Here is a 144,179-nt window from a genome sequence, read left to right as displayed (position 1 = left end):
ATATTTAATATGCATGTACACCATTCTACAGGCTTTACGTATTGCATAGCAGAAGTAAACAAGGACATTCTTAAATTAGTACATAAAAATATGCAGTAACAAATATCATAAGCATGTGAAATGTTTACATCTAACAAAATCTGTTCAACTTCAATTAAGTAAAGGGAAAGGAGACAAAGAACTGCTTGAAAAGGGTCTGAAGAAATTCCGATTTCTGAAAGCACCAAAACAGTAGCAAATGTTCATGTTTTGCTGAAGCATTTTCATAGCACATTTACTGCCATCTGCTGGGCACCATCTCACCAGCTCCAACTATTAGACCCAAGTATCAGCTGCATTTTCTAAACCCAATTTTAGAGAGAGAAACCGCTCAAGATGTTTCTCAAAAAAACACCATCGCTTCCAAAGTCTGTGAACGTGGGCAAGGGGGAAATAATATTTTGCTAGCGAGAATTTGGTTTTACTAGACAAAAAAAAAAAATCCAAGATGTCCTCTAGAAGTTCCTGGCAAAGAAATTACAATCTCCTCTCACATCAGATTATTGCAAGAGACTTAACTGAAGTTCAGAAGAACAAATTAACAGTTTAGAAGAAAGATATACAAACTCCTAAAGGGTAGTTTTAATTTAGGCGAGTTTAGAAGATGAACTGGGAAAGCTTTGAGGTCTGGTTCAAAGAAGGGAACAACAACAAAAAACCAAAAAACCTCAAGCAAGTTTTAAACTTCACAATTACTACAAATACATGCGTGAAGTTGAAAAAGTGTCTACATTTAATAGGACCTGTAATTTCCAAGGAAGGAATCTGAAGTGAATACCTTACCAAAAATCCTTTCTCCTCCACAGAAGAGTCCACTTGGCATTTTAACTTCAGATATATATGACCTTCCAAAGGAGACAAAAAGGGAACCTGCAAAAAAGTAAAACAATTAGTAATAATTTTGACACCTCTCAACTCTACCATTTCAAGCAAGCCACCTGCACCAGGATGTTAGCACTGTCTTGCTCTTAGGATCTCCAACCAGAAAGAAGCAGTCAGTCTCAGGCAAGACAGTAATAATCACTTTTTGTTTTGAGTTCATTTAGAAGCTTTTCAAGACTTATTTGCTTATTAGTTTGCTCAGGACTTATGCACAAACATGCTTCTGTCTAGAAAAACAGGCACCCCAAGCATGGTTAAAAATAACACAAAGCACCAGTTCACAACCTGCAAGTTTCTGCCTCAGTTTGACATCAAGCTCTTTGGAAAATACCAAAGTGGACTTAAACAGGATTGGTACCTGGATGCCATAAGCACTTCAGTTTTGTGGGTTTTGCATTCTTTTCAGATTTATGTCAGGAGAGAAGAATCTACTTTGTGGATTATAAAGTTTACCAGTGAAGAGCTGTGTGCCAGTACAGAAAAAAATACAACAAATGGAACACAGCAGTTACACAGAGCCTACACCACTATTACAAAATAAGCAGGTCTCAAAACAGCCTCCTGTACACATAATGATAAAATATTACATTTTAGCTAACAAAATATATCCCTTTCAAAGGCTAGTGGGGTGGAGGTGATAGAAAGAAAGCAATTGTTGAATATCCAGCTAGATGAAGAGAAAACTAAGACCCATGATTAGTGTAGCTTGCATTCTGGAGTGGTCATTCAGGTATCTACCATAAGAAGCTGGCTTACTGTCACAGAAGATCATCTGTAAAGACAATCAAGATAACTCCCAGGAATTTGCAAAATATTTAAAAAAAAACAATCTGTTTCTTCAGAGACTTTTGATTACAAATAAAAAGTTACAGGTGCTAAAATTAACACCTGCTTAATTTTGAGAGAAAACATGTAAAAGTAACCTAAAACACTTTCTTCTGAGGGATCTCAGTTAATAATCTATATTAACTAGATAAAACTATTTTCACACATTAAAGACCAAATGATTCTAAGTTTATCGATTTACATAATTCCTAAAGCCAGAAGTGTATACACCAAGCAAAACATTTAATTGCACATTTGTGTACAAATAAGAATGTCACATTTTGATATGTTTAGTACTTTCAAAACTTTAGTTCTTTATGATCACTTTTTGCTTAAAAATCAAAGTCTTAATAGGTCTCGACAGAATATGGTCTCAACAGAATAAGAAACAAGATCCTGTGCAATTTTAATTTTCTTCAGTGGCAAGAAGTAGAGTTAAACCAATATTGAGGCCACCAGTCTTTTTTGTTGTTTCTCTATCAGCAGAGTAGCTGGTTCTGTGCAGTTCGTCAAGAAGCTGACTCAAATTTCCTAACTAGTAATCTTTAGGACACAATGATTGTTTTGAAGTAAGATTGCTAGAGCAGGAGGATTTTTCTAGGAAGACAAGAGACACACCCTAGTTAAGGAAAAACCCGAGATGGACTAAAGTTTGAGTTTTAGCAGCATGCTTATTACTGCAAAAGACAGGAAGTACAATTCTGCAAGTCTTAAAGGCTCCTAACAATTATGTTTAGTTAGTAAATCTTTGTAAGCATTTTCTTAGAAGAATCAAAAAAATAAATACTGCAAAAAGGCCAGACAGATGTAAGCAACATGCATTACCAAGCAGTTTCCTATTTTATGTTATAAACTAAAGGATCATAGAAACCTTGTCCTGGAACATATAGCCCAGCAGGTCTTTTTCCTCCCCTTCAAAATTTATCTAGGGAAAAAAGAAACATGCTCAATGCGATTAGTGTAGAGTTAAATTTTACAAAAAAAGAATACTTTGGTCCTTTGTATTCTGAATTTTAACAGGGCATATAAAAGGGAAGAATGAAACTCAAAAAACCACTGTGGCAGCCATTTGTTCCGTATTAGAAATGCATGGAGCAAGTTAACAAGCAGCTGTTTGGTACAACCACAGACCAAGTCAAAACTGAAGCTTTACAGAGACAGTAACTTTTTTGTTACATTATCTGACAAAAAGAGGAATTATTCTAACTGTTGAAGTTTGGACCTGGAAAAAGTTAACCAAGAATTCTTTTTGAACCTTGTGCTTATGCTACAGTTTACTAGTTTAGTCCAGTGTTCTGCCCTAAAGAGTAAACTAAAAATGTTCAAACCCAGACTGCTGAATGTAATCTAAAAGCTGATTCCCGTAACTCCAAGAACAAGCAGTTTCCACTAACCAAGCCATACACAAAATAACTAGAACTATGTGTAGAATTCTGAAGATGAACAGTTATGCTGAAGAACCACCGCCGGTACTTCTGAAGTTCAGTCAATGACATCAGTGCAATTCAACTGTTAAGTTCTGCAATCTGGGCCAGTAAAAGGAGTCTGTTTCTACCCACACAAAGTAAAACTTCTAAAAAGCAAGTTGGGATTATTGCGATATTTTGTTTGTAATCTTATGCACAAACACAACCAATTCTTATTATCTCATCTCTCACCAGAAGCTATAATTGCAATACTACTATCATCACAATAAGACTTAATTAGCCAAGAATAAAATTCATTCTTACACTGCTGTTTGAATAGATAAAGCTGTAATTTAGTACTATCATAAGCTGCAGTAACTTTTGAATTAATTTGTTAGCTTAGGATAGCTACTGGCGTAAACACCTATTAAAACAGGTTTTAGGTATAATGTATTACAAGGTTAGAGATTACAATGAATGTAAGAATGTATCTTTTTAACTTCTAACAGTAAGAGCCAATAAACATACTCTGTTTAGACAAGAAACCAATAGTATAAAACTCAATAGCAGCTCTGAAAAATATTAAGATAGTTTGCTTCTACAAATTTAATTGGGATATGAAAGGAAATTCATACTCCTGATTATATCCAAATGGCAATTTTTAAGTCAATTAAATGCAGATTTGAAACCTCATTATCATTAAAACACACTTAATGTCTTATTTAGAGATAACTGCAAGACTGTAAGAGCAACGAACAATATAAAGACCACACACGGAGATGCCAATTGCATACATCAGTTTTTTCATCAGTGAACGCAAATCAGTAACCAAATGCCTTCATTATCTTTGCATAACCATACCTTACATTGAGCTACAGAAAAGAAAGAACATCTGGCATAATAACAGAAGCCTTTTTCTTTTGTATCTCAAAACTACATCTCAGTCACTCAAACTTAAATTAGTAAGGACTATACACAATTTTTTTTAATATATATAGTAAAAGCATATATATATATATATAAACCTGTATGTTCCATTTTTAGGATGGTAATGTCACCTGAAAACAGTAAACCCTGACTTATTTTTTCTAGCAGTATACACAGTATTGATTACTAATCCAAAGGTAATTGTATAATTTCCATTACCTTGTCCAATACAAATTTAGTATTTCCTACAGAAGACAGCGATAGCTTGTGCGATCCAACAAGGATGAAATTAGTACTGCGAATAGCGTTGGGGCCACCTGGACTGGCCATGGCTATGGAGAAAGAAGTTAAAGTCAATTCATAACACAATAAACAATCAGGATGCTGCAAGGCTTAAAAAGGCTTTATTTGTACTACTGCATGCGTGCCCTACTCAGTGCTCCAGGAGAAGCACTCTGCAGCACAGCCCAGCAGCACGTTCAGACAGGATTTCGATGCACAATAGTCCTTCTCAATAGATCTTTTCTTTCAGAAAGTTTTGAAATATCCACAAAGAAGGAAACAAAGCAGTTTAAGAAGTGTCAGAAGGACTGAGAGCACTCCAGGGCACACTACAAAGCACACATGCTCTGCAGTAGGAACTAGACTTTCAAATCTCAGCTTCAAGTAACACACTGCAAACTTCCACAACTTGTATGCCTGTATTCTGCTCTGCACTTGTATCAACGAAACAAGCACTATAGCTCTGGCACTGGAATCCGACTAGTTGCAGCAGCACGATAGACATTCCAGAGTTAGTTCATGAGCTCCTTATTGCTGCAATTTGTGCTAAAGGTAGCTCAAGTGCCTCATTCTCTAGGCAGACAAGCATATAATACATTTCTATGTAGTTCGAAAAACACTCAGAGATGCTGCTGTTCTCCCCCAAGAGTCAGAAATATATAAACATTTTAAAACACTAGACAAGCAATACTTCAGAATCTGTTCATGTTTTCAGGTTTACTCCGTATCACTTTGTTGACATCAGACTAATTTAAAATCTTAAAATTAGTTTGAGTCCATCTTTTCACAAAAAGAATGAAAACCACAGTCATCTAATTCCACGTACTAATTTTGATTTTGTGAACAGATCTTCCATTAAACATAATGATAACTCAGCTATAAACACAGGGTCACTTTCTGGGCTGGAAAACTGACATAACTGTTTATTACTCCCAAATTATCATCTATTACAAGTATTATTTATTAATATACTGTTTTAGGCAGCAAGTGTAGGTTATTCTTCTTGGCACGTTTAGATTTTACTTACCTGGAGTAAGAAGGGTGCTTTTCTAGAAAGAGAAAGAAATAAAAGCTTAGTGGAAAAGTAATTTCTGACAATTTCTACAGACCAAGCTAGGTTAGAAAGAAACTAGATATGAAGTACTTAAAAAATTAACCCAAACACATACAACTTGAAAAGAAAGTCCAAATAAATGCATAGTAACTGCATATTTCCAGCATTACATATTTAGAGCTATGTCTTGAGCTGATGACTGAATAGTTTGGCAGAAAGCTCGACAGTTTACAGAGTTTCAAGTAAGGGTCACAAAGAGCCTACTATGGGCACAGCCTTATTCAGAGTAAGAATATGGCCTTTAGAAGTGGTCATAACCAGATCTTGTTCCAATACTGCATTCATACTTACAGAGGTAATAGATGTTAACAATCTCTTTGGAGTAATAACCTACAAAAGAATATAAGAAGATAAATGCATTTGCTACTGAATTTGTCCACCACATTAGCATGAAAATTAGACAGTGAAACTAACAAAGGCTTATCTAAATAAATTTTGAATGGATACTAGTTGCTGTAAGGAGTAAGTCTTGGTTTTTGCCTGGATGTATTTCTAGTGAAGTATGTTTCCCTTGAAGGAATGCTACATATCAAATATTTAGTGCAGAAAAGTTTAAGCATGCTTTGGCTTGGGATGGAGAGCATGCATTTAAAAAACCAATCTTCATGGACTTTTTTCCTTCATGTAACAGTGCTTCAAAGTTACATTTGTTAACTCTCGTCTTTAACACACAATACAAGTACAGAGATGTTCAATGTGCTGCTGTCATACATTATCTATATGTCAGGTAAAATTCTGGAAGTATAAGTGAGACTGTATATTAAACATGAACTGGAACTATGTACTAAACTTTCTTGAAACTGAAAGACAAGTATAAGAAGCTTGTCAAAAAGCAGATACAGGATGCTATCACATCAACCTATAACCTCACATCAGTGATTTGCCTACAATGTCACAAAAACATTCAGTTTGAAGTAAAGATTTCTCTAAACTACAGCACAGGAGAGAAATAAATCCTGGACTTCAAACTGGTTTTATTGGGGGATAGGTGGAAGTGTGCTTTCATTGTGCCAAATCAAAGTAAAGATTAAAGAAGTTCCCATTTCTGTTTGCAAAGACAGGATTTAAGTACTCATTCCAACTGTTCTGGAAGACAGTCAAGTTCCTTGTTTTTATTAAGTAATAGATACCTTGACAACGAGGAAATCAGACCTAAAAATCATTAAAACACTGTATGCCCAGCTATTGGAATGAAAGACAAGAAAAAACAAACAAAACACTAAACCACCAGAACAAAAACCAAACCACCTCCAGAAAGCTACTGGCTTGTTTGGGGTCACAAAGCCTTAATAAATCACAAACACTTGAAATTCACACACTGTCCAAACTGAAATGTTTATGTCCAAGGAGTTACTAAAACAATATTTGCTTTATAAAATAAGTATCTAGATTTTTTACTTAACACTTGTAAGAAAGAAGTGTTGCAGTTTATCAATAGAACTTTTAAGCCAAATCAAACTGCAGGGTAGGGATATTGACTGGTGTAGTTAAATCAAGTGGAGAATAAGGGCATTAAATCACTATCAGAGGCGTCACACCTAATAAATAAGTTTGCAAAGGATAGCATTTTGCAGAACTAGTAAGACTTCTTCTCCTTCCCCTCCAATATATTTCAGATTCAACCAAGCACTGCAGGTCCAATATACTAATAGCTTCAGGACTCTACAATCCATCTGTCATTGCAGATGTTCCAAGAAAGAACAAGACGAGTAAAAGTAAGCAACAGATTGTCTAAAGCTATTAGTCAGTTCTCCCTGAATACTGCAGTCTTCCTAGTGTACCTTCTGTTGAAATACAACATACTGATTTCATGTTTCATTTACCTTAGATTTATTTGACTTTTTCCTTTTATCAGTGCTTGTAACTTCTTTTCTCTGCACCTGTAAGGCAAGAGGGTATTAAGTACATACAACACATCATTCTCCCTTACACATCCTCTTGACAGGAAGAGATACATACCAAACTGTAAACTTCTAGATTTATTTCAAAGTCATTTGACACATCGCGCCTAAGAGGGAGGAGGGGGAAAAAAAAAAGAAAAAGTTACACAGACTGAAGCAAAAATGATTTTTTGTTTTGTGGGATTTTTGGGGGTTGATTTTAAAGTTACTCTTTACATCCTCCCTCCTTCCATTCCTTAAAACTGTCCTGAGAGCTAGGTTCTATGCAAAAGAAGCTTAGCCATAGTGCCAATAGCCAATCTCTTATCAGTAAGTCATTGTTTGTTCCTGTAGGCCAACAGGGCTGTTTGAGATCCTTTCACTTCTACGTCAGTACTCTTCAGTGCAAGCAGCACTGCTGTTTTTAAGACTTAAGCGTATTACTGTTTCAAGATACTTTCTAGACCTTAAAGACCAAAAGAGGAAGGAAAAGGGGCAGATAGAGTGCATCTACCATTGCTCAGATTGCACCCTTCAGTCAGTCCACTGCTGGCACATTTCTAGAAGCAGAGGTTGTTTTTAATTTATTTTTTTTAAATAGCTTTAAGTAAAAATCCCAGTTGCGCTGGACTTCAAGAACAAGTTTGCTTATTTATAAGAGTTTTGCTAACAAACAGCCATTTTAGCTCACAACACTTAACTAACATATAAGAGTTGAAGTTTTAGGTTTAAAAAGTACTTTCTTCCAGATACCAAAACCAAAATGGTTACATAAAATGTTAGTTGCTGCAAAAGAGAAAGACACATCATCTCAGGCAGAGCAATCCATTTGTCACTGCAGGTGTTCCAGGAAAGAACAAAAAGTAGAAAAAGCAAAAGAAATTACCTGATGGATGGTAGAGCAAGTCTAAACTGCTTTTTGAGCAAAGTGCATTCCAGCTATTTCTTGAAGCAGGAAATACTCATACTACAAGATTTCATCATATTAGCTTACAGAATATGACATCCTTATACAAAAGTTTTACATATTTTTATGCATGTTCCACCATCAGAGTTGAAACCGGTTCCAAAACAGTTTCTTTATACTTACATATTAAATGTCGTAGTAAAAGTAAGAGCATCTCCGTTCAGGGAGCTAGCAGTACTTGCTAGTGGAGTTGCAACCATGTTTTCTGCTCCAGATCTCAGTATTATTACATAATAGTAATTTGCTGCCTCTGTAAGTACATATCAGATGGCTTTCTTAGCCAGAGGTGTCCAAATACCTAAAACTCCTCAAGTACTGCATTGCCATTGAATGCATCTCTGTTTCAGCCCACTTAAAACGCTTTGTTACGGTCAAGATTTGCTTATAAATTTACTCTTAAAAGAAGGTTTTACCCTCTACTGTGTCCACTAGTAAGACTGTCTCCACAGGATTCCCAACTGCATTGCTGCCTGGGGCATCTCAGGCCAGAGCTACACTACCCAGTGCGTGAGAGGAGAGAGGAAGAACTCTCAGGCAGATTCAGCGCTTCATCTTGGTTCCTGACACTCTGTTATTCTCTAGGCCCGCCAGCTTAACTGTGTATCAGCTTTCGCTACTGCCCATTCTCATGCTTTTTTCAGTCCTATGAAGGAAATTGTTTATCCAGGCAACTCATTTCGCTAACTTTTCACATCAGGGGAAAAAGAAAAAGATGACCACAAGCACACATCTCAATAGTGTCATGAGATAATTCCAAGTTTGTGCAGCAAACTGCATAACAGTAAAGCAAGAGCATTGTATGCTATCATACCATGTTAAAAAACAAAGCCGCCCACCAAAACAGTTTCAGTACTCTGCTGTACAGGAAAAGTCACAGCTTTCTGAACAACTGTTGAAGACTCCAACAAGTAGTGACTTGTACTCTTTATATTTTATGTTCTCTTCACAGACGAAAGCGATTAATAGAACTTCTAGGGCACAATATATAGCAGATACTGCACTTCCAGAAATAATTTTTGATGACAAGTAATTCTTAGTTGTTTGTTTAGACAATTTGGTTTTAAGAATTACTGCTAGCAACTAAACTTATATTTTTGTAACGGTTAGAGAGGCTTTCCTATAACAGAGATTAATTTTCTCAAGCAACAAGAACTGTAACGTGTCCAGAGTAGGGTGGGGGTGGTAAATTAGGTCAGATATTTACATTTATACTATTGGCTGTGGTTTTATTTGAAGATTTAAAAAACCACACTTTACGTTTCATAGGACTGTTAAAGTGTAGTAGCCTTTTATATTTTGTTTAATTCATTAGAAGTTTTGCAACCAATGTTAAACAAGACTCTGTCCAAGGACTTTTGTCCTCAAGTTTCAGTGACAACTGTCCAGCTACAAGCATATATAATGGAAAGCTAATCTTTGTAAATTAAGTATTTTGGGATATTAAAAGTCAAACTAAATAAAAGAGGCTTAATAAGCATCTCACAACACTACAGAGGTCAGAATCTACGTAGTGATATTTAGTACTAGACTTGCATCCATCAAAAAAAAATTCCAAAGCACAAAGAGAGAAGCCAGTCTGAGATACAGAATTCTGCTTCTTCTCCAACAGGTTACAAAGGACCACAAAGATCTTTAAGACTGGCTGGGAAAGTCTTGATAAGTTTCTTGAACCTCACAAACCAGAAAAGGATGCAGCTAAAACGACCATGGATAATATTGAAGGCTTAGCCAAAAATCAGATCAATTAAACCTAATTGTGACATTTTCATTGCCCCCAGATTTCTGAGAAACATCAACACACAAGACAACCAAGGAGAATGAACCATAAATATATGTAGCAGGGATGGGGGAGGGAAGGGGTAAAGCTTTCAGTTGCTAGTTTTACCTGGCTTGTGAATTGTACCACAAACAAAGTCTGCTTTTAGGGGTAGACGCATTTCTGAAATGGAGACAGAACCCCTGGATGGAGCAAATTCAGTGGATGAAGAAGCAGCTTTATTTCTTTTATCATGAGGTCCCTCACTCTTCAGTTTATTCAGTTCTTCCAATAAAGCAGTTCTCTTCTCAGCTGCATAGAGAAATTAAAGTTTTAACAGGAGAAAAAAAATAGTATTGAACAATTTTGGGGTTCTGCCTTAAGTAGGTGAAATGCAACAGAAATATTAATTATCTTCCAGCAGTAGGAATATTAGGGACAAGAAAGATACCAAAAATACCCTCTACGCTATAGAAGCTGAAACAGAACAGGTATTGTCATCTCCCATTTTCCAGGCGAAGAACTATAACTAAGCAGCTACAAGGTAGCACAATAAATGGATTGTGACAGTTCATCTATTATTCCCCAAAGTCTTCATGGCAAAGAACTGAACTGGAGTCTAAAAAAGCCACCTACTTGCCAAGAGAAGAAGTCTCTCTGCTTCTGCTTCTTCTTGTGACCCTTTTCCATGTTCCTCATCAAAACAGCAGTTCAGAGCTTGACTGGCTTGATATATCACCGTCTGCTGCATGTTGATCTCATTATTCAGCTCCTAGTAAACGAGTAGTAAAAATAGTTAGCAAGAAGAGAAAAATTTAGTGTTACATTCAAATAAGGAAATGTCTTGAGATCAGCATTTCTGGGGCTATGCATCAGAAAAAAGAAAATCAGAACATTTAGATAGCAAGCTACAAAACTCTTGCAGTTTACAAGCATATTACAGCACAGCTTTTTTTTTTTTTTTTTTTTTTTTTTTACTTCAGAGACAATGTAAACATGGTGTGAAGTGAATTACTTCTGTGTCTGAACACTCCATATCCAGTCTAGTCTTCCCTTCACCAGAGAAAGCAGCAGTTAACCAGAAATTCAGCAACGTAGGTGAACAAGGCACTAGTACAGATCAGAATATTGCCTACTGGAAGTATGTAGTTATGAATCCTGCCTAATTCAAAGTCAACAATTAGATTGAAATTCCCTGTCCCCTTCTCAAAACGATGGCTTGTTCTCTTCAGACTTACCCTCTAGCATGATCCTTCCAAGAGATCATTAGCTGTTCAAATTATGCAGTATCATTCCCTACCATTAGGTATTTATGCTAAACAACCTAATTTTGCAGTTCTAAGCAGCATGTTAATGTCTTGGACATTCACAAGGGAAATTAAGCAAGGAAATAGTAGATCAGAAAAAGGATTTTAAGTATTAGATACCTGCATTTTCTTTTTTATATTGACTTGATCAGATGGGCCATTCTTTTTCATTTCTAATTTGGAAGAAACATCTTCTTTGCGAACAATGATTTGCTTTATTAAAGGACGATCTGTTTCTTTAAATCTTTGAGATCTGTAGGTATCAACGCTTTTAAAAGAGAAAACCCCATTAAATGTTTCAGAGGAGTGCCAAGCTTTTCTTTTTTTAAATATACATACACACGTATCAGGTATTGATGTTTTCCAACTTGCCTAAATGGCTTTTAAAAGGCATTCTATCAGCTCGCTTTAAGCTTAAGCAACAATGACTACACAAAGACAATACTTGATAAAGCCCAAGATCTTGGAAAAAAGCTCTGTTGGTAGTTTAAGCCGTGTGCATCATTAGAAGAGTTTAAAAGGCCAGCGTCTTGAATTTGTACACTTACAGAATCAAGGTTTTTTGTGTTTGTTACCTATACGGAAGGTTGCGATCTTCTGACACAGAGCCAATACTGTCTGCAGATTCTGCCCGGGGAACTTTTGTCCTTTGGAACTTTTCAGACTTCAAACTTACATCACTGATACTGCTACCTTCACCAGTTGACTTACAAGGAGAAACAAAGGCCTGGGGAGAAGAAAAGGTTATATTACAGATACCTGTCCACATTAATCATTACCCGTTTCGCTCACTTTTACTTGATTTGCATATAAACAGTAAATTTGGAAGCTGCTCAATACTATTTAACAGACATTTTTCAAGTATTTCCTAGGACATGGAGCAAGCTAATTAAATTATTTTAAAGATACCAAAGATCATTGAAGAGAAGTAACTATGTAACTGTCCCAATTTGGAACCTAAGGGTGAAAACTTGAGTTCAATGAAGTAGTTTCTGATGAAAATTTGAATACACATATACAACTAGAAGACCAGCACAAGCAACAGATGTATATATTCAACCTTCATTTAGCAGAAGTTAAACCACTTGTTTAGCAGAGCATCCAACATGCTATTTGCATAGGAAAATAACTTTACTTCATTATGTTTTCATTAGCAAAATGTCATTTGTAAGTTCTCTATTTGCCCAGGTATCACAATACAACAGAATACTAATGTTCACAAGCAAATTGCACATCTCTGTGATAAAGTAGCCCTTCACCACCTCCCAAAAACTCTCACCTCTGGACCAACGGATTCCACTAGAGGGGTTAACAGAGACATTGATGAAATATTCAGTGACTCTTCCTGCTCATCCTCATCACTTTCACCTTCCAGGCTTATGCTCATTTCTTTCTTCAGCTTTTCTATGTCTGGACCATCCTCTTGAAGAACTTCAAAAATTTCATTTATCACTTTCGAGCTGTTCATATCGCCATCCATATTCATTTCGATTTCATACACTTCATCTGAAGGGTGATGTTTTAAAAATATTAGCAGCATCAAGACTAAACTCTTCATTCTTATTAAATTAACAGAGATATGTTAACAGATAAGCCAACTATTTCTGCTTTTTGAACAAGATTGATTAAAAAGCACTACTTACAGTCAGGCATATAGAACCCTAAAGTATACTTCCATCCTTTTCTTGATGTATTATAATTGATGCATAATTGATATAGAGAGGGAATAAAAAAATGCACTTGTTTGAACTAAAATGTTGAAACTTGTCTAACAGATCTGAAATTTAATTGCAAGTACCCATAGTAGAGCAGTCATTTCTGTCCTTTCCCAATAAACTTTTAACATCAGCATCTTAATATTCCTTGAAGACTTTAATATCAAAAGAAACTTCTTTGATCATAATCCTTCTCTCAATTTGTTTTATACAAACTTCATTACAAAATACACGAGTGTCAGCAGATGTATGATGAATTCATTGTTCAGGCTTGAAGGATATTAACACTCCGCTGGACAAGTGGCAACAGATAGCTAAGTACGTTACCATACATCTACTCAATACAAACCTTTTGGTTTCTCCACAAGTTGTTCAAGTTTTGAGACAGACATTTCTTTTACAGGACTCTTTGGGTCAGTGATCTTCAGAGGACTGGGTTTATCAACCTCTTCACGCTTAGGAGGATCTAAGTAGTTTATAAAAAAAGAAGTCACTGAAGATTATGTCTAGCCAACAAAAAAAAACAAACACCATTTTATTGAATTTTGGAAGTTTGATAACACAGCTGACAACTTACAAAAAGCCTGCTAAATGAAGTACTCCAGTTAGCTTGCTGTCAAAAAAAATAAATCAGAATACTCTCCATAACTCATACAACTAGACTTCTGTCTTATAATCAGAAAATTGATGCCCAAGAAACAATGTTGAAACCATAAGAGTGTAGCCACTCAAGAGCAAAAAGGGAAAGTTTAAAAAACAAACAAGAAAACCACCACATCCAAACCTGACCCCAGAGCAGGATACAATCTTGCCTTTCTAGACACACATTTGATATATAAGAAGCATTAAGTTCACTTTCACAGAGAACTGGAGCCTCTTCCACTCAGTAAGAACCAGAAAGGATGACGCTAGCATCTCAGAATTCTTTTCATGTCCACTGTTAGAAAAATTAATATTGTAAGGGGATACTGATAAGAGAAGAGTTCCATCCCGTGAAAGATTGAATATTTAGGTACAGTATAGATTAAAACTATAACCAATGATTCTCATTCACTCTCCCTACGTTTAATATATGTGAAAGTATGAAACATAGGAAAACCCACTGAGAAATGAAAAGGCAGTCTTGCCTTGCCAATCTTTCAAGTGATATAGGAGTGCAGAATATTATCGTATGAGAAGATTTAGACAAATCAGTAACCAAGTAAGAGGTCTAGCTATATATGTCAGTGCTACTAGCCTCTTTGTCAAGCACAGTGCTTCAGTATTTAGTCACAGGCAAACAGTGACAGTTCTTACCTGAAGACTCCACACTGGGACACTCTACTGGCGTATCACCTGCTGGTGTGTCTTCTGCTGATCCAAAAACAGTGACATCTGAACTAGGAGGACATTTTGGACTAGCCTGAGATTGGCTTTCCTGGTAAGAATGAAAACATAGTACATTCCGGAGGTCACATTCAAAGTAACTAAAAAACTGCCAGAAAGAAATACATTTTAGCACCTGCTACGAGAAAGAGGTTGTCTATCCAAAATAAATAGGATCCTTCTTGATATATGTAAGAAATTCAGCTGAAGTACTAAATACTAAATTGAATCTTTATGCAAGAAACTTTGTTTTGCTTTTAAAGTTATAGAATATAAAACCCCACACACTTAACATTATCAAAAATAAATCAATCAATTGGCTCAAAGCAGTATCACTTGTCTCCTTAGTTGATTCTGCATGAGGAAAAAAGTAATAATTTGCTAATAACCATACAAACCACTTGCCGAGTAGTCTTGCACAGCCTGGGCATTCACAAAGTATATGTTTTTGTCTTTTATTTACAACTGCACATCTATCCCTGTGTTCAGAGCATAGTAAAGCAATTCACAGACTATCTTCTTTTGATACATGGAGGTAACATTACCATTTTAGGTTCTGGAAGTTTTTTCTTCGAACTTTCACTTTTTTCTGCACTCCACAGATTGCCCCTATCAAACCGGCCACGAAGGCATGCAAGTTCTCGTTCACGTTCCTAAGCAAATAAAGGGAAATGAGGGAAAGCTGACAGCTTTAAGATGTCAAAACACTTCAGATTCCTCAGTTAAGTGTGTAACAGTAAGAATATTCCCCAAGCTTATAAGCAAGCTATGAATGTAGCAAGTCATACCTGCTTAAGCTGAAGCGCTAAACTGGCAGTAGAGGAATTTTCATTTTGTTTGAGAAGCCTTTCCTGGATTGTCCTTGTATTTGGGGTAACAGTGGGTGTTCTGCACCTTGGAGTATTCGTACTCTGTACACTCTGTGTGCTACGCTCTTGACAGCGCTCCCCAAAGCGTTCCAGGAAGGGCTTAATTCCCGATCCCCCTACAAGAACAATTATTTTGCCTTGAAAGAAACTCTCAAAAACACAGAAAGATCAATGCAGTTTTGCGTCCTGCTGAAGTTTCTCAACGAAGCAATTAAGCTGTCTTGTTTACAGCTCTTACTCCGTTATACGTTATTACACACTAAACCTGAAGTGCAAATCACCACAGTAACAGAACACTGAAGTTAATAAAGCAGCAAATCAGAACCAGTAGATGTCCTTTTCTTAATGTCCACATGTGATCTACCAGCTATTTAAACTAGTTTACTTTTTCAACATTTCCTCTACAACCAGCCTCACTTGCATCCTTCATGTAAATGAGCATTCTAGTACATAAGGCGGGTACATTGTTTGACATCCACTCTACTTTATTGAGTTTGTCTTTATTGTCAGAGACAACTCCTGGCCATCATTTCAGAATTCAAGCTATTAGTCCAACTTTCTAGCCCAACAAGCAGTTGAATTCAAAACTGGGGATGATCAGTGCTACCACTGAAAAGACAGACACTATAGCATTTCTATAGCATTTAGCTCTGGTTTCTTCTAACACATGCAGACTCTTTACCTGATATTGACTGGATACATGTAGTATCCAACATTTTGAAAGAAGCTTTGAATAGTCTCAACTGATGTTAGCAGGATATGTTTTTACATAGAGAGAAAAGTTACATTGATTTTGCTCTCAAGAGTTGCTAAAACCACATCCAAGAAAATACCCTTGCAAAATATGGAAGCTGTACATTTAGGATAATTATCTTCAGCTCTTCAGGACCTTACTCAAGTTACAGCAGAAAATAGGCATTATCTGATACATTACTTCAAATGCTTAACTAATATGTAGTTTTCAACACAGGACACAAGCCTAATTTGAGCGAACATTTTATTGAAGCTGAAAAACAGCTTACCTGGTGTTGTGGGTTTACCCTTGGGTTCAAGTTGCACATGTGTTCCTTTGACTGGCTCTTCTTTGGACTGAACTGGTTGAGGCAAAGTTGATTTTGCTGTTTGTGTATGCTCTTCAGTTTTCTGAGGGCTGCAGGGATTCTCTGTTAGTGGCTGTCGTACTTCAGATTGTTTAGAACAGGGAACAGTGACTCTTGAGTGTTGTGTTAAAAAATTGTTTGGATCCTTAACAAGGGAAAAAGGAATAACATTAAGATGGGACTGTCTCTCAAGAAGAAAAAGAATGAAAGCATTCTGCACAGCATACCACAATGTAACACACCTATTCCATCAACAATAGAAAAAGCTGAGAATGAGCATTATAAGCTTTTTGCAGATTTTTTTACCCAGTATGTCAGATACTTTCAGCATCTGATTCCAGATGCTTTTGCCAGCCACTTTAACTATTTTCCCACATTTCACTAAGTGAGACTGAACATGGCAGATATTGTTCAATTTACACTTTTTATGAAATGACAATAGGCATTTGGTAATACTAATTTCAGCATTCTGACTGAATTTTTATAGAGCAATAATATACACAATTTAAGTCAATCAACTATATTAAAATACAGAGTGGAACCCAATATCTCTGTAAGAAGCACCCTTCAGATGGTCAAGAGCAGCAGTCGATTACTTCAGCACCAACTTTTACAAGACTTCTAAGCACACTCATGTTTATGTCTCACGAAAAGCTGTTTCAGGCCTGCTATTAAAAAAGGACATGGGGGATTGCAATAAAGCAAAATTCATAAACAGGCTAAGACTGCTCACACCAAATCTTTACATCCAGATTAAACAGTTATGACTTAATATTTGTCCCCCCAACACTCAAATCAATTTTTAATCAGCAATTAAATCAGACACTCACCGCTAGCTTTGAGTTTGCTGGTTTATTAATAGAAGCCTCAACAAGCCTTTGAGAACAGGATGCAGCTTCCTGCTTTACACTGCTACTATTGATTCTAGCAGATGCTCCACTTGTAGTGGACAATTTGGATAAACAAGTAGTGCCAGGCTGTTCTTGTGCATTGTTTTGCTTTGCAGATGGATGACTTAGGTCATCTTCCCAGGAGCCAATTGTAGCAGCAAGGTTAGCTAAACGGCCTCTTCTCCCAATAGGGGTATCACTTGCCAGGGCATTAGATGTCTGCTTAGGTGGAGAAACAGACAGATCTTTTGACTGGAGAGGAGACAGAGGAACACATTCAGAGGGATCTGGAAAAAAGAAAACACATTTATTTTGCTAATAAAATATATTGAGTGATATTTGCATCTTAAACTATATATTAAGTGTATCAACAGCTAGGTGTTCTTGCCATCAAGAGAATCACGCTACTAGCTCTGAAGGCATTGAGACTAATCACATTAAAGCTCATTGCAAAGACAATACATTTTTAAACCAAGCAGTTTCCCAGTTTTATGCCACTGTTGTGATAAGCAAGACATCACATTAGCAGAGAAAAAAAACCCAAACTTATAAAATTAAACTGTAGTCAACAGTTTATTTTAGGCCTTCCCCAGTGCTAATAGTTCTTTATGAAAACTTCAGCATTCACCCACAAAATTATCTTCTGCTAGCAAACAATCATCAACACAAACACTGAAAAACACCAATACTATTTAGCAAGTGAAAGATACCCTCGCTATCCCAGCAGCGTCTCTGTTCCACCAATTTCTGCATACGCGTCTTGACTGAAAGGGCTGCAGGAGTTTCTGACTTCATGTCTACTTTTCCTTTCTCAACAGGCTGAACTAATGAAGGCCCATTAGAAGCAGGTACATGCAACTCTGAAGTCTTCTCAAGTGAATGACAGCTCATGGAACTTGAAGGAACTGGCTGTAGGTTCTCTGAACTGGAAGCTTGAATCTCCATATTGTCAGGGCAGAGCCTCTTTGATGGCGAAGGCTTTGTACCAGGTTTCACTGTACAGGTCAGAGTATTCAAGCAAATTAGCATTCAAATAACCTAAAATATTTTCAGAGATGGTACAAAACTTTAACACAAATACAAGTATGATTTATGAATACCCTGATACACCTCCCAAAAACTGCCCTTCCAAAATCTACCAAGCAAAAGGCACTATCTTTGGCATTATACAATCATTTTTAAATAGCCTACTAATTACTTAGAGCATCTGCTCTCAGGTTAAGCTAAACATTAGCCATATTCAGTTCTAGTGGTCAGGTAAACTAAGCAGCGATGGATGCAGTTAAGATAAACACTGAGGGTTTTCACTTGCCCTTAGGAAAAAGGAGATGGGACTTGTATCAAAATACAATCTTTATTAAAGTTGTTGAAAAATACCTTCTTCACCAGGAAGAGGTGCCTGGTTACCAGTTTCCAACAAAGGTTCTCTGACCCTCTTGGTCTGCATTGTGGGTCTTGCTCCCGTCTTGGGCCGCTCAGCCATTTTCTTCTGCAGGTTCTCTCGCCTGGCACGGGTTCTTTCAAGGAGTTTCTGAGTAGTCAATAAATCAAGTGTCACTATATATTGCAATAAGCATGTTAACTAGGAATAGTTCAAGTTAAAAACATTTGAATTTTATATAGCATATACTAAGATCCACAATACCAGAAATTATAGCGAAGGCTACATGATGGCAAACACAGCTCTCAGATGATGCTAACTGATCTACTATACTGCAATGTGATAGAAATATTCAAAGTCAGGTTTTCCGACTGGCTATCCCTTCTGAAAACAGAACGAAAAAAATATGTTTTCTCCACTGCCAACTACGTGGGTTTTCTGTCTCTCCTTTTTCTCACTGTAATAGCCCCTGATCACCATACTTGGATTTTATCCTTGCAACACTCACAGCTACTTGCATTTTCAACAAGTACCTGATAGAAAAAGGTAGCTCACACTGTAGCAAGTCCCAAGCTACCTTCTTGCTATCTGGCTAGTCAGTACATGTTTGCAGGTTAACTGAAGTTCTTTGGCCTACCAGACAGACAACAGGCTGCAGCATTTTCTTCAGAGGCAATGGTTTGGGTCTTTTCACCTAGCCACAAACTTACAGGAAAATTGTAGAAACAGTTAAGTTTGAGACACCTACTCTTATTATGAAAAGGTGAAGCTACCCAGAAAACAAACTTTGGTTCCAAAGTTCCAATCATTAAATCAACTAGTGTCTCCCATTAGCTTGGCTTTCAAAGGAAATCAGGCTAAAGAGACACAAGCAATAGCAAAATTAAAACGGGGGGGGGGGGGGGGGGGAATCTTTCTGTGGAGCCTGAAGTAGTCAGAAATGTTTGAAAGTAATTCTGTTTTTTACTGAACCACCACATGACAGTCTTGAACTGTCAAGTCTTGCTAGTAGGCCTTTTTGACACATTGCTAAGGCATATGGCCAAGCCACCTGATTGGCACTAACCCTCTAACAAAATACACATCGACGTGGTTGCCAGGCAGTTATAAAAGAAAATTCAAAATTAAATGCATGGCTGTTAATATTAAAAGATAATTGTTGCCATTACATCTTCTAAATCAAAAGGTGAATTTCTCTTCCTCAAGCCTAAATTTTAAGGCTATTTATCACACTATTATCTGTATACAGAACATGCAAGGAGATACCAATTAAGCTACCAACAGCATCCTATTTCATTCCCTATCCACTGGAAATTTGAGTACTATGATCATATTCCATAAAAAAAAATGTTTTAGTAAATATCCCACACTAGTTAGAAAGTGATTCCTTACAGCATCTGTTAGAAATAGGTTGTGGGTTTGTTCAAGTACTGCATTCATAAACCATTATCACTCAGTTTGATCACATCAAAAGGATACTCACCTACTCCTTTGATCTAGGTTTTAAGATACTATGAGACAAGCAATTGTGTGATTGAACTAATGGCCTTTGAAGGCAAGCATATAAACTGCACTTGTTTGGTGGCACATAAATTATCGTGAGAACTGTGCCAGCCATTATCTGTCCTGTTGCACAGCAATTAAATACACATTTCACATTTTTAACTGTCTAAGGCTGAAGTCTTAAACAATGTTCCATTGTAGGGCAACACAGGACAAATGGAATGCTAATCTCAACAGTTTTTTGTGAAAGCAAAAATCAGCTTCTCTAATTTCCATGGAAGAGGAGGATTTTTGGGGAAGGGGGAGATGGCAAGACATGTCACAGATGAAATGCCAGGAGTGTTTGCAATGTAAATTTTCATGCTAGTTGCATCCACAAGTCAAGTTTCCTTATGTCGACCTACAAAAGGCAGAGCTACAAAGCGCATGTAATAACCACATAAATAAAATCTTGAGGGCTATATAAATTAACTGTTCTTCTTGCCCAAAGTTGAGTATATCTTCCACAACAGCATTTCTACAGTTCTATTCAAACACAGTCACATTCCTTTCTGTTTTGTTAGTACAGTGAAATGGAGTTTCAGTTGTTACAAATAGGATGTCACTTCCCAAGAATGCACATCTCTGTTGCTGAGCTCCAACTCCTATTGGCTTTTTGTATCTCAAGTTTTCCATGCAACTGCCGCAATTCAAACTCTGCTATTACACACGATGAGTAAGCCAGTCATCATAACTTGAGGCTTACTTTTCAAGTTCATCAACAGGGTGTTTGCTACAAGTACATTCTCCAAATCAGGAAAGACCTTCCCACTTTAACTGTCGATGGACAATCTTGGTTTTAAAAAAGTATGTTTTAAAGTATATATTTAGCAGCATTAGAGAAGATACTCAGACCCATGTGTGACTGCAAGAATGTGTTCTTAACTACCCTGCTTTACTAGCAGAGTGCAGCAAAGGGAGCAAGTCTATCCACCACACTGAAGGAACAATTAGCTTCAAATTTCACATATGCAAACTGTCCTGAGCAACTGCATCACTTATTTCGCTTTGGTCATCTTCCATACCAGCAAACCGCACTTTGCTCTATGAATGTTATTAAGCACTTTGAAGTACAAAACCTAGACTATTTCTAACATTCTGTAGTACCAAACATAAAGCCTTTGCGCAAGAAAGGAATTCTACAATCAGCAATACACTGAAAGTCACAATTAGTACATTCATTGTGATCCCCAAAAGGTATACACTGCACCATCTCCTCAGTGCGCCCTGCATTAATAGTCTGGTTGAGATTCAGAAGGTTATTAGTTTTTACTTGCAAAATGAATCAAAATAAACATTATTTCAGAACTGTCTGATTTGAAAGCATTCCGTTGAATCTCACAGCAAGATTTATTTGAGGTTAAATTCAGTGAGACCAGGACAAAATTTGTTACTGAAAAAGTGATCAGCAAACATTGAATTAACAGCATGTTTTGGCCAAATAAAGCTTGAATTACATTGCTTTATATAATCAACACTTACAATGTCTCACCAGTTCCCTGCAACTAACAGAGCATGGTAATTTGTAGATAAATATTACCTGAAAATAGTTAAGTATTAAAATAAAAAATAAAATAAAACAAAACAAAAAAAAAACCCACAACACTTCCTAGGAGGTGGTAAAAAGCTTTCATTTCAGAAAGCTATTTTGAGCAAAGTTATTAAGCTTCAACACTAATATGGGTCAAATTTGTACACAACAGCAGAATAAATATTTGTTTTAGTTTTTGTTGGATATGGATACCTCCGCAGCATAAACATTCTTGGTAAGTCAAGATTTTTAGGCACTCCACAGTACTAGCCAACATTGGAATGAAGTTTACTCTGAGGAGTGGCCTCACCGTTGATCACAGCTTTTGAAAGTCAGCTATCTACAAGAAGGGTGTGTTGAGGCTGGACTAACTCCCAGCATGCAAAACCATTTTCAACTTTGTGCAACAGTCTGGACTTGAAATTTATTTAAGACTAGTTGGATCATGTCACTTACTACCAATTAAGGAAAGAGGTTTTGAATGTTTATACTTAGCAAGCCTTTACATGGGGATATGGTAAATCTGCCTTGGCATAACACATTCAGTTGGTATATTCAGACCGACACATTAGGCTCGGCTTTTTAGATCAGATCTGTGCAGTCACCTGTTTTGGGCACTCTATTTGAAGTATGTCAGTTTGATATACAGATCAGTTTCAAGGGGAGAAGAGACTATTTCACCAAAGTATTTTATTTGGATGTTCTTTTAAAGTAGTTCAGGTTTTGTTTAGGCAGACTGTGGACGGAAGGTCATTTTTACTATGAGATTTCTCAAAGCAGTTACAGGACAGCTCCACAGCTTTACATCTGTCAAACACAGAGTCAGAGTACAGCACAGCATCTCCAAGAAACCTCTAACCTTCACACAGGTTTAAGATGGTCAATTCCATTCAATTTCACCTCAGGCACACCACACACAAATCCACCCTGACAAATTACTTCCTTTTTTTAAAGGAAAAGGAGGAACTGTGCCTGCCGATGAAAGCAGCCAATCATAGCTTGCAATCATGTCATATAGGGTGCACTTTTAATCAGATAATCACTGCTTTGGCCAGACTTCACACTCAACCTTTAGATAGGGCAGGCTCAAAGCGTGTCACTCCCGTTAGCTCCCAGGGTCCCTTCTGTGTCAGCCGAAAATCTTATCGGCCAGACGCAGGCGAAGGACAAACAGTAAGGCGCTGGGAAACTCAGTCAGCTCTCAGCTCTGTTTAGCTGAGGCCCTCTCCTCCGCAAAGCCTGCCGTGACAAACCGCTGTCCCCAGAGCGCTGGCGGCCCACCAGCGCCCGGGCGGCTCCAGCAGGGCAAGCCCCAGCACCAGCACGCCGAGCGGCCAGGGCGAGCCTCCCCAGCGCAAATCAAACGGCCCTCTACAAGCAGACGAACGCCCGGAGTAACGTGAACGGGGCCGAGGGACGCTGACAGGCCGGAGCCAGGGCTGGATGACACTATTCCGCCCCAAGGGCACGTTCACAAGGAGCCGCGGACCCCGCCGCCGCTGACAGCTCGCCCCCGCCCCCTGCCCGGATCGAGCCCCAGCTGCGCCCCCTCCGCAGCTCACGACGCGGGGGCCGGGCCGGGCCGGCCCACCCCGCGCCCTCACCTCCGTGAACGGGTCCATCGCCGCCGCCGCCCGAGTGGCAGAACTGCCGCCCCAACCGCTCCGCGGATTTGAATTTCAGCGCGCGCCTGAGCTGCGCAGGCGCGAGGCGGTGCGCGGCGGGGGCGTGGCGGGAAGCCGCGCGCCCACGTGACAGCACCCAGGGCCGTCACCGGCAGAGGGAGGTGCTCGCGCTTGCGCACAACTTCCCGCCCGGCGCCGCCGCGGCCATTGATTGACGGGAGACCTATCCAATCCGACTACAGCCTGCCCGCTCACCCCCGCGCGCTGCCCGCCCCCCGAGGCCGCCGTGTGCGGCCGAGGGTGCCCGGGGCCGGCGGGCGGCCCTGCTCTCCGCAGCGGGCAGGCTCTGTCCTTGCGGGCAGCGGGAGCGGGCCCGGCCCGGCCCGGCCCGGCCTGGCCTGGCCTGGCCTGCAGCACCCCGGGGCCGGGTCTGGTCCCTGCGTGGCGTCGTGCCGCCCAAGGTTCCCATGCGGTGGGAGTGCCTCCAGCCATGGCAGCCCTGCGCCACCTTTCCCACCTTGCCAGCCCGGCCGTGTGCAATCTCTGAGCTTTTTTAAAAGAAAACTGAGGATTTTACCTCCTTTATGGGCAAGGAGAGCAATACTGCCTGGTGAACCCCACATCTTGCCGCTCAGTAGGAGTGGGCCCCGAGCCCTTTTCATTTGAAGTTTCATCTTTCAGCCGGCATTGACAGAAAAACGTGATTTCAGTGTTACTTTCTGAAGGGAGAGGGCACTCACCTCAGTGCTGTTGCGAAGGTCGCAGCTCCATCTCACGGCTTTGACGTTCTTCCTTGAGTTACAGCCCATGGTCTCCCCAAACCTCACCTGCCAGTTCGTCCTGCTGTCCCCTTCACCGTTTCACTGATGGTTCTTAACGTGCAGGTGTTGGGGATGCTGAATTGGCAGAGTCCCATGGGGTGCTCAGATTCAGGTGCCATCTCAAAACCCCATAACTGTGTTGAATGCGGTGGCAAACACAGCTTGGGTTTTCCCTCTGCTGTTCCCCCTATGAGGCTGCTATAGGCCTGACTGCCCAAATGACTAGGCCTTGTCAAATTTCCAGTCTTATCCATACATATCGCCTCCCTTTATACCTTTTTGCATGTGTGCAAATTGCGTGAATGCCTTTCTTACCTACTGCTGTGCTTCTCGCCTCTTGGATTATTTATAAACAGCAGTGATTTCTTCTTCCAACCCCTACTCTGCCTTGCTAAACAAATCGTACTCTTCTAATTGTCCCCCAGGAGCAAATCTTTCCAATGTCTTATTTGCAAACAGCATAGCACCAACATTCAGCAGAATCTAAAGATATAACACAAAATAATCTTTTTTCTGAAGAAATCTTCAAGACTGGACACCCTGGCCAACAAATGTCCTTGCACTGTTCTCGGATAATTGTGGGTTGGAGCAGCCCGAGATCCAGTGTCAGAACTTGCTGGCACACCAGGCTGAAAACTGGGACTTAACGTGATGGAACTTATCACTCATTCATAGTCCATGAACCAACCTGTACACTGGTAAGAAGGTACAGGCATTGCTTCCTTCAAGAGGAGCTAGGTACAGCTATCACCAGGAAATAACGGAAACATTCCTTTAATGGAGCAGTAGAGAATCAATGCGGGCAGATGCCAGAAGACAAAATAGCCAATATGGACCTCAAAGTCATCGGCAGAAAATAAAAAGAATTACCATCAAATCTGTTCTTTCTCCTGCCATCCCAAAGGACAAAAAATCATGCACAATTTGAGCCCTTTAAATATTACAGAATTACTGCAATTTAAACATGCTTTCTGCTTTTACATGTGGATCTATGGCATTTATACAGTGCAGCCTCAGCTATTGTTGGTGCATTTCCAAACATGGCTCTATCCATTGCTTTTGTCTTTCAAATGACACGGGATAGTTCATGATGCTCAGCCTAGGGGCCAACCAAAATGGTGTTAGCTGCACTGTTAGTGCACATAATAATCTCATCTGCTATTTAACATTTAAAAAGAGGGAAATAATAATGCTTTTTTCTGTAAATTTCTTGTAAAGTATATAGTAAAGAATATAAAGTATATTCTGAAAAATGAAATTGAAATTCCTAGGTGTGTCTAACTGCTTAAAGCATCAATGCAACGTGCATATGATAAATGTCCTTTCCTTTTTTGTCTCTGCAGAGCCACTAATTTCCTCATCATTTTGATCCAGACTCTATGGGGCCCTGCTAGAAATAAATTGAATACTTGGTTTCTCATCCTCTCAAGGGGTTATCTGTCTTCAAGAAAAGCAATGGACAGTAAATATATCTTATCCTTTTAGCACTCCAAAGAGCCAAAAAATAGTCAGTCTTTTTTAAGAATGGTGCTATAAAATGGCTACAAAATCCACTGTCTGTCTAATTGTGGGGGGTACAGCCCATAGCAATTGGATTTCCAGAGTTATGTTTTTCTTAATAAATTAGTAAAACTATTTTCAATTTATGGGGAAAAAAAATCAACTGATGTTTCACAATCTGAAAGCATAAAGAAAAAGAGAGGGAAAGAAAGGAATGCCATGTTGAAACCAGCAGCACCATGAGCCAGCTCTGCCTGTGGAACAGCATTGTATAACGTGCCAGCCTTTTGCATTCAAAAATTATGAATCACACCCTTCACTGTCTGCTTACTCCACGTGATATGGTTTAAGAATTCTTCTTGCCAGGGGTAAGCTAACGAAAAGTAATCTTTTCTGTAACGATAAATAAGACAATACAAAGCACTTGAGGAACGGCTTTTGCTGGCTTGCAGTTTTCATGGGAATTGAGAGCATAGGCATGGAAGCCAGTCATTTGTCTTTTAACATGGCAAGGAAAAATTTTTACTTTCCCAAGTATTCCTTCAAAAATTTTTAGAGCCTATTGACTGTTTTCAGGGATGTATTTTCATTTTCAGTGCATTATAGAAGTTTGCGTTAGCACTTTAACAAGAATGGAGCACTTTTTAACTAATAAGGAGAGCACTAGCCAAAGTTTATGTAGCTCTGGCTTCCTTACAATATCAATACAATCGTAAATGTAAAATATTGAAGGCGAAAATGCTGATCCCAATGTAGTCCGCTGTACAGCTCCATTCTGTAATCCTCAGAGAATGTTGCCTAAAACTTTCTGCAGAGAGACTGAGTCCATGATTCTGATTCCAAAGGAAAGATAAGCAAGATACTTCCTTAGACTCACAGAAAAATCTCGGTAATCCTGTCATTTAGAGAAAAACACCATTTTCCAACTTGTAATTTCCTTTTATTCACAGTTAAGTAATTAAAAGTGAAAGCTGATGCTCACCTATCTTGCCCTTGCAAGCAAATTCAATCTATTGCACAATAATACAGTGCATTATAATGCAGTACATTGTAGTGTTCCTTGTAGTTTAGATTTACCTTCAAAGTGCATTTTTTAACAGAATATTCACTCTTCTGCTAATCAGTTGGAGAACTGCCATGATTCTGTTACTCATTTCACAGTTAGTATGATTGCATAGGATGCCATAGTGAGGAGAAGCAAATGTATAGTCTAGTACACAGTGTTGTACATCATTATTTCTAGACTGTAGTACCATTAGAATTCATTTTTCCCAGTGACTTCAGGCAAAGGATTTAACCATGGGGAAGAGGCAAGGAGACAGCCCTTGCAGAGCTTCTCGAGGACTGCGCCACCAACGTTGGCATCCCTTCCCTGAGCCCACCACTTTTTTGCCTCCAGTGGATCCTGGAGGATGCATGGCGCAGGTCTGACTCTCTGTGTCTCGGTGTCTAAGATGGAGCCAGGCTGTAAGAAATTCCCCTCTTCACAAGCCCCACACCAGGACCCTTGTTATAAGGGAATCTGCACTACAGAAGAGCAGTAAGAAATATAATATCCATCCTTTCCTCAGTGATTCTGAACTGAAGAGAAAATTATGCCCTCAGATCCTTTTGAGTATCCTAGCATGCCAGAGATTTGGTTTGGGAAAAGGCAGTTTTGCCCCCAAACAATGAATAGAAGGGCTGGTCCACAGTATGGAAAAACACAGCAGTTGGATTAAACTATGTTTTCTATTGCAAATACTACATAATCGGACAGGTTTTGATGAGCAGCATTTAGGGTCTGTTCTTTGTGCCAAGCCAAAGGTGATTATACTGCTTTTGTCAGCTCCTATGATAATCATAGATGCAACTTAGGCTGACATTATCCAGTAAAAGAATATATTTACGTCAGGAATAAGACAGGTTTCGTGAGTCAGTAACCCAATGTGGGACATGGATTTAAATTAAAAATGCTCAGACCACAGGTCTCTCTTCTAGTAGCCCGAGTAGGGAATTGATAACCAGCTCAAACAGGCTAAAAGAATGCGAGACCCCACAGCCATTATAGTCTAAACTTTCAGCTGGGACTGTGCTTTATCGTACTAAAAAGCTGCATTTATTACTCTGCCTTGGTAAGTGTAGCTGGGGGAGAAATCCCTTAACATTTGCTGGGGGAAATATACTACATTTTCAGAATGTACAGAATTAATTTCAAACAGTATGAATTATTTTTGCTCCCTCACTTCTCATTTGAAAAATATGGGAGGTTCTCAAGAAAATGCAGGCTCACTGAAGACACCATTTATATTAAAGGTTGGAAAAACACACCATCATTTCTGTTCTACACTACATTACTGTGTGATGACAAGGATGGATTAGTATTAACTGTTGTTAGAGCTGTCTTATATGAGGAGTGACTGAGGGAAAATCACATAAATTGAAGCTGGAGGGAAAAGCAAAAGCATTACAGGGAGAAAGAATAATAAAAAAAAAAAAGAGTGGAGAATGGCAAATAACAAGGGAGGTTAACAGAGCAATCAGGAGGAAAAGCGAGAAGAGAAAATACATTCTAATGGAAAAATAGTGAAACAAGGAACGAGAGAAAACTCGTATTTCATAGACAATAAGAGATGGCTGTCAAGTGAACTCAGTTTCAGAAAAAAACTCTGGATGGTTGAGCTCTGCATTTTTACAAGGCTGTGGGAGTTAAGAAACATTTGCCTGTCATGCACTCTGAAAAGATTTATTGTGTTCACAGTTTTCTCTAGTATAATACTGCATTTGTATCACTAAATCACGGAAAGTTTCTAAGTTTCTCAGGACCTTTCATTTAGATCTCCTGACTGATTTACACAAGAGAAAGGGAATTCCTTCTTTTGTGTCTCAGTTATAAAACACCTGCTTTTCTTTCTTTATGTATATGTACAGCTGTACTATTTGCTGACATAGAAATTCTGACATAGAAAGGGCCTGAGAGTACTTAAGTGCCATTACGTTATTTTAGACCATGATGTTAATTTATGGTACCTGAGACTTCTTGCAACTCTGCAGCATAATGCAAACACACACATCAGCAATTTCACCAGCCAAATCCTATCACATTTTATATTCTTGAAAAAAAATATTAATTTGATTTATTTAATCAATAAATAAACAGTATTTGTAATAAAAATAATTATTTTTCTGAAAGATGGAGAAATTAGGAGATTCTTGTCAAAAAAACCACTTCATCAAAAATGTTTTCGATCAGCACTAGTTCCTTATTTTCAAGATTCAGTATGCTGTAAGCTCAACAGGTGATAATTTTCTGACCTCATTCTTTCCATCTTACTCTCATATTTTAAATAAATAAAAACTATAGGACACATAAAATAAGTCAAAAATGATGCAAAGGAAGGCCAAGAATGTTACCTACAAATTTACGTTAAAGTTATTAAAACTGAAGTAGGTGCTCCACATTAAGAATAGCCTAATAGCTTTACTAAACAAGGAAAGACCTAAGAATATGAAATGGTTTTTACATGAGTTCAGGATATTATTTTTTTTCCACATTACTTTTCATTCCTCTGAAAGAAATCTATACAGTAACATGAAATATTTTCTGCAGTATGAGCATGTCTACACCAGAGGGTGTTACTTAGATAGGATTTTAGAGTGCTTAGTGTTTTCCTTTGGAACTCTTTCAGTATTTGTGGGGGAAAAAAACAACAAAAGCACATCTGAAATAAGAAGCAGCTGGGTTTAGAGAGAGAATTTCTACTGACATTTGAACAAATGCAATTAAAATGTAACAGTGATGATCTTTTCCACACACGTACCCATGAGGGACACTGGTAATACAGTCATCTCAGCTTCAGTAGAAACTACATATATAACTACACTGAGACACAAGTAAATATCCCTAATCTTTCAGTCTGCTTTTGCTTAAAAAACTGTTATGACATGGAAAATCGATTAACTAAAGGAATAGGAAAATAAGATCATGACTCACTGTTAATGAGAGGGACAGAAACATCCGATGCAGTAGAACATAAAGTAGCAGTCTATAGTACAAGTACAGTGTCACTGAATGTCTGGGTGGAATACAATGGAGGGTTGCCTCACGTTGCAATAAAGCATGAAAGAAGGCAAAGGGAATAGAAATGGCCAAGAGGTTATTGTAAATAATTTTTCCCTTGTCATTCCAGTGGTGGTGAGGATTGTCAGAGCCCCGAACATGTCTCTCCACATCTCCAGGGGCTTTGGCTGCCTGGAATCAAAGTGTACAATGAGATGGTGGAGGTCTTGAGCCGTGAAGAGAGCTGCTGCTCCCTGACGACGGTTTGCAAGTGGCTTGGTATGGGCAGCTTGTCTTCTATGTCTAATCCCAGAATGTCTTCTGAACTCAGTGGATCTGTAGGGAGGAAAGACCAGGTGTGCTGTGCGCTGCCTCCCACTCAGAGGCTCTGGAGCTCCAACTCTGGGACTCTATGATAAGCTGGTACCCGGATACCCAGGGAATATCTAAAACCATGCATGAGATGGAGGAGAATAAAGTCTGAAAAGAACTTTGTCTTGGCTTATGCTTCTTCCAAGCTTGAACATTACTTCCATCAGCTGAATTTGTCACTGGTACTATTTGATAGGGTTTATTCACTATGGAGTAAATAAAGTAGTCCCAGCTGTTTTATAGTTCCATCTAACCCCACAAACTATGCAGGAACCTGCAAGGTAAAGCTAGGTAGCAGTGCCAGGCACATAGTTGGAAAAGAGAGGAGGCTTACACCTGGGGTTCTGCCTCCCATTAGGTCCAGTGCTTTTCCTTGAAAACAGGACTTGATAGAAGACCACCGTCTCCAGGCCAGGCAAAGCCCCTTCTGCTCTACAGATCCTGTCCTAAGTGAGAGGATCTAGATGTCCATGAAATTAAATGCTCTGATGAAGAAGCAGGTTACTGCTTTTTCCCCAGCTGCTGGGACTTTGCCTACTGAGGTCAACTGCGAAGGGTCCCCTGCTCCCAGCCCTGGCACACCAGCTCTAGGAGAGCGCTAGCCCACGCATGCAGGTGAGGGCTCCTTCTCCAAAGCACCATGCAGTCAGACCTATTACTGCACAAGTTGCAGCTTGTAAAAACCTGCTAAGGCAGTGGTTTGTGTTTTTTAGATATCCCCTTTTCATTTTCTAAGTCTGCTGTACAGCCTGGACCAACAAAAAATAGGGGATCAGGTAGGCGGTGTGGAAGAGGAAGGGATAAGAAAATGAATGGCAATAGGAAGAGGAACATCGTAGTTTTCTCAGGTTGGTTAAGAAACAAGTGAAGCCCCTGCCTGACCAGCCAAAAAGGGTGATGCATTGCTATGACAACATTTGCTTTCAATTGGAATTACCCTAGCACCGCAAAACAGTTCGAAAGGAGGCAGACTTCAAAAGGCCCAAAGGCAAAATACGAACATTTAAAAATATCTCATTATTTGGAGGCAGACTGTTGTTAGCCTTACCTGCTATTTGTGTTGCCACAGCAGGGTACCTGTGACTCATCTGCAGGTGTTTGCGGTTCCTGCAGGATGGCTGCCTGCCAGTCCTGCCTGCCACTGCCGAAAGCAACACCCTGCCATTCCCAGAGGGACCCCTGTAGCAACAAGACACTGCTGCAGAACTGTGCAGACTGTTAGACAGGTCAAGAGGGGTGTATCAGTCCATCAGTTCATACTGTGAGCAGGTGTATGCTTTACTGAGACTAATGTATTTATATAAAGCAGTTCTTTGCCATAGGAAAGCAGCCTTTTTTATCTTGGTAGGTATAAGGGCATTTGTAAGTGTACAATAGACCTCTCTGATTTTTTTCCCCATGTGATAATGGATGTCAGATATGTTTGTAGGTTCACATCATGAGGATCTTATACTGCTTTCACTTCTCTGAACTGTACTGCAACTTTTGCCTGCATTTTGTTTCCCTGTGTTGGTCAGGGTTTATGGTATTGAGCCTCCTTAACATAAAGCAGGAACAAATTCAGTGGATAAATCAATTTGAATACTGGAGCTGTATCAAGTTGTGCTCTTCAAGGCACCTTAAAATAGCAGTCCCATTGAGCAAGACTATGAGTAAGCAGCTCCCACAAGCATGTGCTGCCTTTGCTGTGTACTAGAAATGTGGGGCCCAGCTGGAATCAGACGGCAATGTCAGACATTTCTGAAGGAGTCTCTAGAAAAAATAGGTCTGGAAGGACGGTCAGTTGGAGTCACATAGTCAATGAAATTGTATGGTCAGAAGATACTCAGCTAGCTATGAGTCATTAAGTCGGGGACAGGAGGCTAACCTTGCCCTGTGATAGCCCTGAGGCTGTGCCAAATTATGCAGAGTTAGTTAAGGACTCTCATTCTCAGCTTTCCCAGTTCTTCAAGGATTCTTTCTTGTCAGCACAGAGAAGCGGAAGAAAGATGTTTGTGTGAATATGGGGGAGGAACCAAATAAAACCAACATTAAAAAAAGTGTGTGTGTATATATATGTATATGCATATTTAAAATCCAAATGCAGATATACACATATATATTTATATATGTGTGTGTGTGTGTGAATTTTGCAGTGTTAGCTTGCGACAGATGTAGAGATGAATAAAATGTATCACTGCTCTTCCAGACTGTACATGTGGAAGACCTTATTAATGCTAATATTCCTATATTCTTCTGCATGCAAGATATTGCAGTATTTTTAACGAGGTGAATATGAAATCATCTCTGAAGACATGACCAGGTAAATCTGAAATTGTCTCTGGAAGTAATGTTATGTTGAAGCTGGAAGACAAGATGCATGTCAGCTTTAATTCTGTCTCCTAACAATGGATACGTGATACCAAGATACAGACCTATTTGCATTGTGGAACTGTATTATTTAAGCTGCATTCCACCATGTGGCTCATCTAAACCTTACCATTTGTCCCCATGTCCTCTCACCTTGCTACAATAGGATCCGTGCCAGTTGCACCAATAGCTTCCAGGATTTTTTTCATGACAGAGTAGCTTGACTTTTTCCCACTGTCTGTCTGGACAGACTTGCAAGCTAAAATGCTTTTAAGGTCAGAACTGCTAGAGGTACATTAAACATATATACAGCATTCTTGTCATATTGAGATACTTAGTAATGTCTTTCTTCACTGAGCTTTCCATGTTATGCTTTTAATCAACAAATGTGACAAATCTTGCTCAGAGCCAAAGCAGAAAACAAGGGCAGGTGGCCTTTTAGCATCCCTCCTCTGTGCCTTCTGCTACTGCCTTTGGCATCCTCTTGCTAGAGCCAGGCACTAGCACGATCTAACAAAACCTTCAAGCCATCCTCCAAAGGAAAAAGACTATTAGGAAAAGAAAACAAAAAGCAGAGGCAGCAGTTTCAATGGTGACCAAATGCCCAAGCGCTTGGTGAAAAAGGACTTACAGACACCAGGGAGAAGCAGGCAGATTAGAAACATGGAGAGAAGGCATCCACTGGAGTGAGCAAGGAGAAGGGATAGATGTGTAGAATACACATCAAAAGCTGGAGTTACCCATTTAATTCCTCTGGCTTCCAAGCATATATAAAGTACCACCTTGTTACAGGAGAATTTATGGTCTAGACAGCAAAACCACTGGGGAGTTATGGTAAAATGGTACATTGACTTTACATTGCAGCAGCCCTCTATTGTTTCTTCATCTGCTGTGCTGATTATTTGCAGCATTTGAACTGATTTGCTGTTCTGGTTTTGAGGTTTTTTTGTAATTGCCATGTATCACAAGCGAACAGTAACCCATTAGTGATAGCTTTGTCTCTCTAAATTTAGAAGTGTTTATTCAGTTCCTGCAATTTGAGATTTGGAGACAAGCCTGAGGGTTCCAGAAACTACACCGTTTGCAAAGTCCTTTAAAGGATATTTTTGGTTAAACTTAGACAATGTTGACAGAGCATGTATCTTCTCTGTTCCTCAAAGAATTCAAGTTAAAAGAGATATCAAATCTGTCAGCTAGGTAGAAGTGTGTTTCAGCACTAGCTCTTCATTAGCAAACTGAGAAAAATGACACTTCAGCCTTTTCATAGCTAGTCTTAAGAATGCCTGTCTTTGACTCTGTGTGAGGCAGTAGTAAATAAAATGAAAATATGTTCTTTAAGCTTTTTTTTTTAAAAAAAAAAATATTGCCTGTGAAGAGTGACATGAAAGCAGACAGAACTATCTCATCTACATCCGCCTAGTCGCATGATTGCATATGTACAGGTGTCTACAAAGATTCATGAAGTTCAGTAAACTTTTCCAGGTAGGACTCAGAGGTTCTCAGAAGTACCAACAACCTGTGATCTGGTGGAATTTCCATCCCTGCAAAGTCATGGTACAGCTAGGTCTTATACCTTACAGGACAATGTTATGGAGAGAGTCTGTGTACAGTGCATTGCAGGTATGAATTTATTGATAGGAGGGAAGGTGGCAGACATTTAAGCTATTCAACCAAAGCAGCGCACAACTTCCCAGCTCTCCTCTCCCTGGCATATCACTACATTCACATAATGTACGTTGAGCATATTGCACTGTTAGAGTCACTTGCAATTCAATTGCTTTCTCCATTAAGTATTTACCATTTAGAAGAATCAAGGCATTAACACACTCAAATCTGTTCTTGTGCAGTCTGGCTTCAGTGATGCCCTTAAGTCTGCATGAAGAGTACAAAATCTTCCGACACCATACCTACGTTAAATGATTACACAACTGTAATTGCTAAGGTAGAATAACTTGTTTCTATTTGCTGTTCAACAGGCATTCTAAAAGATGCAGGTTAGATTTCAAGGAGCGGAAGGTTTCACAAGCAAAGCAAGAGGTTGCACAACAGGAACAGAAGGTGCAATATAAAGTCTATCTTCTGCTTTAAATTCTGTTGTTTAGCAGTGTACGGTAACCTTCTTGATTACTAAAATGAGTTACTGCCCCCAACTGTTGCCTCTGATCCAGTTCCTCCGTTCTCTTTAGCATGAGACAACAGCTCCTTGTGCCCTCCCGGGGTGAAACAGTCCCTGCTGAGCACCCCTGGCCCCTGCAGCCCTCCCTCCGCCTGCCTTAGGCCCAGCAGATGAGCATCGATCACCCCGCTGTTACCAGTCACGCCAAAGGTGACAGCTGGCAGTGACCCATGGATCAGCGCAAGCGACACCCGCCAGGCTCCTGCCACCCCGCCAGCACCTGAGGCCCGGCCCGGCCGCGCCGCCGCGGTGCTCCCGGCGGTGCCTGCGGGGGCAGCTGGGCGCCCGCCCCGCCGCCCGCCCCTGCACTACAGCCCCCGGGATGCAGCGCGGCCCCCGCCCCGGCCGCGCCAGCGCCGGGCGGCCCGCGGCCCGCCGGGACTTGTGGTCTGCGGGGCCCGGGCGGGCGCCGGGCCGGGGCTCCCTCAGCCTCCGCCGCGGCGGGGCCAGGCCGGCTGCCGTGAGGCGTCGGGGCCCCGGCACGGCCCCCGCCGCCTCCGGCGCCGCTCGCTGCCCTTCTCCCCGCCTCCTCCCGGGGCTCCCCGCCCAGGAGGCGGGAGCCCGCGGCCCGCCCCGGCCGGGCCCGCCGCGCAGGGGGAAGCCGGGGGGGCAGAGCGGCGGCGGCTGCCCGGCGGAGCACGATGCTGGAGTCCATCCGTGTCACCGGTGAGTACCGCCCCCGGGGACGCGGCCTGAGTCGGGACCGGGCACCGGCTGCGCCTCGGGGGCGGCTGGGGCGTCGCCGGCTTGGCGAGGGGCTTGGAGCGGCGGGAGGGGGCAAGGTGGGGCCGCTTTCGCGCGGCCCCTCAGGCGCCCCCGGCCCGCCGAGGCAGCGGCCCGCTGGCACCGGCTCCCCCGCGGGGAAAGCGACGCCCGGGGCGGCGCCACGGGGCTCCCGTGAGCGTACGGCGCCGCGGGGACGAGGGAGGGCTCTTCGTCCCTACCTGCCCGGCAGGGAGGCGACCGCAGCCCCGCCAGTGGCCGGGCCCGGCCCCTGCCCGGCGAGGGGACGACACCCGCCCGCCGTCGGTGGGTCGAGGGGCCGAAGATGCGGCTGAGAACGCTAATAAAACTCTTCTTAATTATATCTGGTGTCTCTGGCTCTTTGGCTCGCCTCTTGGCCGTGTTTTCTGGGAAGTTAACAAGCCTTTGTCATGCATGTGTATAAAGACCTGTATTACGGCTGTATAAGGGTAATATGGAAAAGTGTTGGTTACCACACAGAGCTGTCCTCCCCAGTGCTGCCTGTATGTGGTATGTAGGAAAACCTACAATACAGTCGCTGCTGCTGCAAAACAGTTTTTTCACGCCGATGTTTACCTTGTTTAAATTTGACGTCTTTTCATGTGTCATTATTTCAGCTGCTCCAAGCCACTGTTACTACAGGGAAATCTATGTAGAAGAGATCTGGTGGAGAGATGGCTTAGCGTCCCCTCACACAATACTGTTACAATCATTATTAAGATTTCTTACAAGTGCTCTTTTTCTGTGTTATTTATATGCCACTCTATCTGCCCACAGATATGAGTAGGGTCTTATTTCTGGTAATGGGACAAGAAATAAAGTTCATGGAATTGGAGCATCCCTAGACATGTACAACAGCAACTGTAATCATAAAGGATTGAGATTTCTTAAAAGGAAAGGTCGTTATTTTGGGTCCATGCTCCTCCATCAAATATTCCTGAACACACCTGTGCTGCAGTAGAACAAGCTAGAGATCTGCTTGGATGGGAGTTTCATCCTGGGCAGGTCTATCTGTAAATCAGTGTTTTGTGATGATGTCCTGAGTCTATTAAGTCAATGGCAGTTTGTTACTTGATTTCATTAGGGCCAGGTCTTCACTTTTGCTGATTATTACTGCACTCACATAATTTAATTTGAAGAACCTGAATTTGGAGTCAGTTACATAAGACCGTATCACAGTGTGGAAACATGCAAGAAACTGCTTGCCAGTCAGTCCATACTTTTTGTGTTTTGAAAGTAGAAACGGTGCATCTTACATATCTTGTAATTTTAACAAAGAAAAAAACAAACTGTAAAGTCCAAAATCATGCCAATGAGTCCTATAAGTGCTGGATCTTTCAGAGTTATTTACAGACATTGGCAGTTAATGAATCAGACACAGAAATTGGCTCATAGTTGAAACTTGCACTTGGTTTTGGAGCTCAGAATTAAAGCTGAATGACAAATAATATTGTTACAGGAGGAAAGCAAATAGGTGGGTAATTTTTTTTGGAAAAAAAAAATGCCTTAGATTAAATGTCAAAGTTCCCAACATCATACAGGCTCTAGTTAATAACCAACATGCAGAGAAAATAGAAAATAGCTCAGCATTAGTCTTTTTACAGATCACTGGCTAATTCTACAGCAAAACCATTTTCAGTCATTATAGATGGTACTTCCAGTGCTGTGTAATTCAAGTTGCCTGATGCTTCCTGTTCAAAGCTTGAGTGTTTGCAAACTTTAAGGGTGTTTATAGTGGTGAGGAAATAGACTACAGGATTCTGATCAGATTCTGTTACACCACAGACATCAGCCTGAAGTAGCTGAGACAGTGGAATGTCACAGGTTCATATACAACATGCTCTGTTGCCTGTTTTATGCAGAATATTATTTACACAGCCCTCTGTGCACACAAACCATACAGTCGAGAGCTCATAATGACAGGTAGTTGTTAATCTGTTCGTATTACCTGAATATCAAAGATGAATATTTTTTTGTAATGTACACATTTTTTTGTAATTTGCAAAATGTGTCAAAGGAGGAATCTTACTTGTCACATCTGTATGCTTTCTTCTCATTTCTTAGTTTCAAACTTCACTGTTTTCTTACTTGTAGACAGATCACAGCCATTATTTGCATTTCTCTAAATTCAGAAACTCAAGTCAAGCTATTGGGAGTGGTTTCTGATTGTGAATAAAAATAAAATCAAGCATATTCTAAGATGGTAATGGTGAATTAAATGGTCACTAAAAGCAGTGGCTCAGACCATTATAGAGTAGGAGGAACTACTCCAAGAACATCTTTGCTAAGCACCTTAAGAATCATACCTGTGGTTTGGAAAGGATTTGTCCATTATGCATATATAACCTGAGTGACAGCTGCTTGAAAACCGCAGGAGCTCTCTTTTTTAGATCAAGGCTAGCTGGACAGAGAGAGATCTGTGCCCACAAATATCTGTCATTAACCTCATTCCACCTGTGGAACAGGTGTTTAAGAAGCTGCCTGGATAGTAGCTACCCAGTAACCTAAAGGAAGATTTTTCTACAACAGTCTCCAAAGTCTGGAAGAGTTCTTACATTTTACCACACATATGATTAACATATAAAAGATTAGCTCAATGTGTCAATTTCTAAAGGATGGAAACCAATAATATAACCTAGCTCCTGAATATAACATCTTTTTCCTAACTAATAATCTCTGACAAGATTAGGCAGTGTCTGCAGTGCTACAAGACTCAAAGCTAGTGACTGGGGTGCAATTTAGACATGGAAAGCATTTCATTAGTGCAGATTTATAATTAGATTTGTGGTTCCCACATATCCTCTGTTAGCAGTCTTGGGGTACATCCCTTCTCCAGTACTGCTGTGATAGTGGAATAGCTACATGCATATAAATGAAGTTACACTGGGGTAAAACTCTCCTGTTGGCAAAACCAAGCCTGTGGCATTTTGTATTGTGCTGCGACATGTAGTACATTTGTATCTGCACAACGAAGTGAGGCCAGTACTGCCAATTCTAGCAGGTATCTTGAAAGCAATGGGATTTTGACTAGGGCACAGCCTGCTCCTGTGGGGAGAGCCTGTAGACACATGGTGGGGTTGCCTCTGGCGGGCTGCCCTGCTAACCCACCTTACAGGGCAGCAGAAACCAAACACAGCAGCTCCAAAGAGTGGCAGAGCTCTACTCTGGCCCAGGACAGACCAAGTTTCCATTGAACAGGAGGGGTTTCTGCCCTTTGGTACCCTAATGATGTCAAAATGGGGACAGGCAGCTCTTCCGCCCCCTCCTTCTTGCTTCTTTCTACATCACCTTCCGCTCCAAACCTGTCGTATTGTTTCATTTAGAAATTCACCCATGTCTCTAGGACCTATGCTTTTTTATTACAGTGTTGTTGCCGAGAGTAACAAAATATAAATAATGATGGGAAATCTTTTGGGGGGAGACTGTGCTAGTTTTGTTGTGGATTTTTTAAATTGTTGAAAGGCTTGGGGCTTTGTGACTTGAGTGTTTGAAAGCGAGAGTAACGCAGGGGATCTTTGTACATAAATTACATGTGTTAGGCTCTCAAAGGTAACTGGAGGCTTGGGCATATGTTCTTTGAAAGTTTGCTGCTGCAAAAACTGAAAAATGTAAAGTCAGGAAGTTCAAATTTGTACTTCTCAGAGCACATGTGGATGAGACACAAAAGATAAAATCTGTATGATATGTAGCGTGATACGCAGGATAGAGTTATGCCATAGCATGGTGATTTTCAGTTTGCCTTTTCTATACCTTTAAGAAGTAATCTATTGATGTCTGTTCTATGGTACCCAGAGTTTAAACGATGGAGATCACTGCTAGCAATCTGTGTAATTAATGTGAGTTGATAATCCATTCTCTGACTGGCTGCTTTATAGCAGTATGGTATCTCAGTACACTGAAGTGTGTTTTCAGAACACAGGCTGTGCAATGCATTGGTTTTATAGCGAGGATACTAGACCTCTGTTTCCATCGCCAGACACTGCTAATTCTTGGAAACTCTTACATACAGTTTAGTAAGTCAAGTTACCTAGAAGACATATTTTAATTTGATTGATGCTGTCTAACTTACAGCTGTGAGTTTAAAATTATACCTATTACAGATTAAACAAATGTACTAGAGAAAGAACTTTAAAATTTGGGGTTTTGCAACATGATTTTGATGTCTCAAATATTATTTTATAATTTATTTTGTAAAATAGTGGTCACAGGGCCAATCAAAACATTTAGATCAGCAGTTAAATAACTTCTGTGAAAACTGAAGTGTTATCTAATATAATCTTCTAAATCTGCTGGATTATCTGTTTATTCTAGGTTTCCAACACAAATATGCATCAAACAGTATTAATTCTTTAATCAGAAGAAAATTAAGGACAGCCAGACTTTGTTTGGCAGCTGAAAAATCACTTTTCTATGAGATGGCACATACAAAGTAACTACAGAATTGGGGACAACTATTTTTGATATCAGCCATGTGTATGTGAAACCTGCCAGCGTATATTCAGCACTCAACCATCATTTGTGACACTTGCAGTAGAATTCTGACTCGTGATTTTCAGAAATTAACTAGATATAAATACACTTATTACTGGCTAACTGTACTACTTAGCTCTGAAATCTTACTCTCATAAGTTTTTGGTATTGGATTAACACAAAATCTTGGAGGGGATTAAGGTAATTTTGAGTTATTTAAATTCTGTTTCTGGTGGGTTTTTTTTTCTTGTCTATTTATCGCTTCTTACATACATGTGTGGTATTAATTCAAATTATTCTCTGTGTAGTAGCAATTTATGGCATCTCTGCTCTTTGTGGCTTTTGATAATTGATCAGTAGAGAAGATGAAGCATTACTGCCACTAGCATTACATTATTATCTTGTCTGTATTTTAACAAGTAGCTGTGTAATTTTCAACTTCAATTTTGTCTACACAAGCAAATTCACATGCTCAGAAATGGGTTCAGACATTCTGGAAACCTTGCTTTTCATTTATCCTTGTAAAAAGTAATGGTACAGGTCTGAAGTCAATCTCAAATATTTGCCAAGAAATATGTGAGAGTGGTCATCCTATTCTGTTGTCCAAAAAAATGCAACACATTTTATGGTAGTTGTTCTGATGTTGTTTTCCTTGTGATGGGAACTACGGTTTCTCATCACAACAAGCAAGAGAAGCCACGCAGGCAGGTTGTCACGTATGCAATAAGAATGATCTGACAGAATTTGAACAGGAATGCCAAGGAGCGTGTTCCTGCACCAAGAGCAGAAAGGGAAATTGCAAATTTACTGTGAAACAAAACTGAGCTTGCATAAGTTACACATGCTTTAGTAGAACAAAATAATCTAATGCTTTTGTCTTTCCCTTCCCAGTAGAGGAAACACCCAGGCTGCATATTTCCCATTGTATGTTCATGCAAATAGGACCTCAGTCTTTTTGGTTTTTAGGAAGCATCTTCAGGAGAACTGAGGAGCACAGATTGACATGGAACTCACAGAGGTCTAACAGCATGAAATAAGTTGTCATGGTGCTTATGTTGGGAGCAAAACCTAATTTTATTGTGAAAACAAAGCTGAAATTAAACTACATCAATTTTTTTCCCCTTGGAGGCATTTAATGAGCTCTTGCTAATGTTCCATTCAGAATATAATTACTGTATGTAAAGTAATTACAGCTCAGCTATGTATTACTGTGGGCTGAAGCTCAAATCCCTTTTGCAGGCTTTAATCAAGCTCCGGCCGTATCTCCTGTTCTGTGAATCCTTTCATTTTAGGTGCAGAAGTAGGAAGCATTTCTCTGTGACAGCATTTATTTGTGTGCTTACTTTCGGCTCACCTAATGTTCTAGGATGAACTGGTTGGCAAGAGAAGGGGATGGTTGGAACCAGTGAAGAGAGGTCACCTCTCTAACAAGCCAGCTCAAATTACAGTTTCAGTCCTCAAATCACTTTTCCTTGCAGCTGCTCTGCACCAGGGACCTCCCCTGAAAGCTATGCTTAGGTGTTAAGAGCAAGAAAGGAGGATTCATTCATTAAAGGAACATTATTTGCTTCTTGCATTCATTTTCTTCTCAAGTGTTTTCTTAAAGCTAGCAACTTTGACTAGATGAAATGACAGCGTTGTCTTAAGGATACTCAGAGGTGTGTTTGTAACTATCTGGTTTCTCCTCTTTATATATAGCTTACTGTCTGTATTAAGAAGGAATATGTGAAACTGAAGTCTTCTTATATTACTATTCATATGGTGGTGTAAATTGTTCACAGTGGCAGGCCCATTCTGATGTTCTTTTCTTTTCTGAGAGTAAATTCTGTGAATCAGATTTTGCAGATGAGACCATACCAGACTGCTTATATCACAGCACAGATCCCTGTGGGACTGCACTGTAAATACTGCTCACATACTCCTATACAGTTTCCTTTTTTTTAGGTTATTCTTTACCCATACAGAAAGCCTTCCTTGCATGATACAGGTCAATCAGATTTGTTGATACGACAGTACACATTCATAAAGTCCTCCACAGGGTCTTGTTTTAAACAGGCTAGTTCTTAGCTGCAAATGGTGCACTCATGCATGGAGATGCAAACATAAAATACTTGCTTAGCTGGATCTTGCAAGTCCCAGTCTAGTTGTTCAAAAGTGATATATACACACAATTCTCCCGTATGTCTAGAAGTCAAGATTAACTTGATGTGACTGCAGTTAAGACAAGTTCTGTTTCATTGATGTTGCAGTTTTGAGTCCTTAAGATTAGTATTGCTGTATGAAACAATCACATTTGTCCTCAGCTTTTCCTTTTTTCTTTCCCACCACCCCCCCCCCCCCCCACCCCCATCCTCAATGCAGAAAAACTTCACTGGCGTAAGACAGAGCTTTCCAAGAAATCAGTCCTGAGTCCAGAAGAACATAAGCTGAACATTAATAATGAAAACAGCCTCCAGCACGCACCATCTGGGATCCTTAAGGACATTTTCACGACAGGAACCAGTAGCTACAATGTCCTTCTGCAGAGCAAAGAGGAGAAAAAACACCACGCTCAAAAGCAGTCATCTGCTCACTACAAGAAACACAGAAAAACTACAAAGTCTTCTACCACCTTGCGAGGCAATGAGCACCACCGAATCAAAGTCCCACTACCCTTGCTCAGCGGCGGGTGGTACCACACAAACAGACAGCCCTCCATCATTGTCACTAGCCCAGTGTCTCCCAGCATGAAGTTTACAAACAGTATTTCAGTTGCAGGGAGCAGCATAGGACTGCCATCTCGACCCAGAAATAGAACTATGAGGCATTTTAATCTAACAAAGCCAAAACAGTCACAGTCCTCAAAAAGCCATGGAAAAGAAGGTGATGGCTCCAGCCGAAAACTCTGTTTACTGACTGCAATCAAGCCTTCCAACGTGGAGAAAGAGAAGATGAAATTCTTCAACTCAGATTTCACATACAATCCTCAGTTTGAATATGCAAACCCTGCTCTGCCAAACGTGTTAGCTAAGCACAGCCATGCATCTGACAGATTTCTTAAGCAGGTATAGTTACTTTTTTCCCTCCTTTTCCACTGTTTATTTTTTTCTACACCTATTAAGATGGTGTTTGGCTTTGTTTGTATCAAGTTGTTTGTCCTTATCCTCCCCTACTGTTTGAAAAGCGCATCAAAGATGAGAATACAATAGTAGAACCAAAAGAAAATATTTGTGATTAAAAAACAAAAGCCTTCCTAATATTTACCAGATTCTATAGGATAAAGGCACTCTTCCTTATAAGTTATTTAAGGCAAAAATTTAATTTTAGGCAATGAAGCAGCGTCAAATACAGGAAAAATACAACGCCTACGTAGGCTTTAATAAACAGAGGAAAAAAGCAGTGTAGAAATCCTGCCAATCCTCTTGGTGACACAGGAATTGGGAGGGAATAGCAATTATTTGAGGTCATGGTTATTGAATAAGCATATGTTGATGTTCCCTGTTTTAATCAACTTTGAAAGGATATTTGCATATACATAAGGCTTTATCAAGCAGCAGAAAAATTCCATTCCGGAGAGAGGTAAAATTTAAAAAGACAACCCCCACCCCCCTTTGTTTTTTTATATACTATGCAGCCACACTGCTAACATAGCTACAGATATTCCCATTCTGTGTAACTACCCTGTCTTCCTACCTGTCTTTGAGTCACAAATACCAAAACCCAACCAGAACAAAAACCTGGTTTCAACTTTGACCTAAGTGACAAAATCCAGTGCTTATCTATGTAATAACAGAAGCAGTCCTGTTCCCACTTTTGCTATTTTAAAATGGTTTAGAGAGATCCCATAAGCTTTTCTAAATAAAATATGTCATTTCAAGTGATACTTGAGAAGAAATCCTGCTATTCCATAAGTTTCATTTATTTGTGTTATGAATATTTCACTGACATACACATACACCACACCATCTCAATTCCTGGTGAAAAGGATACATGAATTAAAGTACCATGGATTAGAATAACTGACCCTTGACTTCTGAAGTATCTGTTTTTTTGGTTTTGTGTTTGTTTTTTTTCCCTCCAAATCAAAAAATGCACATGGGTGTTATTACCCATTAAGTCATTGGATTGTAAGGTTTGGTCTGCTTTTCATATTAAAATATATAGATATTTTAAAAACTCAGTAGTTGGGTTTTCATGAGGAGTTTATTTTCATTACGAGAACAGCTGTTCTGTTCTCAAAAATCAGCTTCCACATTTCTAAACTAAATCATACTGACACCAAATAAAACTGCTCCTTGACTAGCACTTTTTAGCAAGTTTTCTTTGTTTTTCATAGCAATACTAGCAACATTAATCATAGATTAGAGCAAATCAACAATAACTGATTTGCCAAACTGAATTTAATACAAGTGATCCCTTTCAGTGTGAGTTAGCAAAGCCTTAAAAATCATTTTATGCATGATTATTTTACAGAGGAGGCCTGTCATTGATTTACTTTTAACAAAAAACCCCACACTTAAATAATGAATTTTTTAATAGTGAATGATTCCTCAGTTTTACTCCAGTTTGTAATTTTTTTCCGCTTTATCTTCAAACCATGGGAAAATAAAGGCTTTATAACACCTCTATGAAAAGCAGGGAAGGATTTAATATTCAATGAAGTATGATATGTCTGAAACTTACCAAGGAGTATGTAAATCTTTTCATAAGATTTAGAAGCTCTTAGGAAGAAAAGTATTTCTTCAGAGTTCTGTTCCTAAAAATACTGAACAATATATTGCACTTCATATAAATGACTGAAAAAATTTAACACAGCTCCAAGCCCAGCAGGTGGCACACTCTCTTTTTTATCTGCAACTGGCTTTAAATTTTTTCATCTCCATGCAGATTTGAATTTCACTGCATGCAAATTTGCTATCCAGAAAAAGCAGCATTAATCAAAATTTTAATCAGCACATATTGTATGAGCACTTGCTTTTTCTCAGTATTTTTTCCTCTATGCAGATTTTACTTGTCAGAAGAAACAGATAGGTATCTTGTAGGAAGTAGGAAGTTCAGGAAAGATGACTTCAGTTGCAAAAAAAGTATTTACAGTTACAGTATAAAGATTTGGGTCTTCAGTGTACAACTGCATGTAGTTATGCTTTATCCTGCAACAAGGATAAATTCAGTTTTGTTTTCTAAAACATTTTTGGCTTTCGTTTGTTGCTGCACTTGTTTTAGGAAGCTTTGCTTTCTGTGAACATAATTATTCCTGTTTTATTCTGTAAAAGGTGCTTATAGCAACTTAGATTTGCTTGCTCTTCTATGACTAATATCTCTGTAAAACCAGCTTTTTACTGACAGAACTCACCAATTTTATAGGGGACTTTTAGGATATTTCAGTGAATTGAGCTCCAAACCCGACATTTCAGAATTATAGAGGATTTTTAATAATGTAAAAAATATTTTTACCCACAGCTGTGCATAGCCTGCTAGGACTTTAAAACAGATTGTGTTTTCTTATTGCCCTTTCTGCTTTTGTGCATGTCTGTGGAATTGGTTAATACAGCATTACAGCAACATATCTAGAAGATGAATCACACCCTGCCCCACTTATTTATCTATTTATTTATTTAAGGCAAAGAAAACTGTGGATTTCCAAACCAGTAACACAGCAATGCTGCAATGGGGAACACGCAGGCTTGTAAGCACCCACTTTACCTCCCAGTCCTCTAGTCAGATAAAGGTTTTAAACCTTGGGCACAGCCCAACACTTCTATTGATTGACTTTTCACAGACAAAGAGTAAACATTTTTGAATTATTAATACACTTGAAAATAATGTTTTTAGCGTCTCTTCTCATACGTTGTTCTGTTTCTTTTTTTCTCTCTTCTACTTTATCTTGCTTTCTTTATAATTAAGTTCTTTCATGAGTCACACAACGTGTGGCTTTAGGGAAGAGAGCTTGAGAATAAAAAATATTATGCAGACTTGCAGCTTTTCACATTGATTGACATATCTAATATTACATAAATTAATTCTCTTATTCCTGTGTTTCAAGGTCAGTGCAGCAACTGCACGCTCTAAGTGCTATGAAAGCTTTCATATTAGCACTCCTTCTGGCTCAAACTACTCATCCTTCATTGTTAAGTTCTCTTTACACTTAGAGTATTTGTTATTTTTGCAAAGATGATAGAAGTGGCAATACTTAGCTAGAAGTAATCGTCCGTAGTGTTTGCAGAGCAGATGACTTAACAGTTGCAATTTGGTGAACTAAAATCATCAAGGAAGTTGCAACTTCAAGTAACCTGCATGTTAACACCTGTTTGTTTGAACTGTATGTGAAGGCAGGAAACCTATTTGTATATACATATCTATTTAAAAAAAAAATCATTTTGTTGATTTTCCTGTGAAGGAGTTGTACATCCTTTTCCCTTGTACTCATAAAAATATAATATTTTTTTAGTTAATAAATAAATAAATCAGTTGTGCCACATTGAAGTGTTTGTATTATACAACTTTTAAGTCATTAAATCAAGTACCCTACAATTAGCAAATTTATTAGATGTTGGAAAAGTAGGTGGAGCAGGAAGAGCTAAAAACATGACATTTCAACACTGAGTAATTCTTTGCAACATTCAGGTGACATCACAGTTTAGGCACGTTGAAGATTCAAGAACATGTCACTGGCTACTAAGAGCAATTAATTGTAAAACAGCTTGTTCTCCACTACTAAAAAATTCCCTCCAAAATAAGATTATAGATAAAGTATGTTAATATATGACAAAAAGCACATCAAGCCATTCCAGCAGCATAAGTTTTCAGGGTCCTACACAAACTCTGTCTTCCACTAGAAGAGTCTATAGACCACAGGCCTATTTCAAGACAGTCTCATACAAAAACCAAATGAGTATTAATTTTTAATTCCTTACGAAGTATTTAAAAAGTTTTTAATTAAAAATATTTCTACGAGCTTTTAATTACTTAAACATGTTCTTTATCACACCAAGAACAAACATGCAAAAGAAAAGCCACTGCGAACACTGAAATACCACAGCCTAAGTAGTCTGTCCTCAAAAATCTGCTCTTACCTTTCTCCCAGCTTTCCACTTGACCCAAAAAGGAGGGCAGCCATCATTTTATGGCTGTTGATTAGACTAACAAGTTCCATCTGGTACATCTTTGTGTTACCTGAAGATGCACCTAGGGAGCTTTTGCCCCTAGTCACTTAAGCTATGCAGGGAGGAACACAATGGTGCCTGCAAGCCTTGTCTGGCTTACAAATCTCAACAGAGACTGCAGCCCTTTTGTAGCAGAGCTGCTTCTGAACGTAGGATGACCTGACAATGCAGGGGGCTGACGCCTATGTCACTGAGCCCATTTTCTAATTTGGTTGTCTCAAATAATTCAAAAGTATGGCTTACCAGCATATGTATCTACAATAACTCTCAGGTAACTAAGCTGTGTTGCTGCACACTTGGGATTCAGAGACCTACTTGGCTGTAAGTAATTTATTTAAAAATGCCAACACCACCACAACCTAAACCTGTCAATTAAACAGAGCATTGTCTTGCTCTTGTTAGTGCTTCTGTGTCGTTAACTTTCTTGAGCATCAGCAGAGTTTGCTGTGCAAGGGGACTTGGGACCGCTACTTCTATTGGCACTCTTTGGTAGTAATAAGAGGGGTTAAACGAGACCTTTCAGATAATAATGAAAAGGAATTACTTCTCCTAACCAGTAACCTCGTACAGCCACGTCGTCCTCCTTTTCTTCCATTCTTTTACCTGTTGCTGAAGAGTTTACAGTTTGGCCTTAGGAACTGTGGCACTATCAGTGTTCTACTGGCCCAGAGGCTGGAAAATAAGCTCACAGTTGGATGCTGGAATAGGCAAGAGCTGGCATGCTGGTCTGGATTTTCCCTTTCCCAGTAACTTCTTGCAACACCTGACTTTGAGTCATCTCACCTCAGAGGCAGGTGCAGAACCCCAAATGAAGGGTTCAGTGTTGTATTAGGTGCCTGGGATCTAAAAATATCCCAAACCTTTTCCCTTCAGGAGCCACCACCAACTGGATTGGTTGTGGCCAGAAGTGTCAAAACCAGCAGGTGTGTAATGACTCAACCTGTTGTTGCAGTGCTTCCAGAGTCACACCTGCCCACTTGGAAAGAATTATCGGGACTTCTTCTGTTTTGCTTGAAACAGTCATGGGAGAGCTGATAGTGCTGAGCACTGTTAGTAATTTCCTAACCAAGAGGCTGTTTTCAGCAATGAGAAGGCTTAAGCTTAATGGCTTTCTCAATATGCATGAATTTAGGCTTGCAACATCTGTCTGGAGGTGGCTGAACTGCCAGGGTATGGGTTACTGAGCATGGCACATAAGGCAGTGGCAGCACCCTTCAGTACCCTTCCCCTTGCAGCTGCAAGCCATGCATCGGGTTGAACTGGGAGAGGCCAGTGTGGTCTGTGCTTCTGGGGGTGTATTTCTGAAAACCTGCTATTCATATTGTGCTGTTGATTCAGGTGTCTGGTGGCGTTTTAGGAAAAGCCTTGAGCAGCCCAGGAGGAGTGCAGAAGGGTGCGGGCAGACGGGCAGGAGGAGCTAGAACTTGGGCTAGCTGTGCTGCCTGCCTTGGCACACACGGGTCTCAGCTCCAGGGAGCCTGCTGTTAGGCTGCCAAACGGGAAGCTTGATGTGCGTTCAGTGCTCGTTTTCACATTGTTGTGATAAGGTGGTTTGAAAAAATACCCTGCACTCTGACGAAGCTAGGAGAGTCCTCTGAGATAACACCACCAAATAAAACCTATGTAGTGCTGCATCTCGTAGTAGTGGTGTGTTTATAAACAGCGTCAAAACAGAGAACTGGTTAATAAAGTTTACAAGCCCTTCTCAAACACCCTTATTTTTTTGAGCTTTCACATTGAGAAGAAATGTGCTCTGAAAACACCCTTGCTCTGAAACAGTTTTGGCAGTCCTTTGTGTCATCAAACATCTCATCTACCCCTACTTGACTTTGATCACCACTCTAGGTTTGTCTTATTCTTTTCAAAAAGTATGTAAAGTATCTTTGCTGTTCTTCAAGTCTGCTTCTTATCCTTTGCTACCTTTATTGGCTTCCTCCAGTCTGTGAATTTCACATGCCTGTTCTTCTCCAGCCAAAGGCTTTGCTTTGTTGTCGGACCTTAACATTTGGTTTGCTGAGAGGCAGGATGGGCATCAAAATGCAGTGGCCCACTTCTGCTGGGAGCCCAACAACCGCATGATCCTTTGGCTATGGCCAAATGTTGCCTGAGAGAGGAGTGCTGGTTCACCTGAGGTGACACTGTGCCTGGGGGCCTACCAGCCATTCAGGTCCATGGGCAGGCCCCTTCCAGAGCTTGGGCCAATATCCTGGTCTTGCCCGATTTACTTGCAGAGAGGTGTAGCCCGAGTGCTGGGTGCTTTCTGAAAGGTGCCTTAAAAAGGAAAGGACCAAATCCTGGTGGCTTCTGGAAATAAATCCATCCCTGATTCAGTTCCCGCAGTAAATAACTTTCAGAGAGTTTAAAGCCAAACTATTCCACCCACAGGACCTGCTGTGTTTTAAATCACGTGATTGAAAACTTTTGAGGGGAACTGCTGTTCTATACAACCGTATATTTGAACATAGGAAGACTTATCTCAGAAAGTGAGGGTCTGGGGGATGCCGTGTAGCGTACCTGCTCCAGGGATTGCGGTTCTCTGGCAAGCCCTGTTGCATCTTAATTCTTCATACCACTGTGATTTTTCTAAAATGCTATTAATTATCATGATTTTTTCCTCAGAATTCATAACTGAGGGATAGAATTGGCCATGGGAAGAGACAGGGGGAAGAGGAACAGAAGGAACAGATTCAGGAGACAAAACATGGTGCTGCTGGGCAGCAGGTCTCTCTAGGAATGGAAGTCACTGGTGTACATTCAAAGGATTTAAGCATCCAAGAATTTAAGTGGGTACTTAATGTGTTTAATCTAATAAACTTAATTTAAATTTAATATCAACAAGTTGTGAAGACAAATTTCGTGCCAGAAGATTAATTCAAAGACAGCTGCTTTCAGAGTGAGCAAATAAAGTTAATTAAATGCTCAGAGAAATCAGATACACCAAACAACTAGTAGGTAACAAATTTCTTAAGGATTTGGCACCTTGCAGAGGAAAATGAAGAACTGTTATCATGAGTTACTCAGGCTGCTGGCTGAGAATTAACTTCCTGGGACAAGGGGCAGGAATTTTTGGGTTGCTTCTTTAACCAAGGATTTTGTGTGAGGCAGGAAAATACCCCAGCCTTTACAGACACTGAGAAACTTATACATCAGCCAGTATTTTTAGAAGTTAAAAACTCACATGTAATTTAAAAAAAGCAGAAAAAAGGCTTTGGGAAAATATACAAGCTATTAAACAAGAAGTAGGTTTTGCTCTGATTTGTTCTTTACATCTAGCCCTTGGTCAAAAATTTTGCTAGAAACAATTATTATTAGTTTCCAGAAACATTAGGCTTTGCATGAGGGACTCGTATTGCTTCTTTTAATACTTAGACGCTAACCTCGTTTCATTTATCTGAGGTCATTTTTAAATGACAAGCGATATTAAGACTTGACACAAGAAAAAATATTATTTACTGGCATAGAAAGACCTCCCCAATATCTTTTTATAATCTTTTAGGCCTTGCCACACCTATGCATTTGTACAAGAAAGACCTAACGTATGGGGAAGTTGCTGGGAACCAAAATCCCATTTACCTCGTAGGTCACCAGTACAGATGTGTAGTTGTCCTTACTCATATTTCTGTGCAATAAGGTAATGGAGGTGACAGCACAGAACCCCTGTCAAATACCTACAGCAGTGGGTCAGCAACATGATGCTGGAGCTACCCGGTTTGCACCAGATGAGGGGGTATCCTCTATTTTAAATACATGAATCCTGAAAAATACGATTTGTTTTTAAGTTGCAGAATGATGCTGCAGTTTTCACAGCAGCAGTCCCAATGCCTGCTGTCTTTAGGAGCAGTAGGATTTATTTTCTTTGCAAGCAATCAAGCCAAAGGTCTGCAAAGGTGCCTATTGATTCTCCTGGGAGTTACCGATTTCACTGCTTTGGTCACCCACTTTCAGTGCCTCAGAGGGGCTGCGTAACATACAACGTGGAGCTGTGCTGCCGTCTGTGCTCGTTGCAGTGTTGTAACAGGGAGAGGCAAAGCCAAACCATTTGCCATGGCTCAGGTGGTGGCACAGCATTCCTCTTTTTATGATACCTCTCTTCAGACAGCCTGACACCTGATCTTTTAAAGAAAACTGGAAAAAGAAAAGATAGCGTGGTCCTCTGCGGTGCCTTTCTTCATACCATACGCTCTTCTTACTCATGCTAGCTTCAGCAAGTGCAGGGACACAGCTGCCCAAACGGGTCAGATCCTGGGAACCAGCTAAATGTCACCAGGTCCCCAGTGGGTCCAGTACAAGTCCTGTCAAGCCTGAACCTACTGCTGGATTACCGTGGTGGCTAAGGGAGTTTTGGCCACACAGGAGGCAGCGAGAGGAGTCAGGGTTCATGTAACAGCGCTGGGTGGTTTTATGGTGACCCTGTTTCTACCAGAGTCATTCTTGTAAGGCCACACGCACTGACTTTTTGGCCCAGTTCTGTGGGTAATGTATTGCAGTCCTGCTGTTCCTGGTGGTATAGATTTTGGAGTAACCAGTAACAGATCTCTGTTCACGCTTCACTTTCTGATTTGCTATTATGCGAATGGCATATGCTCTTTGCTCTCACCTAAATAAAAACTTAATGTGGAGACTCAGGTGCACTGGGAATAGAAACCGCAACAGTGGCACACAGTAAGTAAATTCTTTGCTTCCAGATTGCTTAACCCCCCAAAACAACAACTTTCTTTAAACTAATCCCCCTTTTTTCCATAATCTGTGCTAAGGTAGAAAATTATGCTGCTTTCTTCGTTCTTGAAAAAGAAATTCAGATATAACCAGGAGGCCCTTCAAATTTAATAACAAGCATTAGAGGCAGACAAAGAAATACTAAACATTAGGTGCATTCAGGTAAGTGATCTTTCTCTCGTCAAAGAGCTACAGGACTTTAAGAATACATTTAGCTTGCATTTATGGCTTTCAGTAGCAATTACTCAGGGTTGCTTAGTTTCAACCTGAAAAAAACTAGAACAGGTTTTTTAGTAGCTGTGAGAGATACAAAATGAATCCTACTTTTGTGGAAAATAAGCCAATCTGACAATGTCAGAATCACATCGCTGCAAATAACAAGCATGTTATCAGCTTCATGCGTGGATGTAAGTGTACAATGTAAAAAGAGATTCAGTCTGCAAGATTTCCGCTTTCATCATTAGTGGTATTAGCAAGAACCTTCATTCTTTAAGGTAATATTTTTTCTCTTAGGAGATTCTTGGGAGCTCCTGCTCTATCTATGAAAAAAGCCCTTCCCTGTAGCGGGGCAAGAATTTATTCTATGCCGTATATTCTTTCAAGGGTATGAAATGACCCGTTGGGAAGTAGATTACTGGGGATGAGCATTTCACACCCCACTAGTAACATCTTCAACACGCAGTGTTCAGATCACGTTACAGGCATTGTGCTCTGCTTTCCACCCACACGGGACTTCTAGCAGCAATACGTAAAAGAATTGATACCACTTTGTTTGTGTAATGAAACATGCCTCCTTCATTTTGGGGGGTTATAAAGAAATACTGTGATTCAAATGGAAGTTCTGTGAATAAAGTTCCTGTTCTCTCTCCTCCTTGCTGAAAGCCATGGTACAGAGCATTTCTTTGTAAGAAGACGTTTTTGGTAGAAATATTATTATTAAAATTATAGTTACACATCTGCTAATCACGGTTCAGCATTCCTGAATTAGAAAATAACAAGAAATGAAGCAAGATGACAGTAATAGCTGATCTTTGTAAAATTCTTTGGAAAACTAAAAAAAAATAAACATGCTGACAACTTAAACTGCAAATGTCCTTGTGACCTGTTACGTCTGATTTACAAAGCAGTTGTACAACATTCCCAGAATTAAAGGGGAAAATGGCTATTATTTCACTAGACTGATAAACATCTGTGTCATGCTGATGTATGTAGGTCCAAGATGAGTTGATCGGAATCTTTTTTCAGTACTTTGACATTAATGTATGTCTGAAGACGGTATAAATTGATTACGGAGTATGTCAGCCTGTATCTAATGACTACAGTTTGATAGCAACTCCCAATATGTTAAAATAAGAAGAAAGATTAAATTAAAAAGTTATTAACTTAAAATAAATTAAGTTAAAAAGAGAGAGTGATTGAGAGGGAGAGAAGACACATGCTAGTCTGACACGGGGGTCTTACTGCATTCGTATTTGCTATGCTTTTGTATTTTATAGTCCATTAACATTATGCAGCGGACACTGCAGAAATACGGAAGCTACGAAAAATTTGAACAGGCCACTGGAGGCAGCTTGCTGACCAAAAGTCGCATCTGGAATCACGTCAGGAAATATATGGTGAAAGAAGGCTGTCTTGGTGAGGTAAGTTGTACACTGGATCAGGAAGGAAACATTTGCCTGTATCTTAGAAATTACACATGGATGGACTTGAGAGACCACTCGGGAGACCTTTCCTCCGTAACAACGATATTCCTTACATGACATTTTTCTCATGGTTGTGCCTAGTTTAATTTTTGAACAAGTTGAAATGATGCAAATTCCTTGTGAATGCTTCAGCCATCTCTCTGAATGTGTTTCCTGATTCATAGATGCTTGTTCTGAAATTCACCTCTTTTGGGAGTACCCCAAACCGACACCCTTCCTTCCCTCCTTTTTTCAGCTACTTGGAGACTAGCGCATTTCCATTTATTCATCAGTTCTGCCATCTGTTCTCTTGTATCAAATTATTTACACCAAAGGAAAGAGTTAAGAAAAGGCCAAGAAAAATAAGCAGCAGCCCAAGAGACTGATTTATAAGAAACAACACAAATTAAAGTGACATAAGTGAATAAAAATGTCTGAAAGAGGTTGGCTTGTTGAGTTGGTTCAAATGCTGTTTTTTCCTGACTTTAACCGTCTAATCTTTTAGAGCCCTGTGCAAAAGTGTGATTTCCTATATGCAGGATTTTAAAAGTCCAGTTTGACTGAATTACATAGAATTGCTTGCAAGAGTCAGATGAAATTGAATGTATAAAAATAGATTTATTCCAAATGAAAACACTAGCTGACACAGTCCAAGACTTGGATGAGATCACTGGCAGTGAGCAAGAAGAGTCTGGAATGGGAGATCAAGACATGAAAATTAGTTTCCCAGAAACTGTGTTTAATTAGTAAACATCATATTATTAGAAGAAACCATTAAACTCATCACACCTTTTTGGAAGACTGTAATTTAACACTGGTACCAGACTTTATCTGTGTTTCTGAGAGTGAGGTTATAAAACTGCAGTTTGGGGCAAGCAGAAAATAATTGTATTTTTGGCCTCAGCCATGCTTTTATCTCCCTTTGTGTTTGTTTTTGTCTTGGTTTATCTTCATGGAAGCAGGATCCTAGACCCTCATCAAATATCTCATGTCCTTCTTAATGAAATGCTTTCTCTGCAAAAATAGGGTTAATACATCATGCTTAGTATGGTCTAAAATACTGTAAAAATACTGTCTCCTGTTGGCGAGATGTTAAAGCTAAGTGGCACCTTTGCTTTAAATCTAAATGCTTTGGGATTTACCTATCTTTCCAGCATCTTAAGTAGGAGTTTTATAGGACTGATTGTTTGCTGTTGAACTTGAAGCTGAATGATAGGTTTTGAATACAGGGGAATGTCACGTTCTTGCCTTTGATCCTTTTTCGTTAACTTTGATATTAAAAAAACCCCCTATGTCTCTTGTAGGTACTCTCCCTTGTGCTCTTCTGTTTCTTTAGCCATTACACGAAGAGGGAAAAGTGCTTAATCTTCAACGAAGAGTTTCCCTTTTCCCTCCCAGGCACTTGTTTAAAAAGTCTTTTTGAACTCAAATAACAAAATATATCAATATGCATTAATTTCCTTTTCTGGCAACTTTTGTTTTGATGACCAGTTTTCCAAGAGAAAACAGGAAAACTAGAACTACATTCCTGGTTAAACCCAAACAAAACAATATCAATATTCTAATAGTATTTCAAGTCTGCATCATGTATCAGGAAACAAACTACACAGTGCTTCCCCCTGTCATTCATGTGGCTTTAGAATTGCAACTAAAAATGTTTCAGACAGTTAAGTGTATAGATACCTAGTCAGTTTATGTGTGCTTATCTATATTTTTCAGTTCTCAGTAATAGTAAGATAATTAGACACAGTTCAAAAAATGGAATTTTCTCGAATTTACTCTGCATAAGATTGCTCCCTGCCCCCCAGATCTAGTCGGTGTTACCATATAAATTTTTTTCTGTCTCATGTCTGTCTATCTTAACCCTCCTGCTGGGTCCCACTGAAGTCTGAGGTTTTGTCAGCAGCACAGGGGTCTAGGGTAGCTCCGTGGAGTCAGAAGTGTCTCTCATAGGTGATTGCGGGTAGCAAGGAAGAGCTGTGAAGGGCAAGGCACCAAAGAGAAATGAAATAAATCATGAAAGGGCCAAAGCAAAAAGTAGGAACAGGAGTGAGAAGAGAGCTCTTTGCTATCTGAACTCTCTCATCTTCAGATTGTGGTCCATCTCACGGAGGACCTGCTATCTCGAGCCTCAATGACAGTGGTGAATGGCCGCCCCACTCTCACTATCAATATCTCCACTGCGCGAGAGCACTGGCTGGAAGGGATGCTGAGACATGAAATTGGTATGAGCATGACATCAGTTCTTCAGGCACAGGGGAGTACTTGCATGCGTTCTTATTTATTTTGCAATGACGGGCCAGGCGCTGTACATACACGGAAGGAGGAAGCGTTCCTGTCTAAAGAACCTGTGCTGTAGGTGTGCTAAAGGGAAGGAGAAACATATTTATCACTGCAGCATGCAGTAAAAGGATTCCAAGGGTTCATGTACATTAGCATTTTAGGTCAGATCAGGAGCGAGCTTTTGAAGTGAGTCTACAGCTGCTTCCACTTGCTGCACTGAGATTCACATGCCAAAGGAATCTTGGAGCAGGCAAAGTATAATCCTTTCAGATGATGCTAGCCCAGAGGCTGTGCTCCAGGGCGTACTTTCTGTGTTGTCACTGCTCAGGGACATTTTGCTCATGAGAGCAATTCAGAGCTAGTCTGGAGTAAAAAATAGGGAAATAAAAATAGGGCAACTGTTCAGCCTCAGCACCAACCATTTCACTTTGCAAATCTGCTTCTGTTATGCTGCACTGCTTGCAAATGTAGCATGCTTTAGGTATGAAGAATTTACCCGGCAAATCCTAAACTGTTGTAAGGTTGCCTTTATTTTGCATTAACACGGTTGGCCCAGCCCTGTGGAAAATTTCTAAAACTTTTCAGTGAATCCGTTTTAATGAAGTACATTAAAACTGGTTAAACTTGGCTAATGCCTGAAATTCAACTGAAGAATAAGCCCTGCAGTTGTCTCGAACCACTGTTACTCACATTGTAAAGGCACATAGCCTCTTCCAAGGCAGCAGCAGGGCTGTTTAATCACCTTCAAGAGGCAACATTTCTGCCCCCTTTGGTTCTCCTTCCTTCTGTTTGCTGCAATGCCTAGCCTATGCTAGAGACATTCAGCATGTAAGACACGCTTGAAAATTCCTTTCCATGGATTTGGGAACTCCAGTCCTGCTGACATTTGTATTCCGTAGGCATTTTTGGGAGTCCTACTTGCAGTCAGCAGGTGAACAGTTGTACCATACATCTACCTCTGACAAAGTTCTCTGTTGTAGACAAGGCTAGAGCTGGCACTTTTCCCAGTGCTCAATTCTATCTGTTCAGAGTTCTGAAATGTGCATCTCCTTCCATATTTTGTAAATTTTTTTCAGTCATTAGATGCTACTGTTCTAAGTCTCATATTCCTTTCTTTTCAGGAACTCATTATTTTCGGGGTTTTAACAACAACAGCCAGCCTTGGTGCAACTGGAACGGACGTAGAAAACATGGGTTAAAACCAATCAACCCTACAGAAGAGGGGCTAGCGAGCATTCACAGTGTCCTGTTCCGCAAAGACCCTTTTCTTTGGAGAGCTGCCCTGCTCTACTACACAGTGTATCAGGCTAGCCAAATGTCCTTCAGTCAGCTTTTCCAGGACGTGGGGAAATTTGTCAAGGACCCCAATACTAGGTGGGATTACTGCGTACGAGCCAAGAGAGGGTGGACTGACACATCACAACCAGGTGGGTTCCCTGCATGTCTTCTCTATTTTTGTACTTCAGAGAGGTTTTCAGAACATGCACAGAGCCCCTTCGTCATTTCACACAGTAAAACCTTTGCAAAAGGGAGAAATGGGATTGCGCTTTCTGAAATGAGGCAGCAGGATTTCTGCTATCGAAAAGAAGGCTGAAAATGCACATCTGTGAGACTTTCAAACGGAATCCGTAATGGAGGGGTTTTTTGGAAGTGGGAATGTAAATTGCAAAGCCATAAAAATGTTCATACTCAGTTGCACCTTCTTTCACGTTTATTACAAAAGGTGTAATGCTGCTGTGGATATTCAGAGATGCCATCTTCTGTGTTTGATTTCTTTGGCTAGTGGGTTTAGCCTCTTAGTTAGTTTTTGGGAAGGTTTTCAAAGTCTGGGATATAAATACCCAGTTTTTTAAAATAGAATTGTTCTGCTCATAATGGCTTCTGAGAATATGCCTTGAACAAACCCTGACAGAGTCCAGCGTATCTTGATTCCTTTTAGGCTGCTTCAATAAGGATCAGGTGTACTTGGATGGCATCCTCCGAATCCTGAGATACAGGGAGTCCATTGATTTCCATCTTCTGACAGCCCTGGGGAAGGTGAGTGGTCTCATTCTTACCAAAGGGTACAGTTTTATCGTTTCAGCAAGCCTGCCTGTAAAGAGCTATGAGTCATTGCGCTCTGGTTTACTTTGATCTAGACCTCTGTTCTGTACAGCACCTTGTATGACACAGTGCAAGTTACAAATATTTTGAGGTCCTAAAAATTTCTACTAGTTTTTCCTCATTCCTCACTTATCAGATTAAGATTTTATGATCATGTTTTTTCACAGACTTTCCTTTCCTCCCTTTACAGGGTACTACTATCTGACTTGCAGTACAAGGGACTGCCTTGGGCAAGCGGGGCAGGTGCTAGATAAGGTGGTGGTCCTAGCAGAAAACAAAATTAACCATTTGATGCTAATGCATCCCCTTCCACCACAGAGTTTTTCATCTCAAATTTCTCTCACTGATGGCACCTCTGATGTTCTTAAAAAAACAGGGTGGGTTTTTTTTTTCCCTAAAATACATGGTATTTCTATATTGACAGTACATATTTTATGTCCATTCTAACTGTCATTGCTTTTTTGTTCTCAAAATTATACTAAGAAATGCAGAAACTTTGTTGCACTTCCTAAACCAAATCCTTGGATTGCTAAGTTTCCACAGTTTATAAAGCAGGGCTCATACTCACATAAACTAGGATTCAAATTGACGTTGTTACACTTGCCTTTAGAGCTGGTATACCAATATTTCTGCCTACTTGGCAATCAATGGGTGATAAAGGGAAGTGGCATGTTATAATAGAGGGGTTTGATCCACATTTAAGAAGTTTTGCCTTTAGTGTCAGAAATATCCATATTGGTGAGCAGAGCTATTTAGGTAACTGAACCAAGTTAGGAGGCTTTGAAAATAAAATCTCACTGTCAGATAAGTCTCTGCAACTTTATTCTCCAAAACTTCCTTGTGCTTTAAGCCTGCTTAAGTTCACACAGCTTCTGCCTGCTAAATTACTGAACACATACTGTTCCTGTGCTGCTTTATGCATTTCTCTCTTCAGGGAGCCTGAAGAATTGTCAAGCCACCTCAAAAACATAATAAGTCATTCCTCATATAATTACAGATCCCACCATAATCCACATGGCAAGGCATCCACATTAAGGGTCTACAAAGCAATTTAATTCTAGCAGTATGATAATTTATAAGTGCTTGACTTTACGACTTATAAAATCAAGGGATCTTAAAGTCTGCTCTGAATGTTTTTGCTGCACACATCTGCAATCAAACTGGAAATTTGTGTATAAGAGCAGTATCTGCTCTCAGCATCACAGATTGTTTGAGGTCTGCAAGGACCTCTCAAGATCATCTAGTCTAACACCCATGCTTCAGCAGGGTGAGCTAGAGTAGGTTGCGCAGGATCATGTCCAGCGGGGCTTTGAATATCTCCACTGATGGAGATTCTACAACCTCTCTGGGCAGCCTGTGCCGGTGTTTTACTACCGTCAAAAAGTGGTTTGTGTTTGGTCACAGTTTTGTGTGTTGATTGCTGGTGTGGATTGCCTCATGCCCTGCCAGTGGGCACTGCTGAGAAGAGCCTGACTTCCTTGTCATTCCTTCCCATCAGGCGTTTATACACATTGGTAAAATCCCCCTGAGCTTTCCCTTCTCCAGGCTGAACAGTCCCAGCTTCTCAGCCTTTCCTCATAGGAGAGATGCTCCAGTGCCTTAATCATCTTGGTGACCCTTCACTGGACCTGCTCCAATATCTCCAATCTACTCTCAGGAAAAACAGGTTCCGTGAATGTAGAGAAATAGGAAACTTACACTGAGATCTATCCTGTGGTTATTACGAGTTTATCACTACTCTAAATGGTGATTTATTTGTTTGTTTAGGTTAGAATAGGAGGATCAGGTTGTTCCAAAGGGAGTATTAAGCTCAGCTGCCATGTCTTCCAAGTTAGAATTAAAAGCACAGCATTTATAAACATAGGGAAACTCAGCATTTAGTGTGAAAATTTCTTGCCTTTTGAAAGATTTTCAGTGTTGTATTGTAACAAGTGAGCTCAACTTTCTCAGCATGCATGTTTTCATTGCAAATATAATAAAGGTATGAACATAATAGGAAGTGAAAGCAGTCAACTATAATACTGCCAACAAATTGCTTCTGTGCTTTAGTGGGTAGTTAACACAGTTGTAAAATCAGAGCACTGCTTTCTTATGTGAATGTATTTAAGACAGAACCATGCTGAACTTTCTTTGTCTTCTGTGCTCGTCTGAGTGCTAGAAATAGAATTATAGAATGGTTTGGGTTGGAAGGGACCATAAAGATCATCTAGTTCCAACCCCCTGCCATGGTCAGGGACACCTTCCACTAGACCAGGTTGCTCCAAGCCCATCCAGTCTGGCCTTGAACACTGCCAGGGATGGGGCATCCACAGCTGCTCTGGGCAGCCAGCTCCAGTGCCTCACCAACCCCACAGTAAAGAACTTCTTCCTAATATCTAATCTAAAAATACCCTCCTTTTGTTTAAAGACATTACCCCTTGTCCGAACTCTATGGTCCCTTGTAAAAAGTCCCTCTCCAGCTTTCCTGTAGGCCCCCTTTAGGTACCAGAAGCTGCTATAAGGTCTCCCCAGAACTTTTATCTTCTCCAGGCTGAACAACCCCAACCCTCAGCCTGTCTTCGCAGGAGAGGTGCTCCAGCCCCCTGATCATCTTTGTGGCCCTCCTCTGGACTTGCCCCAGCAGGTCTGTGTCTTTATGTGGTGGCCCCAGAGCTGAACACAGCACTCCAGGTGAGGTCTCACAAGAGCAGAGTAGAAGAGGAGAATCACCTCCCTCAACCTGCTGGCTATGCTTCTTTGGATGCAGCCCAGGATAGGGTTGGCTTTCTGGGCTGCAAGCGCACATTGTTGGGCCATGTTGAACTTTTCATCCACCAGTACCCCCAAGTCCCTCTCCTCAGGGCTGCTCTCAATCCATTCTCCACCCAGCCTGTATTGATGCTGGGAGTTGCCCTGAACCAGGTGCAGGACCTTGCACTTGGCCTTGTAGAAGTTCATGAGGTTCACATGGGCCCACCTCTCAAGGTCCCTCTCGATGGCATCCCTTCCCTCCAGAATGTCAACTGCACCACTGAGCTTGATCTGAGTGATGGAGGCAGCTGTGCCTTGCTGGTGGCTTCTGACATTACTTACAGTGTAGAAGAGAGCGGTGCATGGAAACAGAACATGTGCAAGCTGTTTGGCATACCTAGAAGTAACTAAGGAAAGAGCTTGAAGCCTGAGCAAAGATGCTTTTTAGAAGGAGCAGTTTTAAAATTTTACAGGAAAGAATCAAATATGGGAAGCACTGTAAAACATTCATGTAGGAACTGCATGCAAGTAATATTAAAGAGAAATAGAATGCAGGTATTGGGTGCATTTCGGTATGGCGTAACTACCAGAGTTTTAAAAAGCAAAAGCAGCAATATGTCACCTTCTATTGTGTTTCCCAAGAATATGAACACATTAAAAAGAGCCTAAGTTAGCCTGGTTTAGCCTCAGTCTTTTTTACCTAGTACAATGATTTTTAGCTGCATGTGGTAATGAGGACAACCTGTTGCCACAGTAGGATGAGGTTATGTTTTTGATCTCAGAATGTCAGCTTTTGTCATTCTTTAGCAATTGCAGGGACTGAGGAAATACATCCCATTCAAAGCATACCTCAGATCACAGATACTTGTTTCTTGGTTGCAGCTGTAACAGAAACCCCTGAACATAAATACGAGGGGGAAAGGGTCCTTTTGCTTTCCTTTGTTTGGGAGCAAAAGAGGTAGAATTTCAACTTGGGACAGGAGGGAAGGTCAATATTTAATCTCATTTGGTGCTGTGTCTCCAGACTGAGAGGAGATGCTAAGATTTTGTATAGCTCCTCTGTAACTACTTCTAAATACATTAATCAGGCATAATGCCACACCATATTCAAACAGCAGTACCTTAGTGACTTGAGTAAACCTGGGCATGGGTGTGTGTTCATTTTGTTAATCAGGATGCATCTTGTCATGACGGCTAGAAAAGCACATGTACACAGACGAAGATCCCTTCTCTTTGTGGACTTTGTTCCCATTATCAACAGTGATAATGCACCTATCTCTGACTGCCTTTATGGATCAGGTTTAGCATTACACTGTCCTATCTTTCTTACACATGGGTGGATCACTCATGCTCACTTTAATCTTTTCTGAATAGAAACCATCACCTGCTAAGAGAGCAGGCTGTTTCCAGGGAACCCTGACTGTGCAGCGCTCAGCTCCTTAGAAGAAATGTGGGGTAAAAAGGTTGGAAGGAGCAGGCTCTGCTCTCGAGCCACCTGGCACAAACCTGCTGTGAGGAAATAGGATGTACCAGTTAGCAAGCACAGCCAGGCTTGTGGGTTTTGCCAGTACATATGCTTCTTTCTGTAGGGTATCCAGAACATGTAGCTTGTAGACAAAGCAGCTGCCACAGAATTTTCATCACACTGGGTAGCCCCAAGGAGTCCTGCTTTGTGCAGGGAGCTTACATAGCTATTGCACAGCCAAGTATTCATCCTTTCTGGACCATTATTCACAGCATCTTGAGCTACTGCAAGCTCAAGACTTTAAGTCCTAGCTTGTAGAATCATAAGGCTAAAGAGAAAAATCTTGGATTTCATTAGAATAAAATGTAATAGGCCCTGTAGTAGCTGGAAAATGTTGGAGAGTTTCATACCTATACCCAGAAGGCTCTGATGCCAAGAGGCAAAACCAATCTCCACCCTGCTATTGAATGGGAAACAAACAAACAAAAAGAAATTGGGATGCTTAAGGGTTGCCCGTGCTGTAGTTAGTTACCAGAAGTGCACTTTAATTTAGCTTTGCATAAGCACATTTGCTAGCGAAAATGAAAACATCAGAGTTAAGTTCAGCTGGCAGCATTCCTTTCCCAAAGCTGGAGCCTGCCTGCTTCCTGTGCCATGCCTGTCCCACACTCCCTTTCTAGTTCCCCAGTCTTTGGTACAGTGTTTCGTCCATTCTCATGTCAATCTTCCCACCTCTTTGAGAAAAGACTCTGAGAATCACATGTGCTCCATCCTTTCTCTCTCTTTCCTGCAGCTGCTGTAGGTCATTCTCATTCAGCTTCCTACGAGTCTGTTCACTGACTGAATCAAAAGCAGAATCAGGAAGTATGGAGGCATTTGCTAAAATTACATTTTTTTGCATCTTCCACTGAGGCACACAGTTACTCATGTTTTCAAAGGATTCTCACAAGCTTTTAAATCCCCCTGCTCTGATATCTTTTCTCACCTACAAGAGAGGATTTAGAGCCACAGCGGAGAAGTAACAGGACTATAGTGGAAAATTAACGCATCTCCTTCCTTACAGATCTCCTATGAGGATGTGGATCGCTTGAAAGGATTAGCTGTGATTGAGAACATGAGAGTACCGCACTTTTTGCAAGACCATGCCCGGTATATGGAGCACTTGGAAAAGATCATGGAAGTCAATGAACTGACTGATGAGGAGCTCCAGGATCTCATAAATTAACAGTATTAGCCCACCATTCACTTACTCTGTGAGGATGTAGAACTGGACTTTGCAGAGCTTGCAAAATGACTTATGAGGGGTGGGACAGGAGGGAAGGGTGGCCAGAATACGTGGAATTCAGAAAAAGCCCCTTTATGTTCTTTGTGCATTGTGATTGTATACTGATTATTTTTTTTAAGGGTTTGTGCATTTCTTAAAATTTGGCTTAGGAATTCCTTTGGAGTGATCTGTCCAATCATCTGCTCTGTTCTGTATGCTAGGTATAGTGCTTGACACTGTCTTTTGTAACATACTGCCTTTTCTCACCCAGGTTTAGAGGTGGAGGAAGAAAGGAGAAAGAGGAGAAATTCCCCCTTAGTTCACTTGTGTTTGCCCTGTCTTTGGTCATAGGTTTCACGGTTCAGAGCAATAGAACTGCTGTAGATTATGCTGCATCACTGTCTGTGTAACTTGTTCCTGTTTGTTCATCATTGCGATGAAAAAAGAAAGTTTTAAAACACAGGGCACAGAAGCAGGTCTTTGTGCCATAGGGTCAGAGCTCTGTAACGTTATAAAATGTTTTGTTGTTGTTTTCTTTTTTACTGGGAGACTTAACATTTAAAAAAAAATAGTATTGCTGTTTTAATGACTGTCAAAGTTATCTCCCTTTATCCCCTCAAAAAGTTACACTGTTCTACATCTTTATCTGTAAAGTATATATTTCAGGAAGCTGAATTCTGGGAAGGGTCTCCCTCCTTTGAGAACAAGCATAGCATGTCTAGGAAGTACCAACACGGCAGCGTTTTGGAAGAAGGATCAGGCAGAACTGTGATTTCATGACTTATGTGTTTTAAATAAATTCAGGAACACAGGGACATGATTCAGCACAGCAGGCAACACCCACTTCTCTGGGTCACCTGAGCCTACTTTTAAGTCAACTTTTCAAGCAGTACCTCCATGCTACAGCAAGCAAGATCTTGAAGAGCTCACTGAAGAAACAAGATGTGAGTAGGGGGAAAAGACTACTCACAAGTGCCCTATTCCTGCATTCCAGGAGATGTGCTGCACTGCTCTGAAGCGACCTTACCTCTGTTATAACTGCTGGTGCTAGATCCAGAAGCAAGAAGAGAAAGCACCTTACTGCAAGGCACGGCTAGCCGCGTCATAAACAGCTTAGATGGTGTGGGAGGACTTACTACATAAACTGCATATTCTGATTCCAGACTATTATGGAATTACCTAGGCAAATTGAGTTTTGCACCTATAAGTATTCTGACCAAGGGTTTTGTTTTAGTAGAAAACATTTTACCAGGGCTCCTCTAAACTCCTGGGAAGCAGCTATGGTAGGAGAGGCTGGGCAGAAACTAGTGAGAGCCTTGGCCAGGGTAACAAGCCTAGTATTGGGTAAGGGGACTAGAGGGAGCCAAGGTTTCCTCCACACCACATCTGCGTGGACTTGAGCCCTGGTATCCCTCCCTCCCCACTTATCCTGTTCTTTAATGAAATGAATGGAATAACCTCCCACCTTATTTTACACCCAGGGCGTTACCAAACATGACGGCAAAGTCTTGAGCACACATTTTCTGATCTATAAGAAAATCTGTGAGGAAAAGCTCTCAGCTGGTTAAGAGGTCTGAAGGTTTTTGGATAACCCCATAAAAGCAGCTGCCTTTCAGATAGTACTGCAGGTGCATTTGCAGCAGCTTTCTGGCTGAGTACTTAAAAAAAAAGTGCACAACAAGCATAAATTTACTAAATTTGGTTACATTCAAGGCAGGGACCTGCAGCAGCCTTAATTTTGGATTGCCAGTATTGTTCAGGAGCTGAAAGCGATTCAGCCTCTGTATGCTGAAATAAAAGCCCTTTTTCTCGCCTGTCCCCCTTCAGGCTGGCTAGTTTGAACACTGGTGACTTTGCCTGCCCAGCTTTGGTTTTTGCGTTAGAGCTGCTCCGAGCAGCCACGGTGTTCCAGCAGCCCGACAGGAACCATTTGTAGTCACATACTCACGTGCTCCAGGGTTTGGCTCCTTTGCCAGAAGCAGCAAGAAAATCACACGTGGCTGAGGGTGAGTCAAAGACTGCAGTCAAAAGCTGGCTTCGGAGGAGTTGGGCAGAGATCATTTGGGCTACACCACGGAAGAATCTGGCTTACTTTGCTGACCAAGGGGCACGCAAAAGGGCCAGTCCTTTACGAAAGGGACAATTTTGAACTGATCTTTTTCTTACAGTAGAGACCCCTGCCTTCCTCCAGTGACTTCTATGTAAGCAAAGTGCTTTTCCTTGTCCCCCAGTAATAAAGTCTTATAATCTAAGTGTACATGCAGAATGTGTCCTTGAAATCAGGAGGCTGTGCTCGTCACCCTGCTTTGCCACAAAAGGCCATGCTTACAGCCCCTCGTCCAACAGCCAGTTGACTCTTACCATTTTGTAGCCCTATGTACTGCTACAGGCCTTTTTACTTTACTTGAAGACCCGCGTCCCATTTTCTTCAAAGCAGTAGGTGCCATTAAACTTCTGACCTTCGTTGTTCTAGAAACAGATTTGCCTTGTGTAAGGTTGGAGTCTGGAAGTGCTCACTGTCAAGTAATACAGTAGCAATTGATGAAGCTGTCAGCTTCTGTTCTCAGCACCACCTTTGTCCCTTCTCCTTTGTAAAAAGTGTTTCAAATTTTGAAGCGTAGCTTTTGTAAATTTTCCCAATTTGTTCCCCCCCTGTGAAGAGGCTGGTTACTAATTCATGATACTGAAGTTCTGTAATAAAGCGTATGGACAGCAGCGCACGTGAGCTGATGTCACTGCTAGTTTCACGATGTCAATGATGCGATGACAGCCTTTCCTAGCAGTCTGGCTTAGTTGCTTTGCTGTATATCCAAGTCTTACTACTTCTACATTATTCCTATAGAGAAACCTGGTTAACATTGGAAAAGCCTCCCTGTTTCACCAGACAAGTTTTAAAAGGCATTTTATACAACTTTTACAAATAAAAGTAAATCAAAGAGTGGCAGAGACGAGTACTGAAGTGTTACATCATGTTGCATGAGAGTGTTAACGTCTCTTTTGATGGCATTGGCTCTATGGCTGGGCAGACATCACAAGCTGTGCATGGAAGAGGTGACTTTCTGATGCAGTTTTGAAAAACATCGCTCGGGGTTGGAGTCATGAAGGATCTGTTGAAGGCTTACATTGGGTGAAACTCCCTCTGCTCGGTCAGAAGGCCTGGCTGCTCATGAGAAAACTACACACCCTCCCTTCTTCCAGGATATGGTCTGAGGCATCATTGGAGCCACTTTGCTGCAATGGGTATCTCAGCACCATCCATGTGGTAAAAAGCAACTGCAAATGTTCTACTTTAACATTTTGGTCCACCCCCTGCCTCCCCCTGCTGATTCATTTCAGGGTTTCTTGTCCCCTCTCATTATAAAATATGCTTGCTTATCTCCAGGGAGTCCTCTCATCTCCTTATGGTTCAGCTCCCTCACGTATAAGGATAACATTTAAGAATTGTGGGTTCTTTTTAATGGAAATACTTTAAAAGTCATTAGCTGATGTGCCTTGCCAGACAGTTTATTATTGCATTACATTCCCCCTCGCTTGCTAGCTAGTTCAGAAAACTCAGCCTGAAATCTCCCCCCTCTTCAGGCTCCTGAATCACCACAGTTCTCCCTTGCCCAGTGCATCCCAGTTACACTTTCCACAGCATCAGCAGCATGAAACATAATGCTTGAGCTGTGCTGGGCAGGTATATTTCAGTACTGACTAAATACCACGTTTGTTGCAGGTGATCTGTGGGACTACTGCAATTCTGAGATCTTTTCCAGCACTTGAGTGCCAGGCTCATGAGGCTAGATGCCCTGCAAGCAGCTTCAGGAGCAACTTGGTCACCGAGGGTCTCAGTGGGGCCCTGCCTGCCTGGTGAGGAGGGAAAGCTGGAAATCATATATGCTGGAAACCAGGATGGAAGTCTGACAGCGCATGAGTCAGTGTAGATGTTGAGAGAAGCACTGGCTAAGCCAAGAGAAAAGCAAAAGAAAACAGCTAGAACAATTTTTTTCTCTTAAGGAGGTGTTCATGTAGAAGTGTCTTAGTAGTTTTCATAATATATTAACACCAAATTAAGAAGTTCTTTGATTTCTTTTCAGTTTGCAGTTTAAAATGAGATTGTGTGTCTTTAATATAAAGAGGGCAGAATCTATTTTGGTTTTGTTGAATGATTATGGACTTCGAACAACTGGAAGTCTATATTAGGTTAAATCTGGAAAATCTGGATATTGCATTTTAAACCCATTCATATACATTGATTCAATAATAAAAAAGATGACACCACAATTACCTTTCAAGGCACAGCCACACCCTTCCCATTAAAAAATTGGCTATATTCATTTTTTATGGTGCTGCTGAAATATTCTGTATCTTCCCCAGTCGTGTGGTGCCTCTGAGACACTTGGAAGCTTCTTTTCCTTAAGTGTCTGTGGACACGCAGGGCAAAGTACAGCATTATTTCAGCTCTTGAGATAACTTCACCCTTGGTTTCTTCATTACAACTACTCTGGCCACTGTATGAAGCAGGAAAGAACATGGATGGAGACCACACAGTCAAGGCTCACGTGAATGAGCAGGACTGAGTTGGACAGACATGGTTTGGGAGAGGAAAAAGTTGCTAAGAAAATTTGGTGGTGGGAGAAATGTGGCTGGTGATGTAGGAGTGGCTAGCTCCAGGCCACGGTGCTCCTCTGGCTCCACAGGGTCAGAACGGTGCGGACACCTACCCAAAGGGACCCTCTCCGCTGGCCTGGGCGATGCTGTGGGGCTTTGGAGGAGAAACAGAGGGCACACGCCAGCACCAGCCCCCTGCACAGCTGCCCTGACACAGCAGAGTTGGGATCATGTTCAGCCCCTGTCCCAGCAGAGCCCTGAAAACTGCGCTTGGAGGGTCTCACATACATCCACCAGGGCCTGGTTTCCATCTCACACCACACCCCAAGCGAATCCTGGTCAGGCTGTCTCCTCCAGCTTATTTGCTTATTTCTCCTGCTTGGATTTTGCCCTGGTCTCTAGTACTTATCCTTCAGGCTGTGTTTATTTCATTCCAGTCCTTCACCTTCCTTTTTAACTCAAGAATGCATTCGCTACAGCATCATCCATCTCTGAGCCTAGGAAGTCAGTCAATTCACTCCCACCCACCAGAAAAATCCATACGTGATCTATGAGTCAACCTCTTCTCCTTCCTCTCCACCCAGTAATATTTTAAAGCTGAGGTCCCCTGTATTTTTGATCTTCCTTTACAGCTTGCAGAAAAGAAGCTATTCCAGGTTTGGGCAAGATTTGTCACCAGACACACATAACCATGTGGAGAAGCCTCCAGGCATGAGTCACTTCTCCATCTGCTCTCCCATCTCCATCCTCCCTCCTTTCCCAGCCCCTCTCTGCCCCACACTCCTCCAGCTCCCAGTGTCCTTGCTCAGGCATTTCTCCACCCTTCTCCTTAGGGCCCTCCATGCTGCGGCGATACCCTAGATGTGCACCACTTTGGGGAGCCCCCCACCATTCCTGCCCGTCTGTTGGCATGCTGCCGCTATCCCCCTGCTGCCGGTGCATTCGCAATCTCTCACACATTCCTCCCCACCCCTCACCCTGACTCTTTGAGGCTCCTTGACAGTCCCAAGAGCAAAAGAAATCTTCCTTCTGTTCTGAAGTTAAAACATGGTTAAGTGTCGCTCTGGTCACACCTTCCCCATCCAGAGCCCTGCCTGTTGCATCGGTACCTTCCTACTGCAGACAGAACGGGGCAACGGCAGGTCCCCAGCCCGGTGGGACAGGCTTATTTCTAAGCACAAAGCAAAGCACAGTGCTACAAGCAGACGCACTACTCTCTCTGTTGCAGAAGTAACAGACAGGGAAAAGCACGGCATGTATCAGCTGACTAGTATTGCCACCCTGCAGGTCACCACATAGACCTCCGTACGTGCTCCCAGGTGCAGCACAGAAGGCAGGCAGGAGACCTAGCGCCTCCTCCTCCGGCACCTTACTGAGCATCTGGGGAAGCATCACGTGCAAAGAGTAGCATGACCACAAAATTACTAGGAAAATGAATAACAGAATCAGGTTAAGGTTCCCCTAAACGAGAGTACACAGGAGTACCAAGGTGCCCAGCCAGGCACACGCTGCGAGCAATCTCCGCGGGAGCACGCCGGCAACCTGGCGCAGTACGACAAGCGGGGGCATGAGCAACCACCCAGCTGCGAGGCAGCCCCTCTTGTCTGCCAGCGTGCCAAGGGATGAAGGAGGTCTGAAGGGGTGGTCTGGAGAACAAAGAGCCTCCTTGAAGGCAGCTCCCTCAAGGCTGGTGGGAAAGTGCTCCGAGAGCTCAGTGCTGGAGCTTCTCGTGTTGTCTCTTCACACAGGTTTGAGCAATATTGCAATTCAGGTCTGTGCACATTCCATTTTATTTTCTTTTTAAACAAGGCCAGTGCTTTCACGCAGCTCATAAAGAGACACCTTTGGACATCCCTTGGGCTGGGAACATCTCATCAGGCAGGGTTATGAGATGGCCAGAAGGACAGGTCATCAAAGGGTCACCTAGATACATATTTCCTAAGCATATGTGTAACCTGTGGGTACTCTGGAGTAAATCCTTTTAGCTACTTTGATTCTATGCAGGAGCTTTTTTACTTGCAGGTACGGAGGTAAGAACGACTTAAGACTTCAAAACCTAAAAACCTAAACAAACAAAAATCTTACCTTCCGTTATAACCTGATGAGAAAAGGGTTTGCCTAAACATGCACGTGTTTTTATATTATATACCATCCGATATACATATCCTTGTGGCATCTCACAAGAGGCACCTCCCTGCAGCGTTGCAGCCTCCTGACATTACAGCCAAAGCAGTAACCAGCGGCAGCCGACACGTTGCTGGGAGTGGAGAAAGGTTTGTACCAACACCTCTGTGAGGGTACCGGCCATGGCCTCCTCCAAGGTGTGTTCTCAGCCGCTCCAAAGCCATACGCTGTTCAGCCTCATTATCTCCTGAGGCGTTTTAAGGGGAGGGAGGAAACAACCCAAACGCATGTGAAGGAGCTGAGGAGCCGGGCAGTGACACAGGCTGGGTAAGGAGCCAAGGGCTCCGTCTGCACTTGCAGTCACGTCCTGCTCTGCAGAACGTGGGGCACAGCCCAGAACTGCCGAGAGGTGACAGGGAGAGCTGTGCAGCCTGCTGGCAAGGGACTTCAGTCATGCCCCGAGAGCAGCGCATTCACAGAGCCACTGCTGCATCTCTCCTGAGGATGAGGAAAGCTGTTGCAGGCTACACTTACCGTGACAGCCTGGCTTCACAGTCAATGTGACTTCTTGCACAACAGACAACTTTGCCTTTTGCTTCAGAAAAACAAATGAACACAAGCCTCCTAAGAATTTTTTCCCCGTTTAGAAACTCTGTATGAAAGCGTGAAATCCAGGAAGTCAAAGGCCAGGAAATACCTTGCGTGGCTTTGCCTTGCTTCCTACAGCTAAGGAAAAGCTCATAACCTAAATATGGGACATTTCCAGGCAATTTCTGAGTGCTTGAATTTATGACCTCAAGTGCCGCCAGGGAACAGCAGCTGCTGCCCCAGGAGCTCTGCTTCCCATTGTGTCCGGCACCTGCCCATGGCCAGCATGCTCCTTTCAGACACCAGTTTTAAAACCAAAAATCAAATAATTCTCAAGAAAAGGCGTTTAGATATCGAGGAAAACCTTGAAATCCTCTGGGCTGACCCTTTTATGTCCTTTTCTAGGAACACTGAGCACTGATTCCCACAAGGGCTCAAGAGTGCCAAGACCAAGGCTGGTTATTTTTTGTGATCAAACTTCCACCCCTGCTGCACCAGGATTCATTCAACATGCTGCTGCCACAACCTGGGTCCTGGAAATTCAGTTAAATTCAGGAGTTATTTCACTATGTCTGCTCCTCAGAGGTTCTTAGCAGCTCTCCAAATTATTCCTCCTGTATTGCAACTCCTTTGTTTAGATGGTTTGCACCACTGCTTCATGCAACACCATGGCAAAGCCAAATAAATCCTCCTGAAAAGCCCACAGGACAAAGCAGAGGCTTCGCCCTAAAGCAAGCAGATCGGACCAAATATGAAAGGAGACTAATTTGTCTGTGCATATTTTAAAAGCCTTCACAATGAGAGGAGACCAAACACCAGGCGTGCCCCCCTCAGCCTCAGTGAGCTTTAAGCTTTTATTCCAGCAGGTGCTAAAAGGTAGAAACTCAACTTGAAAATCCCACCATGCCTCACCAGGAGCCACCTCTCCTCTCGGAGGTTACCAGTGGGAGAACAGAGCTGTCCTGTAGAAGCCACCACTGCAGGGTCTCGCCAGCCACAGCCACCACAGGGACCATGGGCTGTACACCAGCTGTCACCATGTCACCTGGCCAGGGGAGATCTGAGGCTGGCACGTGTCAGGAGGAGGTAAGAGGCAGTGCTTTGTTGTAAGAAAGCAGCCAGACTCCACGCACGTGAGCAGAGAACTCCACCACCCTTTGCCATGCACAGGTAAGCCAAGTTGCCTCCCAGAAGTGACCACCTGGACCAAATCAGTCTGTAGCCATTGGTGACATTATTTGTGAAGCAGAGCCCAGCCTCACAAAATTTGGGCTCCTGAGAGTATCCCAAAATATGCAAGGCACAGAGCCTGTATCAGGCATTTTGCAAGAAAGACTCACTGTTTCTGTGCTGTTTCCATTGTTTCTGCCTCCCTTGATGCTCCCAGGACAATAGAGCCACAGGCAGCTGGGCTAGACTAGCTTCTATTACAGGTGTCTTCAAATAAAATTGCTATACGGGTTTTCTCCTGCAGTCCCAGGGGGAAGCCAGCCACCACTTCAGCTTCTGAACCACCGTAACATGACAAATGCTCTTGGGATCTCCAAAAATCCATCACACTCACAAGTACCTTATCATTCTCCAAGGATGGATACCACACGCAAAAAGCAAAGCAAGCTTTTTAAAACCAGTGAAGTCATCAAGATGGTCAGACGCTGCTGATTGTAACCAGGCACGTACCTTGTACTGATGCTCCATGCAAGGCAGAGCTCCACCTGTAGGTATCAAACTCCTCTTTCCTCCTCCTTCTGACCCTGTAGGGCCCATCTTATTCCAAGGCATCTTTCTACTCACCAGATAATCACCTCTCCAGGCTACAGACCAGCCTCATTAATCTTTGCTACACTCACACCTGACTCACAGGAGGGGCTCAGCTCCTTTCCCCACTGGCAGCCCATGCTAACAGGCAACTCATCAGCCAAAGCAAGGGCCCCTCCTGCAACTGCGAATGCTGCTGCATGCAACCCACCACCCACGCAGGAGACCGCAGGTGCTTCTCTAGGCTTTGGTGCCTCTGCATTTGTTTACATCTGCAGCAGACTAAATGGGATCTGGCCCTTCTGAGTTTTATTTCTAGAGCTATAAAGTCATTTCAGCCTCCAAACATATTTATTATGGGTAGGGAAACACTACCAAACACTGGATGGTACAAGAGAGTGAGTGTGTTCTTGGGAATTTCATTGTTGCTCACATCATGTGATATTCATTTGACTGAGGCAACTCTATTGCACCCTCACCTATTTTTTGCAGTGGTTCAGTGAGAGTTTCTTGGGGGATCTGGTGCTGCTCAGATTAAGCAAGGGGCAGAAAAATTGTGCATGGTGGAAAAGGACAAAGCAGCAAGAATATGGAATGAAAGCTGGAGCCAAGCTCTACCACTGGTTTCTTTAATGACAGGGACAAATGCCTGCACATCCCATTTTCAACGGAGAGTGCTAAGCAAGTAAAGATACATTATCGGTCTGATGCTCTGAACTGTTAGTCATTCACTTAACCTCTTGAAATGTCAATGAAACCTCCCTCAGTCTGAGTCACACCCAGGCTACTCCACCTTCCTCCAGGTTTGTTTTTTGTGTATAAGAAAAGCTGTCTGAAGTATTCAGCTGTGTGTGTTTGCATGTGATTTTATTCATTTATTCATCTACCCGAAATGAGATACTACTTCAGAAAGTAAAATAATGAAAATTTTACAAGAATAGGACACTTTTTTGCTCTAAACCCCTCAGTTATCACATCTCCTATCACATCACAGTTATCATTCTCAGGAGTAGTTTTCCCTTTGTTGCCCAATGAGTCATGCCAGAGAGCTTTCCTTTCCGCTCAGCAGCAGAATGTGTGGCCATCTGCAGCCCAGAGCAGAAGGTGCCAGGCTAGCAGGCAGCTCAGCACCTTTCACAGTCAACTGATTTCTTCTGCAGATGCTGAATTGCTTTTTCCAGTCCTTATATGTTCCTCTTCTAGGTCTCTGTTCATTAGTTGCTACTTGAAAACATTTTATGTAGGTGGCAAATCTAATGCTCCATCCCTGGCACTGTCTGCCTAAAGTCCTCCCTGCCCAGGACACACAGAGAAACAAACCTCCTCAGAAGCAGACCCCATCCCTGCCATATGCACGCTGTAGTCAGACTCCCTGTTGCGGTGCCTGGACCAGGCTTATGCAGCAATGAAGCTCAGGAAAATGATGCATAGCTGCCTGGTCTTCCAGAGGGAGACACTGAAAACCCTTAAAAAAAAAAATCAATGGGCAGAGGCTGGTGCAACTCATGCACGAGCCTTTGCAGTGATCACAGGAATGTGGTCTCTCCTATACGCTTCCCACCGATGTATGACCTATTTCTCCTTGATGCAGAGCCCTGCTCAGAACACCAGCTCCTCAGCAAAGACTCAGGGCTGCATCTCCTCTCTGATGCCGGCTGCAGGCTCAGAGGGCAAGGGCTTTCCCTGTGAGATCCCCAACAGGGAGCAAAGCAAAGGGCACCGGAGAAGTGGATTAGGTTCTGCAGAAAGACCAGTCAGTGGTTTCCTATCTCCTGAAGGCTGGCGTGCAGGGAAAAACCAACACTGAATGCTGCACGCCAAACAAAACGTCAAAGCTGAGCTGCAGGAAGCCTTTCTGGGGCAAAATGCACCCTGCTGGGAACATGGGGAGAGAGGCAGGGAAGGACAAGAGGCAGCCACGTCCACATGGGGCTGTGGAGGAACAGAGCTTCTCCAGGCTGAGCCGCAGGGACCACTCAGGCCTCTTTTCAGGTCACGTAGGGACCAGCTCCAGCAGCTTTTGCAAGTGCTGAACAGCATTTGCAACTTGTCAAGAATTCCCATGGTCTCTCTCTTTCTGGGGCCTCTCTTATTCCCTCGGTTTACAAGGAGGCAAAGGAAAATAACCGTGACTCCCCCTCACCCCCACAGCAAAGCCCTGCTCAGTTGCGGTTTTGGCAAAGATCCCATACAGTATTAAAAGTACACTTTATTTTCTGTACAATTCTCATCCACATCACCAGGCATGGAAATGGCCACTGTGTCCCCAGCAAAAGTTGCAGATTGCTCCACTGCCATGAGACGCTCCACAACTGTCCAGGAGGAACACAAAGCCCCCCAAATTCAAGTGCTGCTGCTTCCTATGTGTGGGGAGGAGAGCGGGAAGGAGGGAGAGGGCCGTCCTGCCCCGCCGCTGAGCCGCCAGCGAGCAGAGCCTCCAACTGCGCCCTGGGGAGCAGAAGAGGCATCCCCAAGCTCACATCATCGTTCATGCTTAGCGTGGGAGTCGTTGCGTTCTACCGTCACCCCATTCCCATTCCGTGTCACCTCCTTCCTGTTCCAGTCTTTTTCCAGGTAAAATTCAGCCAGCACGGGGCAGTGGTCCGAAGCCACCCCACCCCAGGACCAGTTATCAGGGATCCACGGGTTTGTAAGACCTTCTCGCACAACAGCCCAGTGGCCTGCACGGAAAAGAATCACAGAGATAAAGGTAAGTAACGTCACCCGAATTTGACATGCACCACTAACCTAGGCAACGGTTATGTGATCTCGTTAAAAAGCAGCTCTACCTGTGAAAACCTTTTTCAAGCTCCGACTGATCCAGATGTTATCCAGCGACTTGGACCCTTGTGGGTTCTTTGTGCTGATGTTGGTGAAGGTGCTGGAAGGGACCAGGTGATGGAACTTCTCCTTCCTCAGGATGTCGTGGTCACTGCTGTCTGGGGCCTGGTTAAAATCTCCAAGGATGATTACGTCTTTTTCTCCTAGAAAACAGGAAAAGTAGAAATGGATGGGAGGAATGGACATCCACCCATCGCTTAAGTACAAGTGGGAGTGAGGATAAATGGGAGGAGGAAAAATAGAAATACTGAGTAGCAAAGCTGTCTTTACTCTGAACGCCTGGAAGAAATGCTCTTTAAAGGCTTTTTCACCGGCTGTTTACTCATGGCCTTTCTCCTCATGACAATGAAAAAGAGCCACTATGCATTTCATGCTTGTTTTTAAATATTATCTCATTTATATTGGCCTCCTTTGCTTGCTATTCACTGATAGCAACAAACTCAAAGACCAGCAGTTCTGGTCTTAGAGGTTTTTTAGAAATCTGTGATTGTAAGCTTACTTTTTTCTTTTTCTGGAAGAAACACATGAGCTTTAACTTGTCCTAACATTGTCTTTCTGTAGATTTCCTTTAAGTCAAGGACACTTTAGTGAGGATCCCAGGAAGACACAGCCTTAAGCTGGCATAGACCAGAGTCCCAAAAGTGCAGTGCTTATTCTAACCTTCTGCATGTAAGACATCCCAAAGAACAAGCCTGTGGAGCAGCCTGCAAGCCTGACGGCAGAAGGTGAATTCACAAACCACACGGACACTCCCCGACTACAGCAGCTTTCCTTTGCCTGGCCAGCTGAAGGGATACTGCTGAACTTGGGATGTCTTAGATTTTGTCTAAGGCTGAATTTAAAAAAAAAAAAAAAAAAAAAAAAGAAAAAGAAGGGAATGAATTGAAATGCTCACCGAACAATCCTACCTTCATGTGAATAGAGAATTACCTCGGTTACATCTTCCTTCCAACCCTAATGAAGTGAGAAAAGAAACTCTGGACCCTAATTTCATATCCACAACATGTGCTCTCCTAGCTCCACAGCTGCAGATGGAGACATCCCAGCTGTGCACTGGGGAACGAGGACAATGCACATGTCCCAGTGCTCATCTCAAACCACTGCCAGATTTTTCATCAAACAAAACAAACTCCAGAACGTTGATAGCTGAACGGAGACGTTGCTGCGTTACACCTTGGTACTGGAGGAGGAGGATGTTAAAAGGAGGCACAAATGCACCAAAAGCTATCCCAAAACCGACTTCAGGGTAGCAATCAGAGTCTGGAAGCTTTTTCCTTCCCGGGACTGAGGTGTGGGAGGAGATGGGGTGGGCTGACAGATTGCTTTACCATACCTAGTGCTCACCGATAAACCTCCTCGTTTTGTGCTGCTGCTGCAGAAATAGCTAGCCAGGAGAGGGAGCGCAAGTTCAACAGCAAAATCTGTTCCACTCCTGTCTCGCACTGCATGAAAGATGATTTGGGAAAGGGCAGGAGAGCAGCGTGACTGATAGTGTATGACTTACAAAAACAAATACTTCAAAGCATACTGCTTATTAAGATGCAAAGAGGCGATGAAAAAATAGTGAAACTGTGGTTTCTCTACCCTTTGCAATTCACAGATCATATTGTAAATGACATGAGGTTTAAATATTAGTCTATAAAGTGTTCCTGACAGTGGCCTTCCCACCTTTAAAAAGAAGCAAAAAAACCCAGATCTGAACCTGAGCTATTTTAAGCTCCATCAGAACCCAAAAGAAAACTCAGCGCTTGCCTAATAAGACAATAGTTAGTGCTTGCTGGGAGCTGGTGGTTTCGCACACATCTCATTGCAAAATCCCAAGATCTCTTGTTTGCCAGGACCAGGAAGCCTGAAACGTGACCTCACCAGCTTGGACCTTCAGGACTAATGCTTGTGTAATAGCCCAGGCAGCACTTGGCTTCTTCCATGCTTTCAGTTCAGCCGGAGTAAGTGAGGAAAGGCCATTACAGAAACCTCTGGAGCACATCCTTGGGGTGCAGTGCTTGTGAATGACACAGAGGCAAGGATCTTAACAGCAGTATCTTGATCCCACACAAGACAGATTCTATTCTGTTCTTAAAATACTGACACTTTTTTTAGCAAATCCTCAAGCCTATTTCCCTTATATGAAAAATCTGTGAAAAAAAATTCTCACAAGTGAAAATTTTAACTGACTGCTCCATTCTGGACAGATTAGAAGTAACAGAGGCTAAAAGACCCAGCACCTGAACATGTGCTCAGAAGGAGGGAAGGAGTCAGCCTGCAGCACGCCCAGGGAAGGAATCGCTGTATTCCTCACCCGTTTAAACTTTTGCGTGCAGAATAACTAAGCATAGAATCCTAATGCAGTGTAAAGTGGACCGATGGAGTAGGCTGGGGCATGTCAAAGAAGCTGAAACCCTGTGGATAACTGGCTAGCTGAAAAGGGTCACATAGACATAGTCCAGCTGGCTGGACAAAAATGCACATCGCTCTCAGCTTATCTGAAGTAAAGCAAAATACACTGTCTTTGGCTGTTCTTGTTACACAAGAACAGGAAGATTTTGGTGGGAAAAGAATGTTGCAGGTGGGAACAGATAACTACAGAAGAGAAACTAGGGGCAGGCTTGATATTTAGGCAACCAATAATGAGCTTAACTTTTGTAATATGTATGAGCTAATTATAAGAAGGCATAAAAGGTGACCGTAAGAGACAATAAACAAAGCCTGCTGATCACTCATATTGAGTGACTGTGTCTTCCCTCTGTCGCGACAAAACCCCATTTACCACTGGGGAGGGAAAGGGTTGCTTCTGGTCCTCTCTCACAGGAGCTTCTGGGGTCCCCCATGACTGCAAATCACCGGGGAAAAGGCCAGGCAGCCCTGCGCTCAGCAGGAAAAGCAGGCAACACCAATTTTCGAGATAACCACCAACTTTATTTCCTTGTCCTGGCGCGCTCTCAGCCCTGCTCCTGCCTCTGCCAGCTCCTGCGACAGCCACGCCATGTGTGATGGCACAGCAATCCTGCATCTTGTCTGCCTCCTGAGACCCTGACAGACATCAAGCCCCAACAGCTCTTGGCAAACTTAGCAAAAGGTTCAGAAGAATTCATGCCGTTGCCCATAATGAGGGATAACTGATAAAAAACTGCGGTCACAATGTCCACAGTTACAATCAGCTGGGGGGAGAAGGAAAACAGAGGCAATGCTAGTGGTGCTGTGCTGTGATTTTGAGACTTTGAGACTGGCAGGGCTTGTTCCTCCTCGGGACCAGGGCAGCAGAGGCTGCCTGACCCAGAGGCTCCTCAGCTGATGCAATCTGGTCCCTCCTTCTCCTCCCACAGGGCAGAGCAGCAAGCGCTCCCTTGCCAACCCAACTTTCACTGTAAAGGTCCCACACTCAGGCTGCACCCTCCCACAAAGACCCAGAGCCTCCAGCTGGTGGGACACGGCAGCAGACAGGCATGCGTCCCATTACCCCTCAGGGGTGCCCCCCCCCCCCCCCCACCTTCACACCCATCGGGCTCTAAACAACCTTGCCCTATTCAACAGAGAACTCTTCAGGTGAGGAAAAAAAAGCCTGGTCTGTTTTCAAACGCATCCGCAGATTCACTGCAGCACCAGCGACTTTTGGCACGGCCCGCGGGGGCCTCCCGGCCAGCAAAGCAAAGCGCTGCCACAATTTAGCCCTGCTGTGCCAGCAGGCAGCTGAGGGATTTCCAGTGCCTGCAGAAAGTCTGCAGTGTTGAAATCTGCTCTCCTGCAGCAACCAGGAAATGCTCTTTTGCTTCATGGCAGTCCCAAGCAGGACACTCTCCCCAACTTTCCCATGCCCTGAAAGAGTCCCCTTGTAAAGTAAACAGACCCTTAAACCTCTAAATCCTTCCTGGAGACAAGGAGAAGCAGACGATGCGAAGGATGTGAGGCTCCCTACCACCATTCAAAGGTCCAAGCCTATTGCCTGGTGCATGGGTAACCCACGGAATATGGCCAAGTCAGATGGGAGAAGATGACCAAGCCAACACCCTGGTCCCTGGGTCCAAGCACTACCAGCACACCCAAAACAGCATCTGTGTGCTCCCATGGTCACCACGCTGAAGACGAACTGGTGGAGATCTTAAATGAAGGCAGAAAGGCTGCTGCAAAGAGTTAGCTATGAGCAGCCAACAGCCACTGCATCTCTCTGGTACTGCTGAAGGGAAAGAATGAGGAGGGGGAAAGGAACAAGCACCCGCTGCTCTGATGGGAGAAATATGGGGACACCAGTGCTCGGCATTACAGCAGGCTGTGGGTAGTGACCAGATTTCCTCAGATGTTCATGTGCCTCTTCATAAGAATGGAAGATCACAGAGTAGGTGTCTGTTAGCAAAATGGTAGCAGAAACTCAAATCACTGCAGTACCCACAAACAAATCAGTTCTCATCACCCGTATTTTATGGATTGACTGGGAAGAGATTGAAGGATGGTGGTAATTTTAGGTAGGACATTCATTTTGGTGGGGTAATTCAGTACTTCAAAGTAACATATATGCACTACCATTTGTTTAGAAAACAAGACCTGCATCCCACAAGTTTGGAGGAATCCGAATCTCTTCTTTTGTGAAAGGCTAAGCCAAGAGCAAGCATGCACTAGCATGCCTATTGTATGAAAATAAAAACATGAAATAAAGGGAAGGCCTAACGCCAACAGTCTAAATTTAGATGCAGTGGAAATGCACCTTCGTTGACTTCAGAAGAGCTACACATTTATCTGTGTCTCAGTTCAGCCTTTGGGGATCAAACAAACAATCCTTTTGTTTACCTTCATCCTTCCCAGTTTCAAGGTACTTGGACAAATACTTCAATCAGTAGCACGTAAAAATAGCTCTGACTGACTTCTTGCAGCTTAAAAGGAAAAACAATAGTACACACCTAAAAACTGCAAATGCCTTGTGTTATAGAAGAGGGACATTAATGCTTCCAAGTGACCAACCTTGCTAAACTTGGCCAAGCTGAAAATCATCACACATAGCCTTGTAACCCTTATGCATCTTTGTTAAGCAGTAAACAAAAGGCTAGATTTTTCTGTTCCTCTAACAAGATCAGCAACATTTAGAATCTGAAGCATGCTGCTCTGCTTCATAGGAAATCGAATTTAATTTGCAAGCTTCAAAGTAAGAAACAAATTCTCAGAAATGAGGTAAGGAAATTCAGCTGCCTATTACAATTCTCATGTTCAGATCTGCATTCTGGTGTCCTGCATCCTGGTGTAAAACCAGAGCAACTTACCTGAAATCAGCAAAATTATCCTGAATGCTACACCCAGGTACCAAAGCAGGATTTGCTCTCTTTTCTCATTAGCAGCCATCTCCTGATTTGCATTGGGTTTTCCCAAGTGCTTCCAATTATCCAAAAATTAAATATATACAACCTATTGCTTTTGGAAATAAAGCCATTAAACTTTGTTCTGACAGCAGGTAGGTGTAATTTCCACAAAGCACTTGGAATAGGTCTTAACCCTGGTGTTGTGTCTTTTTCTTTTTTTTCTTTTTTTTTTTTTTCCTGGCTGAACTTGCTCTTACACTAGGGTAAAACAGAAGGAACTTTGTTTGAAAAAGTAGTGTCAAAGCCAGCAGGATCCCCCATGCTGTTTGTGTTAAGTAGGAAAGACTGTAAGATGACGAGCAAGGGAAAAGCACGTTTGCTACGCTGTGCACCATTCAGATACAAATACCGGTGAAGACAGTTGCTGACGAGGATATTTGTGCAACTCGCACTGAGACAGATTTTAGTTGTTTAAAATTTCCTTTTGACTAAATAAACTGGCCAGCACGTGTGTGAGAGCTGGCAGGAAAAAAACCTGCCCTACCTTTCAGAGTCTCCTGCAAAGTCTGTGCAAAGGCTGCCAGTTTGTGGCTGTCGTGGTTCTTGCCGGTATTCTCTCCCGTGGAGGACAACAAGGCCAGGTGAAGGTTAACCAGCGTTAGCTCGTTCATCCCAACCTGGGGGAGGAAGGAGGAGAAATTGATGCCATGCAGACAGGGCACAGAAGGTCACAAAGCAAAACCACGCGCCTCTTCCCAGTACTTTTGGTAGTAAGACTGGGTGACTAGGACTCGCTTCACTGTGTATGTGGTGTGCTTTGGTTTGTCTCGTTTTTGGGAGGAAGAGCATTTTGCAGCTTTGTTTTTAATAATGTGATACCCTTTCAGTTCTGGGGAAACTGGTTTGGTAAGCAAACAGCTTCGTTCGACCACGGTTGCAGAAAGAAGTTGGCTGCTTATGAAAATCAGTTTATGCAAAACCAGTTGTTAATAAGCTACAAATAATGTCATGGTCATTACATGGGCTAATTACTACTCTCTTGTGATTAGCCCTGGCTCGTCACAGAGACTAACCAAGAAACTTAATGTACCTTGAAAGGAGCTGTTGACTCCCTGCAACCTTCTGCTTACCCTCTGGGACTCATTTGGCACAAGTAATACTTACTCCTATCATTGGCCTGTTTACCTTATTAATTAATAAATATTAATAATCAATAATTTATTTATCCATAATTATTTTATTAAGGCTTCTCTCAAAGCATTACCAGACCCCACCATCACAGCCTGTGCAGAGATGGGCTCTCTCCCTTTGCACGTTCGCTCAAGCATGTGTACAAGAACAGCTTCCAAAACACATGTTCTTTTAGATGGGTTCAGCCTAGTGAAAAAGCTTTAAAATGGAAACTGCAGGATGCCAGCGACATAAGATAGATCAGCTCGAGTCTCCCAGGAGCACTGTGCCTTCTACATATACATCTATCTCATCTGGGTATGCACCTCATCCTTGCTGTGGTAATTTGGTAGAAGCAGAACAAGGTGACTGGTGACTTCTGCCACACTCTCAGTGGGTGTGGATGGTACTGAAGATCCACTAACCCTCACGTGCCCCATGCTCCCTTAGGGTAGGGTTTGCTCCCGCAGCAGCAAAGGCAAGGACTGATTCTGCTGATCTGCCACACGTATTAAGGCTCACTAAGCACCTTCCTATAATCAAGTCATGACACAGTGCTGAAGTGATGAGATGGGTTAGAGCCTCATTACAAATTTTTATCTGTTAGAAGACTGTGTCTCTTTCCATCTTATCTATTTTTTTTTATTTTTTTTTTTAACAAAAGATGAACCTGCAAGGGTCGATTACCTTGAAATGTGCAAGATATGGGTGAGGGTATGAGTGCTTCCCATTGCCATTAGTCTGTGCATTCTCCTGAAATGAGGCATCTTTCAGTTCAATGCCAGCTGTTGTATCCCAGAGGAAGCCAGAATATTCAACCCCCTGGAATTTAATAAAAAAAAAAAAAAGAGAAAGAAAAACTGGTAGCAAGAAGGTAAAACCAAAACATTCTGCCCAAATGCAGCCCCCTGGTTGAAACTTTGACCCACAAGTTTCAGTACCACCGTTTCTGTTGGCAGTGGCATACATCACTCCCAAAACACGCAGTAGCAGTAAAATATGATGCAGGTTTATATCTGGGCTTAGCGCCTGCTGAGGGCAAGAAGCCCAGCTCACTGTGCACAAGTGTAAAGGAGAAACAGCATCCTGGGCTATCAGCAGGAGATAAAGAGAGCAGGTGGAAAGGCTTCTTTGGCCCACCCCGGGCAACCCCCCCCCGAGATGTGGAAGGTGTGCTTCCCAGGCAGCTCCACCGACTTCACTGCAAACTGAGTGCACCGAGCTGAAACACACTGTTCTGCTCCTCACAGCTCCTTGCACCTGCAGGCTGGCCATCACACACCCAGGGAACTTCAGCACTGCTCAGGCCAGCCAAGAATTTTATAAATTGTATTATCTTACACAGGTGGAGTGCATTCAGGACCGCCGCAGGGGTGACAGATAAAGATGCTGCCTCTTGTGCGTGTGTTTGGGCTGCTACTGTCCTTGGTCCCCTCCTAGTCCAGGCAAGCCATCAGATTCTTCTGAGCGTGCTCAGTAGTGAGGTAGTTTGTTACCCATTTGTCTAACCCTGAGCTCAGTGCCTCATGGTCTCAATGGGTGACTGCTAGGACTTGCAGTAGACGATGCTGCATGCTTTGTTCTGTCCCGCCATGCCGTACGCCACCTTGCAGCCTTCTGTCACCCACAAGCTAAAAATACCTGAGCTCATTCAGTCTCTTGGTGTGAAATATGGTCTAGACCTCTCAGTCCTTCTCTATCTCTTTTCCAGCTCAAACATTTCATGCTCAGCTCTTCAATCCTTTCAGCTCTATCATCCTGCATGGTTGTTTTTGTTTGGTGTTTTTTTTTATTACTTTGGGATGTGGAATTAGCATTTTCAGAAAGCTTCCCACTCCAATCACACCAGCAGCAGTATTTAATTCAAAGCCTGACAGCCTCTCCTCCCACCACCCAAACACCATTTTCTTTGGTATTACTCAAACCCTCTTCCCTTAGCGAATGGTAATTAAACCCATCACAAGGAAGAGGGGTTTTTCCATTTCAGCTGCAATAAACAAGTGCTCTGCTGACTTCCCATGAGCCTTGAAAGAAAACATTAAGGTTGCCTAAAATCCTTTGCTAGCTCCTTTGAATAACTCACCTTCAAAATACCGACAAAATTACTCCACCAGCTGGAAGTCTAAGGTCTGAAACTGCTATAGGAAAAGATGTGGAAGAGTAAGCCTGCTGTCAACAGCTGTTTAGTATTTCCTGGCTCCAGCCTTTGCGTCCACATGGTGATCAAAAGGCATGGCTTGGTTGAAGGCCAAATGCCCATGGATGGGTGGAAGCACCAGCCTGAAGCACCATCCACCACTATTTAACCCTGCAGAGTGTCCCGAGACCAGCTGGTGCCAAAGACACTACGTACTCAGGGTGACACCGTGTTACTTCACTGCATTGCATTTGTGTCCCCGGTGTTCAAACCGGACAGACTCATTAACCAGCCCAAGGGGTAAAGAGACTTCTTGGCTTAGCGGAGGGTTCTCCAGCACAGCCGGATTTTTGTTACAGCAGCTAAAGGAACAGCCACACTTCTTACCTTGGCCACAGATGTCTCCCATAATTTTGGGAACCATTCATGCTTACATCTCTACCAGTAAAACAAGACAGATGATGATTTTTATTTACTCGGCCCACAGTCAAAACTTTCATTGTTATCTTTGGAAACATACTTTATCTTTTCCAAAAGAAATATCTTTTGGAAACAAAAAAAGGAGAGAACCGACTAAAGATTCTGGATATAGAAACTCTGAGACAATTATTTATAATTCTTGGAGGGGAAAAAAAGAGCAGAGGGAACAATTTCGACCACTTTACACAACTTTTTAAATTCAGTGTTTTAACGATCTGGCCTAACAAGAGATTCCAAAGGAAAATTGTAGCCAGGAATAAAAATGTCCTGAAGGGGATTTACACTCTGCATCAGAATTAAATGTAAATTGCGTTAAACCTCAGACAATTCGCACCCTCTGTGTCTTTCTAGTGGCAGCCAGAGTCCAGTCCTTGCGCTGCTCACATGGTGGTTTTTGCTTTGGTGTTTTTTGGTGGTTTTTTTTCCTCATTCTTGGATTTTACTCAGAAGGGCAATAAAAGGAGATGCACCTCCAAAAACATCAGTCTAAAAACAGTGAATCATGATGCAACCTGATTTGGAAAAGTCAAATTAAGGAAATGCAGATTCTGAGCAGCGATTACGGGAGACAACTGTAGCCACATGTTTAATAATGACAGTGCTCAGAACAGATAGAGACAGTCCTATGTACTGCTGGGCACTATTCATTACATGACAGGTCTCGGTTCCTGCTTCTGCCGAGCAACAACATCCACACTGCAATAACTTCATCATCAGAATGATCCCATTCAGCAGCAAGCCCTAGCTTGAAAACCTTGCTCTGAAAACTCATTAGCACCCTTAAAGGGAAAAAAAAAAAGAAACATCCCTTGGGAGAAACTGCTTTTGGGCACCATTAGTGGTGTCCAGCCCGATGTAGCTGTACCTTGAATACTGTCACGGGTAGCAGGTGCAGCTGTCACCACCTTATAAATGAGGACCTCACTGCAGCACATTTCTATATTCCCACAGCAGAAGATGCTGCAGGGAAAAGCACAGAGCAGCACGGTGCAGATTTCAAAGGGAGTCTAGCATTTTAAACACCTGCGCAGAGCTCTTTGGGGAACACATAAGATAAACTCCTCTTTCAGATGAGGATGGCAGGCTGCACAGCTCCTCTGCGGGGTCTTCACTTGCAAACTAGGAAAATGGGGAGCCCTTCCGAATGCCAGCCTGTGAGGGGCTAGGGAACAAGCTCAGGTGCCCAGCACAAAAAAATTCAGAAGTACTGCAGCCTGCCAGGGGCAAAACCAAGGACTCTTTCCTTCTCCTAACATGTAGCCTTTCTTCTGTATTTCTATGCTGCTTTTATCCACCATACCTCCCCCAAACACACACACCTTCCTCTTCAGAAGTGTGCCACAGGCTGAGGAAAACAATTCTTCCAAAAAATCAATCGCACAGTCAAATTGAAAGCTATAAGAGCAGCTTAAAACACAAGAGATGCAAACACTGCCAAAAAAAATTTGCAAAATGTTTTGCCTTAAACATTCAAAATACGCCCTTGGTTAAAGGGGACAAAAAAACCAAAGCCACAGTTCAGACTTGGGGATTAATGTACCTTGTGTAGCTGGCCTGAGGGTTTTTCGGAAACAACACCCTTCCAACATCCTCTAGGGCCCTTCCACTTGCGGATGTTTGGCAGCGTTGGCTGGTTCAGCTCCGTACAAAACTAGAGAGAGAGGAAAGGGGTAAAAAAAAAATCAGCTTGGTAGGGTTTTAAAAAAATTGCAAAATAAAGCATGTAGCAAGGCATTGGTATGAGACACCATGGGGGGACAGGCTGCACTCTCTGCCCTCCCTGAAGGTTCACAAAGGAAATGGTCACACCCCAGGCTGACTCACCCCCAGCTGGAAGTTACATGAAGATAAATAAAAATTAAAATAATTCAGCGAAAATGCCACGAGTAAATCATTTCTCCCTCAGACTCTTTTTTTTTTTTCCCCCTCCAAAGCCATTTGTTTGACTGGAAAGGAGGCTCCTCTGTGCCACCTCCAAAGATGCTGACTGCACCGCATCCCACCCCCCTAGGGGCTTCACCAACAGCTGCTGAATCCTCCCGGGGGGCAGGAAGCCCCCGTGGTGTGGCTGGATCCACTCCAACACCGAAGCCAAGGTGCAACACAAGAAGAGTAACCAAGCTCAATAGCTGGCGTTTGGGGTTAAGGCTCCTCTGACTTTACACCAGGGACACATGCTTGAGACTCACCGTGCACAAAAGGATCAGCTGCACATTTGCACCTGGATCCAGCAGATCCTTCTGACACTGTCGTGTGTCCAAGCACACGGTCAGAGCTATAGAGGCTGCGCCCTAATGGCCAACACAGCAGGGACGCTGTAACTGTGGACACCACGGAAAGCCCTCAAGTCCACCTGGGTAACATCTTGGGATTGAAATAATAATACAACTACTACTAATAAAAATAATAACAGCAACAACAACAATAATAAAACCAGCAACAATAATGAGAAGAATAACAACAACAACAACTATGCCCTGGAAAATCTGGAATCTGAAACCCCTTGATAAGGGCAATATAGAAGACTTTTTGCCAGGAGTTTCAAAATAAAGGGGTTTTTTTTGAAGGCAGGAAGAGCTACAGCCTTTTGCAAAGCTGCTGTCAGGACCAGCAGCCTGGAGCTGGCAGCCCAGCACCCCAGCCACGCAGCAGCTCTGGCTGCGGAGAAAGGGGCTGGTGTAAAGTAAATCGCTGTAGAAGGGCAACGGGGGCTTCCACTGTGCCTTGTTTTGTTATACCTGACGCTGGAGTACCTGTGTTGAAACACAGAGTTTTTTCACAATGAAAGAGCATCCTCAGACAAAATCTTGTATCCAGCGTGTCCCTCCAAATCAAGCAGCAGTTTAATGCAGAGAGGTTTTCAAGGCGAACGGTAACCTCCCCTAGACAGTGTCTCTTTGCAGTGGGACATGCCAACGTTCATAGTGCTAGAGTGATAAACTGCATGGATGTAAGTGCTTCCTGCATGGGTATCAGCAAAATGATGGGACAGCTATTCTCACGTTTATTATATCTTTTGACTCAAAAATAAAAACCAAACCCTGCTCTTTTCCTAACTGCCTTGTCTGCAAGTTCCTGGAGGCTGAAGCTGTAAGCTTCTCAGATACGCGTAACCCCTTTTTGCCTCGAAAGGCTGAGTCATTTTGGTTGCACACCCAAAGTGAAAGTTCTTGGCACATGTTTGAAAACGGTTTTCTGAAATGCAGAGATCAGATGGGGCTTCTTATTCAAGATGCCACTTTAACATACCGCGTTATTGTCTGCTATATACCTTCAGGCAGCACTAGGGCTGGGCTGATTTATGAAGTGAGAAGGCACACCGGGTGTCTGCGCGGCCTGGGAACACAGCTCTGCTCTCAACCGATTACCAGGTGCTGCCCTAATAGACACAATAAATCACAGCCGCAACAACTTTTCATTCCTGATGTAATTCTGATGACTTTGAACAGCATGAATTTGGTGAATGAGTTTTCTAACATTTAAATAACTTAAATGAGAGAAAAAAAAAATGGTTGAACTGTAACCCAAAAAAAGAGTTAACTTATCTCTGGGTTGCAGCTGCCTAAAAAGTCCAGCCAGCATAAAGTATACAACAGAGCTAAACAAATCCTACAGAAACAATCACCTTATTAAAAAGAGCATCTGCAGTCAACTAGTTTGAATATTTTGTTTCTGCCAAATTGACTTTTTGTTTGTTGTTTGGGTTTGTTGGGTTTTTTTTAGGTCTTGATTTAACTTTGCTCATACAAAAAGATGAAAAATAAGATTACACGCTTTGCTCAGAAAAAAAGCCATCAGCCCATTCTGGGTACAGTTGCATCAACGGAGAACTTGGCCTACAGCAGCTGACTTTAATCTGTGCCCATTTTCCAGGGTTTACAGGCACACAGATTTTTAAGCCGTGACAGCATACTTGCTTAGGTCATGTTTTTTTGCTGAAGTGAGAAGGGCATTTCTCAAATCGTGTTGTTCTGCTCACAAAACCCAACGTCAAACAACATTACACTTTCCCTCATACGGTAAAAATATACAGACAAGCTCCTAGCCCACATTGGAAATATAAAAAATGCCCTTCCTCCTCTGCAAAGTTGAGTTAGAGCTATGCCAATCCCTTTGAGAAGCAGTTCTTCGTGTGTAAAGAAAAATCAAAATTAAAATCTCAGTCAGTCAAAACAACCTTTTTCCCCCCTCAAATCCTCCTAAGGAAAAAGTTCTTGTTTTCTTTTTCTCTAGAGCCTTTCAGGCTGCAAGTTAATCAGCTTCTTCATTAAATCCTACACATACTGACTCAAAACTCACACACATAGTAATCTACCAACAGCACCAGCGCTTATTTACAAGGATGCCCTGGACTACGCCTATGCCACGGCCGCCTTTCTTGCAGCTGGGTGCTGGTTTTTGTTGGGTAGGCCGTGCTGCTGGCGAGCAGGAACTCGGCAGCACCGGGCCCCAGGCACGCTCTAAGCAAAGAGCCGCCTGTGCTCTTGAGGGGTCAACCCCCTTGTGCCAGGTACCTGCCCATTGCCCCCATGTGGCCTGCAAGATGCCAGCATGGGCCACCACCCCAGGAACTGGGACAAACCCTGTCACCTTCGCTCATCAGCAACACATCACTTTCCCAAGCAGGGAGGATCCAAAGATGTAATTACTCTTTGTCCACCCTGATAAGAAGCCAGTGCCTGTTGCTCCCAGCCGCTCCAGAAGTGGAGACGGGTACAGGAATGAGCTTATGACTGATGCTGGAAAAGAACAGAGGGCAGCTGGAAGAAGCTGGGAAAACACATTTGAGGAGGGACTGGAGCGTGGAAGGCAAGGGGTCTTGGACTTGGGAGCAGGGAGAAGAATGTATCCTGGGCAGGCACATGCTGGAGGTTATAACAGAGTTACAGACTCCCTAACACACCCACCTGCCTCCCCAAGACACTCCAAGCACTGCCAGCAAGAGCATCTAATTTATGCACTAAGCTAAATCCTTTCCAGTGCAGTAACTGCCCCGCTAGGAGAGATGCCAGTGAGCACCCTGCAGCAGCCCATGAGCAGACCTCACCACCTCTTGTTCAGGATGCGACTCCCAGGTTAATCTTTGTTTCAGGTTGTATTGTGCAGCCAGTCCCAAACCAGGTGCAGCAGGGTCACCTCTTCCAGATGCTGACATCGTTCCGTGCTGTGTCACGTTATTCCTGTAACACCAGCACTGGGGACCACACCGAGCCAGCGACCTCCCTTGAGGTGAGTACCTCTGCTCAAAATGAGGGTGCACTGCCTCTAAACCCTAAGGAAACTAAATATGACCCAGAAAAATAATGTCTTAGGGCTTAATATATTACACATTTCTTACTAGACAGTGATTCCTCATTTGAGGATGCTTTCACACCAGACCTGGAGTCAGAGCAGAGGCTGTAAGGAGGGTGAGGAGAGCAGGAACGGTGAGGAGGAGCTTCCAGGGTGAGCCTGCTGTTATGACATGGTACGACTCAGTGCAGTAATCATTGCCTGAACTTTAGAAAGGCACTCAAAGCAATTAACTGTCCATTTCAGTTAATTACCGCAGAAGCTTTCAGGCCAAAAGGGCACTGCAGTAAAGGTAAACAACTTCATTGAAGCAAAGGTGATTTTGATTTCTCTTAACTAGGAGGAGAGATGAGAGCTAGGGAATAAATATTACATTTCTAGATGTCACATACACACAGTTCCTTTATTTTTAAGTAGAGGGGCATGAAAGGTGAGAGGGAGCAGCCTTTAATGAGTATCAGAGATGCACACCAAACAAAGGAAAGGTCAAAGGCTTCAGGACTGTTGTCCTGGTGCAGCCACACATGGCAATGCAAAGCAAGCCAAGAGGGGATGCAGGACACAGCATGGCCAGGATGCTCAACGTGCTTCTGCAGTTGAACAACACTGCATCCACTTCCCACAGGCAGAAGCAACTAGGAAGGGGACACAGAGGAGCACCAGACCTTTCAGTTCCATCTGGATTCTTCCATAACCAAATATAACAGCAGGGAAAGGAAGCGTTATTATGGCTAAAGCCTGAAACAGAGACTCACCGTTGGATCCCACTTCCCACCAACAACAGTGTTGGCCTCAGGCCTTCGCTGCCTGTTTGCCTTTCCCCCAAGTGCATCCCTTTCCTGTTTGCAAAAGTAGCCAAAAAATACACACACAAGAAATATATGCATGCACTGGCATGGGGGATGCACTCACGAACACTATTCAGAGGAACCATACAAATAACAAGAAAGAAAATCGGCGTGGCCCTCTGTTAAGACAAAACATTTTTCACCCATTCAACCAGTCCCTTCTAAAAAGGTTTCATTAAAGACTGCATAATATTTACTGTTTGTGTTGCTCAAGCATTGATATTACATAAAGGCAAATGAAACTTGGCAGGTGGATGGGGGTCTGATAGACAGATAATTATGAGTGTTTTCAAAGGAGAACCACCCCCCTCCAGGGAATCAGTTTCAGTCTCAGCCATATCTGCACATTTGCGTTGGAAAAAGTTTTCTACTTCTCCCTCTTGGGTCATACTTGGCCAACACCATGAAGTTAGAGCTGAAAAGACAAGTAACCCATCTACTGAAAGTGTAACAGCCACAGAACTAGTCTTGGAAAACTCATCTGTCCCTTCTGCCACGCTAGAGTGTCCTCTTTGCACTGGGTCATCGAGACCTGGAGCAATACTTTCCCATCCTTTATGTACTGGTTTGTTGTTCCTAGAGCTAAACCAAACCATCCAGACCAATGTCCAAATAAATGCTTGCCATCCTCCATGTTATTCACAAACATTACCTAATGCATCCTTCAAAGAGCTCTGTGAACTCATTGTCAGCAGTGAAATCAAGGCAGAGCCCTTCAGCAGCAGCCAAATCCTCAGAAATGATACAGTACCTATAGGCACAGTCACCACCTCTATGTGCCTTTGCACGCGACGGACATACAGAGCTCATTTGTTGGACTCACGTGCATGCATATTGGGACCCCAAGCCCTGGTCCATCTGAAGGCACCTACAGCTTTTTCATCAGCTTGAGCAGGAGTCATTTCTTATGGAAAATGTGCTGCTTCTGCTTGTTAGAGTGCAACCCAGCAATTCAGACGGACAGAAATCCTTCCTTTGGTAATCAGATTCTCACTCAGCTCCTAAATGACTCCTCCAGGCACCACGTTACGGACTGGAGAGCAAACATGCACCGCAGCCTCACCGCCTGGCAGCCCCGTGGTGATCCCAATTCCCGGCTTTGCACTAAAGACCACTTCTAAGCTTAACACTTCAAAAAGGCAACTTCTGGGTCTGAGCTCCTCCGAGGAGACAGGATGAGAAAGGCTTATTTTTCAAGCCCAGCTATACATAACTAACTAACTATATATACATATACACACACACATATATATACACACATAAATAACTAGAAACTAAGTTGTCCAAGCCCGCTCTGCCTGCTTCAGACGGGGGTAATTCTGGGTCTGCAGAGAGGCACCAGGAGCCTGAAAACAAAGCACCAGAGGACTCCATCATTCAGGCACCCCTGGGGTGAGGTAGCAGCTACATGATGCACGGCAGGATTGGAAAGCTTTTCAAATGGAAGGCATCGCTTCCTGCGTCAGGTACCTGAGCCCCTGCACCAGCCTGGTCCCGTTTTGAACCAGCCCGTGGATGCAAATCCAGCTGGACAGGTGCCTCTCTTCCCACCACTGCTGTGTTACTCACCCATTGTACTTCATGAATGTGCGGGAAATAATTATGCTGATAAGCTTAACATTATGCATGTAATGATTTGTTTCCATATACGAACTTGTTTGAATCAAATTAGATATTTATTTTTTTAAGTCAGGCTTTACAGAATCAGCTGGGGAGTGGTAGTAGCCTAAGTTTGCACTCCCAAGTTATTTGTTTTCTTTTTTGAGTACTTATTTTGGAAAAATTTAGCGGTGAGTTTCTACACTGCCCTCCCAGATGAGTTACAGCTCACCACAGCCACCCAACTGCTTAATTCTTTGTAATATCTAAGAGGAAATTACTTTCTTTATCTTTGAATATATGATTAAAAAAACAGATTTAGCCCATAAAATCAGTTCTCTGCTCGCCTTTAATCATAGTGTTCCCAGGACAACAATGCAGATCATTCACGGGTGTGTTCTCCTACCTTCATCCTAAACAAAAGTGATTATTTATATAAACAATGTCTTTTTATAGATCTTCAAAAGGAAGACGCGGAAACCTTTGGTGCAGAACAGCAAAACAACTGAAAGAAGAAATGCCATAACTCCCCTAACACATTTTAAGTGCTGGGTCCACTGCTGAAGAATTAGGGGATGCTCAGCCACCTACAGGCAAAATGGGACACACAACATCTTTCAGTCAGTTTGCCGTTTAATGGGAAGTTGTCTTCACAGATGCTTGGTAGAAACCTATGCTGCCCTTCCCCTGTGGAAAAGAGCACCCACATTTGCCAACCTCCATGTAGGAGTTTTGTGGGTTTTTAATTTTTCATGTTTCCATTCACAAGCCGAGCTTTTTCCTTGTACTTCATGGGACAGACTCATTTTGCAGAAGATATTTCCTGACTACTTCTTTTTGTACCCTTAAGGACTTCTTTTATTTTTAAATATAATACAGGACTGAAGGCTCAAGAAGTTGGCAGGGATGGTCACAAATCTTTGCAATTTATTCTTGAAGCCTTTGCAAAAGAGTGTTTTGTTCTGCATAAGTAGGCGGTATAATCATTAGCAGCAATAATGGCATGCTAAGGGAACCGATGTGATATAAAGAAGAATAAAAAGCAGCCTCATGACTATGAGGTTATCTTTTTCATCAAGCTGCTTTTAGGAGAGATGAATGGTTGAATTCAAACACTTCTGCTACACTTTTGTTGTCATAAAACAGCCTGCTCAGCTGGTTAGCTGTGCTACCATCATAGCCACTCCAAGACTGAATTATTTACTTAGTACAATGTTGTCTGTTATAAATACGCAGGTGCTTTTCCAAGTTTTTTCCCCCAACTCATTATTTCCAAAGGAAGAAGAGTAGCTTCATTTTGCCACTTCTGCCACCAGAGATAGACCTCTCTGGGAACACAGCTATATGCTTAGGGAAGGTATCACTGAGATCAGCAGAGCGGTGCGGCATCAGATATTTCAGAAATACTGCTGTAAGTGTATTACTACAGCTACTGCTTCAAGCAGTGACCGACACAAGGAGATTGCACAAAGTGAGCTACTGCACTTTTAGGCAGAGCCCATGTACTTCGCTTTGACCTGTTCTGCCACCGCTCTGCACGGCCAGGGACTGTGCAGATGCTCAGAGACCAAAGCGGCATGCTCACGTGCACTAGATATAAGGCACCCGGCAACCAGGAGTCGGTGCCTTTCTGGGAACCCCTCATTATTTTGGGGTTTTTTTCCTGCTTAATTCCCAGGCCAATTCTTTTCTCATGAAATGTGAAACTCAGGAATCGATTTCTGCGGTGTGGTGTAAAACCATAGCACCGCCAGTACAACCTTACTCACCTAGGATCTGCTCACACTACATGAGGTGAAAATCAGTTTATCAGAACCTAGCCCTTAATATGGAAAGCAAACGGGAAATCATCCTATGAAACATTAGACCCAAATAGTCTTGTTCATAAAATAATAACCCAAAAAAAAACCCAAACAAAAACAAACCAACAAAAAAGAAACCATCCAGTGAGCTGTATCGAATTGCCACGATCAAAATCTCCTTACCCGTACATTGCCTTCAGCCAGAGGAAAAAAGGAGGGGAAAAAAATGTGCTAATACAAAAGAAGAACAAACAAACCCAAAAGGGAAAAGGGAGATTACAGCTTTGAATGTTATTAATCAAGGAAAGCTGCTTGAGCATGTAAAATAACTAGGTCTCCCTCTCCACTCCCATGATAAAAATTTACTAATTTCCAGAGGTGCTGGAAAGTGACTTGGGATTTTTTTTTTTGTGGTTTTTTTTATTTATTTAAAAAATTGTGCCCTCCTGACATGCGCATGGTGGTAAAGACAGATGGGACCGTGCTGATGTGCAGTATGAGAAGGAATAAAAGTAGTGTGTTAAGAAAACTGCTGTGACACAAGAAAAAGGCACAGCCCTCATTATTACAAGGTCCCCATTTGGCTGCCTCTACAGTGCCTTGCATCAAAAATAGTTATTCACTGGGCATTTTACTTCCATCCATTTCTTTTCTACTGTTAGTATAACTGTTTTCCCCAACAGATTTACATCTCTGCTTAGAGCAAGCATTCCTTCCCGTGGTACGAACACAAAAACAAGGAAGAGAAAAATATAAAATATGACTCACAACCATTGCCAGTCTCAAATATTTATTCTTACTTTGGGCATTGGTTATGCCACTGTACAGAACACTGTGCCTCCTTCTGTAAAGTTATTTAAATCTATCTCACATCCTATTCCATTACTTTTTTTTTGGACACTTAATACTAGAAGGATCTCTTCCAGGCTGCTAGCATTAGGACATGTCATCTCACCCTTTTTAAAAAAATCTCATACACATCTCAGACTGTTTTCCACACCTCTAGCCCCTAATTTAGAGAGCCTGATTTGATACTGATTCCCCTCTGAAGTTGCACATTCTTTACTTACAGGTCTGCATGAGTAACAGATGGTTTTCTGTCTTCATGCACTACCGCACCCTCCACAGAGTCTACGGGACTGTCCTCCAGCCCTGACCAAAGTTCTGCTCTAACAAATGCCATGGGCTCTGGCTCCCCACAGAAAGCATATGCATTACTTAACGATTTGGGCTGACATTAAAACACCCTTGCTGCTATGTTGGCCTATTAAAAAGGAAAAAAAAACAACCCACCCTTCCCCAAAGCTGCTGATAATTCTTAGAAGTGGTCCTGTTCTATGAACTTGCTTTGCCATCTGCCATCTTCTCGAAGAAAGCCAGAAAAAGGACTGACTAAGGACCTCTATTACTTCTACCACCCACAAACAAAACTTAAACACATACCAGCATTTGTAAACACATTATTTTCTCTTTCTCCTTGTTCCAGAAGTGCAGAGAATTACTTTACTAATGGGTGAGGTTTGCTTCTGTTCAGGGACAAGATTAGATGCCTCACAAGAGCATGCCAAGCTAGTGCACCAAACAATCTCCACACCACCACTTCTCAGAGAGGTACAGCCATGCTCTAGGGGAGCGGAGGGCATCTCCTAAAGGACAACATTTTAAGAGCAATCTGTGCTCTCCACGGCTCCCTGTGATGTCTACAGCACGGCTTCTAGTGTTTTGTTTATCAAAGTCCACAGATCATCAGAACATTGACGGACAATGCAACTCAAGATTAAAAATTCCAGCCAAGACCAAAGATGCCAGAGATCTTAGTAGATGAGGGTCTGTGCTTCCAGCACCACTGACCACTTGATGGTAGTTTGCAGCAGAGGGGCCTGGAAAGACAAGGTCCCATACCAAGAGATACTGAAATCATCACGGAGCTGGCCAGAGCTATAAGGTCCACCAACACATCTCCTTAAGCTTCTAGCCATCTAGATCCCTCCTAGAGGACAGAATGGAGGAGAAGAATTGAAAAGCCAGAGGCAAACACTATATAGCTGCAGGGTTCCCAAGTCAATTTAGTGGGTAGGATAATCCCAAACAAGCCTCCTGTATTGCAAGAAACGGTGTCAACACTGTTTTCAGGTCCACCCAGCCAAAAACGGTTCCTTCCCAATAACAGCTATACTTCCCTTCGCCCTGAGATTTCTTGACCCCAGGGGGTGAAGCCTGCGAAAAAGACTTTGCACCCCAGAGTCCCACCTGCACTCAGATAAACAAGCAAGCCAAGGGAAAGAGATAGGGGGAAATACAGGAAGGGTGCGGGAGAGCAAAAGGGTAAGTAATAGGGAATAAGATAAGAAAAAGAATTAAAACAAAATCAGTTTGACAATTTGTAATAATCTCCTTTTGCTCTGAGCGGTCAATCATGACTACATGATGGCTTTGAAGGAACAGGGCAACCTTCTTCAGCTGATGAATTATGCAGAAGTCCATCCCAAGGGTGAAAAAGGCAAAGGAGACAGTGAGAGACTGGACTCTACCTCTCCTCTCTAGAAATGGGGAACAGAAAAATAAGGCAGCAACAGGGCTGGAAGAGACTGATGAAAGGTCCCGACTGAGCCAGTGGCCACGTCTACATCTCCTTTTTCTGTTCTCTGAAAGCAAGACTGCCATTTCCTTAGCTGACTCTAGAGGACATCCACATGCACTTAAGTTTCAAATGAGTCAACCTCTTTCTGGAAAGGATAGTTCTAGGAACAGGCAGTAAATATAACTCATTTACAGCAACTAATTCTTTCACTGCCAATTGCCTTATCATTTTTTAACAGCTCTGAAGTGAAGCAAGATTGCAAGACGGGCCAGTTCAGTGTATGGGGAGCTCATGGCATTTAAAAATACGCACACACTCAGTGCTGAACTAACTGCAGTTCTGGGGTACACGCCTACTGCAGTAAAAGCAATTCACATCAAAGAGGAAGGACTGTCTTGGCGTTAGAAGAGTGCCTGGGACTCAGGAGAGTGAGGTTCACTTCCTGACTCGGCTCAGAGTCGGTCATCTTAGGTGATTCTGCCAAGATCATGTGATTTCCTTGCAACTCCAGCACGCCTCCATAAATCAAGGATAACAATTCGTCCCTACCTCTCTGGGATGGCTCTGTGACCGCACTCTCCAAAAAACTAATGGCAGCAACAGGGCAGGACATTTTGGCTGCAGGGGCAACAGATACATCCCAGCAGCTGCAGAGCTCAGACAGCAGTGGTAGACCCTCGCCCTGAAGGGGGGTGTCAACAGCCCTTCACCACTCTTCCTCCAGGAGACATGGATGGCAGCTCCCATGCCAATGCCAGCTTATACACAGGGCACGACGCTTGCCTGCAAGGGCAGCACTGACTGCACGACCAGCCACTGGGGGTTTTCACTGAGGACATGGTGACGGGCCATCAAATGGCCTCAGGTGACCAGCTGCTCCATGTCAAGGCATGTTACAGCTCACTTCCAACCGCCCTAGCAAGTGCATACACAAACATATTTATATCCTTGCCAACAAGAAGTGATGTGCCTACACTCGCCACTGCAAGGGGAAACAGCACCTCTCTTCCAAACACCGACGAGCTCCTAGGGGTAACCGTTCACAAATAAACAACCTGCTCCGAGAGGGATTTTATAAAGAGCAGAGATTACAATGGGCTTAATCATGATTAAACACTGATCTGGCTCAATCTACCCAAATAGCAGACAAAAGATAAATAAAAACCTCCAGCAGATGCATTTCATACTGGAAATTCTGGAACCTCAATTGACGTCATACTTTTTATGTTCAGATAATATCTGGAGGAAACAGTACACTGGATCGAGAAAACAAAAGCAGATTTTTAGTTAAAATTCTCTGTGTGCTGCGTAGAAAGTAGAAGGCTGCAGCAGGGAACGCACAGGGCAGCTCAGCATTTTACAAACCCGTTTTTGACTGCTGCTGAAATGGCACTGTTAGAGCGATGCCACTAGAAAGAAACAAGCATTCCCTTTTGTCCTCATCTCCCGGGTCCTACCCTGGAAAAGCGGGCAACATTTGTCATTGCGTTTCCCCTCAGAAAAAAGCTGCTTCTGATCAATGATGGGCAGGTTAATTTTCCTTTACTAAAATAATGCCAGCTCCCCAGTATCACCCCAGTTGTGGCTCCTCGATTCCTCAGGCACAGTATGGATATTCTGCACAAATGGGAAGGGGTTGCATCTAGCAAACACCTCCCAAATACAGATACCTGGGCTTTCCTATGGGCACAGAAACCTGGGAAGCAGATTCCACATCATGGGAGACAAATCCAGCCATCAGTACTGCTGAGGGAGGTAGTAAAAATAAAAAGAGCACAGATCATAGGGATTGCTTGCTTAACAGTGCTAAGCTTTACATTTTATTCCACAGGGTAAAGATGTTCTCTTTGAGGAAAGAGATATAACTCTTCATATGGGGCAGTGGAGGGGAAACCTATGTGGAGGAGGAGGCTGATCAGAATTTTCTCATTCTGTCATCTCAACTCTTCATGTCCACACCAGCAGAAATGCCCATGTAACATCTGGCCAGCAGACAGAAGAGATCCCTTCCTGTACTAAGAAGGCTGGAAGCTATGTCGCTGCCTCTCCCAGTGCCCAGCAAATGTATCCTGTGATTCACAGCTACAGAACCTCTACTTCTGAATGCCAGGTGAAAGACTTCCAATCCCTTTTGATTTGTGACCTCCAAGACTTCTCCAGTGAAGGTAAAAACCCCTGTACAGGCAATGTAAGCCCACTGGTCATTACTTTGTCCTTCTCACTTTCCTTTCACTGACCTCTTGGATGGACGTAGCTCACGGTGCATAAATTTGCCATCACCGGCACAGACTCGACAGCAAAACCAATGTTACCGACCCTGATTTTCAAGCTGCAAGTTATCATCAACTTCAGAAAAATCATCCCCGAACCAAACCACAGTTCTCACCCCAACTCCCTACCGTGCTTCAGCCCACCCAGCATATCCCTCATGCCAGCCTAGACAGATCACTTCCAACTTCAAGCAGAATATTCATCACTTCGCAGATGAATTCCACACTTCCACAAACTGTGGATCAGAGTTACATGATCTGCATTTCCTAGATGAGAAGCCAAACCGCTCTGCCTGTGGAGTCAAGCGGACAGCCCTTTCTCATCTCAAGTAACAGCAGATGCACTTGCTTATTAATACTCAAATAGGAAAATAATGGGTTACTGTTGCTTGCTCACAAAGCAGGCATACCTTATAAAAAGCTGTCAGGGGGTTACTAAATATAACATTGTTGTACAGATTATTTAACTTGTCTCAGTAGCCTACCTCTGAAGGAGAAATGAGCTCAAGAGCCTGTGTTAATGCCTGAAAAGTGCAGGGGGGAACATTTGGCAGAATGCAAAGAATATTTTTATTTTTCTTACTATACAGATGACCCTTCCTGCACACCCTACTGGCACCAAGCACCAATGAGAACAATCATTTTGGCATACTTGTTGCCTATGGAAAAGGATACAGATTTAAACGTTAAACCAGCAACCAATGTGAAATGTCACCTGGCTAGGCAGTTCAATCTGCTAATTACTTAAACAGATTTATTTTTAAACTATAAAAACAGCATGTCCCTCAGGACAATTATTTTTTTTCCCCTTTCCCAATACAATTAACACTTGCCAAGTAGAATTCTTCATGTGCAATTAAGGACTTCCCCAAATTAGACTCAGTAAAGTACTCAAAAACATGCTGGGGCAAGAGCGTCCCTGGGGGTCTCCCCCAGAGCTGTGCTTCTGCGAAAGGAAGAGATGCTTCACACAGGACACAGCACCAACAGACCTGCGTGACCGAGATACTTCATTCTAAAGCCTGAGAGGCCTTGAACCCTTGTGGGGACGAGGCTGTCAGGACCGCAAGCCGTCCCCTGACATCTTGCCATCTGTATTTGTCGCTGCCCTTGGCAAACGGCAGCGGCACTTCTGAAGCAAAGGCACAGCAGCAAGGCAACCCCCCAGCCCCAGGGCAAGCTCAGCGAGGAAGCTGGGGGGCGGAAAGAGATCGATTTGAAGGTTCAAGGTAAGCTTAGTTTTAAGCTGACGGTGAGAGCGCTCACACGGAGTACGTGCTGGAACAGGTCTGATGGGCTATGGCCAAAACAAATGCAAAGAAGCCTGTCTCTGACCCAGAATTTTCTTCAGGTAAAGATCTGTGTTCTTATGTGACCTGGTCCTGTTTCACAGAGATAAATTACTACTTTTCCGTTCCTCTTAATGACAGCAAGCACAGTGCTGGGGTCCAGCTCCACAAGCAACAACCCCTTCTGCAGTGCTTACAGGCGCCCGTGGCACCCCAGAGAAACAAACCAGTTGATGAGCAGCATCCAAGGGTCACACAAGCTTGTCCCAAGCCAGGATGAGCTGTAATGAAACCCTGCCAATGACTCCTCCTGTCTCAGCAACCCAGGCATAAATGCAGTCAGGTGTGGTAGATCTTTGGCATAAAGGGTCACATTGGCCAAATTTGCCAAAACATTAGGATTTAGGAAATTAAACAAAGACACAATTGTGCCTTTGCATGACACAAAGCTTCTCACGGCATGATCAATTTATTTTTGATGGCCAAGGTGGGAAAAACATTTAAAGATAACAAATTATCCAAGACAGTCAGAATGGCATTAAACCCCTCTGCTGTAAGCAATCAGTAAATAACTGATGCGAGGCTTTTGAAGCACAGTGGCACTCTGCTACACGAGGGCAAAGCTTACTGCGACATGCCCACAGGGGGTTGCCATCTTCTCAAGACCCCAACAGTTCAAGTGGGTTCTCCCATCCTGCTCCAACAGCCTGCTGCTTCATATGCCTTGTCTCCCAGACCGTCAACCCATTTCAAATATGTGATGGTAAACTGCGCTTTGCAGTGCAAGATAATTTTCTGATATTGTCTCAAGGTCCTGGTTCTCAAGAGACTCGCTACACGTGCCCTTAACTTCAATGTGATTTGATTTAATGGAGCTAGTCTGCAGCACAAACACCAGTGTGTGCCCCTAAGCCATTTCAGGGGGCACTGCTCTTCACCAGTGTGCTGCTGCTCAATCTGGGTTCCCATGCAAATGTCAAAAAGATATAATAAGACTTTCAAAGCTAAGCACTGAATTTTAGAAATAAGGTTACAAAAGTTCAAAACCATCTATGAGAGACTAGAAAGTATTCTATAGAAAAACACTTTCAGGTTATCATGTCCATAGCTACTTTAAAGAAAACTCCCCTTCAAAAACCAGAAAAAAATCAGTCTTGCAATGAACATTAAAATATTATCATTTAATAATATTCTGTATTCCTGCAATATAACATAGATATATAATGATTTACAAATGCACAACCCAGCACGTGTTCACAAAACCTGACTCTGCAAGCAGGCAGGACAAGGGATTTTGTTCTAGTCTACTATTTTTTTCCCTCCTGTACTTGAAAAATAAAGAGCAAATGTCTTTGAACTTACATAATTCCAACCTTGTTATTTTCCAGAGGGCTAAACTGGCCTTTTAAATTCTTTAAGCTTGGCATTGTATGAAAGCAGATATCAAATATTCAGAGAGCTCAATTTAGAAAGATCATTTTTTCTGAGGCTGAGCCTTTCTGAGGAGCTTCCTGCAGAGCTCCAGACGATGCCTCAAACAGCCGTTCCCACTAGGCTGAGGTCACTCACCCATGCCAGGCTGTGCTTTAGGAGGCATCGTGCTGAAGGGAGTTGCAAGCTCAACAGCAAGGTGAGCAGCGTACAGGGCTAGAGGTGCCAGAGAAACCAACTGCTGCAAATGACAACAGTTTGTGAATATTCACCAGTTTTGCACAATGAGCAGTTGAGAACTGTGTCTTCTACTCATGCAGAAAACTATAGTATCACCTGCCTAGTCCTTAGTCTCTGTCTTTTAAGAAAAGCCACCTCTTTGGGTCAAAATCTGAGTTCATGAAAGCCAATGAAGAGATGCCCCTCTTGAATTATCTGGGTTGTACGTAGGACCTCTGTGAAACGCATCTCCAGTCAGGGGCAAAGCACGAGGCTGAAGCACCCACTACTGCTGGATTTCGTTTTACCCAGTATGTCGAGAGCACCTAGCAGACGCAGCCCTTAACGCAGTGCTGCAGGACCTGCGCTTTCATCACACAGGCAGGATGTGCTCAAGGCAGGAGAAGGTCTCCTCCTTCCTCCCCGAGCCTTGCCAGGTCACTATAGGTACAGAGGGGCAGCACCAGCTCAATGCCCACCACAAGGCAGCAGTTTTCCCAGCAGGGCTCCTGATCCAGTCATTTTCTTTGAATCCTACCAAGCTTCTCCTATTGCCATGCTGCCTCCTGGCTGGCTCCTTGGTCATCTAGATTAAGGAGCTGGTGCAGAAAGTAAAGGGAACCCGCCGGTCTCAACATGGGCACTGGGAGTCCAGTCCTACCCTCCAGGCCAGCAAAATCATAAACTAATAAGAAATACATTTGGTTCTTCACGCAGCAGGAAATATTTAATCTATAGGGTACTCCTGTGTTTGCAACAGCCTTGGCTGAAGGGCAACAACAGGTTTTATTATTTACAAACCCTCCAGCCTTTTGAGGCTACTGGTATTGCTGGGGCTCTGCAGGTGGGACGTCAGGCTGCTGAGGCACCGGTGGCTTGGCTAAGCCAACGGGAGGTCTCAGGCGCTGGACCAGGGGGATGCACCCCCTGTGTGGGACCACATTGCTTGGACGCAGCAAGCCCCGGGCTCGGCACGGCTCCTGCTCTCTGCCCCCCACAGCCCAGCACGGGCTGTTTGTAAACCCCGCCGTCCCTGGGGTGGTCGGTGGATGGCATGCCCCTCGGATCCCTGGAAAGCCGGGCTTAAAGGCGGGACCACCCCCGTGCAAGGCAGGCAGGAGAGCTCAGGCTGGCAGGCACCACACGCGCTTTGATCCTTTCATCACTAAACAAAACCACACTTCTGCCAAGGCATCTCCTGCTGTTCTCCCGAGCTGGATGTTCAAAAGAGGCTCCTCAGACAGTCTTTCTGCTTCGGAAGGTCATCTTTGTTGGTTCAAATCATCTACTTATTCTAGCTGCTAGCAAGGAACTGATTCTGCAAAAGCTAATATGGGCAGTCTAGAGGCATCGCTTACCCCGAGCCCACTGCAAAATCAGAAAACATCAGAAGCATGCAGTCAACTTGGACAAAACACTGCCCCTCTGATTCACATACTATGTAGCTAGGAAGATGCCCTATTTTATCCTGCATGATTTCCTATAAAGTTAGGAAGCCTGACTAACACTAAGGACTTTAAGAACTAGATGTATTATGACAGTTGTATAAGATATATTTTTAAATACCTTTTCCAATGCTTCTCTATCGACCAGCTCCTGCACAGCCAAAAGCTTGATGCTGTAATAAAAAAACAGAGAGGAAAAAATAATGAATCACTCCATTGCAAGCATTACAGAAACACAAGTAACAGCAGAACTGAAGCTCTCTTTTTAACTTCTCACTTCAAAAAAGAGTCTATAAAGGTACAGATACAAAAAATGTACAAAAAAGCAAGAGATAACCAGTGTTACTTTCTTCGCTTTGAATTAGCTGTCCCAGAGATTTTCTGGTTTCCAACTTACAAGCATACCTGAATTCACCTTACAGAGAAACTGCATTAATTGTTACATTTTTAATACCTTAAATTTACACTGAAGGATCTTCTGAATGACAGAGAAAGACTCTAAACATTTCTATAATTTCTATTCAGCCTTGTTCCTCAGTATCAACAGGTTTCTATGAGTCCCACGACAGTCATTCCCAGGGATTTTCTGTATTATATATGAGGCACAGTAACTAAGACAACGCAGCTCAAGAAAATTGAGGGAGGTATGAGGGAAATGTGCATAACTGTTTGAAAGTAGGGCAGAGAGATAATCCATAACTATTATTCCTGTAATGACATTTGCTAATCAAAACCAAATTTCTTCATCTACTGAACCTTTTCTAAGTTTACTTCTAGGAGCTAAATCCTGCACATGGAATTTCATTCACTTTAAGATTATGAGAGTTACTCAAACAGGATTTTGCCCCGTAAGACAGCTAAAATCACAGCTAAAGTCAAGGTACATAAGAGAACCTTATATACACATCTATACTTCCATGATCCGTTTAATGAGTAATTCGAAATTATCCATTCTCCTTCTGCTTCAGTTACTTGCACGTTTCCCCACATAGTGGAAAAGCCCAATCCTTTATACACTAAGGAATTTCAGGAAAGGATCTTGTTGCATCCCCAGGGAGCTGCAGGGCTCACAGGACAGGTATGAAGCTGAGGAGTACTGACAAAGCATGGCCGGCAGGTCTGAGGAGGTGATGCTCCCCTGGCAGCAGCGCTGGTGAGGCCACACCTCACACCTCCCCATCCCTGGGCACTTGCCATCAACGGTCCACAGCAGCTGCCTTGGCCAGGGAGTAGAAGGGATCAACAACACATTCACTTACAGAGCCGGGCATCTGCTTTAGGATGGTGTGGTTACAATTCAGCCCACCTAAACTTTAGCTCTCTACAGCTTTGGTGCCTAAAGAAGCTAACGTTTAGGTTCACTATATGGTTAATGAAATGAGGGGGGAACCTCATTTCCTCAGGGCAGTTCAACCCACCTGTCCTGGCGTCATCCCCTATGTCCTCCCATGACGGCAGAAGCTGCTGCCACACCATGCTGCCCCAAGCCAGGCTTGCAGAACACTGGCAGGCTTTTTACTGTGCACTAGACCATTATTGCAACTCTGACTGCTCACCTTCCTTACCCAGTCTTGAAACCAGTCGCTTAATATATTATCCTTGGGCTTCGGGGGGTAATTTCCCTTACTTAGGGGTACAATAAAATTTGTGCAGCAGTAGAAGAGTCAAATTATACATATAAATATTGTTTAAAAGACTCTTAAGTCTCTGTAGACAGACACAGCGGAGAGCCAGTGTAGTTAAATGTGCATATTCAAGACTCTGTGAACAGTCAACATAGAGGTCTGCCAAAGGATATAATTTGCCATGTACTACAAGAAGTTTTATTAGTCTTTGAAAACCTCAGAACAGCATTGCATAATTCTTGAGCCTCCATTGACTTCTTATACATTAATTATGTACACCCATCCAGTAACAGCCACTGGCAAAATGCAGCTTTAGTCCTGTCCTTCCACTCTGTTACAATTCCTTCTGCTACAGGTACTCACAGCCTAACCCCTAAACACAAATGTATTTCTATTAATGTATTTCTAGTTTTCAGATGTCTTCAAAGCGTCATAAAAAGCCTAAATCCAATGAATTATAGAACAGCCCCAGACCACGCATTTCCAGTCTGCAGAGGCCACCACTCCCAAGACAGAGAGGGTGGAGATGCTTCAGAAAACAACGGGATAATCAGGAAAAAGAAAAAAGTATTCCATTAAAGCCCAACCACTACAGTAGCAGGGGGCACGCGGTTTTCTGTTACCATGTGGTGAACCCACTAGCCTGCACACAAGCATTCAGCTGAACTGGAGGCAACTGGGATGCTCACAGCCAGCTGGGTCACTGCAAAGATTGGTTCAAGTCTGTGTGTACCTTGTACAATCTAACATTTTGCCATTCCCTTCGGCAAGCTGTACAACAATGTGGATTTTGTTATGCAAATTACTTTGGTCTTTTTCCTTTTGAAGCCAGCGACTTTTCCATTGCTTAATCATCAAAAGGTAGAATTTATCAATCCAGGCTGCTGATGCTTCTACCGATTGACTGATTTATTTCTAGAACATTAATCGTGGATTATCTGACACTCAACACCCGCAGAAGAAAGACACAGACTGACCCAGATGCAAGTGCTGTTTTCATCAGAGATTATCATCCTTCTGTACAAACCTACCCTCCTTCCCATTTACACCAGTAAAGCCCCACAACTCCCTCAACTGGTATGCTTTTATTTAAAACAAAGTGTACAGAGTTGCACAGAAGCAAGCAATAAAACAGGGAGCAGGAATCTTTTTACTTTACCTCATTATATTTACAGGAATGCTGTACTCTTGTTCAGAGGTGAAAAACCCATACAAAACGTTTATGTCCTGTAGAGATACTGCATATGCCGGGCCAGAAGCAAGTCTAAATTCAGTGTTACATGATGTCTATCAACATGGGTTTGACTCTTGGTGAGAAAAAGACTTCCCTCCACTGTTACAAATATTCAGAGATCAATGTTTGCCCAGTACTTCACTCTTTCCTCCTCAGGTGACTCCAGTATTTTTTCTGGGTCAAAAGGAATCAGCAAATTCAAACATCAGCCTTCATACAGCCAGCTGCACGATATTTCTTCCCTTGAAGCACCATCACAGATGCTGTCTCTGCCCACTGGATTACAGTCCACTACCTGGAAAACTGCTCTTGATAGCCAGTTATTTACTGCTATTTCTTCCAGCAATTCCAAGCAACATTAGTATGTGCTACCTCATACAATGGTGGCTTGGAAATGCAGCTTCTTTCAAGGCTGCTGCTTTGGAGGTTTGACGCTTTGAAAATAAATCAGGCTGCTTATTCAGGCACTACATCAGCAATCCTACAAACACTGAAAGCAGTTCCTAACTATATATGCTGTTTGTAGCTTGTGTGTTCATGAAGGATTTCAGAGTAAATGGGAATATAATCAGCAACTGAGAGAGCAGGGGAAAAAAAACCCTCTGATAAAGCAGAAATGCAAAGCGAGTTACCAAAAGCCAAAGCTGAAGCCCAAGCTCTTGCCATCTACAACACAACATTTAAGTACTCTGTTTATATGCCGCGGCGTCACTGCTTTCATCCTCACCTGTGGTATGCAAACACTAACTTATGAACAAAGTTGTAGAAAAATCATATTTCCTGACAAAATCTTTTGGTTCCTGGAGCACCTGCTCTATCTGCCAGCTTCAAAGTACACTGGTAGGAAACCCGTAATACAAGTAACTACACTGACTTGCTGAAAATGGCCCTGCTTGTATCTAAAGCCCTATTAAAAATAGTCACTGACTCAATTACTTACATGATCTACTTAAACAAAGCTATTGACATTAATATCTTGGCACCCCAGGCACACTCGAAATACTTGAAAACATGCAGTGATCAGGATGAAGGACTCTCCTCCAGCAATAAAAATATGCAAACGTGATGTGCTGTCAAGGAAACTCATGACTCCCTCTTTTTCTGGCTGCGGGTGATGCACAGCATTCTCCTCTAAGGGAATTCCTTTTGGTTTCCAGATTAGTCACAGTGCTGAGCAAACGCCTATAGCTACAGCACAACTCTATGCCTCAGGGTAGCATTGCAATCCTTTCCTCAAAGCCTTCTTACTTAAAAACATGTAGCACTGGGTTCCTCGCTGTAATCCCACATAGCCAGGAATAATTTAAGCCTTTTTAGCAACCTTTTGCAATACTGCAAACTTGCCAATAAGGCCCCTTACTGGTTGGTGCATCCCCATTCACCAAGAGCCATCATTGTGTTTTATTCGCATTGAGCTTCGCTTCCCAGCTTGAGGTCACATTGCCCACAAAATCCCAGCTGCTCCTGCGACAGGGGATGTCAGGGCCTTGCTAAGAACCACTGCAGGGTCACCTGCCTGCAAACCAGCAAACCTATGGTTCTGCAGCAAGGCACACGGGATAGACAGCAACTGCCATGCAAGGCAGATCCAAGATCTCTCCATACAGAATGAACCGAGGTCTTCACCTGAGGGAGAGAAGCTGCTTCCTCCAAAACCAGCTTGGAGGGTGCTCTGCTATAGGGGTAGAGAGGATTTAGGATTACAGCCGGCTTCTGGACCATCCCTGCACAGCAGTAGAATTCCAGCCATTAATTAGGGACACCGGTCACTTGGTGACCACTATCAAGGGAGAAGGTCTCCAGAGCAGCGCCCTGCATCAACGAGCACAGTGACCTGCATCTAGGGTGCGGCTGAGGATCCCATCCAGTGCAGAACCTGGTGATTTTGAGAAAATGGGAAAGAGGAGGAAATGAGGAAAATGTGAAGCATTAAGTTCAGTGCTCAGAAAGTCGGTGAAGCATTTAAGCCAACGCTTGGCTTCACGATGGCATCCCACAGAAGCTGCTCAGTGCTGTGACGCAGGGTGGCTGCAAAGGTAGAGCAGCAAGACCCTGGCTGGAAGGTGGAATTCCCAGCACCTATGCCTCAGCTCTCCACACCTTGTTAGCCTGCAAACACCTGGTGCATGGTGAGTCTCCAGGCATGCCAGCACAGCCAGATTTACTACCACTTTGGTCTTCCTTCCTGCAGCCAGCCTCCCTCCGCAGCCTGGAAGAGCAGAGCTCCCCAGACAGCCAGCGCTGCCTGGCTCTGACCTGCAGGCTGGGATGGCACAGGGCTCATTGCCAGTCATGACCAACTCGTCCAGCAGTGACCTGAACTGAGCATCAGTCTCAGTTTGCTTTGCAAACTTGTACATATTTGCTTGAGGCCCGAGTTTTTTCCCCCCAAAATCATGCTTTCTATTAGTCAGCGCACAAGCCTGACTAAAGTTAACAACATCAAGAAATGTCATTTGACTTCTCTTAGTTTTCTGGCTTTGTCTTCAGCATGCAGCTGTACCGAATCACGCTTCAGCTAGGCTCACAGACATTATTATAAATAGCCTGTGCAAAACCCACTCAACTCCAAACAGTTATTTTGAATATCATTAAATCATTCCCTCCTCACTCCCTTTCAGTCCATAAACTTTCCCTCTTTGTTCTTGAGATAAGATCCCGTAACCATGTTACAGCCCACAGCGAAGTTTTGTGGATGATTTACATATCCAAGAGTAGAGCACGGATGCACGTGACTGGAGTGCTTGATGACAGGCTCACATTGGGGTTAGTTAGCAAAAAGAACAGGACAAGACCCCTTGGGTCATCAAATCTGTGTGCTAAAACTATATTGCATATCCACACAAACCTCCCTCACTCACAAATCAGTTCTGCTCTAAAGAGACAGGCATGAAACACGAGTGTTGGAAGCAAAAAAGCCCAAAAGAAATGCAGCTGAGCTGTGCTGATGGGCCTTGGCACCTAGGTGGGAGCACTCCCCACCAGCTGCCCACTCTCCTCACACCTGACCTCGGTCCCCAGCTCTCCCACCGAAAGGGCACACGCCGTTTCATCGCCATTCACACCGCAACCCACAGCCCCTGCTTCTCCCTTGGCACTTGCCAGGGGACAGGGTGAGCAACGACAAGGATGGGGCAGCAACCGGCACAGGTCCGTGTTCACCAGGAGGGCTGTGGCACCGCTCCGCTGCGGCCAGCTGTTGACCGTCTGAGGCTCAGGGCTGTGATTAGCTGCTTGCTAATTGTTTTAAGCCCAGGCAGAAGCTTAGGCACTGAGGACGTGCAAGAACATGGAGGGTGGGGAAAGAGCCAAAAAGTGACAAACACAGAAAAACTTGCTGCTTAAGCAAATGGGGAGGAGACACCTGGGGGATGGTGTCGTGGTGTTTGTGGGGTTTTTTGTTTGCTTGTTTGTTTTTAATTCCACAGTTGGAATTGTCCCTTGCTGCTAATGTCTAATGAGACCTGAGGCTTGGTTTCTTGGCACTGTCTGCCCCAGTGATTCCATCATCAATGCATGCACTGTGAAAAACCATTTCATTTTTGCTGTCGTATCCCATTTACCAAGTTGTCTTTCCCTGCAAGACCCTGTCCATTCAAACCCCAGCAAAACCAAAAGCAGACAGAAGAAAGAAAAAAAAGCATGCTTAACGACTTTCAGCCTCATAAACTTTCTGCATCTACCCCTATGAATTCTGACAAGGAAATAAAATCAGTTTCTCCCTTTTCCACTAAAAGCATCTGTGTCTTCTCAATCACTCCTTAAATGGAAGGAAAAATCGTGTCCGCTGCCACGTCTTAACGGCTGCTGGAAGCCACCAGAGAGCTTATGAAGTAAGCTGACGGGCTTGGATGGGAATACCATGCCATATTGCTTTGGGACTAGCTGCCAGCTAATGACACAACAAAATGATTTGGAAAATTCTCAGGAAAAATACATCTACAGTAAGTGCAAATTAAGATAAAACTAGGGGGCTGCATTTCCTTTTTTTTAAAAAACCCCACATATTTATATTTACTTTATATATATGCATATATATATTTTACATATATATTTCTATAAAGACATTATATATACTTGCATGTTAAATAGCTATTATAAATCTTATAAGTAATTTTCTAAACATATATATTTATATATAACTATATGTATATATGTACGTTTTTATTAGGCCACTTTTTTGCAGTTTTCTAGTTCGGATGAAAGCAGCTGTTCTTTGATGTCTAGTCATCATTGATTTGCCTGCAGAATGGTTTGAAACTCAAAAGCGGATCAAGGCACTGCAGCTGCGAAGGGAACCAGGAGTAAATGGAAGGAGCAGAGAAGCTGAAATCCATCAGGCAAATTGGCGGTGCAGCACAGGCCAGGCGAACACTGTTCCCCCGATGTTTGCATTCACGCCTCCTATTACATTATGTGAGTGATTGAAGTATTTTTCTCGGGGAGAAAGGAAACTGTAATGGAACTAAAAGGGGGAAACCATGAATTATGGATGGTTACTACTGAGAGCGGATGGGGGGAAACAGCAGCATTACCCAGGGTAACAGGCAGGAGGCAACTGAAATAGTTCTCTGCTCTCTTCTTCCATTTCAGCACTTCCCTGGGTCCAGGGATGCTCTCTCAATCCTCTCTCACATGCAGCTCTCTCCTTGCTGCTCTCTTTCCTATCCCTGTGCATCGTTTTGCAGGACGTAAGAACTTTGCATTGAGGGCCTGATTTATGTTCAGCTGATAGTGTGGTTTCAGCACAGCTATATCATGGCAGGAACAGAACGATGATTCATAAACCCTGGACACTGTGTATTCCCAATGCATGACTGCAAAACCAAAAAGGGAGGTTGCAAGAACAGCAGACTTCTTCCTAGCACTCTGACAGGAGTAAGAAATGCTCACAAAATTACCCAAGCCACAGCCAGCTGCAGAAAACATGTGAATGCCTATGCATAATGAGACCTGGAAGCCACCTTGGCCTTCTCCTTGGGAACACTTGTTCCAAGCTCTTTCCAAAGGGATAAAATCCACACTGCTGTGCATAGAGACATTTCCTACATCAGTAAGCAGAGCAGGTCACGCACAGTGAATTTAAGAGAGGAGCTGCTCAAAATTCCCAAAGTGTCTGAGTGAAGGAACTGAATTATTTTATTTTGTTATACTTTTTTTTAGCAGAAGGAACATCATTCTTTTCTTGTCCATCTACCTGGAAAAGGTGTCTCCTGAGTTGTGAGGCACTGATGCTCAACAGGACACTTGTGCAATTTCTGGGGGGTTCCAGCATAAGAGAGGATAAGAACAGCAGGGAAGGAGCCTGTGTAGCTCCTCCTACACATAGAGGATCACGTCTCAGGCCTAATTCTTTCCTTCTCCAGGTAAGAGGGAAGAACTCTGGACATTGTCTACTCATTTCCACTTGCATAAAGTTTCCCTTTCTGAAGATTGCCTCTAACTTTTAAGCCAGAGAAGCTGCAGAAGGGGCACACTTACGGGTGCATGCCATGTGCACATAAATCCTTTCATTCATGATTATGTTCATAAAGATTTGCTAACCCTTCTCAATTTGGGATGCAGAGTACTGAAGACATGAGCCCTGAGCTAACTGCACTTTTTAGAAGCACTTTGCTAAGTGTTATAGGCCATCCTAAGGACTTTTCTCTTGGTGTCCTCTTATTATTCTTTCCTGCCCTTCCCCAAGTCTCCTTCTGCAAACAGGTGCGATGCCAACAGAGTGGTAGCAGTTAGAAAAGTAAAAGTCATGGAAGACTTCCAAGATTCTCAGAAGAAATGCTGGTTATTAAAGGCTGGGATACATTGCACTTGATTGAACAGAACCAAAGCTGATTCCTGAGAGGCAAAGGTTAATTAGACAAATGGCTCAAAAGGATCAATCTGTTCTAACTCATTATTTGTTGATTTAAAAAAATAAAATAAAATTAAAAGAGAGTCTAAAATAGACTAGGCATCTGAAAATAATCCCCAAGTTCCCAAATGGATGAGATGAAACCACAGAAGACCTGAGACTGCCAGTAACAGAAGATTATAGAGCCATAGCCTAATGAATAAAACATAAGCAAACCAAATACCTATATTAAAGTATCTTGAACACAGCAATCTTGCCTGCATGTCTCTGCTAACAGGGACCAGGTACAGGCAGTGGCAATGCAGCTTAACTTCCAACACCATGCAAAACTCAGGGTGACAATCCAGGAGACTTCCTTGTCACCACTTCCACCTACTCCTTCACTGATTACTTCTGTGCCAAGCACTTCACTATATGATAATTCAGGAAGCAGAAGAGAATACTACTACAAGGTGGTGAGGGGGATGACGAGCAACACATGACAATAATCTGATGACAGTTATATTCACTCACAAAAAACACACAAGTTGTTTCAACTCACTTTTGACAGACAGCAAACCAAACCCAGCTGCCCATATTAGAAAAGGGGGAGGGGGGGGAGTGGGCCTTTAGTATAACTTCTATCATGATAAAATGTACTTTCTTTCTTCCATGTTGCATTTCTTACTATATTTATCTAAGAGTAATAATGTCTCACTTCAAACTGGTTCACCTTATGTTCAGTAGTTTTGAAATGGGGAAAATGCTCTGTATAATGTTCAGTCTTAAGATATTTTTTTTTTTTATTTTTCACAGGATGCCTGTTTCCTTATAATTCTGCAGGAACAGAGAGGCTCACAAAGAGTATTGTGTTTGCAGCAACGTTGATTTCTTCTGAGTCATTAAAACGGGACATGGGCAAGTTATTTAACTTGCACCGAATTACTCAAATCTGTCCAACAAGGGAGGAGAACAAGACCAAAAGCAAAAATTTAGAATCTCATAAAAATCAAAGGTGACTTGGAGCTTCCAAATATAGGCATTATGTTATAGTGTAAGTGGTCTCTGGCATTTGGCTCTTTTTCCGGATTTTCTGAATCATTCCCTGCTGGGGTAGGGCTTCTTAGTTCCAGAAACGGCACATTCTCCAATCCAACCCTGCCCTACTGCAGCAATGGCAAAACTGAGTAGTCCTTAATTAGATCAAATGGGCATGTTTGGAAAAGGGCACACCACCACACTATAGTTCTGCCATAAAGAACGAAGCCAACAATAAAATTATGAGGCCTTAGAAGGCAAAGTGATTAACAGGGACTCTAATCGAAGAATTTACCTCTGTGTCCCTGCAAAACAGACTTGAACTTGGGAAGCAATAAAACATGACTTGAAATAGTTTGCTTCTCTTTCTCCGTCAGGTATGTGAACCATAAGCTATCAAGCTTTTGTGTGAAAGCTCCTCAAGCCTCCTTATTCACCGTCAGAAACTTAATGCAATATTACTGTGTCATACACGCACATCTTCCTCTCAGACAAGTGGGTTTGCCCAGTTAAAAACCTTACAAAGGCATACGTACAGTGGAAACCAGTTTGTTTTGTTAAACACAGGGCCAAGAGCAATGCTGCAGTTTGTTGGTGGGAGAACCACAATCAGCTGGTGGCATCTGAGTGACAGTACCATTTATCCTGGCATTATGCAAAGAGTGCCGAAGCTTCCTGACTGAATCTGGATACAGAACTTCAAAGTCTTTTATAGTACGCTCTTAACAGAGATTGACCCTCAAAAGTTGGCTCCTGCTTGCTTGGAAGAGGCTGGCAGAGTGCCACAGCAATTGTGCATTTCATACCAGCATCTTCTGCAGAAGACTTCATGCCAAGGTGGAATTGTTTAAATGGAGGAGGAGGCTGAACACTGAGGATTAAAATAGGAGAACATAAACAAGAGGTGCTCAGACACTATGAAATTGTTGAGGAGAGGCACTGCGACGAGGGGACAGGAACGCTACAGAAATCAAGAGCAGTGCTTGGTCAAGTGTACTTTACGGCTATTTCATAAGCAGCTTATGCTGTCTCCCAAATTCAAAGACATTTGGACGGAAAGGATAAAATGAAGCGCATCATTACAAAAGGTAGAGAATGAAGCAGAAACCGCATTAGCAGACAGCCTGACCATTTTAAGGACTTCCCACCGTGTGGTCAGAAGCCAGCCCCATCACGCTTCTAGAATGAAGCTGGTGGCAAGACCTTGATGCTGTGGTGCTCTGCAAGAGCAAGGAGCAAGCATCAAAGGATGAAGAGAAGACTTTCCCAAGGTGACTGAGGCCTTGTAACCATGAAGGGGAAAACCAGGGGGGGTTGACAAGATAACATTCCTGCATTACTACTCCAGCAAAGGTCTCCAGCACAGGCTGAGCCTCATGTCAAGTTTGCACATCAACAGAGCTGAGCGTATCAGTCAGCACAGCTGTCTACTGCACCACAAACAGGAATGGCAGCAGGATCCACTGCCAACAGCTGGGTCTTTTTGCAGCATCTATACAATATGGCAAAGGAAAGGCCGCAGTAAGTGAGACTTCCTCAAAACAGTCACTTGGCTAGCCTGCTTTCGAGATTACAGAAAATGGAACAGTTTGATGCCTGGGCTTTGAAGGAATACAAGCATCCATCCATCCTTCTAAAACCAAGGTCAACTGCACTTTCCAAAATGTGAAGTAAAGAAATGGAAAACAGTGAAAAGAAGTGGGCCAGAGGGAGCAAAGGCAGAAAACCGGAGTTTCACATACCAGTGAAGATGGCGCTCCTCTGTCTTTCATGCACCCGAGTGTTCAGCTGTCAGATACACCACTGAAGACAACTGAGTAAGGCTACTCACAAGCGGAGTTGATGTCAAGCCATAAAAAAAAATTTTTTTACACTGATGCTACACTCTTAGGTCACCAGAAATGCAAAGCATATTGTAGTCGGAAAATAACAACCAGCCAATACTGAGGTCGCATCTGCAAGAGCCCGCAGAAAGCACAAATTAGATAAGAAAACCACCTGTCACATAAGGATAAAAAGTTAAAAGCCTCCCTTCCAAGAGTTAATTACAAAAGTATCCTACCAGTTTCACCTACAACATCACAAGATACTGCATTAGAATAGGGAATTCAGCTTATGGGGGCACCTGGAGTGCCATTTATATAACTTCAACCCAAACAGCAGACCAGCTAGTCTTTCTATCAGTCCAGTTGTCTTTTAATTTAATAATGAATTCGAAGTGTGGTGGGTGCTACATGAAGCTTAAGCCTCTGATGAGCAAAAAGCCACAACCTCATATAGCCTTTGCTCTGAGTATCAAAATAACACGGAAAGTTTTTGATTTAAACCTCCAGGGGATGCATCACATAGCTGCAACTGTAATCCGGGAGAGAACGTAATCCTTCCTGAATTCTCAAAGTCAGAAAAACCAGCTGAGTCGGCACTCTCCCAGCCAACGGCTGTCCTCGAACAAGCCTCCGCTCAGTTTGCTGGCAGAGTTTTCCAGCACAGCTATACTAAGCAGAAGGGACAGAGCACTCAAAGAAAGTATGCAACGCAAACATACAGCAGAGCAGACTACAGCCTATTTCCACAGGCTGCTACCATTCATCTTTTCTGCCACATCCCAGAAAATTCCTAGGGACTGCAGGGTAAGGAGAAGAATCCTACATCAACCAGATTCTGGGTGTCTGTCTCTAGGAGTACTACAGAACCACAAACACAGAAACATTGGTCGAAAGAGACCGTGCGATGCAACAACCACCTCAACACGGCACTATCATGAGGTCCGCTGTGGCTTCACCCAGCTGAGACCTGAAAACCTCCAAAACACTAAGTCTCCACGGCCTCAAGATAACCTCTTCCAGTGCTGCACCAACTTATGATTGAGGAAGCTTCTTCTAATGTCTCTTCTGAAGATCTCAAACCAGCCAACTGTCCACTTGTACTACAGCAAGGGGTCATTCACCCTGCAGTGTGAGGTTACGTGCTTCCTTTTGAACGTCATAAGGCTTCTGTTGACTCAGCCGAGTTTCTCCAGGATCTTCTGGATTGAAGGGCTACCATCTGCCACAGCAGCCACTCCCCCAGATTACATACTGTTACAGAGTCCAATAACTTATTACCCATCATAAAGGAGAATTACCCTGTGTGGCAAATACGTTCTACCACAATGGTCTTTGTTGACATAGGAATAGGTTTATCTGACTAGACACATGGGGTCAAGTAATGTTTTTTTCCTCCCACCCCGACAATAGCTTGTGCCAGATTCTTCAGAGGACACAGCGAGACACATTGTAAAGAAGGCAAACAGCTTCTTTGCTTTTCCCCTGGCTCTCATCTCACATAACGGGATGTCACCACTGTCCATATAAGCATCTCATTTGGTGGTCCCCAAACTTTCTGGGCTCCAAGCTGCTGTCAAGATGGAAGCCGCTCTCCATAGAAGGACACACACCGTTGTGAAACATCTGACCAAAAGGTACAACAGAAGGGATGTCTCACCCACCACAAAACCACGGTCACGCAGTCACACCTCAGGAATGGGGGAGGCAGAGGGCGACTAATCCTTTACTTGAGTTTCTGCTGAGCTCCTACCCAGTGTGGCATTTTCTGGCATGGGCTTATTAATGTGCCATTTTAAAAATTCCCTTGAAGCAAGAACAGCAGAAGGTTTTTCCCTTGTTCTAATAAGTACTTAGAAAATAGCACAGTTCATTTATTTTACATTCACTTGTCACAGCAGCCTTTGTGTTCTAGTATCTCATGACTTGGAGTTCAGAACAAATCTCACCAGTTAAGGAACCTCATTAAAATAATCTATTTCTTCTACAGAAGAGGAGAAATCTGAAGTCCTTATTGTGGAAGATATCACTGGAAGTTTTAAATTGTGGAATACTTACATATGGAATAACAAGTTCCAAACGAAGAGCATCATATGGGTTACATACACAGAAGCTTATGTTGCTAGCAATAGTCGGCACTGTTGCAAAAGCAGATTAACCATCTTTCAGTCAATGTTTGCAAAAATCCCTTGTACAATGGGACTTCCTTGTAGCTGAGGACTGTACACAGCAGCAATGCAGCTCACAGTTTCTTCTCGGTCGCAAGGGCCAGCAATGCACTGTGGAAGCTCAAGAAGGCTGCCATCAAAGTGGAGCCTCCTGAACCTCCGGGTGAAGGGGCAGAACAGCCATGGACCCAGGACCCACGTCATTTCTAGAACAACTCCTGCAAGCTTAAGGGCATCAGTCATGACTTTCCCACTTCTTTATGACAAATACAACCACTGCATTTATCAGAGTAATAAAAAAACCCATAAACCAAACAAATGCACCGCAGTGCCAGTCTCCAAGTGCTCCAATTTGATAAGGGATAACATGGCGTGGCTGGACATTGTCAGGCAGAGCATTGTCACGCTGAAACACAACACCACCACCCAGGCACCCACTCCCAGTGCCGGCACCACAACCATGCTGGCTGCCTCCATCCTCCTGGGATGGCTGCACGGCCGAGCTCCGTCTTCCCCCGACAGGCAGCAGTGCCAACCAGATGCCATAAGTGACCACCTTGTGGACCTCTGCCCATGCCACATCCCCACCATGCAGCAGCTCTCCTGCCTGTGTATTTTAAAGTCAGGGTCTTCATACACTATTCCCTTTGCATCTCCAGGTGCTTTACAGAGGCGGCAAGCGGCGCTGCCCCAAACACGTACAGCCTGGCCTTCTCTTGCAACTGCGGACCGAGCGGTCTGAGCAGTCACCGCTCTCGTTCAGCAAGCCGCATTCAGCAGCTATTTAAGTGAAGAAAATTTACTTGGCAGACAAGAAGCTCCCAGATTAACCTGGGTAAACTCTGGGTGTTGAGGAAGAGTAATAAGCGGCTAGCGGGAGGATCTCAGAAACACATGCTTCTTACGCAGCGATGGGAATACGCCTGAAGCTGCTGAGAAGTGACAACACTCATCCAACACGATGTCAGAGATGGAGATGGTACAGAGCTTCTCCTCTTAGACCATTTTAATGCCTCATATAGACATTTAACAGTGCATGAAAGCATTCACACGACTCATTACTTCACCGTTTACTCTTTGCTGTTTGGAGCATTGCTCTGATTTCTGTAGAGCACCCCCCTTCTTTTTTCCTTTTTTTTTTTTTAATTTGCCCAAATTGTTCCTAGCTATAATTTTTATTACAATCTGCAAATGCTGGTTTGTGCTAATGATGGTGGTGGAGGCAGGGGAAAAACCTGATGGGTGACCAGTGCTAGCTTAGCAATGGGAAGCATCACAGCCACCTCCTCAGCAGGACTCTGTCAAGCAGCAGCAGCAGTTGTAGGCTGCCTCTTTCTCAAAGCACGTCAAATAAATCCCCAAACACTGCGAACAGCTACAGCTTAGTCTTAAAAGCCATATGCTCTTTAAAAAAACAAATTAAAATAAATAAAAATTCAAAATGAAAGCAGAGCGCTAAGGAATCAGACAGGTGGAGAGGACGAAAGGGTCATTAATTTCATTACACAGCTCTCAGTAAACACAGATACCTGCAAACTGCCACAGCTGTCGCAGTGCACAGCCAGTACGCAGGTACATAAACAGTTACTATAGGAAGTTATCGAAATGACCATTACATAAATTGCAGAGGGTTGCGTCTATGGAGGAATTTATTTTTTTTTACCCAGTCTGCTAGTATCCATTAAGCTCCAAAGCAAGGCTTAAGATCTAAAGCAAGGAGGACTTGTCCTATCTGTTTCACCAGATGTGTAACGGGGGACAATAAACAGGTTTCTGTTTCCAGCTGTCACCAATGGTTTTCCTGCAGAGAGGACACAGGTAAACTTATAAGCAAACCCCCAAATCCTTCTAATTTTAAAAGGCTGTGAACTCGTTGGGGATTAAAAAAAATAAATATCTTCTTAAAGCCTTTCAAAAAGCCATGAAAAGGAGATTTTGTTAAACACATGATTCTCGCCATCTTCTTATTTGTGCTACGCAGCACAAGTAGGACAAAGATGTAAGGTGCTTTGCCTGCGAGTGGATGCAGCCTGCCACAAGCCGCGGGCAGCGTGAATTCCCTGAACTGAAGTAACCCTGCGCAGGCAGGGATCCAGCCAGACATCTTAGGGGTTACTAGGATTCATGTAGTCAGAAACACTGACTCTCTTGCGCGCTAATAAAAATAAAAATTGCCAAAGGCAGATGTCTCCGCGTGCTTAAATTCAGTCGCGTAATATGTGGTTGGGATTGCATTGCCACAGGATTTAATAAGAGGAAGTTCTCTTATCTCCCTTGGTTAGGCAAAAAAAACCCCATGGGTTGTTTTTTTTTTTGCTTTATAGAGAAAAGAGAAAAATAGCATCCCACCACACAGCCTCTGTACTAGTGTAAGAGAACGAAAAAAACAGCTGATATTATGCAAGCCTTAGCAGTGTAAGAAAGGTTAATAGAGTTTAACGGACTTCTAATAGGGCATAACTAGCATATCTTCACAGCCTGCACACATCAAAAAGGTGATTTCATTTGTTTTCTTGTTTATTTCTCCATGACTAAACTCCAGGTCTCTGCCTCCAAACTCATTCTCCTTTCTGAGCCAACAACCAACTCCCCTTGCCATTCACCTTGGCCAGGCAGAGCACCTTTACACCGCTGTGCAGCACACGTAAGGGTACTAAAGCTTCTAGGCACCACGTTAATTCATTCCTCCAATGGGACTGATTCTGGTCTGCAGTGCAGGGGGCCAGGATATCCAGCGAGAAGGAAAGCCTCCACGCCTTCTCCTGATGAAGGGGAGCCCATGGAGCGGCATCTCAGAAGGCTCCTGTCCCCCCATCAAGCTGACCGCTCCCCCAGCGTGGTGCCAGCCAGGCACCTGGGGCTTCCAGAACACAGCAGCAACCTTGACCTACAACAGACTTGCCTATGGCCCCTTGGATGTTCACCAATCTTTCACTAGTTTAAGCAATCCAATACTATTCAAATGGTAACTCTACTATGGCATATACATACAAGACGATAAAGAAAATCACACACACACACCCCCCAGTGCCTCAAACCCCAGTGCTCAGGAAAAGACCAGCTGTGTCATGGATGATGACAAGGAAGAAGCAAGCACAGCAGCATTCACCAGCACCTCACAGCAGAAAAAAGCTGGGTGTGAGATTGCAGTTTGGCACCTCATGCTCAGTAAGGTGACCATGAAGCAGCACCGTCTTCAGGGGAAGGAGCTCAAGGAAAAAAAAAGTGAGTCCTAATGGAGCAGCAGGGTAATGAGGAGTCTTTTGGTGACACTATAGGGCAAAGCCAACCTATTATTGAGCCCACAGGATGCTCAGTGAGGCAATGAAGGCAAGGCTGGGTGGTCCCGCTTGGGACAGCACTGCACGTGCAAATGACCACGTAGTGACACAGGAGGATGAGGAAACCTGGGGACGAAAGGCTACAAACAAGAAGAAGCAGCAGTCATGCCTTCCTCTTTTAAGAGAGCCCAGGGAGGAGATGGCAACTTATGTAACACCTCATGACACAACTGCACAGAAAAATGCTAAGGACAGCTTTCAAAGAAAAGCAGGGTAGAAGAAAGGAGCAGAAAGAGGAATTTGAGATTTTCCTTCTCCTCTTCAGAGGAAAGCACGAATAGTTCAGGCAAAAAGTTTACTGTTAGGGCTGAAGCATGGTTTAATACTCGGGATGGAGAGAAAAAGAGGCTATGCAATCGCTGGAGCAGATCCTCAGCTGTGATGCTCCTCCTTTTGCTGCAAAAGGAGGGCCCTGGGTGGGATGGCAGGGTCCTCTCTTCCCACAGCCCCAAAGAGCAGAGTGAGGACCACTACGATCCCCACCGCCCTTGCACTCACTGAAGCCTGGCAGGCCAGGCAGCGAGAGCAGGCACACACGGGCAGTCAGCACCAAGCGGTACAACTTCTGCCTCTGCAAAGAAACCCGGGCGATGGGACACCAGTTGCTACTTTATGAAAGACAACTCAGCTTGTCACCAGCTTTGTAAGAGGCCGTTATCTGTGTGCATACATGGTAACGATGGCGGAACTTCTGCTCAGTCATAAAACACCCAAATAAATGCACGTTGCCCTGACACGGAGCAAGAAAGCCAGTGCCAGGGAGACAACGTCTCCTGATGAATAAGCAGGGATGACACAGGCATGCACAGGCATAAAGTCAGCATACAAAAGGAGTTTGGTAACACCACGAGGTGAGCCAACACTTCGCTGTAATCAGCCCCCATGCTCCTGGCAGAAAAACACTGCTGTCACAAATTAGGCAACATTGCCATGAACCACCACACCGCTAGCTCCACACTGAAGAAACCTCTCACGTGCCATGCAAACCATCTTTTTTCCTAAGCCAGAGGTACCAGGGTGTTGGGCTTTTGCTTTCCTCTCTCCCCTCCCCCACCCCAAAGCACAATAACGCTCCGAAACACTCTTTCAAGAAGGGAAACACCCATCATGTCTACAGGATGTGAGAGGCAAAAGGGATGTGGGTTAGCTGGAGAAGGTGCAGCAACACGCCTCTGACTGCTGTGCCCTTCAAGTCAAGGACATGCCCCAAAGTCACAGCAGACCATGTGTATCAGCGTGGGATCTGGCTGTGGAGCATCCCACCCACCTCCCGGCTTATCCTTCCTTTCTCCGGTGCATGCAGCCTTTTCCACAGGGCTCTGAGGGATGAATGCAAAAAATATGAGATTATGGATCGCAACAGTCTGCAAAATTTCTAAGTGTCGCTCTGAATTAATCCTGTCGGTTTTTTAGAGATTATCTTCACCATTTGTGGACATTCAGAACAGAAGATACTTGAACGTTAGGCCCGACCCTGCGAAGGGGGCTCCTACATCCATGCACCATTGGTTTAGGGATCCCAGTCGAGCTGGCTGGTGCTCAGGGCTAAAGCTGTTTGCAGGTTCTCATAAACAGGAGACACCCTGAAGAAAAACCAGGCTATTAAACTGCACATACGAGCTCCTCTATCACACCTCCGTGTGCCTCAGACTACAGCTTCAACTCTGCCCCAGCTTCCCTCTCCTCAAATCAACTCCTTTAGCATTCCAAACACCCACAGCTAATAATACCAGAAGGAGCAGCAGAGCAAAAAGCAGCACAGCCAGGCGTGCCGGGAGAAGTTCTCACTTCACCTGAGCTCCTGACCTGCTAGAAGGCAGGAAAAGGTGAAGTAACTTAGGTGGAATAAATTAGCTTTTTGTCCTTCATTTGCTCTTTCTCCTTGTGCCTGTGAATGCCTCCAGAGCTGCACAGTCTTCTGGAGCAGCACCTTCAGGTATCAGGTGAGTTGACCTCAAGGCCACCATCTTATCAATGATGCAATCCAAACGTCCAAGGTCAAATCCCTGCACTGGAAGATGTCCTTGTACAGATATTTGAATGTATCTATATAGTCATTAGCTGTTCTCTCTCTCTCCCCTTGTTCCTGGGCCTGGGAAGAAAAAAGGCTGGTTCAGTAGATAACACCCTCCTCCCTGTCCCATTAACCTGCTTTTATTTCCCCTGGCTACCTGCACGTGGAAAGCAACAGCAAACCAGAAGCAAATCACCACCACCCCCCCCAAGCGACTGCAGGCAGGGTCAAGGGGGAGGCATCGCTTCTTCCTGCTGAAACCCCAGAGCCCCACTGCGCTGAACATTTGTGCTTCTTGATGGCGGGCCAGCACGCAGATAAATGGGAGCATCACCATGAGCCAGCCCGGCTAGCTGGGCACCCTCGCTAGCGTGCCGTAGAGCCGAGGGCTCGTACCACCGTCACACCATATAGCTGCTCTCCGCCTTGGCTCATCGCTGATTCGGGGTTACATTATTCCCATGAACCGCTGCTTGTGTTCCTGCGTGGAAAGCCAACAAGGGAACATGCTAGCCTCCTGAAAAACCATACTCTGCGAGGAGGAGGGGATTAGAAGGGAACAATGTCAGAGTGTCTTCAGTGAGCTGGAAGCAATCCCAGCTTCCAGCTGCACAATGACATGCAGGAAGGAGTTTTGAAAGCTTCCCAGTCACTGAGCACCCCTGCGTGCCAAGCTCGGAGACGTCTGGACATAAGAATGGCCTTTAAAGCATAAGGATGCAAGAGGACTGCAGAGCCCCACGCACAGACCGGCCCTGGCAAAGCAGGGAACGGTGGCTCAAGCTTTGCTTTTTTTTCCCCTGGCACTGGGTGCTAATTGTGTAGTCCAGATCCTTAATCTTATTTAGGTCAGAGGCTTCCACACAAAACGGTCTTAGAAACACCAGTCTCCTGTGGGAACGAGAAAGCCTGCTTGTCCAAACCCAGGGATCTCCAAAAACCGGAGCTGAAGGGCAATCGTATGTTAGAAAGGGATGACAGGAGAAAATTGTGTTTGATGGGCGGCACACAGTGGTGCAAAATTATGCCTCGTGCAGCTTTCAACATGATTCACATGGTTTGTAACAAGCTCCAAGGTGGACAAAGCAGTTCTTAACAAACTGCGTGCAGGGCATGAAACAGGATTGTGCAGATGCTCATGGAGATGTTCCTCACCAGTTCGCCCTGATGCCCTGGCAGCCACTGCAATGCCATGCCTCCCTCTGGTCTGCCACAGACCTTCTCCAGCTTGAACAGGGGTTAACCCCGCAAAACTGATGGAGAAACAGTGAAGGCAGCAATGCGGGCACCCCAGGGAGCAGAAGTGAGAACACTGCGTGCTGAGTCCTGCTGGCTACTTTACTGGCTTCGATATTGGACATAAAGCAACATAAAGACGGCTCCAGTGATGCTTCTTGAAGGTGCTTACGTACCTGCAGGCCTGCAAAGTCCATGGAGCAGAAATTATAACCCTTTCACAACACTGACCTCATTCCTGTTTCTTGCTTATTCTGAGAATAAAGCAATCCTTTCTCCACAGAAAGCATTTCATTATTTGAAGAGGCGTGCCTTGCACAGGTTTTGTTAGCATGACTGCCTCCTAAAGCTATGCCACAGAAACAATCTATAAAAACAATCGTACCAACGATTTAATACCTATAGGCAAAAGCACCAGGCTTGCCACTCATTGCACCCATAAGGCAAAACATCCGTATGGAAAACAGGATGTAAAAATAGGGTGACAGGGAAACATGCAGAAATGTTTGAGTGGATGCAGCATCCAGGAGGATGGAAACAAGGAATAAGCAAACTGCCCAAAATTTAACCACCAACTCAGTGGGAACAAACTTCTGGATTTGGCAGCATTTCCAGGAGCATCCCAGTTCTGAGGAGCAGACCCGGGAGATGAAACTTGAGCCAAGCACTCGGAATAATAAAAATGGAAGCAACAATTTCTGTGCTTTCTTTGGATGGTGGATTCAAGCTGTTGTAAGACCCATACTTCCCGATAACATCAAATTGCCCTGCAGTGAATAAATACAGGTGCAAAGTTTATGAACAACATTTGATCAAGTCTTTAGGTTATAATGACCCTGGGAAGGTCTTATGAGCAGGAAAAATTTTAAAAAATCCCCCAAACCCCAGAACAACAGTATAGTCACCCGGCAAATCTCTGCTCTGGAAGAACTGAAGTTTTCAGAGCACCATACTTTAATTCCTGGCAGAAACACCACTTATGTACTAAGAGGGGACCCACGTTTAGTGCTGATCTGGCTGTAGACTCCTAACAGTCCCCCAGAACACACCAGTAAGTTCTTTAAAAACTGTAGCACAGGGAGCCTTGCATGGGCATCTCAGGCTTTCTCCAACAAAGCCCAGGGTTCAGCCAAACCAGGTTGTACCTGGGCTCTGAAGACAAACGACACTGCCGTGACAAAGCTGATCTCCCTCCAGTACTTTCTATTTTTAAGAGATATTCTGAACAGCACGCCGTGTTGAAGAGCTGCTAGACAAAAAGATTCTTCTGATACAAATTCATCAGTCTTTCCTCATAGAGCTGACGTCTCCAGACACTATCTTCAGGAAGATGAGATGCATATGGAAGAGACACCGTAAACTGTCGGTGCAGCATGCACCCATACAGTGTAATCAGATAGGCTCAACTGAAGATGGCAAAAAAAATGCCAAGCGCTTGTGCCGCTAAGCTCCTAATGGACATACAAACTCCTTTTAAACAACTGCTCTTGCAAGTTAAAAATAATGCCACGTCCAACACATCAGGAAGTTAACAAGGTATGTGCCTCTGGGGAACAGAAATCAAAAACATAAATACTTTTTTCCTTTAAAGCAATGGTGCAGGAGCCTCCTCTGTTTGCCACAATTCCTAACACCACCTGAAATTCAGTGTAAGGCTGCAGTTTTCCAGCAGGTTTTGTCTGAAACTTGAGATATCTTAAAAGCTAATGATTTTCAAACTGCTTGGCAAGAGGCTTTAGTGGAGGAGAAAGAAAGCTGCAGCACATCTTGGAAGGAGAAGACAGCGTTAGAATGATTTTGGGGGAAATATCATGGATGAGCCAAGGAAACTGAAGTCCTTGGGCTCGCAGGGGAGAGACGATACCATTCAACCCTCATGGTGTGAAAGCAAAGGCTTAATCAAGCAGCACTTACAGTAACTGGAAGAACTCAAGGTGTGGCGATATAACTTAAAAGCCAAGCAAAGCCCACGAAAAGTTTTTAGGTTCAGTAGGAGTGGAAAGAGGACAAGGAAGGGGGTCACATTCAGTTTAGGAGAGCAAGCTTCAAAGGCCAGGTCAAAGACAGAGGCAATTTGTGAGGCCATTTCCTTTCAACATATGGACAATCATTACACAGGAATTTGCCCATCTTCTTACTTTCACTTTCATTTTGCCAAATCTGAGTGCACAGCTGGGCAGTATGGAGGGCCACCATCATCCTTGCACAGAGCTCCTCAGAAAAGCTGCTGTACTCTATGCACACACAAACACAAAAAAGTCAAAAATAGGTGGAGAAGCAAGTCAAACCACAGCCAAGTCCAAGCAGTCTTGGTTTAAAAGAGAAATGGGAAACACCACATGCTTAGCGGTGGCGTTTGCTTGTGCAGCACAACTTTCCTCTACTGACAACGCTTCCAGAATTTTTACTGCCAACAGCTCTGCATGAAAAACGTCCACATATCTGTTAAATCCATGAGCTGCTGACTGAGGACTGTTCAATCCCTGAACCTCTAACTTGTCCTTTAAGCTACATTTTCCTTTTCTGCGGCACCAGTTTGCACTGGAGAACTCTGAAGCAATTAAAACAAGAAATCTTAGTGGGTTTTGGGTTTGGGTTTTTTTGCTGCCCAAAGGGCAACGTTTACCAAGATATCCCTCCGAGACATGTTGGAAATAAGGCTGAGCTATCTGCCAGAGCCACCAACCCCTTTGCCCTCACATGGGCCACATGCTGTTCATTGCTCAATGCTGTGCTTTCAGGAGGGTGGCCAGCGGCGGAGGACAGCGGGCAGCCTGGTAGTGCAGTCTCCACTGGTTATGAAAGAGGAGTGTAAACACAGCTGGAGATAAGGAAAGGAGCTGTACAAAGGACTAGAAGGAAGATATAGACAGATAACCAAAAACTGCACTGCCATTGCTGCCGAAATCATAGGTAAACTTGGGCTGGTCAGTATAAAGGTTGCAAAGGCATTTTTCTGCCAGTAACATTTATTTTAACGCTTAATTTAGCAGCAGCTCTGATGTTTTATACACGGTGGAGATCTCCTGCCGACAGTGTTACTTCCTCTCCCATGTGTTGTGGTGCCAGTATGTGCCTCACCATCAGCCCCACACGCTGCAAGAGGGGAACAACTCTAAGACTTCCCTAAGGCGGTCCTCATGCAGGTGGGATCCCACCACTGCCTCCAGTGGAAGAGCCACAACTACATTAGCTTAAGATGATACTGCCACTGGAAAACTGCAGCCTTGGTTAAAATGCAAACTGTTTTAAATTAAGTAATATGGGTTCTTCCCAGCTAAGACTATCCTCCGTGACAGGGGTTCACACTTTTCCATACTTTTGCCTGCATAGAGGGAGAAAAAAGAAGAGTAAGATAATCTTTTTATATGCTATGAGCAGTAGGTTTGACAGCAAACATATGGAACTGACCTTGCACGCATAAAAGCAACAAACTCGTTTGAATTCTACAGTTCATATTTCAATACCAAATTAGAGCCGCTTCCGCCACTATACCCTGCAACTCAGTGTCACTGAGCTGGAGCTGCACTCAATCTTATTTGCTTAGATGGAGTAGATAAAAAACCAAACACAGGGTTTCAATGTTCACATCCAGTGCATATCCAACAGCATGCTGCTTCCAGTTTGGCAGAAAGCTGGCTAACCTTTCCGCCAGCCGAGCCGGAGCGAGGGAGCGAGGGCACTGACCAGCACTTACCCTGAGCAAGGCTGGAGCCAGCCCTCGGCGGCCAGCGGGAACACGCCTGTGCCTCCGCACCCACGGGCAGGCGAGGGACGGACCGACAAGGAAGCAGAGGGGAAGAATGGAGTCATAGATATAAAGGAGTCAAAGGATAAGTCTGAAAGCAAAAGCGGCGGCCTCCCTACGCTGCAGCTGGGAGCGGTTTATGCTTTCCCCCTGCCTTGTGAAGCAAAGGGCACGGTGGTTTTGCAGGACTGGCAGGGTGTCGCGAGCAGGAGGGATACAGGGCAGGAAGGCTGCTGCCGCCGCACACAGCAAAACTCTTGTTGATCAATTAGCTGTTCAGTAACCCATTAAAAACCTGTTCAGCCGTGAACGGCTTGGACAGCTGTTGTAGCTAAATTTGCACAGAGGCTCGAGCATGTTACCTGAAACGCCTATAAAAACATAGCAAAAAATAGCCACACCAAAGAAAAAGGAAATTTTCCAGTTCCTCCTCCTCATTCATATCCATAAACCTATGGCATGAACTACTCCCAGAAATAGCTTTGTCCCGTGGGATGTTCCCCGCAGAGAGCAGGAGGGCATTACTGTGCTCCCCCCAGCCCCATGACAGACACGGAGCGCGACAGACAGCCTGCATAGCCACCAGGCTCCCTTCCAGACAGCACCGGACAGAGGGACTCCAACCCACTCTGCACAAGGTGTCTGCGCTTACTCCACAGCAAACAGTGCATTTAGTAACCACAGTATTCCTAGCCATCCTTAACATAATGACAACATAATCCCCAATGTATTTTTCCATAGGAATTACTTTTTTTTTTTTAATTATATTTTTATATACAGTTCAGCTTTTGGAATGTGCATACACATGGGGCACAAGCAGGGTGAATGTATTTCTCTTACTCACTGGCCTTTAATAATTTTACCACCGGCACTGAAAGTAACAGATGGGCGCCGATGCTGGGCTCCTGCCTGCACAAGCCCCCCAGAAGCGGGGATGGAAAGGAGGTCAGCAGCGCTGATCCTCCCCAGTAGCGATCAAGCACTTCCAAACATTCTATCTGAAAATGCCACACGGTTTGACCGGGATGTGAATATGCTGCATATGCCAAGGGGGAGACGGAACAGTTTCTCGACAGAAAACACCTGTTTTACCACACCTACATATTCCCTTCACTATTTATTTGCTGTTGATATGATGCCCACCCTGCTCTTGGCACCTTATAGAGCATTTCAGAACCCTCCATGAATCACCCAGGCCTGAGAGGAGGGAGGGGACAGGACCAAAGCCTGGTGGAAAGCACATACACACCTCCACCATAGGAGAGGAGGTCTTCGGTAGATCTCACCCTCCCCTCAGCAAAGCCACCATGTGCTTTTATCATCTGATAAATCACTGGGGACTGCCAGCTATTACACAAACAAAGCGAAGTCCCTCCTGTAAAATAATAAATAAGACAATCTGGAAAGCAAGAAAAAAGGAAGAAGCTACTGAGTTCCTATTTTTAAGCACTGTTATTAATAATGTGCCACGGTTCTTGTCTCCATCACCACGCCATAGAACAGTGCTCAGAAATTACTGCAGCATATTGTAATTATTTCAGTAAGGACGCCGTTCCTCCGTCTGTCAGTTTATACCTGCTTGACAATGAAGAACAATGCGACTTAAAAATAAGTTCCATGCACACTGTAATCTGTGTCCTATCAACTTGTCTCTGCTCATCCAGCCAAACCCTGAAATTGTTTGGGCAAGACTCCCAGAGAAGCGCTAATTAGGAACTGAAGAAGCAGGGTCCTCCTAACAATGCAGCCGTAGGGAACACACTGAAGCCCAGCTTCATCAAGACGGATACAGCTAAATCTGTAAAACCAGGTTCTCTCTTAAATGTCCCTGTTTAATACAGCTGCAAACCTGTATTCATGGTGAGCCAAACCAGCACTCTGTTGCACAGTGTTTTCTTCTAGTTAAGAGGGACTGACCGAGTTTCTGCTCACATCTTCTCAGGAACCTGGAGTATTTTTGTAACCCCTTGGTCTTTCTTTCCTGGTAAGAACAGCAGCAGCAGCAGCATCTTCTGCCTTCAAGAACGATCCTATTGCTCTTTTTAAAGCCAAAGCTAGAAAACTGTCCTTCCTGCAGCTGTACGGCAAGTTCCCAAACCACAGAAGAATCACAGAGCATTAAAGATTTCTGCTTACAGGGTGGACCCCTATGTGTAGATACCTGGTCTGTTGTCTACAGTTGTGTGGCACAAGCTTTCTGAAAAGTCTGGATCCTGAAAAGGCAGGATGAGGTTATAGTCTCATGGCTCGTGCTCACGATTCAGGAGCAGGCAGTACAGCATCACTCACCAATTCACCGATGTGTTACTGTACATCAGCCAACCCATTTAATCGTTGCCACGTGGAACACAGCAAACCCTGAAGGATCTGCAGGAGTAAACTGGCAGCTCTGGTTTACCAAAATACCTGCAATCTGCAACATCAATCCAGTGACAAGAAATAAATGTGCAGAATAGCCCAGCAGGCATGGATTGAAACTATGCAGTCATTAAGTGCTGCCAGATGTATCAAGTGCACACGTTAGGAGAAAAAATAATATATGAACAAATGTTTTACCCATTGGTCTGTTCCATTTTGGTCAGGCAAAAGTAACAGTGATGGGGTACAATTATGATTTTTAAAATAAGAAAAATAAGGTTTATGTTGTATGGTTAAACTGGCTTTTAACTATACCATTCTTCCAGCCATGTTCTCAACTTAAAAGCAGATAAAAATGGCTGGTTAGATACAGCCTCTCACCCTGTTCAAGGAATACACTGAGGCAGTTGTTCGAAGTCAACAAGATGCCCAGATCTCCCTTTACATGGGAAAATCCGTGGGAAGGTTACTCAGGGGTGATTTCAAGGGCCTGCCTGACATTCCTGTGTCACGTCCGAGGGAGGAAAGCTGTGGGGGCTGCGGCAAGCCCACCAGATCCACAGCTATAGGCAGAGACCGGCAGGATCAGAGCTCAGTACATCCACCTCCGAGATCTGCTGTGGAGCACATGGCTCCAGACACCTTCTTGAAGAGTCTGGGCACGGGGATGGTGTACACCCTTCATGATCTTGCTGTAGGTCCACCCACTGCTTGTGATCCCTCCTCCAAAGACTCCGGAGTTGCAAAGTATCCTGAGTGAGCAACCCACCTCCTACAGGAGAAGCAGTAGGTCCCAGTACCACACCCATATGAAGCAGAGGTTTGGAAACTGAACTTAATTTAATTAATTGACATCTCCTGTTCCCCCAGCAGCAGTCCTGAGAGTGGCTGGGATCCCTGCCCAAGACGGAAGCAGGACTGCAGAGGAGCCCTAACCCCCAGCAAGCCAGTCGTGCTGTGTAGCACTGAGCTCCGCAGCCCTCAGGCGATTTCACATAGACAAAGGAATGGGCCAAATCCCGAACAGGAGTAAATCGATAGAGTTTCATTTCACCAGAAAACCATGTAATTCAGGGTCTGACCTGAGAAGATCTCGCTGCTTTCCCCTGCCAGATGGTATGCAGAGGTCAGTTTTAGTCTACCATTAGTTTCCAGCAAGTAAAATATTGTTGACCTTATACAGGTGGAGGCCAAAATAAACCACCCCAAAGCCAAAAAAAACCCCAACAAACCAACCCCAAAACCCCAAACGCAACAGCCCTTCCATCACCCCATTCTTTCTTTCCTCAGAGGTATCAGAAAGTGCAACTTAACGGTGGCTTTACATGCATCTGCATTTCCATGGCTCATAAAAATCCCTTTGTGAGGGGCACGTAGAAGGTATCATGTAACAATTCCTTTTTTCTGAAGTTTTTCCTGAAGTTGCAGGAGGCAGGATTTCCTCCGTATTACATAAGAAGAGGGTGTATTTGTTCTTTTGCCGTTTAAGACTTATTAGCACAGTCAGGTTACTCAAGCCAGGCCCTCTTTCCTGATCTTTTCTTGCAGAGGAATTATTCTTGGCAAGGCTCCAGCCTAGTATTAACCCCACGGAGAGAAACTGAGTGGCTGTATAAAGCAAGAGACATAAAACAGACACACCTCAGGGCTTTGCCAGGCCACCGAGAGCTGCAGTAGAAATAACAAATACGAGCTGGTGCTGAGCCTCCAAAGCATGCAAGTACAACCATTGCTACTACTACGAGACACTACTATGATGTCCATCCTGGGGGAGTGCGATCCTTTTCCGTCATTCCACCAGGAAACACGGCTACAAGCCAGCAGGCAAGGTACCACACCGCACCCCTTCCCAAACAAAGCATCGAGCCCCAGTAGTAAATCATTACCCCGCATAATGACCCCACCTCTCAGTCCAGACTAAGAGATTGGAGAGGAAAACAAAACCCCAACCCCAGTATTTACTGTAGGGGAGTAATGGGAAAGTGGTTCTCCTGCCTCCAGCGCTTAGTGCAGGGATCTGAATGAGATGGCTTTTTCCTCTTTTACTAAGAGGCTCCTCTGGAGGGTGATTCAGGAGCTTGCCTTTTTTTTAGGTGACAAGAGGATCTGCTGAGGGTGACCGCTCCCCTGGGACACCCAGCTGGGGTATGTCAGAGTAGGAAGAAGAGCTTCTGAGTATGGTGGCACAGTGAGGGCTCCCCTGTCCACCTGCTGCCTCCCAGGAGGCAATTTTGGGCTGAGGTTTACCTACCCTTCCCCCAGAACACCAATTTGGGTCTCTGAGCCATGGAAGCTGAGGTTAATTCTTACCTTTGAGAGACCTCTACACTTCTATCGGAACCCAAGTGAAACCAGCTAACCGGTTACAAAGCGAGGGTGGGAGGAAGGAGGGCTGGCGTGTGCCTAAAGGACGCTTTCTGTCTGAGAAACTAAGCCCAAAAGAGAAAAAGAAGAATTATTAGTGCTCAGTACAAACCTTATATTGGTACTTGTTACTCTACAGACATGTAAGAGAATTTTTTTACAGGGAGAACAGTCAGTCACTGGAACAACCTCCCCAGGGATGTAGGAAAGCCCCCACCATTGGAGGTTTTCAAAGCGCGACTCGACAGGGTGCTCGACGATTTCATCTAGGTTCTCTTTTCCATGAAATGTTGGACCAGATGGTCTTTTGAGACCCCTTCCAGCCTGGCCTCTTCTATGGCTCTGTGATTGCTGCAGCAACTGTTAAGGCTTTGTTACTTACACTTTTTGTATCTGAAAGATGTAACTGCACCATGAAGCTGACCAAAGCAAGCACAAGAGGGAAAAAGCAGTCTGAACTGCTCGACATTTGGAAGGAAAGAGCTGGCTCAACCTTGGCACACTACCATCATCCTGACACAGACACACACACACCCTCCTGCCCCCCCCCCCTTTTTTTTTCCCCCCTGAGAATGCAAGTTCTGGCTTTTGGACCCTGTATCAATTTTCATTTACACAAACTGCAAAGTGTGCTTACAAGACAAAAAATAAATTAAAAGGTCTTCACAAAGTTACCAGTCAGTGTTATAAAGCATAACAAAAGCCAGTGGGAAAACCCCCACTGCAAACCGTGCTGTCAAAGGTGCGCAACCGATCACTGCCCATGGCTACTAGTGAGCTTTCAAGCAAGCAATTAAAACTCGAGCAATTAAGACATGCTCTGTGTATCGGTCAGCGCTACACACGCCTGCGTCACGCTTCTTGATGCGGTCACCCCAGCATGTAACAGCTGGGGAGAGCAGTCATGAGGTGTCATGAACTTGGTTCACAGCCAGAAGGAACAGGCCTGAGGCAGGTATGGATGAGGAGCGGAAAGAGTGCCCTTCCCTACGGCCCTGGGGTACAGGATACCTCTGAGGTACCTCCACCAGCCTCGGCCAGAGGAAACATCTCCACTTGGGGCTACTTATCCACCCCATGAAAACTCCTGCTGCCTTTGAACTGAACTAGCTTGCCTTTGGATCGTTCCACCCAAACCCTTCATTCTTCTTTTTTTTTTTTTTTTTTTTTGGTGAGACTTTGTTGGTTTCTTCATTCCTTCCACTGAGAAGGGGGAGGCCATGGAGGTCAACTGGAGGGGATGACCTGCAGCCCCAGAGACAGTTCTGATGCCCTACCAACAAATCCCAGATTCGCCGAACCACACCTGCAAGAAACGTCGCAAGTTTGGGCAAATTCACCCCACATTTGATACTTTAATCCAATCACGCATCATGCTCGCCTACACATTCATCATGTTAATCTCTTCTAAAATTACCCTCTAGTCCTCTGAATGAAAACACCTCGTTCCTCCACTCCAAAACACTGTGATAAACATAGAACCTTGTAATACGAGAAAGAGGGTGAGGACCTTGCTGTATTTCATTATTTTTGTACTGCAGCAACAAATTTCAAAATAGCTTAGCAGTGCTAGTCATGCTTACTGATTTGGTACACATTCCCTTTGCTGCTCTTCAGAAATTTAGCACTTCTGGGCATGAGTGTGTAGGTTTGGGGTTGTTCCCCCCCCCCTCCCCACTTCAGCAGATTACATGACTACATTTTCTTGCTTCTTGTTTGTTTTGAATGAAGGCACTGCCCTCTTTCCTTCCTGCACAGCTTTTCCCTCAGTGCAAAAGGCTCTGCAGGGCTGGAAGAAGGAGGACCTTCATCTTCTATCCATCACCTGGAAATAAGCAGTAGTTATCCCCGTTGTTAATGCCTGAATGAGCCTGAGGAGCCTCAAAGCTACTCACTGAGAACTGGTCATGGCAAAAATAAACAAACCAAAACTAAACAAAAAACAAACCTCAAACCAGCCTTTCAACTGACATGAAAGTCCCCAAGATCTCAGACTAAGATTCTTTATTGCTCTTTACCCAGTTTTAATACAGTCTTCTTGACTTTATCCCTGGACTTGAAAAGCCAGGTTAGACAGGTCCTCCAAGAGAAGTACTGCAACAAGGCAGTACTCTAGCTCCTGAGACCACCCCAGATCATGAGGGACTGGCATGCAGGAGCATGGTTACGTATACAAGGGTGGCTGTGCACAAAGTGCATCAGCAAGCCGGTGTCCATCAGCATAGCTCATGAGAGCATCTGCCTGCTGTCAGACTAAATAGCCTTCAGATCCACCTGACAACAGCTTGGGTCATAGCTGGAGGCTTCAACACACGTGGGACATCCACCAAGCACACAAAGCATCCTGAAAACACACCCCATGAGGCTGAAGTGCTGGTGAGCCCTGGGCCGTGGTGTATTCTTGCTTGCGGAAGCAAGAGATTAATTTCTCCAGCTGATTATCAACTGAAGTTGATTTACCTGGGCAAAGATTAGTTTGCAAGGCATTTTATCAGTTCCCAGGGTACATGACCGGAGCTGGGAGGGAGACCGTGGAGTTCACACACACAAAGATGGCAGTTTCTGGCCTCAGCTGAGGCCGTTTTACAGCTGCAAAGCTCCGCTGACCTCAGCAATACAATGCTAGCACAAGCAAGGGAAAATTCCTCCCTGAGCTGCTGAGTACGACTTTTCCCAACGTATACTTTTTCCCTGCATCGCGTTCATTTTTTCTGTTCCCGCAGTTCTTTTCCCAGGAAAGTTTTGCAGGCTTGTCTGTGGATGGACATTACTCCCTTTCCAGCTTCTAATGTTATCACAAATAAGATCAAGTCCAGAAAACAATTGCATCGTACTTTTCCTGTGTGATTGATGGCATGCATATGTGCAATAAAACAGAACAAAAACAAGTGCTTGTATCAGACTCCTTTTAAACTTCAAAGGGTCAGAGGGACCTTTCACACCACCCGGTACAACCAAGTACCTCTTTGCTAAACCAGATGGAAACAGAGTACCATGCAGTTTAACAGCAAAAATAAAACAAACTGCTAGGGCCATGCTCTGCATACACAGTGGCCAGCTTGGGTTAACACAGGCTTGTTTTGTAAGTCACTTCCTCTGCCTAGCTTTTTTGTATAGGTGAACTGTTTTGGGTTGGTTCCCCTCCCCGCCCCAAAAACACTGAGGATGCAGAAGTGACAGAGAGCTAACACTTTACTTTATGAGGGCCTTAAAAGAAACTCACATTTTTTATATATATATATATATGTAAATAAAGAAAAATAAATCACCAAAGTCACTTTCCTTCCAAACTGGATTATTACAATAATCCTGAGACTAGCAATAATCACAGATGTTTCTTTCCTCAGCAGGTCTGTCTGCCTCTGTCCCCACCCCGATGCCCAACCCCACCAGGTTTCATCCTGAGGTCTGCTCCAGACAACCAACTGCCCATAAAAAATGAGAGCGGTGGCAAAGGAGGAAGCATGGGGCACCTGACCTAGCAGAGCAGTTGAGGAATACTGAAAGATGCTAAGCCCATCAGCGTAACATCTGAATACCCCCGCTGGGCTAGCATCTCCATTTTGGCTACCGAACAGCAATGGCTGTGAGATGACAGATGTTTCCTATGCGGCAGCATCAGGCTCCCAAGCAGTGCACAGCAGAGGTATCCCTGACCACAAATACTGTACCGCAGAGCAGGACGCCACATCACTGTCACCGTCTTTCTCGTGTGCCTGACCTTCTGCAACCACACCGACAAGAGCCATTATTCAGCATATTGCTGGAAAAGGATAGAGCTCTCGGCACTGCCAGAGATAACAGTTCATCAGCACTTCCTCTCCCCGTAGCATCCCTTCTGCAGAAGTTCAGGAGTCCCCTGCCCCTACTCACTTCCAGCTGGAAGTTTGAATGGCAGCCAGAGAGGAAAGTTAGTTCCTCAATGCTATAAACTAAATGCCAGATCAGCTGGGACAGATTTCACACACAGAAAGGAAAGGGTGAGAGTTATTCCAAAATCCTTATTGCATTCTTACATTTCTGTATCAAGCAGAAAGTTTAGCAAGAGAGGCATCCCCAGCACTGTTGTCTGATTACCTTACAAAATAAAAAAATCAAAAAAAATACAGCTGTCAGCCATTAGCACCAGAAGTACCATTCCACTCTCCTCACTCTCCTGCACCACAAGCAGACCTTGCTCCGTGCCCACCAGGTCAGTGAAATCAGGGGCCCGCCTGGCACCGGGACAGCACAGCCTCCCTGGGCAGCTGTCCCATGTCTCGCACCCCAAGGATGAACGGTCCCTCCAGCTCAGCAGATGACCCATGACCACTCGTTAATGAGCAGTGTCACCCCTGCAGGATGAGCTGTGGCATTCCATGCTTGTTACACAGCCCAAACCATCCTGATTGTGCTCTCAAGCCTTTTTTTTATTTGAGGAGCAGATGTGAGGGACAGCTGACCAGAGCCCTAATGCTGATGTTAAGGGGGTCACCACCCAAACAAGACTTTCCGGAGAAGAGGCACTGGCAGGTCTCGGCAGCTCCGAGGGAAGGCGCATGTAGCACCCGCATCCATCCTGCTTTCCAAAGTGCCACTAAGATGCTCTGGGAAACACTGTAAGAAACAAGGCACATACTGAGCATCCCCTCCCCTGCTATTATCCCCAGCTTCTGGCAGGAAGGATAGTCTTCCACAACTTGTTCAAAAGGCTTTTGAGGGAAAAAGAGTTCCTCACCAACCGTTAAGAGGCCCAACATGACCAACTAACAGCTCGGTCTCCTCCACCCCCCAGGTGTGTGTAGACACATACCTCCTCAGGAGGTTCACCAACTTTCAAGGACTAGAGCAGCCTTATCAAGGGACAGTCACTACAGTCCCAGCATTAAGACTCAACCAGGGTTCCATGCAAGAAGTGGGAAATATTTAATAATTCCTGGGAAGGCAGGAGTTCCCACTAGGATCACAGAGGGACTCTAGAGCGGCCAGACCCCTAGAGCATCATTATCCTACAATCCTGCATGGAGCTGGGCCTACAGGTGTGGTGCTGCCTCTTACCTGTTCTCCAGCAGCGTCATGCACACGACCTCCCGCACACCCGGGTTGTTGGCTTTCTCGATGGAGCAGCTTTGCAGGTTCCAGGTAGCCACCCTCAGGACGGGTCTGCCATCTCTCAGCCCCCCGAACATCTCCACAGAGGGACGCGTGGATATGATCTGGGTTGGACCTCCAGGAGGAAAGTCCAAGTCCTCGCTCTGGAGGCTCAGCGAAGTGGGGCTGGGGTGAGGCTTGGCGGTGAAGTTGAGGCCGCCGTTGGTGTTGGTCGAAGGGGGCCGGGACCGCTCCGCGAAGATCTGATGCCTGATTTTGTCCAGAAAGGAGGAATTGATGCAGTCCATCCTCACCAGGTCCTCAATACTTTTGAAGGGCCCGTGCTCTTTCCGGTAGTCCACGATGCTGTTGGCGATCTTCTCGGTGATGCCACGGATGCTCATGAGCTGGGCCGGGGTGGCGGTGTTGATGTTGATCTTGGTGGCGGAGAGGTGATGCTCGGAGGGCACGTCCTTGCGCAGGGAGCTGGGCGAGTGCTGCGCCGAGCTGCCCTTGCTGCTCACGCAGATCTCGAACTTCACCTGCTCCAGCTTGGCCGCCCCCACCCCGCTCACCAACGCCAGGTCCTCCACTTTCTTGAAGCCACCGATGTACTCCCGGTACTCCACGATGTTCTGGGCCACCACTCGGGTGACCCCGGGCAGAGTCATCAGCTCCTCCTCCGTGGCCGTGTTGATGTTGAGCCTCTCCTGGTTAACCAGGATGTTGCTGAAGTTGCACGCCGCGCTGAACTTGCGGCTGTGGCACAGATCCGCCGGGTCGCGGGGGATGGAGCGGTGGCAGCCCAGGCTGCCCCCCATCTCACCGCCGCGCCAACGCCGGAGCCGGGGGAGCGGCCGGGGGGCGCTGCCCGCCCGCCGCTCATGGACCCCCGCGGGACACCGGCGACGCCCCGCGGCTCCGCGCCAGGGGGACCCTGCGGCCAGACCCGAGCCCACACGCCGGATCAGGCACACCCCAGCGCCCCCCGTGCCCTTCCTCCTCCTCCTCCTCCTCCTGCTCCGGGGGGCTCCGCCGCACCGCTCCCCTCCAGCCCCCGGCGGCTCCTGCCGCTGCCCCGCGTCCGCCGCCGGTAGTAGTAGCTCGGCGGGAGCTCCCGCCCCCTCGGCCGGTCGAGGCGGGGCCGCCCGCCGCCACCGCCCTCCCGGGGCGGCACCGGCGCCGTGACCGCCCCTGTCCCCGCCCGGCGGCGCTGGGGACCGGCCCGGGCTGCCACCGCCCCCCCGCCGCCCCGGCGGGGCGGCGGGGGGGCGGTGGCAGCCCGGGCCGGTGCCCAGCGCCCCCCCGTCGGGCTGCTGGCCACCAGCTTTCGGGGGTGGGGGTCGCGGGCACAGTGGGACCCATGCAGGCGACAGGGGCGCCGGGGTCTGGGGTGCTCAGGCGCTCGCTGCAGATTTCCCACCCCTCAGGTTCCCTGGGCGGGCAGCAGCGTGTCTGCAAACCCCCTGAAACCCGCATCAGTCCCCTCCACTGGCTTTCTCCTGCTTGTTGCCGGCAGCACGCTTTCATACATCTACAAAACCCCTTCCCCCCCGCCCCCCCCTTTAATTTTTCCCTTTTATCCCCCACCCTCATTCTCAAGCAATTGTGAGAGTGCACGACAAACTGCAACTCCCCACAGAACGATGCTTTTGCATCTGTTCAATCTGCTTACTTGGCCCATGGTCCCTGGTCTACCAGCCTTTCCCTGCGACAGCATGCCACCATCCAGCACAAAATCATGGTTGTGTATCACCCGTGAACCTGAGCTGGCTTGAACATCACCCCTGTGTGCCCTTGGGGGCCACAGCAGCCCACCACTGTCTGTGTTGCTAAAAGCCGCTGAAGTTATTTGCCTGGTTTCTACTGCATCGAGTCCCATGCTGCGCTGCCTGCAGTGCTTTCTGTAGCCAAATGAGCTCATTTGGAAGGAGCTTGACTGTGCCCACACAGGAGCGACTGCAATGTCAATGAATCCAAAATATAATCGGTGGGTGTAATCGAAAGGAAGGGGGAGGAAAACCAAAAGAAAGAGCAACGTATGCTTGCAGATGCCAGCTACGCGCCCTGATGCTGACAGCACACGTGTGTTTCTTTTAGAATATGGTGCATGTATCTTTTCAGCACCAAGACTCACGGTTGGCCCTCTGATGAAAATTAAACAGCTTGTAATAGTGGCTTATACATGTATTTTCCATGGCAAGTTAATGGAAATTCTTTGGGTTCACCTCAAACAAAAGGTTGAATTTGTTCGGCTTCTTAGGGAAAGAGAATTGGCTGTCCGTAAGTGGGTGCAGGCTGCGCCAGGCTTTCCGATTGCACAGGGGCACTGCTGCTTTAACATCTGCGCTAGGTGCTCTGCTGCGGATCACACATTTCTCTTCTGTTCGCCCGAGCAGTACAGTTAGCAAATTACCATTACGGGAATAGGTACTGGCTGCATTAGGGTATTGGCTCTCTGCTGACTATTGGAGTGGAGAAAGTGCCTGCTTAGGTGATTAAATGCTTCCACGTCTACTGGAAAGTGCTCTCTGTGCTGCAGTAACAGTGGCCGATGCAGCAGAAGTCATGCTGGGCCTAATCCTGCTGGGATGATACCAGCACAGAGCTGGAAACAATTAACCACTGAAACGAGTATTCTTGGCAAGGAAAATATTATTACGGTAATAGCTCCACAAGCTGTTATCTCGACAGAGAATGTACCCTTCTGCTTTCTACAGCAGGTTGTTTCAAATTGACGCAGGCTCATTAAATAAGTTTGGAGGCTGAAAAGCACCAAAATCTATCCAAGGCATCATCTATGTTGCAGGCAACACCGTCTTTTCTGTGTTTCAGAGAGAAGGCAGGAGCATTTCCCCAAAGAAAATAACAGATGTCCTTCTCACCCAGCACTTTCTATTGTCAGCAGCTACTCAAAATTTTTTGAACCTGCAGCACCAAGATAACTTGTGAGACTGGATGCAGCTGAGGAAGCAGAGCTCAGAGAGATGCAACGGGTGTCCCGCCACCTAAACTGGAGTATGGCACATCCTAATGTGAGGTGCAGGGGGAAGAAGGGGGCTGTCACTCTATTAGCCCCTTACCGTTATTTTTTTTGTCAGCACTATGAAAATAACAGCTACAGGGAGCTTACTGAGCTCTGAGTCAACTTTTGACACATCTTGGTATCTGGGGAAGTGCAAAAGATGTGAAAAGGCACAGGCTTGGTTTATATTTTAAAAGGTTAAAAAAAAAAAAAAGATTAGTTACTGGCTTGACATCAGTGTTAGGCAATCCATTAACATGAGAAAGCTAAAAAAGGGGTGCAGTTAGTAAATGATTGAAAAAACAATGGCAAAATTATTGACAGCCAGTGTAGGCAACAGAAAATAAATCTTGTGAAACCCAGGTAGATACTGGATTTTATCTTCGATCCAACCCCAAGCTCAGTATATTTAAATTTATTCAAGAAGTGATCGATCATGGTCTGCTGGTACTCGCTGGCTGGCACATAGCCTCCCCGGGCTGCTCGGCACCTAACATGGCAAGTGGCCAGAAATCCGGGTTTCCTGGATCTCTGTCAGCCCCAACAGGTTAGAGGGCTCCCAGACACCACGGGTGGCTTATTCCCCAGGATCCCGCAGCTCACCGCCTACGGAGCAGCTGCCTGCCTGCCAAGGCTGGCTTAAAAACCTCTCAGCGAAGGCAAAATTGCAGTTTGCCACTCTGAGGGTGCGAATCCGGGGAGGACCTTGCAGGACCAGGCAGGCTCCGGCAGCGGGTGGAGAAAGGAGGACACCTCCCAGGGCCCTCGGGAGCAGCCATCACCCATCATGCAGAATGTTTTTGTGTATCTCTGGGTAGCATTATGAAGCAAGCGGCCTGGAGACCGGTCGTTTTGTCACTGCCCAGCAGCCATTTGTTGATCTGGGACTTGCTCTGCCACTGTCTAGAGCCCTCCTAGGCTGACCAGCTCGCATGGTGTCCCCCCAGGCAGCTAGTGACACAGGCTCCTGGGCATCTGGGTGGCACTGGGATGAGCAGCCAGCCACGTGAGGGACACAAGGGCAGGGTAGAATCATGTACTTTCCAGCTCCAGGGGCCTCAAACTCTTCTTTCCCTGCAGGCATTCTCCAAAGAGGAAGGAACAGAACTAAACTTCTTCCCTGGGAAGGAGGTTCTGTGGTACTTTAAATGCAGTGTTTAAGGAGGATATGGAATTGCTCGAACCCGTAACGATGGCCTGGGTGCAGATGCTGCTGAGCAATGCCTTTTGGCTTAATTCATGCAAAGAATCAGCCTACAGGCCACTACATTTTAAAGGTGTCACTTCTCAGCATTTGAAGATGGTCTTTAAAAAAAATCTATTTATCTATTTTCAGATTTTCCAAAATGCACCAGCTACATTGCAGAGACTCTAAACAAAAACTCTGTTGCATGATGAGGACTAGAAGGAGCCAGGAGATGTTGCTCAACAAAATACCACAGAGTCTGCCTCTTCAGACAGCAGTTGCAATTCCTACCAGCCAGCCCACCATGTGATAGCAGCGCCTTTTCCAGCTTTTGCTTCCATTGCCTTTGGGAGCCAGGGGCTCAGGGCTGACAGCAGCCGTGCTCCTAGGGGCGATGCTCTCAGACCTGCAGCACGGGGCCCTTAGCGGGTGAGGACTCGAAAAGGCAGCTCTTTAACCGCAGTGCCAGTATTTTTATCTAAAGGAGCTATTAAAATAATTATTTTCTTTCTGAGAGGACATCTTCAGTAACACTTCTAACAGATGCCCGAGGCAGAAGACATGCAGTGTTTTTACAAACACAAGTAATAACAAGTAGGAGTTAGAAATTTCAGGAGCAGTGGGATTTACAAAGTCTGATTTCTGGTGTCTCTTTCCTCTGTTGATTTTCTGCTGTATAATAATAATGCTGGGTATCCATTAATCTCAGTGGGGCAACTAGTTTGGATGTCTCTGTTCTATGTGTCCATCAGTTTTTGTGGTACTTGTAGGAACTCTGTATTTCTGAGACATTTAACCTCTGTCAGATTTATGTAAAATTAGCCCACATGCCTATAAAATTCCTGGGGAGGGGATGATAAGCAGTGCAGCAGAGCACATGATTGCATGAGTTTTTTCTTAGGAATCCAGTGCCTATGGCATGAACTCTTTTTCCTGTAAGGCATTTTATATGGCTGCCAGACTTGTTGCAGAAAGATTAAGTGATGTCACTGGTGCTGGGTTGCCAAGTTACCAGTGTCACATCCTACAGAGTAACACAGTCAGAAGGGTGAGCAGGAGCGACTCATCCTCATGCCTGGATTAGGGCTTCATTTGGGTCGGTGTTGGGTCTGAAACCCAGACCTCTCCCTCCCACAGGAGATCCCAACCACTGGCCTGCCATTCTGCCTCATCAGTGCGTGGTGGGACAGCTCATCCCAGAGGGAAATGAGAGGAACCCACGCTAGAGGAGACATTCTCCAGCAGAGCTTGGGATGTGGTTTCCAGTTTCCTTAGACAGCAGCGGGATTTGATTCCCATCTGCCACATCTGAGGTGACACTTAATTACTCATATATCCCATGGGTCACAGGGCTGGAAAGGAATTAAACAATCCAGTCCCTCCTTCATGCCAGGCAGAGTCACCAAGGCCACATTTACAGAAGCTCACCTGCTGCGGGCTTCCAGTGGTGGCATCTCTGAACTTCCCAGATAAGAAACATGGGATACAGCAGACCTGTGTCACAACTAATATTTTCTTTGAGGCCTAGTCTGGCAAACCTCTAGTAAAAACGCCTGCAAATCAGTACTTTGTGTATTTGGCCACAGGGAGTCAGAATTTGTGTCTTGCGAGCTAGGCGTCCAAGCTCTCACCCTGCACAACCTTTCCATGGTGCCACCCAGAAGCAAGCATCAAATGGATTTTTCTGAAAAAGATATGGGTGATGAAATTTTAGGCCCCCCAAGGGCCAAGCAAAAGGAGAGGGAAAGTAAGCCAACAAGCTGGACGTTCAGTATGGCATTCAGCACTTCATACAGCACTTTGCTTATCAACGGCTGGACAGCCAGCCTCTCCACTGTCACCTCCCATGTGGACCTCTTACCCTTCACATGTCTTTAGGTGTTGCCTCTTGGTGGCAGGACTGAAGATGCAAGTCAGCTCGCTAACTTATAGTGAAGCATGGACTTCACAGGGAGTGTGCTTCATTAGCCCATTCTGAACATTTGCATTTCAAAAGCAGTATAGCAACTCGTTGATGTTTAGTGCCAGAAATAATGATTAATATTGAGGCCTATCTCCTGATCATTCTGTTGTTTCAATGAATAAATTATTATTTTGCATCATTTGTCATTTATACCTTATTTGTAGTTCGCTGGTTATCTTCTATTACCTAAGGAGTTACACATAATTGATTTCCTTGTTAACAAATATTAAAGAAATGTGAAAAAAAAACCATTTTGTGTTTACTTTTGACTTCTCAAAGAGTTTCATCAACATTAGTGAGCTCATGCATACAGCTTTTTAACTCAAGGTGATTCTGCAATAACTGTAGCAGCCAATGCCATTCTGCCCCGACTTACAGATTACTTACAACTTCTGCTGTTGGAGGGTTTTGCTTTTGGGCGAGGTTTTTCTTGAGTTTGGTTTTTTTGTTGTTGTGGCGGGTTTTTTTTATAAAAACTTGAGAGTTCAGTCTCTATTTCTCATTCACATGAACAGTTGTGCTTCAGACCCTGAAATTATTCAGAGAGACAAAACTTGGACTCTTCTAATTTTCTGAGCTGTAAGGAGAGGTCAGTGAGGCCTCTGTGTTGTTTACTTGTGCTAAGATGTTATAATGTTACAATGTTTCCCTTTTTTGCCTCTTCATGTATAAACTTCTGTTTGTTAAGAAGAAAATAAACCACAGAGTCAAAGTTTCCCTCAGCCCCAAGTTCTCAGGGGAGATCTGCAGAGGACAGAGCCTCAGTGCAAAGCTAGAGCTCTGTGGAAGATCCCATCATTGGTTTATGAAACAGTAAATGTTTTGTTTGAGACTTTTTGCACAAACCGTAGCATCTTGCTTAAATGAGCATCTCTACGCTACTCTCTTGAGAAAATCTGTTTCTCGTATTTCAAGTCCTGCACCAACAATTAAAAGGGTTTCATGACTTTAACCACTCCTGGCAGACTTTGAACCTCCCTGGGGAACCTCCCTGAGAAGCGACACCTAGCTGCCTAGTTATTACCACATCTTCTGTGGAGGTTTGATCCCACTAAAGGCAGAGGAAGGATGCCCAGAATGGCTCAAGAGGGTGCTCCGCTGATACACACGAGTGGACGGACCTGTGCTGTTGATGGAATTGCCTC

General features: G+C 43.7%; 3 protein-coding genes across 5 annotated transcripts in view; 1 reads left to right on the top strand and 2 right to left on the bottom strand.

Annotated features, from left to right (window-relative positions):
* ANLN (anillin, actin binding protein) overlaps nucleotides 1–23,714 on the bottom strand; it is a 30,707-nt gene extending 6,993 nt beyond the window's left edge. Inside the window, exons 1-22 of one of the 2 annotated variants that reach the window (XM_080383268.1) lie at nucleotides 23,383–23,714; nucleotides 18,702–18,855; nucleotides 18,035–18,319; nucleotides 17,265–17,611; nucleotides 16,357–16,579; nucleotides 15,254–15,450; nucleotides 15,011–15,118; nucleotides 14,397–14,517; nucleotides 13,450–13,566; nucleotides 12,665–12,891; nucleotides 11,961–12,112; nucleotides 11,506–11,653; nucleotides 10,715–10,850; nucleotides 10,208–10,390; nucleotides 8,446–8,572; nucleotides 7,435–7,483; nucleotides 7,299–7,355; nucleotides 5,767–5,805; nucleotides 5,389–5,410; nucleotides 4,299–4,411; nucleotides 2,618–2,671; nucleotides 823–909 (exon numbers count right to left, since the gene is read on the bottom strand). In XM_080383268.1, the coding sequence (XP_080239394.1) occupies nucleotides 823–909; nucleotides 2,618–2,671; nucleotides 4,299–4,411; nucleotides 5,389–5,410; nucleotides 5,767–5,805; nucleotides 7,299–7,355; nucleotides 7,435–7,483; nucleotides 8,446–8,572; nucleotides 10,208–10,390; nucleotides 10,715–10,850; nucleotides 11,506–11,653; nucleotides 11,961–12,112; nucleotides 12,665–12,891; nucleotides 13,450–13,566; nucleotides 14,397–14,517; nucleotides 15,011–15,118; nucleotides 15,254–15,450; nucleotides 16,357–16,579; nucleotides 17,265–17,611; nucleotides 18,035–18,319; nucleotides 18,702–18,855; nucleotides 23,383–23,400 (2,964 nt within the window). In that variant the 5' untranslated portion in view covers nucleotides 23,401–23,714. The remainder of the gene's footprint in view (nucleotides 1–822; nucleotides 910–2,617; nucleotides 2,672–4,298; nucleotides 4,412–5,388; nucleotides 5,411–5,766; nucleotides 5,806–7,298; nucleotides 7,356–7,434; nucleotides 7,484–8,445; nucleotides 8,573–10,207; nucleotides 10,391–10,714; nucleotides 10,851–11,505; nucleotides 11,654–11,960; nucleotides 12,113–12,664; nucleotides 12,892–13,449; nucleotides 13,567–14,396; nucleotides 14,518–15,010; nucleotides 15,119–15,253; nucleotides 15,451–16,356; nucleotides 16,580–17,264; nucleotides 17,612–18,034; nucleotides 18,320–18,701; nucleotides 18,856–23,382) is intronic. The other variant, XM_080383269.1, reaches the window with a different exon arrangement.
* A 1,748-nt stretch (nucleotides 23,715–25,462) lies between these two features.
* Nucleotides 25,463–66,210, top strand: MATCAP2 (microtubule associated tyrosine carboxypeptidase 2). The gene is made up of 7 exons (XM_080383331.1): nucleotides 25,463–35,326; nucleotides 42,236–42,918; nucleotides 53,229–53,372; nucleotides 55,507–55,639; nucleotides 56,819–57,124; nucleotides 57,637–57,734; nucleotides 63,059–66,210. The coding sequence occupies exons 1-7, from the start codon at nucleotides 35,302–35,304 to the stop codon at nucleotides 63,218–63,220; spliced, it is 1,551 nt and encodes a 516-aa protein (XP_080239457.1). The 5' UTR covers nucleotides 25,463–35,301; the 3' UTR covers nucleotides 63,221–66,210.
* An 8,301-nt stretch (nucleotides 66,211–74,511) lies between these two features.
* Nucleotides 74,512–137,982, bottom strand: EEPD1 (endonuclease/exonuclease/phosphatase family domain containing 1). Of its 2 annotated transcripts, XM_080383326.1 has the most exons (7): nucleotides 136,828–137,979; nucleotides 103,130–103,181; nucleotides 85,773–85,883; nucleotides 82,303–82,437; nucleotides 80,990–81,122; nucleotides 75,112–75,306; nucleotides 74,512–75,003 (listed from the first exon to the last, which is right to left on the bottom strand). In XM_080383326.1, exons 1-7 carry the CDS (start codon nucleotides 137,679–137,681, stop codon nucleotides 74,804–74,806), a joined length of 1,680 nt encoding a protein of 559 aa, XP_080239452.1. In that variant the 5' UTR covers nucleotides 137,682–137,979; the 3' UTR covers nucleotides 74,512–74,803. The 2 variants fall into 2 exon arrangements, with proteins under 2 accessions (XP_080239452.1, XP_080239453.1); XM_080383327.1 differs by lacking the exon at nucleotides 85,773–85,883 and having other exon boundaries at nucleotides 136,828–137,982.
* Nucleotides 137,983–144,179: the final 6,197 nt, after the last annotated feature.

Source organism: Falco punctatus, assembly GCF_963210335.1.
Source record: "Falco punctatus genome assembly, chromosome: 4".
Classification (NCBI taxonomy): Eukaryota; Metazoa; Chordata; class Aves; order Falconiformes; family Falconidae; genus Falco; species Falco punctatus.
The sequence above is the reverse complement of the archived record's forward strand: the minus strand, read 5'-3'. Positions and strand labels throughout refer to the sequence as shown.

Excerpts from the sequence above, each read along its gene's own strand:
- MATCAP2 (XM_080383331.1), top strand. The coding sequence starts at position 35,302 with ATGCTGGAGTCCATCCGTGTCACCG. Across the intron at positions 53,373-55,506 it reads AAGAAGGCTGTCTTGGTGAG|ATTGTGGTCCATCTCACGGA; the intron begins GTAAGTTGTACA and ends TCTCATCTTCAG. Across the intron at positions 57,735-63,058 it reads TTCTGACAGCCCTGGGGAAG|ATCTCCTATGAGGATGTGGA; the intron begins GTGAGTGGTCTC and ends CCTTCCTTACAG.
- EEPD1 (XM_080383326.1), bottom strand. The coding sequence starts at position 137,681 with ATGGGGGGCAGCCTGGGCTGCCACCGCTCCATCCCCCGCGACCCGGCG. Across the intron at positions 85,884-103,129 it reads ATAGAGAAGCATTGGAAAAG|TTTTGTACGGAGCTGAACCA; the intron begins GTATTTAAAAAT and ends CTCTCTCTCTAG. Across the intron at positions 75,307-80,989 it reads TTTGCAGGAGACTCTGAAAG|GAGAAAAAGACGTAATCATC; the intron begins GTAGGGCAGGTT and ends CCTGTTTTCTAG.